Source organism: Mytilus californianus, unplaced genomic scaffold (assembly GCF_021869535.1).
Source record: "Mytilus californianus isolate M0D057914Y unplaced genomic scaffold, xbMytCali1.0.p SCAF_1, whole genome shotgun sequence".
Classification (NCBI taxonomy): Eukaryota; Metazoa; Mollusca; class Bivalvia; order Mytilida; family Mytilidae; genus Mytilus; species Mytilus californianus.
Window position 1 is genome coordinate 58,739,885 of NW_026262581.1, and position 144,179 is coordinate 58,884,063.

The 144,179-nt window shown below is 32.3% G+C and overlaps 2 protein-coding genes and 1 long non-coding RNA gene across 5 annotated transcripts; all 3 read right to left on the reverse strand.

Annotated features, from left to right (window-relative positions):
* Positions 1-13,817: 13,817 nt before the first annotated feature.
* LOC127704690 (IgGFc-binding protein-like) lies at positions 13,818-82,578 on the reverse strand (the record flags this gene model as incomplete). The annotated part of the gene is made up of 33 exons (XM_052208828.1): positions 13,818-13,878; positions 15,360-15,519; positions 17,031-17,228; positions 19,245-21,896; positions 25,068-25,230; positions 27,519-27,730; positions 28,393-28,673; positions 36,111-36,433; positions 38,727-38,971; positions 40,319-40,510; positions 43,897-44,059; positions 44,286-44,497; positions 45,695-45,969; positions 46,825-47,147; positions 47,520-47,764; positions 49,315-49,506; positions 50,325-50,487; positions 51,654-51,865; positions 53,104-53,378; positions 53,854-54,176; positions 55,813-56,057; positions 57,142-57,333; positions 59,232-59,394; positions 60,509-60,720; positions 61,574-61,848; positions 62,930-63,252; positions 64,837-65,081; positions 71,121-71,312; positions 71,546-71,737; positions 74,639-74,845; positions 78,060-78,269; positions 79,254-79,463; positions 82,290-82,578. Coding segments are annotated over 32 exons (9,759 nt in total), but the record flags the coding sequence as incomplete, so codon positions are not given.
* Positions 30,507-34,884, reverse strand: LOC127705356 (uncharacterized). Its single transcript, XR_007983852.1, has 2 exons — positions 34,052-34,884; positions 30,507-30,665 (listed from the first exon to the last, which is right to left on the reverse strand). It is a non-coding gene; the product is annotated as an uncharacterized LOC127705356 (long non-coding RNA).
* LOC127705188 (properdin-like) lies at positions 82,578-104,076 on the reverse strand. 3 transcript variants are annotated; one of them, XM_052209497.1, is made up of 8 exons: positions 104,005-104,076; positions 99,377-99,502; positions 96,350-96,402; positions 94,123-94,299; positions 91,398-91,607; positions 88,883-89,697; positions 85,116-85,325; positions 82,578-83,103 (listed from the first exon to the last, which is right to left on the reverse strand). In XM_052209497.1, the coding sequence occupies exons 6-8, from the start codon at positions 89,436-89,438 to the stop codon at positions 82,835-82,837; spliced, it is 1,035 nt and encodes a 344-aa protein (XP_052065457.1). In that variant the 5' UTR covers positions 89,439-89,697; positions 91,398-91,607; positions 94,123-94,299; positions 96,350-96,402; positions 99,377-99,502; positions 104,005-104,076; the 3' UTR covers positions 82,578-82,834. The 3 variants fall into 3 exon arrangements, with proteins under 3 accessions (XP_052065457.1, XP_052065466.1, XP_052065475.1); XM_052209506.1 differs by lacking the exons at positions 85,116-85,325; positions 88,883-89,697; XM_052209515.1 differs by lacking the exons at positions 82,578-83,103; positions 85,116-85,325 and having other exon boundaries at positions 89,446-89,697.
* Between the last annotated feature and the right edge of the window lie 40,103 nt (positions 104,077-144,179).

The following is a 144,179-nucleotide window of genomic DNA, read 5'->3' on the forward strand; positions in this document are numbered from 1 at the left end:
CTTTGAAGGGTAATAAAAGATAAAAACGTGGTCCACCACTGTTGAGCATCCATGTTGCCATAAAAATGATTTAGATTGACATATACCTTACTTCTACTTTGCTGATTGGTTTGCTGCTGAACTGATTGTATGGGTGGTACAGCAGTGTGAGTTTGTGGTGCTACGCTTACAGCTGGTTGTAGTGCCTGAATCTGCTCAGCTGGGCGTTCTACCTGTAAGTGTAGGGCTCATGGTGCTGGAGCTTGTTGTTGCTCCTGTATCTGGTGAGCTGGTAGATCTAGAGCTGGTTGTGGCTCAATTATTTGTTGATTAGGTGGTGCTGGAGTTTGGTTATGTGGCAAATGGACCTGTACCATTTTCTTCTTGTAAAATCTCCATCAGGGGTGCCTCTCCATTGTTGGCGTTCATCTGTTGTAGCATGTTTGAAGATCTCAGCCAATAACTCATATATAACCGGGATTTTTGAGTCCTCCGCCAGTTGACACAACTAAATTTTCTGTGTGTTTGTTGTTGGGTGGGTAGAGCAGGATGATGAGGCCAAATAAAATATTTTGTGTGTTTCCTATCGCCATAATAGTTTGACTTCGGGTATGTAAGTAGGGAAACGTTTGTATTTTACTGAAACATTTTTTGTAAAAATTATTATATAGCCTTTAGCTTACGATTGTAGTGTGTAGCAATAACATTGTATGCTTATTTTTTAGGTCTTTTGTATGTATTGTCACAATAAATGATACTACACCTTCAATTGACCTCTTATTTTTCAGGAATTTGACCAGATCAGCCATGTTTAAACAGATTCATTTGATAACCAGTAAACACCTGTGTTATACAGGGGTAAATTGAATAAGACACCCTAGTACTTTAATAAATATGCCAAAAGCATAAAGCAATACTGTTTTTACTAAACGTTTTGTTTCAGTATGCTTTTTCCTGCTTTCATTTAGATACAAAAATATCAAACAACTGTATTCAACATCACTGAGAATCATCACCAAAGACATATTTTGTCTGTCGGTCAGGATATGTTTCGAGTGCACTACTCTTGGTTTTCTAAATTCTATCCATTCAACCGCTGTTCTAGCGTGTTGGGCTGTGCATAACTTAGCATCTCCAAACTTTTCCTCAGTATACTCTTCTTGTATAAAGTCATCCTCATCCATGTTCTGTTGTGTTTCTGTTTCTTCCACCTGGGGGTGTTTGTTCCCTATTTTTATCTTCCTGAACTCTTTTGGTACATATTTCCTTTACCTTTTGAGATTTCATTGATGGGTAATTTTCAACTGTGTCTTTCCTTTTTACATCTGAATACAACATATAATGTCCAGGATTACTGTTATCATCTTGAGGATCTGGTAACCATTCCAAATCTTCTTTGGAAAGAGTAGTCGGAGGGCAGCAATTGGGGTTGTCACATTTACGTATCTGAAACGAGTAGTTTCTCTGTCTGCAGTGCTTCTCTACACATGATAAATAAGACTTTGAATTCTTTGTATGAACCTTTTGTAGCTTTTCCAGGTCTAAATCTGGGAAATGTTATCTTAAATGCCTCTTTAAAATATCAATATCTTCTAGTGGAATGGGATCAAGAGCCTGCATTGGTTTCAGATAAGTCGGAGGAATCTGTTTCTGACTGTAGACTATGCCTGCTCAATGCTTTCAGTCTGCTTTCCTTTAAAATATAAATCAACATGCAGACATCTTATACGTTCAGGTATTTCACACCCAATCTTTTATGGTAATATTCTTTACAAAGCACAAAAATGTCGGCATTAACCCATTTGATACAATATGTTTTTAAGAAGCTTAAGGTGAAGGATTTTTGTATTTAAGCCAACGATTCGATTTATAGACAATGATTCGCGATCTAATACTCTGCAAAACGCGTACGCAACTCTATACACCTTAACGCTATTTGTCCGCCATTACTGGATATCACAAAGGTTCCCGTAAAATTTTGACGTCGCAATAGAAAATGTCTTACGCCACAAAGAAAAAGTTATTGTTGAGTGACGAAAATAGGTCTAGTGTCGCAGATTCTCGGGTCAAGTGTCGCAGATTCCCAAATAGCGATAAGGTCTATTCATATGTATATAAGAACCACGCGGAACCAACTGAAATGTAGAATCATTTTTGGCAACTTTAATTAGCATTTACATAAGATTTACTTATGTATATGTTTTCTTAGTGTACATTGTATAGAAGGCACCAGTAGTCATTATAAAACCAATATATCATAGAAAGGAGTTCTGATACATATTTTTTAACCATCTGTGGCAAATAAAATTTGTTTTTATTTTAGTATCATATTTTTACTTACAAATAAACTCATCGTAGATACCAGGATCAAAGTTTTGTACGCCAGACGCGCGTTACGTCTACAAAGAACTCATCAATGACGCTCGAATAAAAAAAAAGTTTAAAAGGCCAAATAAAGTACGAAGGTGAAGAGTATTGAGGCCCCAAAATCCCGAAAGGTTTTGCGAAAGACAGCTAAGGTAATATATTCCTTGAGTGGAAAATCCTCACTAAATGAATATCATTAATACCGTGTAATCATAATAAAACAACATAAAAAATTCTAGATGGAGTACACAGCATGAGAGATACATTCAGGTGAATTCCAAATTTCCATTATGAATTGCATTTTTTTGTGACAGCATTTTAGCAACTCAAATTGACAAGGATATCTATATCTTAATTATCATAAAGCCAATGCATTACATGGATACAGAGAGTAAAATATATTATAGAGTATATATCTCCCAGTGTCTGTTACGATATTCTATGACTTGCTTTTCCTATCATGATTTTCTCGAATGAAAGCTGGTGCTTTCATGGATGCTTTTGAACCAAGAGTTTAAAATGGTACAGACAAAGTCACCACTTCAAAAGCTGTATGGTCGCCATCCTGAATTGGTTGATCGTTTAAATGGTGAATCATTAACAAGATACATATTCTAAACTTTTAATTTAGTCTACACAGTTTTTACTTTTGTTGTTTTGTGCTATATTTTTGTATTTTGATTTTATAAAGGTTTTCAAACGTTCCTAATGATTAATGGGTGATCATAATTAGTGTTAATGCTTTTACTCTTGTAACACATAAGTCTTTACATTTTATTTTCATTAAAATAGTCGTTCACCATAAGTATTAAATTGTAAAATACCCAAATTGGACACCACTCATTGAAGATCTGCGCACAAATACAAATGAAAACATTACGTAACTTTATAGTATACTAGAACACAACCTTGGCTGAATTAAAGTACTTACGCCTTATTTTAGCCTGGATTTTTAGTATTCGTATTGTCATATGATAAAGTCATGCTGATTATAAGGAAACCAGTTTTCTCTGCTTTCAAAATCTGTCTGTTTGAACCCAACCTGGTTTTCTTACTACAGCCGTAAACTACATGCGACAATGATTGAATTTAGTAGTGCAAAGCCCTGCATAATGACGAAGCTTATGTGTGATTATAACCCGTGTATATTGCAAATCCCAAATACACCGTTTGGTGGTGCGCCTGAGAGAGGCGGAACGTACAGATTAGGTAACAGGTAACAGGTGACACAAACTATAATTGGTATCGGTATCGGAATCGACCCGGAACTTGTTAATTATTGGTAATATTAATTATGTGGAAAACAAAAGGGCCTGGAATTGTGTAATTTTTAATCAACACCATTATCCTATATTAGTTGTATATAAAGTTGAATTCTTTGATTCTTCGGTTTTACGTCATGCCGGCTAACTAATTGGACATCGTTATTTTAGTAGTATAGATTTTTATGTTTGTTTGTTCCTAATCACTTGTAAAATATAGCGAGGTATGCTGTTATGCAAGGTTTTTAGTAAGTCACAAATTCATTTTTCCATATCTGCGATTTTGCGATACAGATTTAAATTTGTTTACAAATCGCTTTGACCCTTCACCCTGGTGGAAACATATGGATAGTAAACAAGGGTTCATATTTCATGCAAACGGCGTTTGGATGATCCCAAAGCTGCCTCTATTAATTCCTAGCGTGTGTGAAGTGGGATCGGAATCAGCACAGGGACTCGGAACTAATCAAAACAAGGATGTAAAAGGCCCCGACATGTAAAATATGAAACAATTCAATCAAAAAAACTAACGGCCTAATTTATAACAAAACAATTTACGAAAAATAAACATGACAGACACGAACCAACGAGAACCATTTAACTACAGGCTCCTGACTTGGGACAGGTACATAAAGAATGTTGCGGGGTTCAACATGTGTGAAGGCACCAACCCTCCACCTTAGCCTGGGACAGTGGTGTAACAGTACAACATAAGAACAAACTATAAAAATCAGTTGAAAAGGCTAAACTCATTAGATGGATACAAAGCAGAAAAACGTCTAACAAAAACACAGACCGGACGTGGAAGGGTATTTATAATCCCTCATAAGGATGCTGTTTTACTATCTCTACAGTTTTTTTATTTTTTGTCGATTGTTTTACCCCACATTTCCTTTTAATTATATTTTACAGTAACTTTTAGGACAGTTTTATTTAAAACCAATGACCATCAGCTTCCAAATCAACACCATGAATAAATTAAACATAAGAAATAAGCAAATAAGTCCCAAAAGCATGTTGAGTTTTTAATGACAGAAATAGTATCTCTTTCTCGATAACGCGAAAGTTTTTAGGGGCTTCGCCGAGGTTCGGGTGTACATTTAATAGGGCCAGTACCGGGTCTGGACCTGCGTCATTAAAAAAAAATGTGACTTAAATTTTCCTTGTAAAATGCATATGAGTGTTGTAAAATTTCAAATAAATGGCAAACAGGAAGTGGCTGTATGGCGGATGTAATAATTGATTAATTGTAACAACTGAACATAATCAAGTTGCAGACAAAAATAAAATCGTTCTCTTCAGTACGAGCCAAGAAAAAATTGACGAAAATATTCCTTGTACAATGAGTTCTGTAAATTTCAAACTATCAAACTATCGGCAAACAGGAAGTGGCTGGACAATGGATGTGAAACTTGCTTACTCGCTACAACTCAATTTAACAAATCTGCAGAACAAATATTAAGTGATTCCCTTCAATAGAAGCCAGGCAAGTTTGACGAAAATTTACAATCTGTCTCTAATAACGATCTATTTGTTCCAAGACCAAATACTAATTTAAAAAAAAAAATCTTTCCATTATTTTGCAACCAAGGTATTGGATTATAATTTACCATTCACAATAAAAAAATTGTCGTCATACGGAATTATACTGGTTTTATTAAATGTACACCCAAACCTCGGCGATACCCCTCGAAGCTTTCGCGTTATCGAGAAAGAGATACTATTTCTGTCATTAAAAACTCAACATGCTTTTGCACATCTTCTTATACCTATTTTGGGACTCATTTGCTTATTTCTTATGTTCAATTTATTCATGGTGTTGTAAAATTTCAAACGATCGACAAATAGAAAGTGGATAGACGACTTTTGAATTCGTGCACTTTTCCGTTATTTCCACACGTCACAATGCTTATATGTTATTGCGTCACAGTGAGAACTGGTTGTTCGATGACGTCCTTTACGCGACTTACCCTGGGTCAAACGGTGTAACTCATTCATAAAAAAACAACTCGAGATTGGTATATATATATGGCTAATGTAAAAATTGCTTACTCGCTACAACTCAATGTAATGAAGATGCAGACCAAAAATTAAATCTTCCACTTGATAGAAGTCAAGAAAAAAAATTGGACAAAAAATGTCACTGAACAATGAATATTGTAAAATTTCAAACGATATGCAAACAGGGAGTGGCTGCACCGCGGATGTAAAAATTGCTTACTCGCTACAACTTAACATTATCAAGCTACAGACTAAATATTAAATTATTCCCCGTCATAGAGGCCTAGAAAACTGTGACAAAAGTTTTTCTATCCAAGGTCTTTTGGACGGAAGGAGGGACGAACGGACGGACATAGGGATGGAGTCGAGCGGTTACTATAGACCTGCTTTCGCCTTTAGCAACGCAGGTAACAATGGCCTAGCTTCGCCACTGTATATGAGGGTTTACAGCAAACTCCCCGGCAGTTCCAGCTCCGATCCGCATACTTCTTTCTCTACACTTGATTTATTGGGTCATTTAAAAAAAAATGTCGAATTTTCAGTACACCTATGGTAATTTTTTTAATTTTTAATGGGAAATGCAGTTATAAGTGTTTAAACGAAAGTTTGTAGGATTTATGAGTCAGAACATCAATAACAAACACGATTTAGATCTATTTTGATAAGATTAAAATTTATTTAAGTCCGATGTTTTGCATAATTTATGTGCGTACAATGTTAGGTATCACATTTCAAATGATTTTTTTCCTACTTTCTGATTGCCTTTATATCCACATAAGAAACTATCTTAGAATGTTAAAGAATACTTTAACGAAAAACCACAGCTTCATTATCATTCTATATAACATGTTTTTCTACAAACTAAATTAAATGGGCGTACATGAAATTCATGTCTATGCTGTTACCGCTACTAGTTCAACCGTTAAATTGTTTCTCCCTATGAATATGGAACTATTCAGTGATGATTTCAAAATCACAACAGCATCCTAAAATTTTGACACATCACGTTTCTTACATAACAGTGTAGAGAAAAAAAATCAAGACATTTAGTGACAAAAATTAGTGGGTACCCTTTTATCATGTCTATGCTGTTACCAATAAATTTATCAATTACAACAATATTAGACTTGTAAAAAGTGCAATTACGTGTTGGAAACTAAACTCACAGCAAAAAAACATTATCACTGCAGTAGTCATTTCACAACAGCATTCATAAATGAAGAAATTTGCCTTTCATATGTTAGAATCATGTGCAAAACAGTGTAGCCGAGACCATTGATTGGCGCGCTAAAATATCCCATTGACTGGGTCAGATTAGGTGAACGTTCGTCTGTAACGCCCACAACTCCCGACGTATTTATTATAGACATTTAAACTGTGGGGTCACCAAAGGGTCTCAACGCCTAAATAAAATAATTCGAAAAACTAATCAGGAATAAACTTTGTGTTTTGATTTAAATTGAATACTTAAACGTTCTTTACTTGTGTTTTTGTTATGTTTTGATAATCAATTCTTATGATATCGGACGTTCTTTCAGCAAAAAAGGATTTAACTGGCTTTAAAAGTTACAATGGATGTGTTGATTATTATCTTTTTTTCGGACGTCAAAGCGATTTAACAATTGCGGTTGTCCAATTATGTCATCTTTTTACTTTTATCTGGTCAAAATTTTATTTTAGAACGAATGCATGATCAACTTTGAAAAGTGTGCAAACACAAAACATATAGACAAAATATACTAACTACTATACTTGTGAAAAACCCTTGGCAACAGAAACATATATATATATATATTCAGCTTTTTTTTTAATCGACCCAATTAACATAGTAATGGACGACTTCGTACATTTTATGATCGCAAATAAAATATGTATATAATATACTGTGCACTGTAGTTCGTATATATACTGAGACCCTTTGGCAACCCCACAGTTTAAATGTTTATAATAAATACGTCGTGAGTTGTGGGCGTTACATACGAACGTTCACCTAATCTGACCCAGTCAAAGGGACATTTTAGCGCGCCAATCAAAGGTCTCGGCTACACTGTTTTGCACATGATTCTATGTCTATCCTGTTACTTTGCTTAAAGTAACAGGATAGACAATATGTGACTAAAACGTCTTTAAAAAGTATATCATTACATATTATTTTACATATAACGAAGTTTTTGGTTATTTGAACACATTTAAAGGTGACAACGTTTTAATCTTTGCAATTTAGCATATACAAAATGCAATACTACTATCGGTAACAGGATAGACAAAAAGGGAAGCAGGATAGAAAATAATATGGTGATATATCGTTAAAGTACGTTCCTGTTACCAAAAACAAAACGACAAAAGTAAACCAAAATGCAAGGAAACTAATTGATGTTAAGTTTATTACAAAGAGAAAAAATGCTGACCATTATGAATTGCTATCTTAGACTTACGTTGCTGGTGGATATTTTTATAACCTTTGAAAACCAATTTTTAGAGGTATTTTTCAGTACAAAATGGAAAATTGACAAATAATCTATCATTACACAAAATGAAAATTTATAGAAGTTTTTACTCTTGAAACCCATCTTATTGGCAATGAAAAACAAGCTTAAAATTCTATCGGAACCTTTTCTAAATACCCCAAAATTTCGATTGAACATGGTAACAGGAGAGACAAAATATTGCACCACCTATCAAAAAATGTTTCAATTATACATTCTTGTATGACATTATCAAGATTGCATCTTTTAACATGTTGCTCCATAAGTACTGTTTATTTTAATTTGTTTATAAAGAGGTGGTTTAAAATAAGTAACTTAGTTTAATTTTGCAATTTTAAGATTCAACATTTTTTGAAAATGACCCTTATAATGATAATAATGATAATGTTCTTTATTTAAAGAGGGTAATACGGTCAACCTATTGTTTCAGCAAATAATCACCCAACTGAAAAGATATCTGAATTTTTCGATCATCACTTAAGACCTCATGTTAAAGAACTCCCCTCTCACATTCAGGATACTACTGATTATTTAAAGAAAATGAAAGAAAGCCTTAATCCTTTAGCAAACAATACCATACTCGCATCCATGTCCGTGTCTTCTTTATATACCAATATTCCACAAGACGAAGGAATACCAGCGTGTGAAGAGGTATGGAACAATCACAGTGACAAAAATCCTCCGACTGAGTGCCTCTTTACACTTCTGAAACTAGCGCTGGATAACAACAACTTCTCTTTCAATGACAAAAACTATCTACAGATAGACGGCACTAGTATGGGCACAAAAATGGCCCGTCATATACATTTTGTACCAACATATTTATGGGCCAACTTGAAAAACGTCTCTTGGCTAGTGCTCCATACCAGCCATTATCATGGTTTCGATTATTTTAAATTGACAGATTCACAAGACCATCTGAATGAATTTCTAAAACACTGTAACTCTTTCCACCATTCATTTAAATTTACACACGAAACATCAATGGAGAAAATAAACTTCCTTGATACTACGAGTTACATCCAGAACGGAACCATTATAACGGATCTCCATACGAAGAAAACAGACAAACATCAATTTCTCTCTCCTAAAAGTTGCCACCTTAAACACTGCTACCGTGGTATCCCTTTCAGTCAGGCATTGCGAATCAAGATAATATGCTCAACTGAAAATAAGCAAAATGCTAGACTTGGACAACTACGTAAACATCTAGTTGTTCGAGGATTCAATAACAACAGCATCGATACAGCTTGCGAAAAAGCAAACAGAACTAGCCGCCAAGAACTTTTGGAATAGAAGGACGAAAATAAAGGAGTCAATAGAACCTCTTGTACCTACCTACCATCCTGATTTTAAAAATGTGTCATCCATTGTTCAAAAGCATTGGAAAATAATAGAAAATGACTTCAATTTGAAAAAAAAGTATTTTCCTCACCACCAGTCATGGCCTTCAGAAGACCTAAAAACATCCGTGACAAATTAGTGACAGCTGTATTAACATAGCAACCTACTCCACGACCCGGTTGCTACAAACAATGTGAGAGAAGGAATTGCTTATGTTGTAAAGCCGCCAATACTAGCAGTTATTTCATCAGCTCCTTTACAAAACAAAGTTATACCATCTACACAAATTCCAACTGTAAAACGGAAAACTCAATTTATGTATTAACATGTAACACCTGTGGAATTCAGTACGTGGGAGAAACAATGGACAAATTTAATATTCGGCTAAATAACCATCTATCATGGTATAAAACCAACAAAAACTGTCCCCTCACAAGACATCTTCGCTCAAAGAAACATCCTTTTGATAATGTTACTTTCCAAATCATAGAAGTGAACACTGAGTGGTACACCACGGCGAGAAGGAGAAGAGAAAACTTTTGGATCCACCAGCTCCATACTTTAGAACCTGATGGGCTTAATGAAAAAGACGAGAAAAGATACAGAAAAGATAAAGAATAATTAATTATACAACATCGTCCTTTATATTTCTGTAATATTGGCCAATGGACATTGCAAACTTCAACCACAAATTTTGTATTAAAAAAATAATCTTGAACTTGATCCAAATTTTGAATTATTTACAAGACAGCAAAATTCATGTACAATGAACAAAAAGTTTCTTATCTGCATCCGATTTTACCTGGATATAGATGCACGCTCAATGAAGCTAGTTTGTGTAGCGAAATATCGCGTTTATTTTTTATTGCATTGTAAATATTTTTAACATTTTAATATTTACATACGAAATAGTGTGTTAAAATAACATTGTTAGGCAATTTATAATTTCATTTGTGTAATTGTATTAATCTTTGTACTGATTACTCTACACTCAAATATATTTGTATGTTATGTGTTGCAATTTATAGGCATTTATATATGTTACAGGCATTTACTAAATTTAGGCATTTGTAAAATGACTGAATTTTTAGGCATTTTAGAGTTGATCGGCGTTTTATAAAAGGTCTAAAAATACCTAGACTTTTTTCTAAAATGCCTGAAATTTCTAATGAAAATTCAAAAAATGGCCTGTTCAGTTTCAGGCAAACTGTACAAATATGAAATACATGAAATAGATGATAAAAATATCTTGTAAATCAAAGAATATTGAGTAAAATAAAGATTATTCTTAAAAAAATGTAGCCTGCAGGTAAATTTTGAGGTTTTGATAGTTTTAATGTCTATTATAACTAGAACTCCGTATAGAAAAACTCCTTTGTTCTGTTTTTCAGATTTACAATGACAGAAGGGCACATTTTTCTTACAACAAAACAAAGATTTTTAAAAACCAATTAATTGAAAATGTTGATTCTAATCAGAAATGTGTAATATGGAACAGAGAAAAATATGAAACTATTTTGAACAAAATCAAGATTGGAATAAAAGAACATCCTTTGGATTATTGACATATGCAAAGGTAGGTGCATTTATGCTGTCTAGCTATAATGTTGTTTTCAAAACAAACATCAGTAAATAAAAAACATGAGGCTCCTAGTTGTCCGAATTGCTCACCTGGCAAAATATGCAAAATAAAAATCTGATGCACTCAAGGAATATTTTTAAGAAAAAGTCAAGTCAAATAAGGACAATATCACATATAATGAGTTAGTTGGATACTTCTGTAAGATCGAATCTCTTATTATTATGTTCCCGCAAAAACCGTTCTGAATATGCATGACATATTTGCCACTGGACGTTTAGCATGCAACAATTAATCGACGATGCATTGAGCTCCTGACTTGGGACAGGCACATAAAGAATGTTGCGGGATTAAACATGTTTTGAGCGCTCAATCCTCCCCTAAACTGGGACAGTGGTGTTACAGCACAACGTAAGAACAATATGCGCGAAGTCAGGAATCTAGTCAGTGCTTGTTTAACGTCGTTTCTCTAATTCTTCGTCAATTTATCCCTTTCTGCACACATTGTATAAAAAAAATTTAATCAACGTGTGGTTCGTTTGATCTCAGTTCTTCATTGGTTAAAATCCGATTATGACGTCGAATTTTCCTGCTTTCCTCTGAATTTCCTATTGTGACGGCATGCAAAAAGGCGACCATGCCTGATGACATCACACAGAAGGAACACATCTTTTTGCAGATCATTCAAAAAGAAGGAATAAGTTTGCCTGCATATTGTTTGAAAATCATTAGAGAAACAGATTCCACCACCAAATCTCGTATAATACGATATTTATCCACTCTCGACAGTTAAATTTTAAATATTTAAAACGCTCGGCGAGCCTCGCGTTTTAAATTTGAAAATTTAACTGTCTCGAGTGGATAAATATCGTATCACACTCGATGCAGTGGTAGAATCTATATTTTATAAATGCTTTTCGATATTTTGAGAAATTTAATGTTGATGGCAGTTCTTGTGTGTCTTAATGTTATAGAGGAAGGGCCAATGTCCCCTGAATTTATTTTAAACAAGGGAAATTTTCAAAAAGTCTTCCAATCGTTACTTAAATCCACAGCATCACAGATTCATGTGAGTAATTTGAAGTTCTTATAATATTTTAGCTGTTTCAAAACAGACCAACAAATTATAAAGCTTGAAGATAGACTAAAGCTGTTTTGAAAGATGTTTGTAAATTTTGAGCATTTATCCAAAAAAATGTATACGAAAGACTCTATAAATCAAAACAAAAACTAGGTGGGATATATATAAAGCTATTACATGTTTTTCGGTTACAAATTAGATATTTTTTGTTTTTCGACAACTTTCTTTGAACATTTTCCCTTGAAACATTCGTAATTGTGTTTCACTGAAATGCCTTCAATAACAATACATCAGGGTGAATAGTTTTGTCATTTTGAAAGAAATTAGAAAATTAGATGACAAAATGATTAAAGGACAGGCGGAAGATATCAAAGGGATATTCAAACTCATAAGTCATTGACATACTGACAAAATCATAGCCTAAGAAAAAAACGAACGAAAGACAAACAACAGTATAAAACACAACATAGAAAAACACGAACCTCACCAAAAAACGGATGGGGAGAGGGGGAGTCATTTGTTCCGAAAGGTAACAGATCTTTCTGCACTTGTGGCACCTGTCGTGTTGCTCATGTAAGTACAAACTAAGTGATAGGTCTCATTAGTTGATGTCACATACGAGTAAAGCGGACGGGATTATGGTTACGACAATTGGAACATATGCGTCGTCATCAAATTTTGTTGAACGGTCAACCAAGTCGTAATGGCGACCATACAATTTCCGAAGGGATGACTTAAACTTTTTCGTTTAATAGCTTCCTTGTAAGTAGCAACCCTCTGTAAAAAATCATGATAGAAAATGCAAGCTCAGAAATTGGGAGATATAAATTCTATATGCAGGCGCTACTGGACTGTTGCTACATAGAAATGAAAATTTTACAAGTTGAAATCATCTTCTTTCACGTAAAGATTTGTTCTCAACCGACACTCACTGCCAATCTCTAGATTTAAGTCACGATATGAGACAGAATTTACTGTATCTGTGAACGTCCATGACAAGTTTCTTTCATATTTACTTAGTGACAACTTTTGTATTTTGATCACGTGAGTGAAACAAATACAGAGGAAATTGTCCCTACTTCCTTACCAAAACTTGTATACACTCGGTATGATTTACAGCTTGATATGTTGTATTCTACAGAAATCTATATAAAAATAAGGAGATGTGGTATGATTGCCAATGAGACAAATATCCAACAAAGTTCAAAAGAAGTTAGATGTAAACAATTATAGGCAACCGTACTGCCTTAAACAATGAGAAAAACCCATACCGTATAGTTGGCTATAAAACGCCCCGACATGAAAAAATAAAAAACAATTCAATTGAGAAAACTAACGGCCTAATTTATAACACAACAATTTGCGAAAAACAAATATGACAGACATGAACCAATGACAACCACTGAACTACAGGCTCCTGACTTGGGACAGGCATATACAGATTGTGGCGGGGTTAAACTAGTTTGCTGGCGCAACACCCTCCTCCTAACCTGGGATAGTAGTGTAACAGTAAAACATAAGAACAAACTATAAAAATCAGTTGAAAAGGGCTAAACTCATTAGATCGTTACAAAGCAGAAAACATCTAACGAAAACACAGACAGCAACAGCAAAAACATGGATTGTGTATTTGATACATGGTTTATCACAGAGTGCTGTTAAATTGTATTTCTTTCATCTCATATCTTTCCCCCAATATACTAAATGAACTAACACAGTTGCATTGCACTGAATTTATTATTGCTCTCTAGTAAAAGGTCAGGTCTGTAGTGGACACACCTACAAAAGACAAAAACATTAATTATGAATTATAATCTATCCAATTCACTCGTATAACTGATGTGTAATTAATGCAGACACAAAGTAAGCATTGATAAACGTATATATTCAAATATATACAGCTAAATATTATTTTTGACGTCAGATATCCGTCAGACAAAATACAACTAAAGTCAAGCATAAAAAAAAAGCGAAAAGTAATTTTAAAATCTTAAGCACTGTATAATAATACGGCATTCGATAAAAACGTTCATAAGTAACTGAATTACCTGAAGTAAAATAATGTATAAATGTAATACAAAAATGCTAGAAGTACTATTTAAAAATAAAGCATTTTAAATTCTTTAAAATAAATAAAACTGATTTGAAAAGTTTGAGAGATGGAAAAATGTTAAAAATATTTTACAGTAAAAAAGATCCAAAAATGATCTTCGCAGGTAAAAAAAAACAACAACAAAGGTTAAGATAATTTGTAATTATAACGTATACTGAACAGATGGAAGATAGAAACACTTAAACAAAATGTAAACGAAAAACAAATAGTCTTTAAAGAATAATATAAAGCAGTACAAGTCCAAAATATTTAAGTTGGAAAGTTTCGATCGCTAAAAAATAACCAAGATCGTTATTATACAATGCTAGTCACTTCATTTCGGAAACATGATCAAGTCTTTTTTAACTGTGATGTTTTAGCGTTGTCCTTACCTACTGAGTAGAGATTTAAACTTAAACGAATTCTATATTACAAAAAGGATATGGAATTAACATAAGACATGTAAATTTGAGTGAAAACAGTAATAGTTGAATACATTTTTTTCTATTTTCGCACTTCTTTCATATATAATATAAATTTACCACTCTTTGCCACGCAATATTTTATAATACCCACCATGTTTTTGACCTAATGCTTACATAACTCATTTCTGCGAACATTCTACGTACATGAATGGACTCCCCTTATTCCATTTGCAGGTATATTACTAAACAAGTCTACTATATTGCTTCATATTTCTTGAACAATTTGCAAGTTTTCAACGGCGAATGTTATTCAAAAAGAAGATGTTTGTCGACTAAATGAGCAACAGTGGCTTACTGGTTGAAGGAATTAATAATCGTCTACAAGTTAACTTGTCTTATTTATGATATTTTCTTTTGTGTTAAGATTTTTATTCAACATCCAATACTTCAGTAGTTAAATTATATGTTCTTACTGCCAAACATATTAAGAGGAACGCATATTTAGATATTAACTTTACAATACTGGTACACAAATTCAGATAATTTGAAAATAATCAAAGCTTTTTAATGATGTATTAATTGTAATAAAGCAATATATTCTACCGGAAGGAATTGTCATTATTTTGTAAAGTCATAATAAGGTTTTTTTAATTTGATGAGGTTAAAAAAAACTATATATAGCATAACAATTGCAGATCAGCAATACATTGTAAAATATTTCATAAGCTTAAAAAAACACTTACTGGTTTTAACAAGATCCATGAACACAAGTCAAATACTTCTGATTCCATATGGTACCCTTGGCGCATGGCATTCGATGAGGCTTGCCCCATACACACTGAATAAATCCGGCACAGTTTTTAGGATCAGGATAGTATCCCCAAGTGGTTTTGCATGCAAATTCTGTAAGATAGAAATATTTTATATATCTTATATTGTAAAACTATAACATTTTCGAGTGTACTTATAATAACATTATGTATTTCTCTATTATGATACATTTTTTGTAGTTTGGCTAACAAACATTAATGCAAAATATGTTCCAATCAGATTCAAACAGATCGTTATTAAAATCCATTTAGTAATGCATCGAATTCAGATAAGAATGAACCCTGTAAGATTTTAGATATAAATGAGATTTAATTGTCCAATCATAAAGGATGACTCCTGAACTATTTGCATTTGAAATGAGTTCGCAGATTGTATGCATTACGCGTATTCATTTCCCGATATCAGAGCTGAAATGTATATCGTAGGCAAATGCTTGTAGACGAAGTCCAACCTCGAAACAACAGCTATTGGTCAATCATTTTTAATTTTGAAGGTCAATTGAAAATCACCTTGTCTTAGGATTCAGAGCTCTTTCAGTTCTTTCTTGCGACATATCAGTGCGCGGTTATAATCATAGAAACTCAATTGAACGGTTTAACTAATTGTTACGGTTACAACTCTATCTAGCAAAGTTGACCCTTACTAGATAGATTTTGTAAGATATCTTTTGGTCACATAGCTTCTCGCGTATTTAGATTTTTATGCATCCTTGGCTTTTAAATGTTTTGGTTTGGACGTTCCTGGTGAAGCTGGGAATCCAGAAAAAGTGCTTCGGACGCTCGAAATTCATTAAGTATTATTTTCCTTCAAAGTATTTTTCATTAATCAATATTACACTGAATGTAACAAACCAAACATAAAAAAATCGAGTAATCTTCATTAGGTACGCTTAAGATTAGTACTTTCGGAAAACAGAAAACATACGAAATATTTAGGAGAAAAAAATACGAGAACAGCTTTAAATTTTAAGAAGCCAAATAGAACTGAGATTACACAATAATATGTTGAAAGTTTGTGAGGTTAATGTCAAATTAAACATACAAATTACACGGAAACATTATATCTACCTGGCATACACGCAAACCTAACCTCTTGTTCTTTGTGCACACTGAAATAAAGGTGCTGTAACGAATCACGTATAGTAAATAATAAACTGGTTTCAGCACTTAAACGTGAAATATAAGAGGGAATTCAGTCAATTATTCAAATGGGGGCTAAGTAAGTTCGGTGTTTTGACCATTCATCTCTACTAAATCATCGACATGAATATACTTTAAATTTTTAAAGACATTTGTATTTGCCGGCACTTTATAAAAAGGACATACTTTATCACCTAACAGTTACCGACTTGTAAAAGAGATACAACAGAAATAAGAAGATGTGGTATGAGTGCCAATGAGACAACTCTCTATCCAAGTCACAATGTGTAAAATGTAAACAATTTACATGTTAATTTGTCGTCTATAATATAATAATTACAAATTCATTTTCGTTGTAAGCAACTTTTAACAGCTGAAACGAAGTAGGTCACCCAATCAATCATAAACGGAACATATATATTTTTAAATGAATATTTCAAGTACCTGAATAAGCTTTAGTTACACCTTCGATTTTTGTCTTTTTTGTCAATATATCACTCAGTCCTGGAGAAGTTTTTTCTGCAAATTTAATTCCTACACTTGTAATTTTGTCTTTCATTTCCACAGTTGTAACTTGATTTTCTGTTTGTTGCCAAGCATACGTTGTTGGTCGTGTCGAGTCAATCATTTCAGTAGCGACATCTAAAATGTTGCAAAATTTCATAGTAACCTAAATGAATCATAAACCTAATGTAATCCAAAACACAACGAAGGAAAATAAACAGCTACGCCATGAGCATGATACGCCCGTCGTTTTTTCAAAGAATAAATTTCAATAACTTCTCAATGTCATATCAGAAATTTATGAACAACTAAAAGGAGGTTATCTTAATAGATATAAACCAGTCACCAAAGTTTCATGAAAACTGCTGAAAGCACTTTAAAGACATTGTCTGAAAACTGGAAAATCACCCTTTTTTATGAATAAAATCCCATAACTCGGAAACGTAAAATCTAAAATTTATAAAAATCGAAAGGAAGCTTACGTCAATAGATATAAACAATTCACCAAAGTTTCATGAAAACTGCTGAAAGCATTTTTGAGTTATTGTCCGAAAACTGGAAAATCATCCTTTTTTAATGAATAAAACCCCATAACTCAGAAACGTAAAATCTAAAATTTATAAAAATTGAAAGGGAGCTCATGTCAACAGATATAAACAATTCATGAAAGTTTCTTGCAAATTGGTGAAAGTGTTTTTGAGTTATTGTCCGAAAACTGGAAAATCCCCCTTTTTTAATGAATAAAACCCCAGAACTCGGAAACTTAAAATCTAAAATTAATAAAAAACGAGAGTTAGCTCAAGTCAATATATATAAACAATTCACCAAAGTTTCATGCAAATTGGTTAAAGCGTTTTTGAATTATTGTCCGACATGTTGACGACGGACGGATAGACGGACGGACAACGGTATACCATAATACGTCCCGTAAACGGGCGTATAAAAACCCTTATAATCATAACTTTATTCATGGTAAAGTAATTTTGTAAATCGGCCATCAACACACTTACATTTGTTGCTTATAGTCCTTAGTTTTCTATGTAGTGTCTGTGGACTTGTTTGTCTTATTGTTGTTTGTTTTTCGCATTGGCGTTGTCAGTTTTCTTCAACTTATGAATTTTTGAATGTCCCCTTGGTATCTCTCGCCTCTTTTTACATAGATTGGAGTGAGAAGTTCAATATAATAGTTTGCCAACAAATAAGAGGTATATATAATTATAGAGAAGACATACAGACAGCTAGAGATTGGAATTGATTTCGATACATAAGCTATATATACTAACAAAAGCGGAAACTAGTTTTGCACATTGTTGAAGGCCGTATTGGTGACCTTATGTCACATACACCTAATTTTTGTGGTGTCTGGTTGATAGTTGTAGCATTGGCATTCATACCACATCTTCTAATTTGATGAAAATCATTATTGAAGTAAATAACTCTTACGAAGAGTCAACTGGTAATTTCAGTCATTTTGACTTACTAGTAGATCTTGAGTAACTAATCATTTTTTTTTGTTTGTTTAATGTTTCTCTAAATCATCAAATCGGCAATGCCATTAGAAAACCATCATCAATCCCAGTGGAAGCCTCTGCTAGTATTTTATCGGTTATTAAAGATGCTTGTGTCGGAACAGTATTTGATTCACTCGTCGTCTCATTTGAAAAAAAATGACTTTCTTTTATGTTTGAATTTTTGCAGTTAACATTTTTAACAAATTTTGTAGAGTCTATACCAAAAAGCAAGAAATTGTAAGAACGCATTATTGATTGGCAATTACTTCTATAAGGAGTCGACTGGTGATTTCGGTCATGATGACTCATTTGTAGATCTTGTCTAGCTGTCCAAACTTGCTATTTAATGTTTCTTTTTATCCACTATATTTTTCCGCAAAAACACAAAAAGGGGTAAACATCGTCATCCAAGATCCATAATTCTTACAGAGTCGTCTGACCAATTCGCCCATTCGACTTACTTATTTAAAATCTTTTGCTTAAGCCCATTGAATATATTTATTCATTTGATCAACTGTCAGCAAATTGTGTTTTTTTTCCATATCAATATATTGGTAGATTCTCCGGAAAAACGCGTAATTTTATTTGAAAAAAAAGCTGAAAAAAAGAAGATCAAATATCATCCTGAATATGCATAATTTACCTTCATGGTTTTCTGTTGTGTTTCCACGGGATAATTCTTTATCAATGGGATTAATATCATTTGTAGTGGTAGCCTCTGTTAGTATTTCGTCTGTTAAAGATGACTGTGTTGGAACAGTATTTGATCGACTCGTCGTATCAGCTATAGCATTTTGACTTTTGTTTATGTTTGAAGGCTTTGCAGTGGTAATTTCTGTTTCCAAAACAGTAGCGTGCTCGGTATCTAAAGCGTTTAGAGTGGTAACGAGTAAATCTGCATTCATTGCACTTGTAGAAGCTTGCAAACTATCATCTTTTGAAGTCGGTACACTCTCCAAATTTTTGTCTTTTTCTGTAACCGTTTCATTAGAACTTGGTGTTGTTATGTATGATTGACTCGTCGTATCATCTATAACATTTTGACTTTTGTTTATGTTTGAAGGCTTTGCAGTGGTAATTTCTGTATCCAAAACAGTAGCGTGCTCGGTATCTAAAGCGTTTGGAGTGGTATCGAGTAAATCTGCATCCATTGCACTTGTAGAAGCTTGCAAACTATCATCTTTTGAAGTCGGTACACTCTCCAAATTTTTGTCTTTTTCTGTAACCGTTTCATTAGAACTTGGCGTGGTTACGTATGATCGACTCGTCGTATCAGCTACAACATTTTGACTTTTGTTTATGTTTGAAGGCTTTGCAGTGGTAATTTCTGTATCCAAAACAGTAGCGTGCTCGGTATCTAAAGCGTTTGGAGTGGTATCGAGTAAATCTTCATCCATTGCACTTGTAGAAGCTTGCAAAGTATCCTCTTTTGAAGTCGGTACACTCTCCAAATTTTTGTCTTTTTCTGTAACCGTTTCATTAGAACTTGGTGTGGTTACGTATGATCGACTCGTCGTATCAGCTACAACATTTTGACTTTTGTTTGTGTTTGAAGGATTTGCAGTGGTAGTTTCTGTTTCCAAAACAGTAACGTGATCGGTATCTAAAGCGTTTGGAGTGGTAACAAGTAAATCTTCATCCATTGCACTTGTAGAAGCTTGCAAACTATCATCTTCTGAAGTCGGTACAATATCCACATTTTTGTCTTTTTCTGTCACCGTTTCATTAGAACTTGGTGTTGTTATGTATGATTGACTCGTCGTATCAGCTATAACATTTTGACTTTTGTTTATGTTTGAAGGCTTTGCAGTGGTAATTTTTGTTTCCAAAACAGTAGCGTGCTCGCTATCTAAAGCGTTTGGAGTGGTATCGAGTAAATCTGCATCCATTGCACTTGTAGAAGCTTGCAAAGTATCATCTTTTGAAGTCGGTACACTCTCCAAATTTTTGTCTTTTTCTGTAACCGTTTCATTAGAACTTGGTGTGGTTACGTATGATCGACTCGTCGTATCAGCTACAACATTTTGACTTTTGTTTGTGTTTGAAGGATTTGCAGTGGTAGTTTCTGTTTCCAAAACAGTAACGTGATCGGTATCTAAAGCGTTTGAAGTGGTAACAAGTAAATCTTCATCCATTGCACTTGTAGAAGCTTGCAAACTATCATCTTCTGAAGTCGGTACAATATCCACATTTTTGTCTTTTTCTGTCACCGTTTCATTAGAACTTGGTGTTGTTATGTATGATTGACTCGTCGTATCAGCTATAACATTTTGACTTTTGTTTATGTTTGAAGGCTTTGCAGTGGTAATTTCTGTTTCCCTAACAGTAGCGTGCTCGGTATCTATAGCGTTTGGAGTGGTAACGAGTAAATCTGCATCCATTGCCCTTGTAGAAGCTTGCAAAGTATCATCTTTTGAAGTCGGTACAATATCCAAATTTTTGTCTTTTTCTGTCACCGTTTCATTAGAATTTGGTGTTGTTATGTATGATTGACTCGTCGTATCAGCTATAACATTTTGACTTTTGTTAATGTTTGAAGGCTTTGCAGTGGTAATTTTTGTTTCCAAAACAGTAGCGTGCTCGGTATCTAAAGCGTTTGGAGTGGTAACAAGTAAATCTGCATCCATTGCACTTGTAGAAGCTTGCAAAGTATCATCTTTTGAAGTCGGTACACTCTCCAAATTTTTGTCTTTTTCTGTCACCGTTTCATTAGAACTTGGTGTTGTTATGTATGATTGACTCGTCGTATCAGCTATAACATTTTGACTTTTGTTTATGTTTGAAGGCTTTGCAGTGGTAATTTCTGTTTCCAAAACAGTAGCGTGCTCGGTATCTAAAGCGTTTGGAGTGGTAACGAGTAAATCTGCATCCATTGCACTTGTAGAAGCTTGCAAACTATCATCTTTTGAAGTCGGTACAGTATCCAAAGTTTTGTCTTTTTCTGTCACCGTTTCATTAGAACTTGGTGTTGTTATGTATGATTGACTCGTCGTATCAGCTATAACATTTTGACTTTTGTTTATGTTTGAAGGCTTTGATGTTGTAATTTTTGTTTCCAAAACAGTAGCGTGCTCGGTATCTAAATCTGCATCCATTGCATTTGTAGAAGCTTCTTCCATAACACTTGGTAAGGTGGTTGTATTCAAAAATGATTTTGTTTCTGGTATATCGCTATGACTACTGTCTTCCTGTAGGATTCTTTCTGTTGTCATCTCTTCTGAAACTGTGGTCGATGACATCAACGCATTATGTTTTGAAATTGTTACTGATTCCGTCTTGCTTTCCGATGCAGATACTATAAAACATGGAAACTTCATTCAAAAATAGAAAACAAAATAGTATTACTGATTCTGAAAAAGTTATTTAAAAGTATACAAACAAATAATTATTGAAACCGATACCGCATGTGTATATAGACACGCCAAAGCTGTACTAACATCTGATTAGATCAAAACGTTTATATTACAAATTGAAATCACAGTGTACTTTTTCACGCTTTTGATCGACTTGTCATATCGCCTATACAATCTGCAAATTATTGGAAAGACAAATTTGTAGGTAATGAGCAGGAATGTACACACCAGACAAGTAGAACTGATGATATGCAATTTTTTATAGATATAAGAAAATGTGGTATGAGTGCCAATGAGACAACTTTCCATCCAAGTCAAAATTTATAAAAGTAAACCATTATAGGTCAAAGTACGGTCTTCAACACGGAGCCTTGGCTCACACCAACAAGTAAGCTATAAAGGGCCCCAAAAATTACTAGTGTCAAACCATTCAAACGGGAAAACTAACGGTCATATCTATATAAAAAAAACGAGAAACGAGAAACACTTATGAACCACATCAACAAACGACAACTACTGAACATCAGATTCCTAACTTAGGACAGGTGCAAACAAATGCAGCGGGTTTAAACGTTTTAATGGTACCAAACCTTCACCTTTTTTCTAAAACAATAGTGTAACATCACAACATAGAAAGACACACTATAAAATATCAACTGAAATAGCTTAACTCAATCAAAGGCCATATTAACACCAGTGAACATACACTGAACAAATAAATTTGACATTTGATACAATGTAAATACAAAATAAATAAACTAAGGGAAGAATAATAAAAGTAACATGTTATATCGGTATGCAATGTTTAACAATTTTAGAAAAACAATATGCTCGAACAAAAATATCATCCATTTGCAATTACTTTAAACACAGGTAAATGAAAATAATTTTGTTGTTAGGTATATGTGTACAGTTCCAATAGAGAAAGGAAATATTTTTACAAAATAAATAATTTTGATGTTCATAGTACGAAGTGAAAATTTATAGTAATACCAAACACTTATCAAAGCTGTTATATAGACCAGATATAACCCTGAATAACATTAAATAACAAGAAAGCATTACAATTAATTAGTATCAACAGGTCAAATAAACAAGAAAGTACGATCTGAGAGTATTCGCAGTTACTGACAGCTAGTTAAAAGCCAAAACAATTAATAATGAAAAAAATCATGCATCAGAGACTAAAATCAACTAAAACACATCCCAGGGATTTAGTATTTTAACGTCATGGACAGTCAAAGAAGACATGACTTGTGCAATGCCAAAAATAAATGTATCGACAGACAGTAGGATAGTTTAACCTCTTTATAGATCAAAATAAACGTGGGTGTGTCTTTATACATCCCGTTTGTAAAGAATACAAATTTAGTAATGTTTTAATTTGCTGATGACAAAATCGATATAAGTGCCAATGAAAACTATATTCAAAGATCTAATTACAACATTGGTAAGATAACCTTTACTTATAAGTTTGTTTAAAGGTTCGATGAGTTTACTGGGATCACATAGTGATTTCCGCGCTTTAAGTACAATATTACCGTAAAATTTAAGATGTGAAATACCGTTTTTAATCAGTTTTCTACAAGTACAGCCAAATTTACTAATAAAATCTTTGTATCTATGAAAGAACTTAGCAAACGTTTTACTTAATTTATGGTAACGAAATCCCTGACTTAATAATTTACCAGTGATGCATTGATTACGTTCGTTAAAATCTATGACATCACTACACACACGGGCATAACGAACGAGTTGGGATATATAAACACCGTACAATGGAGTCAAAGGAACATCGCCGTTTAAAAAAGGAAAATTAACAATAGGGAATGAAAAATCGTCTCTTTTGTCGTTTATACCTATTTTTTAAACCAAAAACTTAGTAATTTAATGTGTTACCAATAAAGTGCATCAAAACTAGTTGAAAAAGAACAGAAGTTCTACTTACAACTGCAACCACATTAGAAGCCGGATATTATAACACCTCCGGCTGACCTGAGATCAGCCTTGGTTTAAGTAGGACTCATGTTGCTTAAGATTAATGTTTTCATGTAGTCTTTTGAAGAAGGGTGTTTGTCCTTCGCCGTTTATTCGGTTTTGTTTGCCATGATTTTGTCGGTCTCTCTTCGACTGATGTGTTTTGATCATCCCCCCTTGTTCCTATTGTATTACCTTTAAGTTGCTGAATTTCAAAGCGCATTAATAATGATAGTAAAACGTAATCAATTGTATCGTCTGTAAAACCGTATAGCGGGTTTTTTTTGCGGGTTTAAAATTTCGTGATTTAGGGGCAACAAAGTATACGGAAAATTTTGGCGGTTTTTATTTTGGCAAATACTTGATTCCCAATTAAATATTTTGGCGGATACTGAAATGGTTGCAGTTAAAAGCTGTAAAAAATATTTAGGGAGGAAGAAATTCTCCTATAAACGAATCAAATTGCGAGCAAGTATCTTTATTGTCATTCAATCAAACAAGTGTCTATTATTATGGTTAAATTATATTTTTACCTGATTGATATATTATTAATTGATTATTTTCTGATAAGTTAATCAATAGGAGGCCGACAACTTAGATATTTGTCACAGGTGTACAAACTTCTTCTTTATGTTTCGTTTGATTAATTCCTAAATTGACTGGACCTTTGATATACTAATCAGGTTATAAAATTATCAAGAGTGACTTACAACTCTTATATAATTTGTCACTAATTAATAAGGGTGAAATACCTGGCAGAGTCTTATTCTCTTATATTAATTGATACTTATTGATAATTATGTATTTACAATGCGCTTTTGCATTTATGTTGTAAAAATATATATATACCTTTATTGACTTGGCGACCGGAAAAAAAATTTCGCGGAATTTATTTTCGAAATTTTCATTTATCCGCCAAAATAAGCCAAAATAAACACCCTGCGAGAATAACCCGCTATACAGTACTATGTTTTATCTTTAGATTAATATTGATTTCTTTTATCAAAACAAATCACGTTAGAAGATATTCGGAAGATATTTTTCATAACCCTACAAGGAAAATAAGTATACTTTTCAGTGATTTCTCTGAATTAATTATACAGCAATACCTCCTTCGATTTTACTTTGTTACTTACCATTGTATGTTTTGCAGTAGTATTTCCCAAAGTAATTTTTTTCGCAATTACCCGGACTTTGACATTTCTTTGAAGCTGGAACATTTACCAATTCAAAGTTACCACTGACATTATCACATCTCTGAGAGTCAATACAGTCTCCTTTAGGGTATGTATCGCCCAACTGTAAAACATTATTGTTTATTTTTTAATTTATTTAAGTACAAACTAAAGGCTCCTAAGAGCTTGCACTTTTCCCTGTCATTTTTGCATAAAATTGATACAGGGCAATATAGATTATTTAAAAAAAAAAATGGTAAAAAATCGTCTTTCAGATGAAGTGACTCCTATTCAGAATCGACTGACGATTTGGTCATGTTGAATTATTTGAAGACCTTGAATTGTTTATTATTTTTTGTTGTTAACAGTGCCTTTCTGTCTGAGGGAGATGAACAAAACACAAAAAATGATAAAATCTTCACCAGAGTTCACAAATCAGGATAAGGAGTCGACTGACTATTTCTATTACTTGACGTATTCGTAAATCTTGTCTAACTGATCATATTTATCATTTACAGTTTCTCTGTATCTATCTTAGTTTTCTTGAAAACAGCCAAATACGCAAAAATTTGTAATCAAATCATTAATTAAGGGCATTAACTTCTAAAAGGAGTCTTCTGACAGTTTTGGTTGAAATGGATAATAAGCAAATTCTGATATTTTGAATATTTCTGCCCGGTGTGATTTTCTGTGTGTGAAACGGGTTAACAAGATAATAGACAATACTGGCACTCGTATGTTTATGTTTTTAGCATGAGCGGCCATGTTAGGTGGAATCATCAGACATTTTTTTTAAACAGGATAACAAAAGGATGATTGTGGTCAAGTTTTAATTCAACTAACTCAGCAGTTACAGAGGAAAATGTTTTGTTTGTAAAAGTTAACGGACGACGTTGAATGGTAAGGAAAGCTTACACGGCCTTTGGTCCAGGTGAAAAAAATATGTGTGTAATGACAATATCGTAGCAAAAGACAAAACATTGAAAGATAACCACCAGTCGTCAAAACACTTTACTCGGACAACTTAAGATTAAGCAACACGAGCCCTTAAAAAATGGGAATGAAGTCAGGTGCTCTGTAAGGGTAAACAGTTACTGCTCAGAAGCAACCACCGTGTTCATCCGTGGAATAGAAAAGATATTGTTGTGATAACATAAGCATTACCAATTTTCCTGCAATTCGATAATAAAAGTCTCTTCAGTGATGCTCGAGGCCAAATCAGGACTAGGAACCAGAGTTTTGCATGAGGAAGATATATTCCTTAATTAAAAGTAATTTCTAAAATTTTATAGCAGCAAATATCAATCAAACAATATCCGTAATTTCATGCCGGTACCGAAGTACTGGCTATTAGGTTGGTGATACCCTCAAGGACTAACAGTCTACCAGCAGAGGTACCGACCCCGTCGTATTAATAACATAAACAGTATCAATTTTGCTGCACCAGATTCGCAATTTGAAAATGAATGTCTCTTCAGTGATGCTCGAGGTCAAAATATTTTCAAATCCAAAATCTGGTACAAACACTGAAGTGCCGATCAAATCAAAGAGGACACGAAGAAGAGCCAAATTCGGACTAGGAATCAGAGCTTTGCATAGGCGAGGATAATTAGACGGAACTCAAATACACATAAAAATTTAAAAAAAGATTTACAGGTCAGCATACAGTTTTCAAAAATAGTCAAGTGTTTAAACTGTAATTCAAGCCCTAAATTTTCCCAAATCCAGATAAAATATGCAAAACTTTAACAGAAACTACCAATTTGTTTCTAATCAACACCAAATATTCTCGAAAGTTATCAAATACTATGATATAACAAAAGACAACAAGTAATGATACTTCTGTAACAAGTGATGGTGTCAAATTAGTCAAACTTATATCGACCGATGTAATTAGTAGATTTCATATAGTGAAAACAGTGGTGTCAAGTGATGTCCAAAAATAATCTTGTGAACAAGAAACTGATAAAAATAGATTTATTCCAAACTGAACCTGTGTAAATCGATGCCAATTTGAAAAGGACACGTACCAACTGTCCACAACCACATCGTACTTAAAACCTTTATCAACACTTTTGTTTTTTTCTACTTTTTCATTCATCTTTGCCAAGATAAGCCTTTTTTCAGAGACAGATTTTACATTATAATTTAGAATTATTGCACACTTATTTGTTACACAGTCATTTCTCAGAACATACTGTTAGTGGTGTTTGCCTTTGCGACTACACTAATTAATCTTTGTCGTCGAATATATTTCGAATGCTAAATATTTCCTCCATACCCGAAGTTTTCGGCACACAATTTCACTTCTTAATGATAACTAATACTAGTAGCAAAAAATGCAATAAATAAAAAATTAAACTGAAATAGATGTGATGAAGAATTTCTATAAAAAGCATAACATTGACCTACCGACAGACTTTTTAATATACTTCTACCATCGAGGTTACAAAAGCCGCATTTGTCCTCCATTACACACTGGTCACCACTAAGGTATGTATTCTTTGGACACGCACATCCATCTGTTGGCGGATCAAGACAATTCTTTTCGGCATTTTTATTACTACATGTGTTAATGCATGAAACAGATGTTCTATAAACCATGCCATCTTTACACGTGAGTGCTACGAAAAAAATCGATGATAAATATTTTCAAAACGTTTTGGCATTTAATAGGCGGAAGTAACTGTCGAAAGTTAAACAGAAAGGCTGTATTAATTTCAACGACAATAACAAAATATTAAAAAATAAAAGAATAAAGTTATTTATAGTTTTTATATATATATAAATCAATGCCATTAATGAAACCGTAAAAGTGTTAAAGTATAGTCATTCCTAGTGTCTGGATATGTGTTTCCTTTGGAGTAATTCAAGTCTCACTACTACAAACAGCTAAGACACACTTACGAAAAAAAGCTTCATTCTAGAATTGTAATATTCTACATGTGTTAAAAATTCACGAAAACCAGTAAAGGAAAGTTTTTGGTATCATTTGTTGTAGAAATTGTTCAACAACTCAGAAACAACATTTTTTTTAAATAGTAATAATTTAATTTCTCAATCTTTTTCTTAGATTTAAAGTTGAGAAAAATAAGTTTTATAGCAAATTAAACTTATTGCATGACTTACGAATTCAAATATTTACGATGGTATTCCAAATTAAATAAAGGGATGCAGTATACAGCGATCATTTTCATTTTCAGGGCAATTATTATTATACAATATTTAAAGTTTTGGAATGCCATTCGAATTTATTCATTCACGACATTATTGAGTTTGCACTTACGACAAAAATTTCCTGTTCTCCAGTTCACCAAAACCCCTCTCTGACTGCAAGCTAAAGCAGCAGCTTCCAATGTTTGACAACTTGCATTTTCCGAATTTGACACAATGACATCATACTCACAGCTTGAGTATAGTTTGGTAAAATTAAGGGATGAAGACTCTCGACAAATCTTAAATGGACTGTTGTCATTTGTTGGTGATAAATATCCACACTTATCATCCTGTTCTGAAAGTTTCTTGTCCTCTTCCGTTATATTTTTCAAAGGTTCCGCATCAGCACATCTGCAATATATAATATCAATTAATGTCATGAATAGGTCAATATTTGAATAATATGTAAAACCTATGTTGAGTTACACATGAACACTACCAAAATGTCAACTGGAAATCGCTTAATACAATTAGATTTATTTATTGCATATTCAATGTGTGCAATGAATATACAACTGCAGATTTGTTTTGTTTCATTCCTTCGCAAGAATAATATAAACAACAAACAAACAATTGAAATTTGAAATTTGGCTGATTATTTGTCATGGCATTTATTCAACAATATAAACCAACAAACAACCAACATCAACAAACTGGCCAACAAGTTAAAACTTGATGACAATTGGTCACTGAAGGGAAACCAACAGTAAATGCATAACAATTTCTAGCTGCTGGGCAGATCCATAACAGCTTAATGAACGATATTTGAATAAATCACTGCCAGTTGAATCTTGTTGATGATGACATCCAACGCACTTTCCATATTGAACGGAATGCCATGACGATAGATATTCTCTTTTTAATTATTCCTGCAAATTCCTTGAATATTCAGGTTTCATTGGATCTGCCGATGAATATTGAAACGTCTGACAATTTTGATGATACATGACAATCTAATTGGAACATTCAATACATTTGGATCTGTTCACCATGTAATCTGAAAAATAAACTAAAAACAGCAGCAATTTTGTTTGTTAAAGGGAGGGAGGGTGGGTTGTGTAATCTTGTTGAAAAATACTCGTGGAATGAACATTTAGCGGGAACACGTGTTTATATATGACCAAAGTCCACGAGGCGCTTCAAAGCATATTCTTTCGTATGTTTAAATATATGGTTGTAAGTATTTAAATGGCAAAACGTAAATAATGGACTGACGTACATTTGAAACACAATAAACAAATAAATGTATTGTTAATGCAATAAATCAATTTAATTATTAGATCATTAAATTTTATTATTGCATATTCAATGTGTGCAATGAATATACAACTGCAGATTTGTTTTGTTTCATTCCTTCGCAAGAATAATATAAACAACAAACAAACAATTGAAATTTGAAATTTGGCTGATTATTTGTCATGGCATTTATTCAACAATATTCAACAATATAAACCAACAAACAACCAACATCAACAAACTGGCCAACAAGTTAAAACTTGATGACAATTGGTCACTGAAGGGAAACCAACAGTAAATGCATAACAATTTCTAGCTGCTGGGCAGATCCATAACAGCTTAATGAACGATATTTGAATAAATCACTGCCAAAATTGGCATTTTAGTGAACTCTCAATCAAATGCTAATCCGCCATGACAATTTAATAAGCAGCATAAATTCAATGAAAATATAATCAAATAGTTGTTATTCTTTTCAACATACAACAAAAATAAACAAACAACATCATTCATGCATCGGATAAACAGAATTATTTGGTATATAGTAAAATTGTTCTAAAGCAGTTTGAAATGAATTCAAAAATATATCATTGCCAATAAACGACAAATGGACGCCATCATGACTAAATAAAGATTGATGTTTGTCTTCAAAATCAGAATGAGTTATAGTGTAACCCCCAGTTTTATTTAAATGTGATTTAACCCCCCTATTTAAACGTTTCCTGGTTGCATCCATTGCTTTCAAATCTTTTGAATATCTCCATTTCAACCTTGGTAAAATGCTTGAAAAAATAATTTTACCTCCATTCACCATACGTGCAACTATATCTAGCATAAATTTAATATCAAATAAAAGTTTGGCACAGTTAACAAGTCCAATATCATTGCCACCACAGTGAAGCAAAACAGCATCTGGTAAACCGCAACAATGTATCAAATTCTCTACTATTGGTACAACGTTATATACTGACATACCGGACATTCCTGCCCACATCAACTTGTAGCCTAACTTATGCAACCCCAAATCATTTCCCAAAGGTCTTATTTGACTATGTGATGAGGCTTTGGCAACCAAGGAAGATCCAATAATCCAAACCACAAAAATGCCTGAAAACAATTAAAATTATTTAATTTACCAAACGACTTAGCCTTATATATGATTTAAAAGAATTAGAATTCCATCTCCCCAGGGTTTGTATTTCTTCATCCGTTTTGCCTTCCAAGGCTGCAGTAGTTGCAGCCCCTATTCGGAATGAATGCGTATTAAACTCCTCAGGATTCAAACTAATAAAATTCAAAGCAGACCTTAAAACAGCTAAAAACTGAAAACGAGTCAATTTATTGTGATTAATATGACAAAAAAGTTGGCCTTGAGAATCTGGACGTAACTGTAAGTAATCTTTTAACATTTTGACAACATACAGTTCGTTATCATTATCATTTGAAGACAATATTAAAGTTGTTGAACAACCAATTTGATCCGTCTTTGAAGACATTATAGTAACAAAAACTTCAGAATCAATATCATTAAATTTAATATCTGATATTTTTAAAACATGATTATCAGCATTTTTGTTAACATATGTGATTTCTCCAATTCTCATAAATCCAAAAAAGGCTAAAGCAAATGCTGCCCTAAACAGTTTTGTCTCATAAATTGACTTACAAACATGGTGAAGAATTAATATAAGCCGTTTCAATACATCAACAGTAATAGGTTTTCTTGAATCAACTCTTTTACCCAAACGCTGCATACCTTTTAACATTTTTTCCAAAATGAATGATTTGCTATAATCATTCCAATTATTCATTTTCAACTTATGATTAATTCCTGATAGATATGTTTTTGCAGTGGTGTAGGAATAACCATTTTTTGAAAGATATGCAACGTAATTAATTATGTGATCAACAGGCGGTGGCCAACTTTCCTCTATTTGAAAACTGGTCCGAAATTTATTAAATGAACAGATTGCATTTTTATACACATTCGTTGTATTTGAAGAAACAGAGTGCTGTAAAAGTTTATTCACTTCGTCTTTAAAAGGTTCCAGAACTCCACTGGAATTGGATGTGGACGATCGTTGGCTAGTGGTGCTAGACGTCGAAATTTCTGAAAATTTGCACGAGATAATGCATCAGCAATTGCATTTTCCTTTGACAAAATGTGAACAGCTTTAAACTGAAAATTACCAATAAGTGAACAGTAAACAATTAATCTCAAAATGGACATAACTCGTTCAGATTTGCTTGACTTTTTGTTTAAAATATTCACTACTGCCAAATTATCAATGTGAAAAAGTATGTTTTTCTTGTAAAATTGATCAAACCACAAAAATATTGCAAGTGCTATTGGAATGATTTCAAGGTATGTTATATCTTTAAATATTTCTGAACTATTCCATTCTTTAGGCCACTCGAGAAAAGTCCATTTACCATTAAGATAAGCTGCACACCCTTTACCTAATCCACCAGCACTATCTGTATATAGTTCAAGATCAAAATTTGATATCCATCCTATATCATTTATATACGAAATCCCATTAAACTGTTCCAAAAATAATTTCCACATTAATAAATCATTTTTCATGCCTGATGTCACCCTAATAAAGTGAAACGGTTTTGAAACTTTGCCCATGGTTGAATACAAACGACAACTAAACGCTCTTCCAGCAGGTAGAGCCTTTGTGCAGAAAGCTAATGAACCACATATTGACTGCAATTCTTTTAACGTTACTTTTTTCATGGCTGACAACTTAATAATTCTGTCTAAAAGTTCTTCAACCTTTTTATGTGGAATTTTAACAAGCATATTTACCGTATCAATTGTAAGACCCAGATATTCAATCAGTGTAGTTGGACCTTCAGTTTTTTCATTTGCAAGTGGGACTCCTAAATTTTTGCAAATTTCATCATACTGAAACATCAGTTGTTCACATTCATCAGAATCTGATTTGCCACCAAATAAAAAATCATCCAAATAGTGGTCTATATTATTTGAACCAGACTTGCTTTTTAAAACCCAATGCAAAAAGGTTGAAAACTTTTCGAAAATAGCACATGAAATTGAGCAGCCCATTGCCATTGCCTTGTCTATGTAGTATTCATCTTCAATTTTAAAACCAAGTAAATCAAAATCTCCCTGATAAACCGGAAGTAATCTAAATGCTGACTTAATGTCCATTTTGGCTAATTTAGCACCTCTTCCAAGTTTCTTAACCATATTAACAGCATTATCAAATGAAGAATATTTAACCGAGGTAAACCTTTCATCAATGAAATCGTTAACACTGCTCAATGGCGGATATGATAAATGGGTAATTAGACGAAGTCCCCCAGTTTTTTTAGGAACTAACCCAATAGGAGAACATCTAAGATTAGATATTGGTCGTTTACAAAAAGGACCTGCTATTCTTCCTAATGATATTTCAGATTCAATCTTAAATCTAGCTCCAACAGGATTTGACAAAACAGATTTTAAATTTTTTGATTCAAATGGAAATCTTGGTCCATGATAATTCAAACTAAATCCAAATTTAAAACCATTAAACAAAATTTGTTTGTCCTGTTCATTAGGATAATCTGTTAAAAATAACTGTAATTGTTTAATATTAATAGGTGAATGTCCCATCTTCCAAATATCATATCTATCCTTTGAAAAATCTGAAAGAAAGGTTAATTTCAATTCATTTGATTAAATCTAGGTACTGAATACCTTGTGTTAAATGGTGGCCTATATCTATTTTGTTGAACAAATGAAGGCCTGTTTTGTCGAAACTGGTATGACATTTGAGGTCTATTTTGGTTAAACATTGGCGGCCTCAATGATCCATAATGAAAACCTTGGTTACCTTGTAACCTGTCAAATCTAACACATGATAAGGCTGGATGTTGTAATGAACATTTCATACAGTTATGTCTATAAAAACACTGAGATTTCTGACAAAATCCTTTAAAGTTAAAATCATAACAAGGTTTTTGTAAGTTAGCCTGATAGACTACAGGATTAGGTGTGCCTTGCGATCCCTTTGCAATGAATTTCAACCAAAGAAAGCCATCAATCTCAGACCAAGACTTGGAGTGATTTAGTGATACACGTAATCTAAATTGTCTATCATACTGGTAAACTCTGTCAAAAGGAGCATCTGATATAGCATCTCTTATGATTGACATGTATGTAAACAAGTCTTGTGCTAAGCTAGCATGCTTTTGAAGAAGTATTTTAGAAAAATTTGCAAAAGCTTCAGTCCATAATTCAATGTTATTTATAGTATTGACCTTTGAAGGTTTATTGGAAATGACAAGCATTCCATTTTCAACAGTAACACTTTGTTTCTGGTCCACATTGCTATAATATTGACTATTTTGTTTGAGTAGAATACCAAAATCAACATATTCAAAATTCCAAATTTTTTCTTTTATTTGTTGAGAAACAATTATATCAATTTCATTAGCACATGGCATTAACAAGTGACCAGTATTATTTAAAGTATTACCCGGTCCAGCCTGAACTGCTGTAGTTTTCAGCTGTTTCTGAGGTGGAGGCTGATTATTGGGCTCCACAGGTTGATCTGCTTGCTGATGCTCTGGCGCAACACGCCTTCTATTTCCACGTCTACCTCTGTTGACCACTTGGACAACTTCCTCAGGGACGGGTTCCTCTTCGGGTGCAGGTTCTTCATGAGCAGGTTGTTGAACCCTAACGTCGTTTACCCTGGGCCGTAATCTCCGACGATATTCATTCCTTCTCCTAGGCATTTTATAAATGAAATCAATATTAGTATAATGTTTATAAATATATAAAGATGTTCTAATTTATAAAACATTACATTGATGCTTCGACTGCATATAGATAAAATCGTGAATTTAACAACTGTTCCGTACTTGAAATATATATACAAATATAAATGTGTATATAAGTACGCATCTTAAGACAGCTAGAAGTGTATAATAACCCGCAGTTGTAAATGCAATATATTTGTAATAATTGGGCGTTCCATAACTTGATAACAGGTATAATATAAGTGTCAATTTATTATATCAAATTTAAAGACGGCTATATACATGTATGTATAATAATATCCAGCAAACTGAACAGCAGTTGATTTTTTAATTAAATAAATGCCGTTACATTTGTAATAATCGGGCGTTCCGTAACTTGAATAACCGGTATAATGTAAGTGTGAATTTAAATCAATACAGGTAGATAAAGTACGCGAATTAAAATAACTAAGCGTATAATCGTAAGCAAGCCTACACATGCATTTCATAGCTAATTAAATGAGAATATTCAATGCTACAATGGTAAATTAAAAACAAAAACTTACCGATAAAATTACCATGTTTAAGAACTGTGAATTAAATGCAACAACCAGAAGTCAATGAAATTAAACGGTAATAAATAAGCATATATTTAAATGTAATATTGAATTGACAAAAAACAATTCATGTATTTAATTGTGAAAGTAAAGGGAAACAAAATTACGACCCCGTGCAAACACGTGTTAAATTAAAAGTTACCTGTTTTACTTTATCGTTACAGGAAAAAAATGTGCTCTTTAAATGAAAACCAAATTATTAAAGTGAATTAAAATGCATAAAAGTAAACGTATTTAAAGTATAATGAATAAACTAAATCAACTTATCTTATTAACGCTCTGGTCCTATCCTTGTGTAATCTTGTTGAAAAATACTCGTGGAATGAAAATTTAGCGGGAACACGTGTTTATATATGACCAAAGTCCACGAGGCGCTTCAAAGCATATTCTTTCGTATGTTTAAATATATGGTTGTAAGTATTTAAATGGCAAAACGTAAATAATGGACTGACGTACATTTGAAACACAATAAACAAATAAATGTATTGTTAATGCAATAAATCAATTTAATTATTAGATCATTAAATTTTATTAATTTCGTTGAATTAAACGTTGTAATAAACGAGACAGTTTTAATGAGCTGTTAATCTTATTTCTCTGAAGGTTTACATTCTTTTTGTGTTAAATAGAAAATTTCGCGACTTCTTTGTCCTTGACATTTTAAACTTTTTACACGCTTCAGAATGAAATATGAATTAACAAAAGATGACTTTCAAGTGAAAAGTGTGAGTGTTTTGTATATCACTGAAGAAATCGCATATCTTCGCTGCCATGTAGGAATTTACATCCTTTTGACCTTTGAAAATAATCAGACCTAACGAATAAACAATGGACATTTCACATATAGATAAGCCAATGAAATACGCATTTTTCGTTTCACTTATTAGTATTACACTGCAGTGTGATACGAGAAATATCCCTTATATCAAGAAATAGATAATAGGCCACAGCCATATAAGAAAAAAACTTTTTAACTTATGGTTCAATTTTTGATTTTGTTCCAAATTATCATTTTTCTATGAAATGCTTAATTGTGAATCAGTAAAGAATAATTGTATAATATAGCTGTTTCTAATTTGAATGTTCAAATGAAAGATCTTGATTGAATGGAAATAAAATAAAAAAGCAACTATGCCGTCTTCACAAAAACTTGAAACACTTATAACATTATACTAACTTGACGTTTGGCTGGTCGGAATCATCAAGTATTTTATAACTGTTTCCAATATCAGCATGTCCATTTCTGCCTAGGGAATGAACATTTGTTCCATTCTTTGTCATAAGATCATCCATGTATAATCCATTACAATTCCCACAGATTCCAGTCAAGTTACCACCAAAGTAGTCTCTCGAAACCTTGATATTAACAAGGTGTATGCCATCAAACTGAACTCTGATATTACAATTAGCATGTACAACAGTAATTAGATTACTACTTTTGGAAACTTCAATTTGACCGTCTGCTGATTCAAATGGTACTCGTACTGCAGTTCCATTCACCTTAAATACAATTTGAAGAATGATTGTAATGCAAAATCTTAAACTAATACATCCTACAAAAAAAATATAGTATACACAAAGGTAATGCGCCCGAATATAACAAAAAAAAATCTATTTTACGGTCTTGTTCAGTTTAGAGATAATGATATTCATCTGCATTATAACTGAGTTTTCCGAAGGAAAAAAGTCATTAATTTGGTGAAGTCTGTCGAGCTTGCGGGCGGCGGGCGGACGATTTGGCTGCCAAAAGTTTCCTTTCAATAACTTATGAACCGTTCGACCAATGGTTTTCAAATTTAAATATATTGTTACTAATGACAAAATAGAGGTCAAGTTCGAAACTGACGATTTTCACTTTTACCGTTCAGGAGTTATGGTCCTTGAAATGTTGGAAAATGACACTTTATGTCGTTTCCGTTCAATAACTTATGAACTCTTCTACCAATGGTTTTCAAATTATAAAATGTTGTTACTGATGACAAAATGAAGATCAAATTCGAATTTGGTGGTTTTTATTTTTACCTTTCGGGAGTTTTTGTCCTTGATCTATTGGAAAATGGCACTTTGTGTCGTTTCCGTTCAATAACTTATGAAACCTTCTGCCAATTGTTTTCAAATTTTAATATGTTGTTATTGATGACTAAATGGAGGTCAAGTATAATATTGATGAATTTCACTTTTACCGTTCAGGAGTTATGGTCCTTAATCTACAGGAAAATTGCACTTTATGTCGTTTCTGTAAAATTACTTATGATCCACTTGACCAACGCTTTAAAAAAAATGATGGAAAAATGGAGGCCATATTCGATATTGTTGATTTTCACTTTTGCCACCTAGGAGTTATGGTTCTTGATAGATTAAAAATTACACTTTATGTCATTTCCGAGCAATTACTTATATGAGCTGTTCAACCAATGCTCTTAAAATTTTGATATGCTGCATCACGAATTAGCCGCAAGACAGAGAAACTTACTAATGCAACTCGTATTGTTAACGTGAAATACTGTAACGTAACTAAAGGAACGTATTGTAACGTCATATCATTATTACGCTGATTGTATGCATGCCGTCTCTAGTCAGTATAGTAAACAGAGTTTGAATATACGCACGTCTTTCTATTTACATAAGCGAAGTACTAACCAACTAAACCCAAACATTGGTGCAGTGATTTATCGAGAAGTTAAAGGCTATACGTGGCGGACACAGAAGCGCCGTTACCAGACTAATTCACAGAGCAGATGAAAAAATTGCCCAAAATGCCGTAACAGCGACATTACACAGCTGTTTGCCGTGACCAGGATTATTGACATTACGGAAGTCGGAGAAATGGAACAAAAAATTTTGGATACGAAATTTTGGATACGAAGGATTACACTTTTCAGATGGAAATAACTATTTGCAAATTCAAGGATATGTTGTCAAACTCAAAAAAGCAAGTGAACCACAACAAATGGTGAGAAATTTGGCACATTCTTCATCGCATCAAACTATTATACTCCATTAGAATTGTAATCAAATCCATGAAGATTTAGAAACAAACCCGTTATCGCACATTTCCGTAATCCCGTCAAATTTCTATCACAGGCTCCCTTAATTTGATTTGCCGACCTTTTCTGGGGATATCTTAGCATGGCAAACCTTCTGGGATTCTATCCAAACAACAGTGCAAACAAATCCGTCTCTCACGAATGTCCAGAAATTCAGCTACTTGAAATCTCAAATCGTTCAGGAAGCTGAGCAATGTATTTCAAGACTAGCTCCCACTAGCGCTAATTATGAACAGGCAATTCATCTATTAAAGGAGTGTTTTGAAAAAGTTATGTTTCTGGTAGCAAAATAGTGGTCAATTTTGATATTGACGATTTTTTTTTGCCATTTTGGAGTTTTGGTACTTGATAGATTGGAAAATAGACATAGAATGTGGCAGGTCAAAAATGCCTGAAAGCACCTTTCAAAATACAGAAACCCAGTTTGCTGTCAATTTAGCAGCTCATTCCTTGTTTTTATTCTTATCTTGGTATCTATATTCAAAATGAATTCATTAGATTTTAACATGGGGAAACTACTATTGCCCCTATTTAAGAACATGTTCCCTTATCTATCATACACAATGTCTCAATTTTATGATAGATGTATTTTCCTACTTAGGTCTTTCCTATTTGAATTGCCATTGGAAGGCAAGTACAAAATGATATATTTTTCATTAAACTCCTTAAAATGTAAATTTACCACTAATTTTGTTTTCATTTTGTATAAATCGAAATATACCTCCATTAATACTTAAATTACTTACTAAAACATTGCCCCCTTTTAATACACGAACTTTGTATTCGCCAGCATAGACATCTATCATTCTAGTGTAGGAAACGTCAATGCTGCCACCACGTATTTCATTTTTAGTCTCCACCCTGAATTTACATTTGTCATTTGGAATTGTCGATTTCCAGAGTGTGTATTTACATGTTCCCATAAAATGTATATCTGCACCATCAGGTGTGTAATAGTGAGGATCACCTGATCCAATACAGTTACAATAACCTGCAATTCAGTTTGCACATGAATATTATTATATAACAAAAAGGCGGAAGATACCAACGGGAGAATCAAAACTCAGAAGTCGACGAAAGACAGATAAAACCATGACAAACAGTCTAACTACGTAGAAAACTGTACAACACCAACCTAACCAAAAACCGAATTAGCAGATGCTCCCGTAGAGAAAGCAAATACTGCTCGAAATGTGCCACCATTAAAAAGTATGATACCGATTTTCGTAAGCACGACGCATATTGGGTGTTTTCTAAATAGCTGTTTAGAGAAGGTATAAATACAATGTCTGTTATAACATATATTTTTTTACTTGATCGGTGTCGGAAAATAATCAAAAGCAGTATTAAATAAGCCAACAGCCAGGCCCTTAATAGGCCACAAATAGAGATTTTGGTGAGAGATTGACAGGCTTTGGCAGTCTAAATATTCAAGTCTGATATGTAGATTGTTATAACAAACATAATGTTAAATTCTGTCGACGCATGCGCCCTATGTTTCCATTCCTAAAAATCCAATGAAAATTGACCTGTTTTCCTCACATTTCAAAGGAAAATTTAAGATAAAAAGGACGTCATGAAAAGGACGCTCATATTCTAATTTTCAAATAAAAAAGCATATGTCCTATATATTCATTGTTTTAGCTATGATTCTTGGTGAAATTGCTAAATACATCCTAATTTTAAATTTGAGCTAAAATAGGGGTCATATTAGGGCCCTGTTGAACTTACTCCTTTGATCAGATAATGATGTAGTCAAGACAGCGTTATTTTGAATAATTTTAAAACTATAAGAAGTTATGTAGTATCGAAAAAAATTTAAGAAGTTTGTCAATATAATAAAACTGACAAAGAACATCTGTTACACTTTTAAAATAAACTTGAGTCCGTACGGTATAATAAAAAATTATAATGATGATATATAAAAAAAATTATAAAAAGATCCTGCTAAGTGTAAAGCACATAAACAAACAAATAAATATTATGGTACAGAAACATGTAGATAGAAAGTAAATATCAGACAGATGGGCAAACTAAAATACTGACATATCCGTGCACCCTTTTTGAAACGATTAAAAAAGTAAATAACTAATTAACAATACATTTATTCAGAATTTTGTAAATGTAGATGTTTAAGTTTGATTGAATTGTTTGCGACTAAACAAAAGTGTTAGTTTGATGTGAATTTAATACATGACAAAAGTTAAAAAACGAGAGATTGAAATGCAGAAGTATCGAATACTTTCCCTGTCAAACACTAATCTGAACTACATTGTGAAATAACTTTGATTCACAATTCACACATGCATGAAATTGTTTATAAATCTATTTTACTAACTTGGACATTCGAAGTTTTTGCATATTTCAGTTGTTCTTTCAATACCAGATCCCACACAGTTTTTTCCAACAAAACTAGGACTAGGATTTGTGCAACTTCTCTTCCGTGATCTTGATCGCATTCCAGTATTACATGTTTTACTACATTCAGTCCAATCTGACCAAGGACCAAATGATCCCCATCCTCCATTAACTGTAGTTTATTATAAAAATATCTTATTTTATACTGAAACAACTATATATTTTAAAAGAAGAAGAAGTGTTTACACAGATAACATGAATAAAATGAGATTTTTGAATATGTAAATGAGATGGCAACCACAAAACAATAATAATCAAACAAATAAATAACTAGATGACATCTAAATGTCAAAATACAGTTTAGTAAAGTGTTATTTTCTTTAGCGGTAAATTAGGGTGACAGTACTTTACCGATGTCCAAAACTCGATAAGAAAAAAAATGTATCAACAAAAATACCAAACTCAAAGATTAATTCAAAAAGGTTGAAGTCAGTGAAACCTGATAAACCAAACGCTCGACTATATCAACCAACAGGAAAGATAAATCAAGGTCAAAACAAAAATTGAAGAAATTGCAAGAACTCCAAAAGCAGCAAGATTGGATGCGTCGACAGAATAAGCGTCTTTTATTATGCATGCGTCACCCGCCATGTGAATCCACAATCCGTTGTAATGTCACAACCAGGAAAAAGACATGATCAGTAAAATTACAAATCAGATGACTATAATGGTATACAAAGATCTAAAACCATGAAAACCTGTCGCTAGTGAGTTGTGACACAAAAAAAAATTAAAACATCAAAAAGAAAGTTATTAAAGCAATGGATGTGAAAATTGCATCAGATGAAGCCTGATACTAAATTTTCAATGATTATAGTTTTCAAGAAAAATATGACGAAAATTTTCTAACATATTTAGAATTATATAAGAACTTACACGGTAAACAGGAAATTTAGAATTTATAAAATTAATGCATCATACGGTAAAACTAAATTCTCAAATGAAGATTGTTACAACATTTCAGAAAATTCTGACTCGAACTTTCTTGAGAAAAATGCGACAACAATTTCAAAAATGGCTATTGCATGTAAAAATATGTATATAATTTTGGCAAACAGTAAGTTGGTCAATTTTGAATGCCAAAACGCATCACACAGGAGGCAAGCTGATATGCAGCTTGCAATCAATTCCAGGAAGCGTGTGATTTGTAGTTCACAATAAAAAAATTCGACATACATTTCAATCGATGGACACACAGGGGTTAAACAGTTTGACCCCTCTTTCGTAACTTGGAAGTAACAAAACTGGAATAAATATGCTGATATGAACAATGCATGCATTCCTACAGACGAGTTTTTGGGACGAGACACTTTTGACCTAGTGTAAGATCAAATGAATGTATTACCAGTACTTTCTTAGCAGTTCATAGCATAAAAATCTCAAATACAGGAAACTTTAACATCAAACGGGAATGGTTCGATATCGAATCTCATTTTCCATGTATATTGAGAATGAGAAGTTGGTCGAGGACAAAATTATCACGAACGTCCATTTTAATAACTGTATATTAATAATAATTGGTATAGCTTTCAAAGTGTAAGAGGCATAACTCCAATGAAAAAATGTTAAAATGATTGTTTTTATCATATCTTATAAGATTGATTCATTAATTGGTGTTTAACGCCTCTTTCAGCACTATTGGCTTTTTCGTGGCGGTCAGTTTTTATTAATGGGAGAATCCGAAATGCCCGGAGAGAACCACCAACCTTCCGGAGGAAAACTGACAATCCTTGTCAGTTAAGATTTGAGTTAATCTGTCGCGTGCGGGTTTGCACTTAAAAAACCACAGTGTTGACAGGCTAGTAACACAATAGTTGGACTACTTAGACCAGTGGGCCAGCGAGGCCCACCTTTTTCATAACATGACTTGATACTACATATTTGTTCAATCTTTTTGCCAAATGCGGCAAGAATTCATTTTACCAAGAATCATTCTTTAATGAAAAATAACACTTAAAATAAATAAGTTATAACTCAAACGATCCGACTACAAGGAGAAATATTAAGAAGAGATAAAAATTATTATGATTGCACTATCAAATATTGTAGGTACTGCAAATGCACAAAGTAAGTGGAGGAATATTTTTTATGTTTTATTTTTATACAGTAGGGCTGAAAAATTATAAATTTTTGCTTCACTCTATTGGTCATTTGTGATTTATTTACATAAAATATTTGTATAAAATTTTACAAAAAGAGCTCTTAAGCGAACAGAAATAAGGACTATAGCCCCTGACATATATTATTGTTCTATATTCTGTTTTTCTTATTCCCTTTGGTTGTTCTCCCTTTCTTTTAACTAGAATTCATAAAGAAAATTTAAGATAAAATTGAAATTGGAAACGGGAAATGTGACAAAGAGACAACAACCCGACCAAAGAGCAGAAAACAGCCCAAGGCCACAAATGGATTTTCAACACAGCGAGAAAATTTCGCACCTAGAGGCCGGTTTTAGCTGGCTATTTAGGTAAATTATTAATATTCCTTATTCCTTGTGAAACATAAATGTGGCCGATCTATAGATGTCTCACGACGCAAATAAGAGCTGTTTCTTTGTGTTAAACTGGAGGATCAAAGAGCATGTGTCGCCCACCTCCATTTTGTTGATCTTTATTGTGTTCAGTGTTTACAGTTTCTCTCTATCGTTTATAGTTTTTGCCCGAAACACAAAAAAGGTTAAAACGTTGTCATGTAAGGGCAATCACTTCTATATAGAGAAAACCAACGACTTCGGCAAATTTTGACTTATTTGTAGATCTTGTCCTGCTGATAATTTGTTGCTTTTTAAAAGGTCTCTCTATCTATTATAGTTTACAAGATAATAAGCAAAAAGTAAAATATACAAAAATACCGAACTCCAAGGAAAATTCAAACCGGAAAGTTCCTTATCAAATGTCAAAATCAAAAGCTCAAACACATCAAACGAATGGAAAACAATATATATTCCTGACTTGTTACAGGCATTTCCTTATGTAGAAAATGGTGGATTTAACCTGGTTTTATAGCTAGCTAAACCTCTCACTTGTACGACAGTCTCATAATATTCCATTATATAGACAACAATGTGTGAACAAAACAAAAAGACATAATAGGTAAAAATGTCAAAAATAGGAGAACAGCAGTCAACATTTCTATTGTGAGTAATGTCGGCCATGTTGGTTGGCAAGTGAGGTCATCGAATACATTTTTTAATCCAGATACCCAAATGATTATTGTGGCTAAGTTAATATATTTAAAACTTTCAAATAAAAAAAAAAATAAAGACATATTCCTTGACCTTAAATTTTTTTACCACTAGAGTTATATATTTTGCTTGACCAAAAGAGTTCGTAAATCTTTTTGAAACAGATATAATCTATTTGAAAAGCTGTCTTCACAGTTACTGTAACACAATGGTCACAAAACTTTAATCTAAAAAAAATATGTCCAAGGAAAATATTTTTTTTATTATTTCGCGAGGAAAACAGCATACTTGCGAACATAATCACTAAGATTTACCAGGTTTCTTGGTACACAAGTATACACCGAGCTTATTTAGCTTGCACCATTCATCTGGTGCACATAAAATTGACGCCGGGACTGATACCAAGTGGAAGGTTCCGTTGTTTGATTTGCATTGCTGTGCATTAATACAATCACCTTTTGGATAAACATCACCTAACTAAAGAAGAAACAATAGATTTATTACAGTGATTAAAAGTAAACATACTCAGACATACATGATTTATAAAATACTTATGGGATAAGTGATATAAAAGTTTAGTATTGCTACATTAAAGCTATGATATATTAATTAGATATAAGTCTATATTTCTATTTTATTTACAGTTTTTATGGAAAATTTTAGAAAATATATTTCAGAAATAAGTAAATCCTATCATGCATACAGCAAGCTTTGAAGTTCCTGTTCCCATGTTCAATCTACAAGATCCACATTTGTCAATCGTAACACACTTGTCACCATTCAGAAACGTATTATCAGGACATGTACATCCATCTACAGGCGGGTCTTGGCAGCTTTGATCGGCTGTTGGATTGTCACATGTATTGGTACAAGATATTGCCGTCTTGTATACAAGTCCACCATCACATTTTAATGCTAAAAGTAAGGAAACTCATTTTATAAACAATATGAACAGTAAGATACACCAACACAATCTGTACTACTGAATTCCTATGCAAGTAAATTCAGAAGACTCTGTGGCTCAGTACTTTAATTGAATATTTAAGTAAAACAAATTAACTTTGTTGTATATAGATTTTAGAATATGTGGTATAAGTGCCAATGAGACGACTCTCCATCCAAGTCACAAATTGTAAAAGTAAACCATTATAGGTCAAGTGCGGCCTTCAACACTGAGCCTTGGCTCACACCGAACAGTAAGCTATAAACGGACCCATTAATGACTAGTGTAAATCCATTCAAACAGGAAAACCACCGGTTTAATCTATATAAAAATCGAGAAACGAAAAACACTTATGAACCACACCAACAAACGACAACCACTGGACATCCGGTTCATGACTTAGGACAGGTGCAAACAAATGATGCGGGTTATGCATTTTTGTATTCACTGTCACATAGAACACTCATAGTAAAATTAATAGATAGTCATATAATAAGTGGAGCTGTGTTACCGAAAAACACTGTCCCAATTTAATGCGTGAGGTATTTGAAACTTTAGTTTATTTTATCATTAACAAAACAAACAGCTAAAAAGGTTCCTTAGCGTGTTTTAAATGAAATGAAACTATACTTGACGTAAATTATACTGTAATTCCTGATTTATTTATGAAAAAGCTTGGTTTAAATAATAGACATGTTAACAAGACCGTAAGCTCAGAAACGTTAATATTGTATTCGCCAGCAAAATGCCCAGTTTGTAGTCCGTTAATTGAAAATGAAAAACCGTTTATTTTTTATAATTCCAATTACAGATATTTTCCTAAATTTTTTATAGTGTTCATTTTATTCTAAATCTATACAAACTATACGATATGAATAATACTAGAGTTATGTATAACAATTAAAATAGTATTTCATTGTTTTAAGACTATAAAACGTTTTCGCATTCAATTATTGTGATGGCTTTTATTTATTACCGATTTTGTTTCATAAGTATGATCTGATTTCCAGAAATTGAGATTATAAAATAAACCAATTTATATCAAGCAAATATGATTAGAATCATCATATCATTAATGTCATATTCTATACTTTTAATGGATATATTGGCTAGAAGTTTTACAAAGCTGACATATAGCACAAATGCGACAAACATTGTTAAAGACTTACGACAGAAGGTGGGGGTTCTCCATTTTGTTTGAAATCCATGCTGACTACAAGCTAAAGCAGCAGTCTGGAGAGTTTGACAATGCACATCAGATCTATTTGAATTACAGTAGTCAACTTCACAGCTATTGTATAACTGGCCAAAATTAACCTTCTTGGAATCCATACATGCTTTGAATGGACTAGTATCTGATGATAAAAAGCCGCAATATTTATCTGTTCTGGCTAATTTCCGTTTGTCCTTTGTACAGTCTTTTAATGGCGGGGCATCTACACAACTATAGATAAAAAGTCAAATGATTAAATAGATAGACTGGTTGTCATTTCATTGATTTAAAGATATAATGTAACAAAATATTGGCTAACATATTATCCAAAATATTGCTTAAAATTGTCAAATATTGCTTAAAATTATTTTAATTTAAACATATCAGACTTTAATGAAATTTTAGTTGGTAAACATTTGAAGATATGTTTTATCTGTGTTAACTATTTTCTATGACACAGCTGTACTATTAATTGACATATATTTAGATAGTGTTTAAGACCACATTGGACATCCATGCTTTGGTAAGGACAACCCAATAATAGTTGAGAAAAAATCAAAGTAGGAAGTGTATTATAGCATTATAATGTGAGACACAGATTAATCATATCGGTCAAATATTAATGATGGTTACCGTAATACTTGGTGTAGTGTCGATATAAGTCGTTTTTTCCTCATAGCTCTATTAGAGCAGTTTTTGTAACAGAAGCACCTCTGTTAATGAAGTCCGTATAATGAGAACATGCATGAGTCTAACGTATTATAGTACATGCTTTGGTGAGGGAAAAACAAAAAAAGATTATGACAAGAAGAATACACTAGGAGGTGCACATTAGCAATATAAAGTTGAAATTAAGAGAAATTTTTAATATATTGTAAGAAGAGTTTGAGGGGGAGTAAAATAAAATAGGTATCCATACAAAAAGTGATGTCAAAATATATGATATGGTAAAAGAACTCCCCCCCCCCAAAAAAAAAAATTAATTCATAAAATTATGATTAGAGGTTTAGGGGGAGTTTCGGATACAAAATGGTACACCTAATAAATCCGGGTAAAATTCAAGGTTTAGAAAGGGACTTGTCTTACTTTGTATCTGGTAGGTCTGAATCATCTGTAACTTTGTAACTATTGCCGATGTCAGCATAACCCTGTCCTCCTTTAGAAGAAACATCTTTTCCCTCTTTGGTCTGGAGATCATCTCTATAATTTCCATTACAGTTACCACATAAACCAGTTAAATTTCCGGCAAAGTAATTTTTAGACACCTTTACATTGACCAAATGGTAGCCATCAAATTGAACCCGTATGTTACATTTGGAGTGCACGGCAGATATAAAACTTCCACTTCTAGATACCTCAATATTGTCATTTCCAGTTTTTACAGGCAAACTTGCTCGGAAACCATTAATCTGATGAAAATATACAAACATAATCAATTGAAGCACACATTCTTAACTTGACACTAATACGCATAAAAACATCAACGATTACTCTACTGTCATTGATTTTGTCAAAGCCTTGTTAATTTTCTCCAATTAAATTATAATTTATTGATTAATCTTAATCCCTTGCTGCCATTCATTTTTATACATATATTCATGTATATAATATAACATAGTTGGCAAAGTAGACACAGCACTTGTAGTGTTGCCTTCAATGTCTAAATGCTTGAACTTCAAATCGAACTGACTTAAGAATATAATTTCAAGCACATATATACAGTTCTGATTTTGTTATGTTAAACTCAAAACGTCAATATCGTAAATATGTAAACATCTTACCAGCACATTTCCGCCATGCAAGAAACGAATTTGAGAATTTCCCATGTAAAAATCAATCATTCTTGTGTAAGAAACATGCGTATACCCATAGCGTCTCTCATTCTTCGTCTCGACTCTAAACTCACATTGATCGTCTGGTATTGTTGATTTCCATAAAGTGTATTTGCATGTTCCCATAAAATGTATAACAGCACCGTCTGGAGTGTAATAGTGAGGATCTCCCGATCCTTCACACGAACAAAAACCTACATAATAAAACAGCCACCTATTCACTTTTTCATGATTGTCTGTTTTTTTTTTAGTTCTGTTTTATTTTACGCCTAGCTTCATGGGCAACGAATGATAGATACATAAGAATCTACCAGTTTAGATTCAAATCTGGGCCAAGTGAGCTTTTCTCATCACTTGGCGTCCGTCAGCCGTCGTCCGTCAGCCGTCGTCGTCGTCGTCCGTTAATTTTTACAAAAATCTTCTCCTCTTAAACTACTGGGCCAACCAAACTTGAGCACAATCATCATTGGGGTATCTAGTCTAAAAAATGTGTCCGATGACCCTGCTTGCCAAGCAAAATGGCCGACATGGCTACGAATAGAACATATGGGTAAAATGCAAGTTTTGTTTATTATTTTAAAACCGTTATAAATAGGGAAAATCTGACAGGAGCGAAAATGTTCAGAATGTTGAGCTCTACCAATTGTCCGTAACGCCAAAACTGTCAGACGACTTCTTATAGGAGTTATTGCCCTTAAATGACAAATTTTACCATTTTCTTAGATGTTTGCCTACTATCTTGAAAACTATAATAAATGAAGAGAAACTTTAAATTGCAAAATTGATCAGCAAGACAAGATCTACAATTAAGACGGAATGGAGGAAATCGTCCAACAACACCTTATTTGAGTTGTTGCCCTTTAATAGCTCTTTTTCCATTGTCTATTAACTTTTACAAATATCTTCTCCACTAGAACTACTGGGCCAAATTTAACCAAACTTGGCCACAATCATCATTGGGGTATCTAGTTTAAAAAATCGTTTCCCAGGTTTTTGATAATTTGTTTCTGAATGAATTCATAGGACTCTAAAGATGAAAGGTGAAATGAGGTTTGGCACCCAGCAGTTAAATCAATATATCTTCAAATTGGAGGCATATATCAAAAATCCGATACATGGTTTTGTAACTTGTGTATGGTCAATTAAAGGGATAAAAAAAAACAGATTTTTACTACCATTTGACATGAATGTGATATTTTCATCTCAGTTGAGAAAGCACTTTTTGGCAGTTAATGAAATATTTTTTTTTATTGATTTCTAGTATACCAAAAATAACTTTATCTATTAATAAAGGAAGAACAATATTTCAGCTTTAAAATGAGTTAAAGATTTAAAAAATCAATTGAATAGTTTTGGAGAAATTCATCTTTAAAGACTGTTGGTTGAAGTCAGAGAAGTCAAACTGTAGTACTACCTTAAGACACAATTTCCTAATGTACTGTTATATCTTTTACTTTTCGAATTTAACTCAATTCTCTATATTGCACAACATTATATATCGTGAGCAAAAGAATGCACCTTTTTTGTCATTATAGGGCGCATACTATCATTTCCATTTTTTTTTTATGATGGTGTTTGTCAAACTTTAGTTTTCAGTGTTTCTTGCTGCTAGCACGTGTATATGTCGTGAATAGTCATGTGTAGGTCTTTGTTTTTTTAAGTTTTGTAGAATATTGTCTTAATTTATTACCTTTTGGCTTAATGATCTGCATACAAAATCAATAGAAGTCTATGGAATACTTACTAGGACACTTCAGTGTGTTACAGCTTTCATAAGAACTTTCTTTGATTGATCCAGCACAAGATGTGCCTCCGGACTGGGGTTTTGGGTTGGTACAACTTCTGCCACGTGTTCTTTGACGAATTCCACCATTGCATGTTTTACTACAGGTACTCCAGTCTGACCAGTTTCCAGTTATTTGCCAACCACCATTAACTGATAGAAATGCATGGATGTATGCTTATAAAAACTGATCAATATTCATTTTTATAAAAAAAATCGTGCCAATGAAATAAAACGTGTAAACAGAAATTTACTAACTATAACAGACTTCAAAGTGGTAGTTTTTTTTTCTGTTAGCATAGGACAGCACAGATCGGTTTATGAAATATTCCACATTCATATGGAATAGGGTGTTTTCCTCTAGTAAAAGCATCCCTATTTTAGGCAACACAAGTCAATTATAATCTCATCAGAGATACCAAGATTAAAATTGTATACACCAGATGCGCGTTTCGTCTAGAAAAGACTCACCAGTGACGCTCGAATCAAACAATTTAATAAAAGGCCAAACAAAGAACGAAGTTGTTGTTGAGCAAAGAGGACAGCCTTACAGCTAAGGTAATCTATTCCTTGAGAAGAAAATCCTTTTTTTATTTCGAAACGTTTGTAAACAGTTAATTTATGGCAGATGTTTTTGCTCTAACCAATGTTTCCATGCCACTTTGTACGCATTGAAAACAACTTGATACAATGGATATTTCAGGCATAATAGGGTATTGTGATCCTAAAGGAGTACCTGATTTGAACCCTGGTTATCACAGAGGTTAGTATTGGCAAATGTTTGATATAAGTCTTATTTGTAAGTAATTGTACGCACATCTTTGCTTTAACAATGGAATAATCTGTGTTCTATTTTAAGAGTATCTAGTTTTTTCATTATAAATGTTCAATTTCCTAGTCTTCTTAATTCCCATCCGTTTTTTTTTCTTTCGAACCGGAATACCCACTACAACATGCACCGAAAAACTTACTTGGCTTTTTTGTACAATCATACATGCCAAAGTTGTTTGTTTTGCACCATTCATCCAATTGACAGATTTTTTTCGCTGGAATAGTTACTAATTCAAAGGTACCATTTACCATGTCACACCTTTGTGATACGATGCAATCACCTTTTGGATAAACATCGCCAAACTGCAATGATTTCATAAATAAAAATACTTCTTAATTTTTTATGAACAAAAAGTAACACGTTCGATGTACTGGTGTTTGCATCTGTATGGCGAAAATAAAGAATATGGAAGGTAACATTGTAAGCACTACTCATGAAAAACAACTATTTGCATACTTGTATATAAGATATTTGATGTCAGCTGTTTGACGTTTGTTTCAATAGTATATGATACGAAAACCCGCGTTCCATATAAATCATTATTTCTTGAGATGTTAAATAAGCGTTCAAGAAAAATATTGAAACCAAGATTTTCAAATAAATAAAGGAGATGTAGATCATACACTAAGTACGCTAAATAGATAGCAACCAAACGACAAGAATAATTATAAAATAAAACTAGAGAACATCATATTGTCTAGAGAGCAATACACGATCATAATGAAATAGATGAAAAACAGATGAAAAACAACTATTTTGAATACTTTTATTGTTGTGTTTGACGTTGCTATAAAAGCGGGAGGTTCGGCATGCCACAAAACCAGGTTCAACCCACCATTTATTTCTTAAAATGTCCTGTACTAAGTCAGGAAAATGGCCATTGTTATATTATAGTTCGTTTCTGTGTGTGTTACATTTTAATGTTGTGTTTTTGTTGTGTCGTTGTTCTCCTCTTATATTTGATGCGTTTCCCTCGGTTTTAGTTTGTAACCCGGATTTGTTTTTATCTCTATCGATTTATGAGTTTCGAACAGCGGTATACTACTGTTGCCTTTATTTATTCATGACGGAGAAAAGTAGGAGACTAAAGGTGTTATTTTTCTTCATATTTCAAAATAGCCAGTGAAAATTGTTTTATGTCACAAAGAAATAAAAAAAAAAAAATATCTGATGACAAAGTCGTTGTTAGATTATCTCACTTGCAAAAAATCACTACATATGTGCCACTAAAAACAAAATCATAGAACGTTTTAAACTTTGTTGTCCTTTTAGAAATCCCCTTTCGAAAAGCTGGTTTGGTATCACCTGTGTGTTTTAACACAAGTAAACAAACTATATAAGTTGATTTAGTTAATTTTGATAATCTGTACAGTTTAAGGGCAAACAATTCATTTATATTAAAGGTTTACCATTAATGATTATCCAATTAAAATCAATAAGTTTAAACTTTGATCGAAGCTAAACTTACTGCCAATTTTGACGATATTCCACCAATTTTAAGATTACACGATCCGCATTTCTCAATAGGTACACATTTACCGCCATTCAAATATGTTTTATCAGGACATGTGCAGCCGTCAACAGGTGGATCTTGACAATTCTTTGTGGCTGTTGGGTTGTCGCATGTATTGGTACAAGATACTGTTGTTTTGTATACAAAATCCCCTGTGCAAGTCAACGCTACAAAAGCACAATAGCAGTTTAGTCAAGTACAAAACATCATAGTTGATACTCTGTAGATCATATGTAAAAAATAGCAATAAAAAGCCCACAAACTGTGTTAATCAATTATGCCTCCGTTGTTCATATTCGATTGAATACTAGTATATATATATATATATATATACAAGTCTAAATTGAAAACAACGTTCAAACCTATGATTGCGTTGGATAAAAACCGCAATTTTTATACGTGTGCATGCAAAACAAATTTCTTGTTAGAGGGGTCCAAATACTGCACAAACAACATTTTCCAAAAGACAAAAAAAGTGAAAAAGTATATTTTAACAAAACGCATTTGACAAACAGGTCGAACCACAAATGTTCTTAAATCCTGCTGACTGCCATTGGCGATTGCCAAATAAACGGACCACCGATGTAATAAATGGATCTTAATTATAAATTTAATACTAAACAGAAAACAATAAACTTGCGGAAAAGATGGTTTACGGCAAACAAAAGGTGCAAAGGTTTTTGTACACCATATCCGGATATATATGCGTATATATACGATAAACCATGTATGGCAAATATGACCATAGAAAATGTAAACCAGCCTTTTAATTCAACTTTGGTTTAGAAACGCTAATGTACTTTGAGTTTTTAAACTTTCACTGCTGATCAATCCGGATGAATGATTAGGAAATGTGCACCGAATGCAGATAAATAGGGTTGAGGAAGAAAACCATTTACCTAATTTGTTTTCAAAAAAAAAGGAACAAAGGTAAAATGATGCCGTTATCCCGAAGTTTGAATCTATGTTTTTTTCATGTTTCATAAAGAGTGTCTTGTGTCAATGAAATTGAAACTAAACATACTCCTTTACAAATCACAGAGACAAACCAAATAACACCGAATAACTTCTGCAGCAGGTTAACAATTTTATGAGTTTGAAATCACACGGCGGATGATGCATGCATAGTAGAGACGTTTACCGCGTCGTCGCATCCCGTCTCAATCATTTTGGAGTCCATGCGATTCCCTCAGTTTTTGTTTCTTACTTGGATTTGTCTCTTCGTAATTGACTTCCGATATTTTTCAATAGTAAACTACTAGTCGATATAATTTGTTATTTTTAATTTTTGGAGTAATTAGTTTGATTTTTGAGCGTACATGATGAAGGTTGCTCCACAATATGTCTTGTACATGGTAATCGTTTCACCCGTTGTGGAGCTATTTCTATATAAGTTAAAACTTACGACAAAATTTCAAGCTCCTCCAATTTACTCTATATCCATGTTGACTGCATGCAAGTGCAGTACTCTCTAATGTCTGACAATTAGCATTATCTTTATTAGAGGAGCAAACATCAAATTCACAGCTGGAGTACATCTTGGTAAAGTCTACTTTCTTTGATTCTCTGCATATCTTAAATGGACTGGATTCTGATAAAAGGTAGCCGCAATAATCATCTGTCTTGGCTAGTTCCTTGTCTTTATCGGAACATTCACCTGGGTCCTCAGCATCAGCACAACTGTTGAGAAGATAGAACATTAAACTTTTATATTGGGTCGGTTATATCAATTTTTTGGCTGAATCATCTTCTATAGATTGCAGTCCCATGTAACTCAACTACATTTAAAATCAACTAATTTATTTACCTCATCAGCTATTATCTCTATACTTAAACTGTACTTGAATATATTGAAATTTACCTTTTATAAAAAACATACTACAAAATTTTGAGGAGAACTAAAACGAAGTTAAAGTAATTCAAAATGTAAAAATTAAGTTAATACTTAAGCAACTATATTTATAGAAAATCATATACAAAAGTATTATAACTAGGTAAATGACACATGTAGTTATCAGCTCTGATATTAAAAAAGTAAATCGTACACAATTATATTTCTAGAGAATTATAAAAAAAAATATGCCAAAGTATTATAACTGGACAAAATATACGTTTATGGATAAAAACAACTAAACAAAATCATTAGTTATCTTACTTCAGATCTGGTTTGTCAGAATCATCCAACACTTTGTAGCTATTGCCAATGGTTGCATAGCCCGCCCATCCCAACCCAGAAACATCTTTTCCTGACTTGGTCTGGTAGTCATCCTTGGCATTTCCGTTACAATTCCCACATAGTCCAGTTAAATTTCCACCGAAGTGATTTTTAGAAACCTTAACGTCAATCATATGAGAACCATCAAACTGGACTCTTATGTTACATTTGGAATGAATTGCTGTGATGTAACTTCCACTTCTTGTTATCTCTATGGAGTTGTTTGCTGTTAATGTCGGCAATCCTACAGCTATGCCATTTAACTGAAGTACATATAAATATATTCTTGAGAAGGTGGGAGCATTTGAAAGTGAACTGGAAATATGTTTGGATTTTGACCATTTCATTTACGAAGTTGACATTCTTAATAGTATTTGGTTTTGTTTTTAATTATTGTTTAAACCAGATAAAAGACTGTCTTAATATCATAGCAACATGTCAGTATTTCTAATTGTTTTTCATTTGAAAACCTGATATAAAAATAGTCTTTATATAATAGAAACATGCCAGATTGTTGAAAAACATTAAAAGGAGCCATAGTTGCATAGTTCAACACCGTGTTTAACTAACAGATTTCTTGAAATGGTATTTAAATTTAGGAAAAATGAAACTAGAAGTACTGTGAACAAAAAGATTTTCCTTGCCCCCACATGAATCTTTGGCAAAATCAATGATTTTTAAATATACGCTATTCCCGGGCTTGTATTTCCTATCATGATTTCCTTGATATAGGACTGCTGCTCACAAGGAAGCTATTAAACCAAGAGTTCCAAATGGTGAAGTTGAAATCATCCCTTCGTAATTTTTACGGATGCCATCACGAGTTGGTTGACCGTAATGGAATAACCGTTTCACAGATGCTATCGGACATGTTCCTTATGTCGTAACTACAATACCCTTCCCTTTTCACGAATGTGACCTACCGAATTAGACTATTTACCTGATTTGTAATAACATAAACAACACGACGGGTGCCACATGTGGAGCAGGATCTGCTTACCCTTCCGGAGCACCTGAGATCACCACAGTTTTTGGTGGGGTTCGTGTTACTTAGTCTTTAGTTTTCTATGTTCTGTCATCTGTACTATTATTTGTCTGTTTGTCTTTTACTTTTGGCCATGGCGTTGTCAGTTTGTTTTCGATCTATGAGTTTGACTGTCCCTCTGGTATCTTTAGCCCCTCTTTTCAAGGGAAACACAAAACATATGAGGTGCACTATGTAATTATATTGTTAAGTTTCTGAGAAATATACAATAAATTACAGTGAGGGATTTTATGTGATTCCTTAAGTTTATGTTTATTACATTTAGTTTTGTCTTCTTAATCGATTAACGATTTTTGATCATCGATAAGCTACTATCACTTTGATTGGTAATTATGACCTTGTGGGGAAATTAAAGGCGATAATTGCATAATGGAGAATGCTCTGATATATATTTAATGTTTATGTCACAAAACATCTAGGGTTGTTTACTACTTACAATGTGTTCACATAGCCGCAATTCATTACAAAATTGAATAAATATTTAATACAGGTGAAGTGAACGAATTCATTTATATAAACATGATTTCTAGTGTACACCATTTAATGTTTAGCCATTCAGCTCGTAATGTTTAAATGATTAGTTCCGAGATACATTATTAAGCAAATGAAAGAAAATGAGGAAAGACATTTTTGAACTTAACAAAACAAAATTAATAAATTACTGATTGCGTAAACGTTAGATTATACAGCAAAAGTTTAGTGATATTGCTTTAAATCTATGTCGGAAATATTTAACACAAAATTTCAACCATCTAGCCTGAGCTTTCGTAATCGTTTCACAAATTTATAAACTTTTTTACACTGCTCGTCTAAGTATTAAAATATCAGATAAGATAATATTCAACATTGCTCACCAAAGCAGTACCACCTTGAAGAATGCGAATTTTGTTTTGTTCAATGAAAAAATCAATCATTCGTGTGTATGCAACCTTCGTTTGACCACCTCTTCTCTCATTTTTCGTTTCAACTCTAAATGAACATGCATCATTTGGTATTGTAGACTTCCATAATGTATATTTACAAGTTCCCATAAAATGTATTTCTGCGCCATCTGGTGTGTAATAGTGAGGATCGCCGTATCCGAAACATGTGCAAAAGCCTGAAGATTTAAAAATTAAAGATAAACAGAAATTAGATTTGGATTGTTAGATGACAGATGTTGAACTGGCAACCATAATGAGATCTGATAAACAATGGTTTTCGAGTTGAACAGAAAGAGTTGTGGGTAGTACGTCATACAAAAAAATCTAGACATTTATTTTTCAAATATTACGACCACGATCGACAAAACGCAGTAAGCTCCTCATGATTTTTTTCTATTCTGTGTGATTATATGGTCTCAGATCAAATATTTTTCTAAAGTAGTCCATCGAACGAAATATTTTAGCGCCGATAATAATATTAGCAAATACAATTGTCATAAACGTAACCCATATGGTAAGGCATGCATTTCATTCAAGTAATCTTTCTTTTATATTTCGTATTTATTAAATTATCTCTTCTTATAAAAATCATTGAAATTTGAGTATACAATATAGGAATTTTTGGCACAGAATTTATTCATTACAGCTTCATGTACAACCGTTCTAACCATTGAGATAAGATTGATTTCCTTTGTTCTATTGACCATGTTAGAAGATCTAAATTCTAACAACTGGCAGCCTACATAATTATGATCTCAGACCATTTGACAGTTGAAATAAGGCTATTCGATGAACTAATCACCATTGTCGAATGCATATAGTGTTAAAATTTCACAACTTTTGTTTTCGTCGCATACAGTCGCTTCTTTGACAAAGCCAATCATTATTGCTATCCAAGAATCTTCCCGAGTTAATTGTTTATTACTCAATCAACATGTTTAATGTGACTTAAGACATATTTCTCTAAAGTACTGTTATCTCTTTCACTTTTAAAATTCGAATCATTTACATATATTGCAGATCAATATATTGTGCGCAAAGCGAGGCAACATGTTCATGTCATTATGGGACGCATCATATCACTTCCATTTTTGTGTTTGCCAAACTTTAGTTTTCAGTGGTTCCTGCTAATAGAATGTGCATATGTCGTGAAAAGTCATGTGTCTTTTTTTTTTAGAGTATTGTCTTCTTGTTTTACCTTTTGTCTTAATGATCTGCATCAGAAAAAATATAAACAATAGTAGTCAATCTACTACTTACTTGGACACTTAAGTGTGTTACAACTTTCATACGAGATTTCTTTAATTGATCCAGCACAAGATGTGCCTCCGTAATTGGGTTTTGGGTTGGTACAACTTCTGCCACGTGTTCTTTGACGAATTCCCCCATTACATGTTTTACTACAAGTACTCCAGTCTGACCAGTTTCCAGTTATTTGCCAACCACCATTAACTGATAGAAATGCATGAATTTTAATGCACAACATGAACTTTCTGTTAACACATGACAGCACAGTTCACTTTGTGAAATATTCCACATTCATATGGAATTGCGTGTTTTCTAGTAAAACAAATCCGTTTTTCTTGCAACAGACAAATATAGAACGAAGTTGAAGTGCATTGAGAACAACCATACAACTAAGGTTATTTATTCGTTGGGTAGAAAATCCATGCTTGTATGCCAATTTGTATGCATTAAAGGTTGCTTTTAATGTTAGAGAGTAAGTTAATACAATGAACTTTTTTTATGCGTAATGGGATATGCTGGATCTTACGATTTGAACCCTTGTTATCACAGAGGTGAGTGTTGGCAAATGTTTTGTTTAATCTAAAATAAGCAGATGTGGTATCAGTGCCAATGAGACTACTCTCCATCAAAGTTACAATGTATAAAAAGTACACAATTATAGGTCAAAGGACGGCCTTCAACTCGGAGCCTTGGCTCACACCGAACAGCAAGCTATAACGGGCCCCAGAATGATTAGTGTAAAATAATTCAATCAGAAAAACCAACGGTCTAATCTATATAAAAAACGAGAAACGAAAAACACTTATGAACCACACCACCAAAGGACAACCACTGAACAACAGGCTCCTAACTTAGAACAGGTGCATACAAATGCAACGGGTTTAAACGTTTTAACAGGCACCAACCTTCATCCTAACCTAAAATAGTAGTGTAACATTACAACACTATAAAATATCAATTGAAATGGCTTAACTCGATCAAAAAGACATATAAACAAAAACAAGTAACAAAAACTGAACGAATAAGTCAAAACGACAACTCTAACCTACATGTAGGACAAAATGGCGTTAAATAAAATAACGTACAGAGTAAATTTAGATATAATAATTTTGTTGTTAGGAGTACAGAAACATTTTTTACAAAACAAATAAATTTGGTGTTCACAGTACGAGTACAGAAGTGAAAATTTACCGTCATACTACTTAAAGATGGTACATATTTAAAATAGTGAGACGAGATATAACACAAAATAAGTAAACATTGAATAACAGAAATGCATTACAAATTGTGTCAACAGGTCAAATTAACAAGAAAGTACGATTTGAGAGTACTCGCAGTTACTGAAATATAGTTAAAAGCCAAAAACAATTAATAATAAAAAATCGTGTATCAGAGACTAAAATCAATTAAAACACATCTCAGGGAATATGTGTTTTTAAGCCATGGACAGTCAAAGAAGACATGACTTGAAATAATCTGTGCTCTAATTTTATTTGTCTTTGTAAATTATTAACCTTTACTGTTTAGACCATTTTTGGTAATATCCTTTTGACGTGGCTCTGTACTTATGCATCGCACCAATGTGTTGTTGTGCTGTGGTCATTTTTTTTATCTTTCATTTTTGCTTATGTGATTTGTCTTTATCCAATTTTGGTTTTTCTTTGTTGACATATTTGTTTGTTTTTATAGTGATTAAGATTATAACACAATGTTGACTGCTGTACCCCTATTTTTGACTTATTTACCTATTATGTCTTTTTTGTTTTGTTCACACATTGTTGTCAATATAATGGAGTTTTATGCGACTGTCATACAAGGGAGAAGTTTAGCTAGCTATAAAACCAGGTTTTATCCACCATTTTCTACATAAGGAAATGCCTGTACCAAGTCAGAAATATGACAGTTGTTTTCCATTCGTTTGTTGTGTTTTTAGCCTTTGATTTTGAACTTCCCTGGAGTTTGGTTTTTTCGTTATTTTACTTTTTATGAGCATCATATTTTACTAAGTTTTATAGTTATATGTTCGATTTCATACTCTTCTTCCGTTCCGTTTTTTTTTTTCGAACCGGAATGCCCACTCCAACATGCACATAGATACTTACTTGGCTTCTTTGTACAATCATACATGCCAAAGTTGTTCGTTTTACACCATTCATCCAATTGACAGATTGTTTTTGCTGGAATAGTTACTAATACAAAGGTACCATTTACCATGTCACACCTTTTTGATACGATGCAATCACCTTTTGGATAAGCATCGCCAAACTGAAATGATTTCAAAAATAAAAATAATTCTTAATTTTAATGATCACATAGCACACATTCGTGTTACTGATGTTTGCAGCTATCATCTGTGAGACAAACAAATAATTATATGGAAGGTAAACTTGCCTTAAACAGCGTAAATATTAGCATGAATAACTACTATTTGCATACTTGTATATAAGATAAACTCATCAGAAATACCAGGATTAAAGTGTTGTATGCTAGACACGCGTTTCGTCTAAAATAGACTTTATCAGTGACGCTTGAATCAAAAAAGTTCAAACCGCCAAATACAGTACAAAGTTGAAGAGCATTGATACCCGAAATTCCAAAAGGTGTTATCACTTAAAGTTAAGGTAAGCTATTCCTGGGGTAGAAAAATCGTTTGACGTCAGCTACACGTATGTTTCAATAATTTATGATTTGAAAATGTGCGTTTCACATAAATCATAATTCTTTCTTAAGACGTTAAATAAGCATTCAAGATTCATATTGAAACCATGTTCAAATAAATAAAGGAGATGTAGAGCATTTGCCAAGTATATATACTAACCAGGCGACAAAAATAGTTAAACAAAAACTACCTAGAAAGCATCATATTGTCTAGAGGGCAACGCACAGTCTAGCGGGCAACATACAAATAAAACAAGTTTGACAACTCTATTATAGTGAAATAGATTCAAACAGATGAAAAACGACCATTTTTAATACTTGTGTTCATGGCCTGTACGGATAAGAGAAGGACACTAAATGTGTCGTTTTTCTTCATATTTAAAAACAGCCAGTATTATGTCAAAATAAAATTATAAAACAATTATCTGGTTCTCACTTGAAAAAATCACCACATATGTTCCATGCAGAACAAAATCGTAGAGCGTTTTTTATCTCTGTTATCATTTTATAAATTCCCTTTCGCAAAGTTGGTTTGATTTATCTTGTGTGTTTTAACACAAGTAAACAAAACATATAAATTGATTTAGTTAATATTGGTTTTTTTTTATACAATTCAGTGGCAAAACTTTCATTCAAATTCAAGGTTTAACATAAATGATTATCTAGAGGTAACCTATAATAGTTTTCAATAAGTTTAATAAGAAATCGAAGTTATACTTACTGCTAATTTTGAAGATATGCCACCAATTTTAAGGTTACATGATCCGCATTTCTCCATAGTTACACATTTACCGCCATTCAAATAGGTTTTATCAGGACATGTACAGCCGTCAACAGGTGGATCTTGACAATTCTGTGTGGCTGTTGGGTTGTCACATGTATTGGTACAAGATACTGTTGTTTTGTAAACAAAATCCCCTGTGCAAGTCACGGCTACAAAAGCACAATAGTAGTTTAACCTAGTACAAAAAATTAGTAGTTGATATTCTGTAGATCATATGCAAAAAAGAAAAAAAGTCCCCGAACCGTGTCAATCAATTGTACTGCCTCCGTTTTTCATATACAATTAAGAATATATATAAGATAAATCATGTACTCACAGTCTGTATCGCAAGCATGACCTTAGAAAATGTAAGCTAGCTTTTTAATCTATCTTTAGTTTAGAAGTTCTTTGAAGTTGAAAACTTTCCACGCTGATCATTCTGGATGAATGATTAAGACATGTGCATCAAAAGAAGAAAAAATGGTTCATTTTATTTGTCCGGTATAAACGACAGACCTATTCACTTAATTTGTTTTAAAAAATAGAAATAAAGGTAAAATGATGTAGTCATCCAGACGTCTGGATCTACGTTTTTACATGTTTCATAAAGCGTGTCAGATTTCAATGAAATTAAAACTAAACACACTCCTTTACAAGTCATAGGAAGAAAACAAATAACACCGAATAAATTTATTAGGTTAACGTATTCATTTGTTTGACATCACACGGCGGGTGATGCATGCATAGAAGAGACGCTTACCGTGCCGTTGCATCTGGTCCCGATCATTTTGGAGTCCGTGCGATTACCTCAGTTTTGTTAACTTGATTTGTCTATTCATGATCGACTAACGAGATTTCTACATTAGTAAGCTACTGGTTGTGATAAAATTAATCTTTAAAAGTATGAGTATTTACTTTGAATTTTGAGCGTACATAATTAAGGTTTCTCCGCAAGTATGTCGTGTATAGACGGTAATCAGTATTACCCTTTGTGGAGCTATTCTAATATAGATTAAAACTTACGACAAAATTTTAGGCTCCTCCATTTTACTCTATATCCATGTTGACTGCATGCAAGTGCAGTACTCTCTAACGTTTGACAATTAGCATTATCTTTATCAGAGGAGCAAACATCAAATTCACAGCTGGAGTACATCTTAGTAAAATCTACTTTCTTTGATTCTCTGCATATCTTAAATGGACTGGACTCTGATAATAGGTACCCACAATAAGCATCAGTCTTGGCTAGTTCCTTATCTTTATCAGAACATTCACCTGGGTCCTCAGCATCAGCACAGCTGTTGATAAGATAGAACGAGATATTTTATATTGAGTCTGTTCTATCAACTTTTAGGATGAATCATCTTCTATAGATTGTAACCGCATTTAACTCGAATAAATCTAAAATTATCTTAATTTTATAATCTTAATTTTATAATTTATAAAAAGTCACCAGTGTCTGAGCAGAAAGTTGATGAACCAGTGTCAAAGAACTTTTCGTCCTTTTTTCTAAAAAATTCATTGGAAGACATCAAGACCTTGTTGATAAATATTCCGTATCACAAATAATACATGATGGTCTTGTATTATAGATCAAAGGCAATTACGTGTTATAGTGTTCTTTTTTTTCATTGTTATTTTTTACCTTTACTGTTTAGTTTATTTTTGGTAATATACATTTGGCGTGGCTCGGTATTTATACATACCGCCATTGTGTTATTGTGCTATGGTCAATTTTGTATTCTTGTCTTTCATTTTTACTTATGCACTTTGTCTATAGAGTGTCTATATGCCATTTTGTTTTTCTTTGTTAAAATAGTTATTTGTTTTTTTAGTGATTAAGTTTATAACACAATGTTGACTGCTGTGCCCCATTTTATTTACATTTTTATCTATTTTGTCTGTTTGTTTTGCTGACATATTGTTGTCAATACAATGGAATTCTATGCCACTGTCATACAAGTTAGCTAGCTTTAAAACCAGGTCTAATCCACCATTTTCGACATAAGGAAATGCTTGTACTCAGTCAGAAATATGACAGTTGTTTTCCATTCGTTTGATGTGTATGAGCTTTTGATTTTGCCATTTTATAAAAGACTTTGTGTTTAGAAATTTCCTTTGAGTTCGTTTTTTTTTTGTTATTTTACTTTATGCCTCACCTGCAATTATTTCTAAACCTAAACTCTACTTATATCAAAATTTGACAACCTTTTATTAAAAACATACTACAAAATAATTAAAGAAAACTGAAACGAATTTAATGTAGTTCAAAAAGAAAATTATAGAGAATTATAGAAAAATATATGCTAAAGTATTATAACTGGACAAACTATACATTTATGAATAAAAACAACTTAACAAAATCACTAGTTATCTTACTTCAGATCTGGTTTGTCAGAATCATCCAATACTTTGTAACTATTGCCGATGGTTGCATAGCCCGCCCATCCCAACCCGGAAACATCTTTTCCTGACTTGGTCTGGTAGTCATCCTTGGCATTTCCGTTACAATTTCCACATAGTCCAGTTAAATTTCCACCGAAATGATTTTTAGAAGCCTTTATGTCAATCATATGAGAACCATCAAACTGGACTCGTATGTTACATTTGGAATGAACTGCTGTGATGTAACTGCCACTTCTTGTTATCTCTATGGAGTTGTTTGCTGTTAAGGTCGGTAGTCCTACAGCTATGCCATTTAACTGAAGAACATATAAATAGATACTTGAGAAGGTGGGTGCATTTGAAAATGAAATGAAACTATGTTAGGTCTTATGACCATTTTATTTTTTACGAAATTGATATTCTTAATAGTGTCGCCGTTTTTTTTTTTTTTTTTTTTTTGTTATATATTTTTGTAAACCAGATAAATTGGCAAATTCAATGCTTTGTTAAGAGAAATGCAAAACATATGAGGTGCACAATGTAATCACATGGTTGAGATTCTGATAAATATTCGGTAAATTACAATAAGGGATTTAGGAGGAACTGGGATACAAAATGGCTAAACCACAAATAATGCAATGGCAAAGTAATTCACTTGCGGAGGGAAATCCTAGAAATAAGCGGATTTAAGAATAAAACAGCAGGTACATAATCGCACTTTATGGTGAAGATTATGTGTAATTTTTCATTAAATTCTGATGGAAGTTTAGAAGGATAAGCGGATTTAAAAGTGTACTGAAATGTGCGGATGTCACAAAGTAGATCCCCTAAAATAATTTGGAGCAGAACCGGTTACCAAAGTTAGACGAAATGACGAAAGGATCGACAAACAGACGAACATCCCAATCACTATGTATTACGAACTTAAAAAAACAGAGGTATAATAAAAGTCGTTCCTAATGTCATTTGCATAACTATGTATCCTTTGATAAAAATAATGACATAACAAGCAATCAATTTCTTTTTAAGTCCTATTCCCGGCTGTGACATTTTGTTGGATTTAAGATTCGCATGACGGTTGGTGAATGCATAGCAGGAGAAGCTTACTCTGGCGACGCATCCGATTTCTGTCATTTTGCAGTTCATGTGATTCCTTAAGATTTTGTTTGTTACATTCAGTTGTGTCTTCTTAATCGATTAACAATATTTGATCATTGGTACACTACTAACGCTTTGATTTGTAAAATATAATCTTGTGGAGTTGATAAGAAAATGGTGAATGCTCACATCTATATTTAATGTTTATGTTACAAAGCATCTAGGGGCTGTGTATTACATACAATTGTTCACATAGTCACAATTCATTACAAAATTGCATATTTATTAAATACAGGTAAAAATAAACGAAAACAATGAAAACAACACGTTATAAATTCCATGCGTCCGAAGCGCTTTTCAGGATTTGACTTCATCAGGAACGCTCAAAGCCGAATATTTGAAAGCCAAGGATGTATAAGAACCGAAACAGGTAATATGCACCTGATTTGTAAAGTACACCATTTATTGTTTAGGCATTCATTTCGTAATCTTTAAAAGATTAGTTCCGGGATACATAAATTAAGCAAATGAAAGAACAATAAGGAAAGAAATATCTGAAATAAACGAAATATGAAATAAATAAATGTCTGATTGTTTCAATGTTAGATTCACAGTATGTATGTATTCAATTATACGACAAAGGTTCAGTGATATTGGTTTAAATCTATGGAGGAAATATATTACAAAACATTGCAGTCATCAAGCCTGAACTTTTCTAATTGTTTCCCAAATCTATCAAATCCTTTACACTGTTTCGTTTGAGAATTATAATATAAGGTAAGATCAAATTTCACATTGCTCACCAAAGTAGTACCACCTTGAAGAATGCGAATTTTGTTTTGTTCAATAAAAAAATCAATCATTCGTGTGTATGCAACCTTCGTTTGACCATATCTTCTCTCATTTTTCGTTTCAACTCTGAATGAACATTCATCATTTGGTACTGTAGACTTCCATAATGTATATTTACAAGTTCCCATAAAATGTATCTCTGCCCCATCTGGTGTGTAATAATGAGGATCACCGTATCCAAAACATGTGCAAAAGCCTGAAGATTTAAAAATTAAAGATAAACAGAAATTGGATTTGGGATTGGTAGATAATGGATGTTCAACGTTCAACGGAAAATTTTTCACACCATATAACAATAATCAGGTAGACTTTTCACTACATAATTCTTACTCCATGACATCCAGCATTTGCTCTCATGTACTCATGAATGACTGGTGAAAGCAGAAAATGCCGAAGTTTAGTCTTCAGTTTGATTCGACCAAAGTTCCTACTAACGAACTACTTTACGTAAAAGCACTCTAATGAGATCTGATAAATTTTGGTTTTCGAACTGAACAGAAAGAGATGCTGGTAATACGTCATTCAAAGAATCAATTTAAATATTACGACCACAATCGACAAAACTAAGTAAGCTGCTCATAAAGATTATTGTTTCTATTATATGGTCTCAAATAAAATATTTTACTAATGTAAGCCATAAACCTAACATTTCTGCGGTGATAACCATATTGGCAATATATTAGTCATAAAAGTTACACCTATGGTAAGGCAAAAGTTACCGTCCTGTAATCTTTCTGTTATATTTCGTATTTATTGAATAATAGAGATTATAAACATTTTATATTTTGAATAATCTGGTTTAATTCAATCAAATAATTGTGTGGGTGTTGCACTGTTTAGCTCATTGCATATATGGCATCGTCATAGATGGCGCTCTCGCATGGAATTCGAATTTTGGAATTCCTGTATCTGGCACTTGTTAATTTGTTGTCGACAACGAAGTAGGTGCTGTAGGAAATAGTTTAATTATTTAAAACTTAAAGATGCAAAACAAAAGATATGACAGGGGATCGCCATCAAGGGTCATTGAAAAGAAGAGGAAGACGACCAACAGGAAAGAAGGACAGGGAGTTCGGACCGTAGATATAACTCAAAAGAAGGACGGAGTTGGACGCAAACGGATGGACAGGAAAAGACAGGAGGTGGAACACGTGGAGACACAAGGACAAGAAGAAGCTGACATATTATCAGGTAATGAGTCGGAGTAGGATTCACGGGCATTCTCCCCTTTTATGCACGACCCGTCACATACAAATTTTGAAATGGCACATAATTCAATTGATTTCACCCCGACACAAGAGGCTAGCATTCATGACACAGTGGGGGAACACGTGCCTTTTGAAATTAAGGAAAATATTTGGGAGGAAAAGTTTATTGAGTTACATATTTTTTGGAGAACGCAAAAAGAAATGGAGGAGGTTGACGAGGGCGATTTAAAATTAAACAGGAGGAAAATTTGCTTTGAAAAAAGATCGTCGGGTATTGATTTGTGTTTACATTGAGAAATGCAGGACTCGGGCACAGGAATTGTTAAAATATATGCGCGATATGAGATGAGTTGCAACGAGGTCAGAAAAACTGGGACACCTATGACGAGCATTTTAGGCTAGAAATAGAAAAGAATCCAAATGTATCTTTGGGAAACATACACGGTGAATATTGGCTATTACACATCACATCTCCCACAGTACAAAACAATACGTCAATGCAATCACAAATACACAAAATCGTGGTCATTATAATTCAAATGCAGCTACACTTTCAAACGCTTACACGAGAGCACATCAGCAGTCACAGGTAACTAGTGGTAGTACAAATACTTCCTGTAAATACTATAATAATGGTAATGACTGGGCCTACTTCCCTCGTTGTAGGTTTAAACATGTATGTGAAATATGCAGTGGCAAAAAAAGAAAGGCCCAATGTAATAACCAGGCTCAAGGAAGAAGTAACAAAAAGTATAAATTTTTATTCATTAGGAAATACTCCTATTGAAGTATCTGTCTTGGAAAATTATTTAGAATTTTACCCACATAAAAATGTAGCACATGAAATTATATCTGGTTTCAAATATGGTTTTTCATTAAAATATTTTGACTCAAGGGAACCAAGGGAAAGTTCCAATTTAAAAAGTGCAATACAGCTACCCAACATTTTTAAAGAAAAATTAATGAAGGAAGTTAAACTTGGTCGCATTGCTGGTCCTTTAAGATTCCCGCCTTTTCAAACTACTTTGCCTACTACATTACTCACTTTTTTGGGTATAGAACTTGATACGCAAAATTTAATCATGCGGCTTCCAAATGAAAAACTTGTCAAACTCTCACAAAAAATCAGAGATACCTTAGACAGTTCTAAAATTACTCTTAAGGACATGCAATCTCTTCTTGGGCTCCTGAATTTTGCTTGCAAGGTGGTTGCTCCATGCCGCACCTTCTGCCGCAGGCTCGTAAATTTAACAATGGGGGTAAGAAAATCATATTACAAAATTCGAGTAAACAAGCAGATGAAAGCAGATTTAGAAATTTGGTTAGACTTTTTAAAACAATACAATGGTATCACTGTATTAACCGACAATGTATGGGTTTCAAACGAAAAAATAGAGTTGTTCACGGATAGTGCAGGGGGTCCAAAGGTGGGTATGGAATCTATTTTGCAGGTCAGTGGGCCCAAGGCATATGGCCAAAACATTGGGCTGAAACTGGAATCACTAGAGATATGACATTATTAGAGTTGTTTTCAGTTGTAGCAGCACTTATGTCCTGGGAATCATATTTTGTTAACAAAAATGTTATTTTTTATTTTGATAATCTGGCGGTTGTTCAAATCATTAATATGAAAACTAGCAAAGTAGAGTTATGACTTTAGTAAGACAAATTGTTTTAATGAACTTTATGAAATAATACGTCAGTTAAGGCAATTTATATGCCTTCACAACAAAACCAAATTGCTGATTGTCTTTCTCGTTCTCAGTGGGGAAAGTTCAGAAGCCTAGCTCCAGAAGCAGACCAGTGGCCAACCAAAATTCCAACACAGATCTGTCACATTTAAGTCAGGTGGCGGATTATATTGTCAACCAAGGTGTGTGTAAAACAATACACAAAAATCATAAAATTTGGCTCTGTCAAAACTTTGTGATTTTAGATCATCTTACAAATTGAAACAGCTATGGCCAGTGCCAGTCAATGATTTGCTTAATTTTATAGCTTTTTTGTCAGTACAAGGTCTTTCAGGGGTTACCATATCATTCTATATATCAGGAGTTTCATATCATCATGAAATACAATGCATACAGGATACTACAAAATTCTTTACAATTATCAAGGCATTAGAGGGAACAAAAAGAATTCAAGGAGGAAAACGTTATGACATTAGAGTACCGATTACAGTACAATTGTTATCAGATATGATAAGTTGTTTAGATGAAGTATGTAAGAATAAATATAAAGCTGCATTATTTTCAGCAGTTGTTTTCTTTGGTTGGATTAGGGTAGGGGAAATCACTACTTATAAAAACAAGTCTGTTATAAATGGCTCCAACTTAACAATTGCTGATATTTTAGTTAAGAAAAAAGTCCTGGAGCTGAGAATAAGGTGGTCAAAAACTGACCAAAAGGGAAAGTCCGTTACTTTATTGATACCTGGGAACAGAAAAAACTTCTGTCCGCTACGACTCATTAACGACTATTTAAAGGTACGAACTACCTGTAACAATAAAGATTTTTTTATACATTATAATGGTATGCCTTTAACTAGATACCAATTCAGCAGTATAATGGAAAAGGCTTTAAATTTTCTGCATATCAGTAAAGGTCATTTTAGGTCACATAGTTTTAGAATTGGGGTTGCCACTAAAATGGCCAGGCAGGGGGTCTCAGAAGAGGTTATTATAATTTTAGGCAGATGGAAATCGCATGCTTATTCTCGGTATATTAGGTTGCAATTTTTCTAGTTAAAAAAGGCTACCAAGCTACAAGTTTTCACAGGTCCCAAGATTTTATGGATTGTTGGAAGTTCCCTTGTTCATTGGGCCAATGTAGAGGCAAGGAAATATGGTAGGACCAACCTTGGACTGCAATCCAAAGGAGTCACAACATACTGGATTAGTCAACCTGGTTTACAGTTAAAAGATTTGGACTCCCTACTGGATGCGAAAAGTACATTTTTACCTTCTCCTAATTTCATGATTATTTATTGTGGAACTAATGATTTGACAGATTTAGAATTGACAGGGAAGGGTTTAATTGAAAACGTAAAATGTTCTATCCTACGTTACCAGGCTTTATTCAAAAATGTTATTATAATCTGGTCTTCAATGCTACAGCGCAGATACTAGCATTTTGCACCCTTAAATGCTGGTCCAATAATCGAACAGAAGAGAAAAAGGGTTAATTCAGTGGTCAAAACTTTGTAATAGAAAATGGGGGAAAGCTATTTTACATGAGAACATTAGGGCAAGTGAAGTGTCTTTATACAGAACAGATGGAACTCATTTATCACAAACTGGAAATCAGGTTTTCTTAAATAATATACGGGGGGTGGGGGGGGGGGGAGTCTTTTCTACGCACAACAAAATCCACTTTTCCACAATGTTTCAATAATCAAAACTTTGTGGAGGTGAGAACCAAAGTAAGATTTGGTAGCTGACTTGGGCTCTCATGTGGCGGTCCAGGGAGACTGGTACTGATTTGGGGATTATTTCACTCGGCCTTTGCTCTGGGCCTGACAAGTTCTACAATTTGCAGGTTTGGAAAATGTGGTAAGTGGTAACGGTGGGGTATACAGATGGATAACTCTGGGACCTCCTCCACCTCATCTTTTAGAGGAGAGGCCTACACCTGCCAACAGTTGGGGTACTATTAGCTGGAGCATTGGTAATACGAGTGTTTTCCTCGGTCACTCCCCATGGTAGGTGGTGGTGTAACCGTGTTTAACTACAGGGGTTTAAGGACACTATGTCAACATAGGTCAGCTGATAGCCATTGTGTATAGGTAATCGGTAGTTACCCTGCCGCCTCAACAAAATGTTATAGAATACGCTGTAGCCAAAGTAATGCCACAAAGTAAAAATGTATATTCTAGTCATGAAAATGTAAATACAAGTTGGTGTAATAAAATGTATGTTTAATTTGAATGATTGTTTTTTGTATAAGTGGTAAAGGCTATCAATAAATAACAGAGGATGGAACCTCTACACAACTGAGTTTTTTATACAGAAAGTCTGTAGTATTTTAATCTTGGTATCTGTGAATTACAATAACAACAGGCAAAGAAAGACAACTTTATAACAATTTTAATCAATTTGTGAAAACATAGTATAGAAAAAACGACAACAACTCTTCATCGTTGTTCTTTATCTCATTGTTATTCGTGCAGTATTACTTTAGGGTCTTCTTCTATGAGTATTGCAATTAATCAGTTCTTACAATATTTTTTGAAATTTCAGTTCGTTTATGTCGTTATTGGTTTGATCCGCTCTTCAACATTTGTATAAGATTTTGAATTTTCAAATATTTTTGCCTCGAGCAATACTGAATAGACATAAATTGTCGAAATGCGCATCTGGTGCATAAAAAATGGTACCGTTTATGTTATTACTACAACTAGGTCTATACCTCTGCTGGTGGAGTGTAGGTCCCCGAGGTTATCACCAGCTCAGTAGCCAGTTCTTCGATACTGGCATGACAATACGGATATTGTTTCATTAAAATTTGCTGTTGTAAAATTTTTGAAACTATATTGAATTTAGGAATATATCTTCCTCATGCAAAGCTCTGATTTCTTGTCCGGACTTGGTTATTCTTAAAGTCGTTATTGGTTTGATCCGCTCTTCAAAATTTGTATAAGATTTTGGATTTTTAAATATTTTGGCCTCGAGCATCAGTGAAGAGACATTACTTGTCGAAATACGGATTTGGTGCATAACATTGGTAGCGTTTATGTTATTCTTACAAATATCATAATAATTTCAGTATAGGATATAGGAATTTTTGCCACAGGATTGATGCATTAGGTTGCAAGGTAACAGCTTTCTGTATTATCCGTTTTAACCAAATTTTGCGATAAGATTGGTTTCCTTTGTTTCATTGATCATATAAGTAGCTCCATATTTTAACAACGGACAACCTACATATGATAATAAAAGGCAGACTTAAGTCAAGTGTGGATAAAGCAAAATAACAGGGTCTTGTGTCCAGATTTTCTTAGAGTTACATTTTGTTCAATAAAAACTTACTTGGACATTTCAGGGTATTGCAATCTTCAAACAAGTTATCCTTGTCAAGTCCATTACATTTTTTGCCACCATGCAAGGGTCGAGGGTTTGTACAATATCTATATCGGTTTCTTTCCCTTAGTCCTCCTCCACAACTACGGCTACACTGAGACCATTCTGACCATGTTCTGAAAGATGACCATCCGCCGTCCACTAAAAATAGAAATAAATGTAAAAACAAAACCAATTTATTCTACATTTCAAATATGTATGTTTTATACGAATCTGGCGTGAACAATGCTTTTGAGGAATAAACCTAGAACTGCACTGTATAGCATTACCATTGTTATTCGTTAAGATCATCTAAATATTTATATTGAAACATTTTTTTTTCTAAATTTGGTTATGGTCTTTCATCTTTCACAATGAAATTTTCTTTCACATACCTGGGCATGGAGTATTCCTGTTGCACCCACGGTGGTATGTGTGCGTCTTTGTTACATGTTTACTACAAGGTTTTCCACCATATTTTGGTCCAATACATTTATTAAATCTGATTCGTTTATGTGATCCACTATTGCACGTTTTAGAACATTCGTCCCAAGCTCCCCAATGACCCCATTCCCAATAGCCATCAACTGAAAAATGTTGGGTTTTTATAATTAGTTAAATGCATTTTAAATACACAAAACAACTGTCTCAAATTAGAGGGACGCTCACAAACATGTTTAACCCCACCACATTCTAAATGCCCGTCCCAAGCCAAGAGCTTGAAATCTAGGGATATTTTTAGGCTGCTTTCTTCCATAATAGTTTTTTGTTTAATTTTTGCAGTATAAATGAGGCTGTTGACTTTCCAGTTTCCAGTTTCCCGTTTTTTTATTTTTTCTATTTTCATCATTGATTAATTGTTCACATGTTTGTCATTTGGTTTTTTGATTGATAGTTGTCTCATTGGCAATTCTGTCGCATTTCCTTATTTTATAATAAAGTAGCCTTTTCAATAGTCGTCTGGCGCGAAAAGGACGATAACTCAATTTTAGAATTTAATATTTTCGGAGACGGTCAATTTCCGGAATTGCATGCTTTATCATCACGGTTTTTTCTTTGGCCGTCGATGACGACACTATTGCTGCATTCTTTGACAATAAGGTATATTTAACAAGACAGTATTATCAATGTATTTATCGTGGTATCAATAAATGTTAGCAATGTTAGATACCTGAATTAATTGTTATTTTGGCAAGGACAATTCATCACTTCCCCTGAAAACATTATTTTGTACAAGTTCACTTATCGGCATCTCCGGGCGGCAAAGCAGACCAATTTCCTGATAATTTTTACTACGGCATTCTGATTTTTATTAATTGCTACATATTACCGTTTTTTTTAAATAATTTTTTTTTGGTTTATATTATCAACAAATAAGAGTAACATACTAGGTCGAGTTGTCGTTCGTAGTGTATAGTTTGTTCCAAACCAGTGTTCGTTTATTGTCAGGTTGGCAGTTGTTTATTAACAATAAAGTTGTTGCAACTAAAACACATGTATTCTTCAGTGTGTGTGTTTTTTTTTCTAATTAGTAATTGTTTATAAAAACAAATTGTTTCTAAATACATTTGGCAGATAGGATTATCATGTAATTGTTGTTTCCCTTGTTTAAAAAATAGAAATTGCGTGTTTCTATATTTAAAGATTTACATGACACTTATTCAGTACATATTTGTTAAATTGAATAGAAATTGCTATTTTGAATTCATTTGTTAAAGATATTTATTTACGTTCTAAAGTTTTAGTATTGCATCCTTGCTAATCATTTATAACCTTCGTTGAAAGACTTAATCATTTTATATAAATTCTTTGGAAATATAATATCGAATTAATAATTAATATTGCCGACCGTGCAAGGGCTGTATAGCCAGTCAAGGTCGTTAAAAACTTCCATTTGTTGTATCGAATTAAATTGTTTAAAAACATTAAAAGGCCCCATGCAGGGCTGACTAGGCGAAGGCTAGCCAGTCAAGGTGGTTTTAAACTTCCATCATCATCGATGATTTGTCTGTGGACTGACGTTCAGTCCAACCATGGGAACCTGTGCTCTTCCAAAATCTCCCTATGAGGTTAGTGCATCTGCCTTATGCGTTCTTAAAACGGATAATTATTGCAGTCATGTCAATTACTTTTGGTCTACATGATACAAATTGTACTTAATAAATTATATATTGTTTTCATATTTTTTTTGTTGGTTTTTTTTTCGTTTTTATTTAAATAGCGCTATTACATTAAGCATCAATCAGTCTTTTTATTTATCATTTCACAAACTAGAACAAGCTGTGGTTCGCATCCCCTGCAGAATTGCTCCATATACATACATGACCCCAACCCCTTTTCTTTTTTGGCTATTAGTAAGAGGGTGACAGGGAACATTGATTCCCAGTTCCCTCCCCAAACTCCTACTTCACTCCGTATTCTGTTCCTCTGCACTCCTATTTTTTCGTCAACATGAATTATCCCAGTTTTATCAACCCTTTCCGCACGGTTAACACCACCCTTACTCCAGCTTTCATCTATCCAATTCCCATTCCCAGCCCTCTCATTCCATAGTTCCCATAATTCTGTCCACCCCTTATCAGTGTCACAATGACTCGCTCCCATTAACAACCCATCATTTGGCCACAAAATATATTATACTACCTGATTTGTTTCCTATATGCAAAAATAAATTCAGTCACTTTTAAAATTTTCTATAGAATAAATTGAAAAAGAATCAGACTTTCATAAACTCAATTGAATTTGAACGTTTCAATGTCTTAAATTGTCATTCTTGCCTATTTATTTGATGGCTCCCTTATTACCCTATAATGAATCTTTTTTTTAAATCCACAAAGATTACATAGCAAATAAATATTAAGGTTTTTTATCAAAGTTTACTTTGCGGTTTCAAAGTGAGGAACTAATTACAAAACATGGGTAAGCAAACTAAATACCTTGAAGATGTTTTAAAAAATAGACTATAGTTGATGAGATAACTCCTCATGTAACAAGATTTATCTCTCCTGTGATTAAAACACATTGAGATTGAGATTGAATTGTCTCCCTTTGATAACAGCTAGTACCAATGCACAATTATTGTTTTTGTGATTTTTTATTGATTAACAATAGTTAAATAAAAGAAAAAGGATAATACTTTCAATTTCGAGGTCTCACAAAAGCTTTTTTACCTGTTATTCTAATTTTACATTAAAAACCCAAATTTAGATGAAAAGGCTAAATAAAGGTACAATGTATACAAATATTTATAAACCAGGTGAATATTAATTACCTTATTTAGAAATCTTGTCATAAGTCTTTAGATGTGAACAAAGTTCTGACCCAAAAAAAGTTTTTGCTACAAGATATCTTTAAAATAAAGTTCTTAATGTAGAAATAATACATTTTTCGGGCTAGATCTTAAAGATGTAAGTCGACATCAAATATATTTTACTGGATTTTGTAAAAATTATAACTTTCACATATAACATAAAACAAAAATTAGTTACTTGGACAGTTTTGTGTATTGCAATCTTGAACGGATTTGTCCAAGGCTGACCCGGAACAGGATTGACCATTACAGCTAGGAGATGGATTATTACAGAGCCTCTTCCTGGTTAGTGTCTGTGTAGGTGATATTGAACCTTCTTTCCTACATTCTGCTGAACAGTTAGTCCCTTTTGTCCATGGTTCCCATGATCCCCATCCACCATTTACTGAAAACCATTTCACTTTACATTTTAATATATAGTAAATGAAATCTATATTCAGCGTAAAGATTGTTCTCAATTTTTATTTTAATAATAGTTTATAGACTTCATTTTTTAATATTTGCTCGGCAAAATACCTTTGTCAAGTGTTGTCTCACAAGAAGAAAAAAATAACAGAAAATAAAAGGTTTATTATTTAAGGTATATTTTGTAGCTGGAGTGTCTTCCTTTATCTTAGATTTTGAAATAGCAGATAGCAATTGATCTAGATCTTTAATGAAATGTGCAAATTTCATGAGTAGTATGTAATTCATCTGAAAGACTTTTGAATGTTTTCTACAGAAAATTATGTGTTTAATCACATTTTACGGCTGTATTTTCCAAAAAAAAATGAATATTTTTGTTTGATTCACTAACTTTGCCACATAAGCAGTCCGGGGCATTTCTTAAACAAAAATAACTTTCAAAATTACCTATATAAGTAATGTTGAAAACGAGGCTATATTAAATATTACTTATATAAGTAAATTTTCTAAATATTGTTTTTATAGGTGTCCATTAATACAAATTTTACTAGCTTTAACAAGTTTTCACAGTCATCTGGTTATTTTTCCCATGAAATATAAAAATTAATCCTCCTGAAACATTAATTGCCTTTCCGACGCACTTATCTTTCATATCGACGCTTCTTTGTCAAAGATTGGTCTCATGGGACTATTAAAATATCATTTTCCTTGAAAATCTTGAAAGTAGACAGATATAAATAGATAGAAACTTGTGATTTGATTAAGACTCAAAGTTATTTATAATTTGTAACCCAAAACAATTACATATGTTCCTTACATATTTGTTATTACTAATTCTTTCATTGATTTATAAAATAACTTATTCAAGTAATATTTTTGTCATTTTTTTTAAAGTAACCTTTTATCTCTATAGTTCTCTCAGATTTAATAGATTCTTAATTTTATGTAATGTAATAAAATGATGTAAAAATTCACGAAAACTACATTTAGTCCATGCTTCTATTGAAATTGAAATATAAAATAACTGATAAGGGGAGATAACTCAGATAAAGTAACTTTTACAGTAGAATGTGTTGTGAATTTCCCTTTTTTTTTTATGTAGCATGAAAACAAGTCCAGTGACCCCATTTTTTTCTTCTTAGCTGAATGCATATTATTAGAGCTATCTTCTCATACTCTATCTTAAAATTCAATGGAATAGTTTTCTTTTTATCACGCGAAATTGGGTTTTACATGCATAATCTATTGACAATTTTGCACAACCTGCAGCATGAAAAAAAAAACCTGTGACCCATACTTTTTATTATATTTTTGAAAAAATAAACTACATTTTGACAAATTATTAAAAAAAATTATGGATTTTAATTTAGACCCCCAATCTACACTATAAGCAATTCAATAAATATCATTGAATTTTGCTGTTTAATGTTTACCTCAATCAGCTGATAATTTCAAAGAACTCCATAATCTACAGACAAAATTCATTTAAATACACACAATGCGGATTTCATCCAAAAAAAAGTAAGAAATCAAAAGTCTTAGAGATGAACTTCAAATAGCTTTTTTGAAAATAATTTCGGAGAAATAATACAAGCTACTTCAGCTTTCTTAAATTTTATCAAATTTTGCAATATATTTCATATATTTGTTGAATATGCATTTATTCTTAAATGTCAAAAATGAAAATTTTGAATTTGATGTTTATGAAACCAGAAATATTATGTTAATATTTTAACCTTATTCAATCACTTTTTATGTTTTTAAAGTTAATTCCAATAAAAATGATTACACCATAACAAATTCATGAAGTTGGTGAGCTTCTTTTGCTGATGAGTATATAAATCTTACTTTTAAGGATTTGTATTATAGAATAGGTACTTTATTTGATTTAGTTTTAAATGTTACCTCGGTACGAATATTAAAAATTATATCAACTGCCATACTGCATGAGTGGGACACCATAAAGTGTCAATTACGGATACACCTTTTATCTTATGTCTAACAAAAAAATTACGACTTGATCTTCACCAAACTCTGACATACATGTATTAATGACAATTCGCAAAATACATTAACTTTTTGTTGAACGAAATGAAATTACTATATATGTTTTCGAAAAAAATATACTATCAAGTCAACTTTAAAAAAAATTGAGCATGGTTATTATTATCTACCCACAAATTATGATAATAAAATCGCTTAACCTATCTTCAAACATTATTGTTTATGTGTAATATAAATATGTGATTATATTTCGTATATTTAACAAGGCAAAAATGGCATCTCCAGGTCAAAGTTGAGCCTCATGATTAGGTTAAATGTATGCCACTCTTTTACAGGTAAATCCAAAAGGTTAACTCGGACATAGAAACAATACGATCAACTCGGCTTCTCCTGTTCCTGTGGTATACAGCGCATCCACGACCTGTCAGAATGATAACGATGAATCAATTGTGTCGTATTTTAATTGACATACTCTCTTCACGTTAAAGAATCATAGCCAAAGCTCATTTAGCGGATCGTTGGTAGCCTGTTGCAAGGCAAAATTTCTGCCCTATCCAAGATAACTTCATTTCAAATGACAACCCAAATTTTCCGCCCTTCATCCCGGTCTGCAAACCATCCAAAACCTACCTATTGTTTTATTTTTTTATTCTGTTTTCGTCCTGAATATGCATTAAATAATTGCCATTTGACGTAAAGTAAGCAATATTCAATCAATCAATTTGGGTGTTTAGCGCTTGGATAATGTCTATTTTGTCCAAAAAGTATGTGCAAAATGGCCAATTTTTAGGAAATATGTCAATTTCAACATGTTTATGACATCAAAGCGATATCAAAAGAAACTATTTTATTATATCTAGCTGTTCGTTTTGCAATACAAAATTAGCATAATTTTGAAAGGCTTGAATCAACTTACTATTACTCCAAGTTAAGGGTAAAAATGGCTCTTATGACATACTCCTTTTAGGCTATATATGCGAATTTCTCGTGAAGGTAATTCTCCCTAAAATATGTACCAACTGGAAAACATTTTTCATTGTTCATAATATTTTCAAAGATCATGAATAGTTTACAAACATTACAACAATAGTTCATGATGACCTGACTTTTTGTGTGATGAAGATCTATACTACATTACCAATATTAATATTTTAAATCAATAATATATTAATATTTTAATATGTACTCACCCTTACAGTAATGTGTGTTACAAGACTTCGATGCCGATATATACGATCGACCAGAGCAGGATTTCCCGTTACAGGCAGGTATCGGGTTGTTGCAAACTCTGTATCGACGTCTAGTCTTGTTAGGGTCTGTGGATGATCCACATGGTTTACATACAGCGGAACACTTGTCCCAGCCACCCCAGGGTTTCCAGCTACTCCAGCCACCATTTACTATAAACAAATATAGGCCCACGAGGCTTAGAAATAGTATTTGATCACGACATAGGAATACACTCAGTTATTCCCAGTTCTTTAACAATGTCTAATCAACTAAAGATGAAATATTTTGTATGATTGTATATCCACAAAAATTGAACTATGAACTTGTGAATTTGATAGGAAAGCATGAGCTTCTTATCTTTTACTTCGTACTTTATTTGGCCTTTTAACTTTGTTTTTATTCGAGCGTCACTGATGAGTCTTATGTAGATGAAAACGCGCTACTGGCGTACAAAATTATAAGTCTGGTAGTTTGGTCGAGGTTTATTCTTTCATCATTCGTGATACAAATTCTACAGTTTTCACCAGGTAACGATAAATATTCCTATAAAGGAGATAGGTATACCTAAAAAGTAAGATGTATTAAGTGACAATCAAAAACCATTTGTCGATGAAATACATACAGTCAACCATTTGCCGAAAAAAGGAAAAAGATAAATTAAGAAACAGCAGTCCACAGAACATTATAGAGTATATATTGATTAAGAAACAGGACTCGACAAAAACAAGGTTTGGACTCAGTTACCCCGTAACGGTAAGCAGTTTCGCTCTACTAGTAATATCTATCGTGTTGCTAAAGTTCGGTAACAATCCAATGGTAAGTAACATTTGGTAAAGAAGAAAGGATAATGTCGAATTTAAGTGAAATAAATATATATGGGTTCTTTTTAGACGTCTATTTAATAGAAGTGTTACCTAATTTTTTTTAGTATAAAATTTCACCTTGGTATGAATTATTGTTTCAAATTCCCTTATTAAGTGTTAACAAGTTGAACAAGTATCAACATGCAGTTAAGAATCCTTTTTTTGTAATATGAATTGTCAGTTTCCTTTTTATCATCGTTTTATCGTACAAATTTATGACTTTATCTTCATATGAACCGTGTATATGTTAAATACATAAAACTTTTTTGTTGAAAAGTACAGATTACTTACCCTTACAGTAATGTGTATTACATGTCGTTGATGATGTGATATACCTTGAACCAGGGCATGCATTCCCGTTACATGCACGTGTCGGGTTGTTGCAAACTCTGTATCGACGCCTAGTCTTGTAAGGCTTTGAATTCGATCCACATGTTTTACATTCCGCAGAACATTTTCCCCAGCTTCCCCAGGGTTTCCAACTACTCCAACCACCGTTTACTATAAACAATAAATAAAAAAAATATATGCCATATACGAGGACTGGACTCGGCATCATGCACGGGCAGCAAAGTATGTCACCTCGAACAAGAAAGGACAGTAAAATTTGTCTAATATCTCTTCATTTAGGCCGTTTTAGTGAATAAAAAGTATTGCACGGAATGCAGAGATAAAAGTGTTATTCACATGAGAAACTTTGCGTACATTATCTGTACAGGCAAAAGTAAAAAACACTCGGTTAATGCATTAAGAAGCGCTGCTGGATTTAACTTCACCAGGAAAGCTCAAACCCAAACATCTGAAAACCAAGGATGTGTATTACCTAAACACGTGAAGAGCTGTGAAAACTGGAGTCTGAGGAGTCAAAATAGGATGAACGGATCATATAAACCCGAAGGCAAATATAATACAAGCCCAAAATAAGGCCGGGTTTATATGATCCGTTCATCCTATTTTGACTCCTCAAAATTCAAGAGTCTATCCTAAATTAAGGTAAATTGTATGGCTTTCCAAATACCGTTTCGATTCCTAACATCACTGAAGAGACATTAATTGTCGAAATCCGGATATGGTGTACAAAAACCTTTGTACCTTTTGTTTGCGGTATACCATCTTTTCCGAAAGTTTATTGTTTTCTGTTTAGTATTAAAATTATAATTAAGATCCATTTATTACATCGGTGATCCGTTTATTTGGCAATCGCCAATTGCAGTCAGTAGGGTTAAATAACATTTGTTGTTCGACCTGTTAGTCAAATGCGTTTTGTTAAAATATACCTTTTCACTTTTTTGGTCTTTTGGAAAATGTTGTTTGTGCTGTAAAATTGATGTTTTTATCCAACGCAATCATAGGTTTGAACGTTGTTTTCAATTTAGACTTGTATATATATATATAGTTTTTATCCAACGCAATCATAGGTTTGAACGTTGTTTTCAATTTAGACTTGTATATATATATATATACAAGTCTAAATTGAAAACAACTTTCAAACCTATGATTGCGTTGGATAAAAACCTCAATTTTTATATGTTTGTATGCAAAACAAATTTCTTGTTAGAAGGGTCTAAATACAGCACAAACAACATTTTCCAAAAGACCAAAAGAGTGAAAAAGTATATTTTAACAAAACGCATTTGACTAACAGGTCGAACAACAAATGTGCTTAAACCCTGCTGACTGCCATTGGCGATTGCCAAATAAACGGATCACCGATGTAATAAATGGATCTTAAATATAAATTTAATACTAAACAGAAAACAATAAACTTGCGGAAAAGATGTTATACCGCAAACAAAAGGTGCAAAGGTTTTTGTACACCATATCCGGATTTCGACAATTAATGTCTCTTCAGTGATGTTTGGAATCGAAACGGTATTTGTATATATATATATATATATATATATATACGTGCGCAAAATTGATTGAGTAATAACTTCTTCTTAAAGTCCAGTGGCAATTATTGCATGCACATTTAGAATGAGAATAATTTAACAAATAAACCAAGAAACTAGTCCGGGAAGAAATTAGGATATATTGCATAAAGTCGGGCAACTTACTTGCAACAGACCACCTATGTACCCCTCAGAGGGTTATTGCAGGGGGTCTTAAACGTGCAGAGAACGTGGTACTCACCAAACACAAAGAATCAGATTTAATAGCACATTCCAACCGGACCTTGCTGCGTATTTAAACATCCCGCAATTCCTAACGGAACTGGTTTTACTGTCGGAACGGAAGAAGTCCAAAGACTGTATTTCTATATCCCCGTCTTTCTTTTGCTAACGTGCTTAAGATGTCGATGCGCAAAATATATACATTTAAAATAAACAAGACATATCTTATATAAAGACATAAAATCGGAAAGAAATGTCTTTGCATTGACTAAGTTTTTGTTTGTTCCATTGACATGTGGCTTCTTAATCGATTTACGAGATGTATTCGTATTATATTCAGAACAAGCATGTTGCTTTGATTGATTTTACACGTATAAGTTTTGTTTTCTTTCTCTGGGTTTGCCTAGATGTTATATATATCATATAATTCAAAATAAAAGGCATATATGATATATATGTCCAACGAACTATTGTCAATTTTTATCGTCTTTTGTTAACAAGCATCCAATTATTCAAAATTTCTCAGTAAAAATGATACAGAAATTGGTTTTTTCGAAGAATTCTGTAACTATATAAGTTATGAATAAAAAGTAATATAAAATTATTAAGATTGATTGGTCCATTGGATTCAGAGGAGATATCTCCTTTGAAATAGTTTGAACAGGACGACAGACGGACGGACAATGGACGCAAAGGGATAAGTAAATATAGAGAAAATACCAAGTTGCAATCAACAAATTTTTGTCGATAAAGTACACACAAACAACACCATCCAAGAAAAAAACCCACACATATACAAACATAAAACATTTTAAAGAACACAAAAGATTCAAAAGATTGAACCCGACCAAAGACTCAGGTGCCCAGTATGGGTAAGTAGTTCCTGCTCCACAAGAGACACAGGTGTTATTCAAGTCAGATCAAACTTCAGTGGTTTGTTTATATTTCGCAATGTTTTAAATGAGGAGATATAAAGTCGAATTTAAAATAAAAAGTCATACATATACTAGTTGCGAACGACAGAATAAGCTGAATAGAAATGTGAATGAAGTTCTAATAAAATCATTTTCATTTTTCAGTAATATAATTTCTTGAACATTTGACACATTTATATTAAATTATTTTTGCATTTTCATGTTTTGTTGTCTGTGAAATGCCTTATTAGTTGTGTCTAGACATAGAAATAAAAATGTATCTCTTAAATCAAAACTACCTTTGCAGTAGGCAGTATTGCAATAGCGAGATGTTGTTTTATAAGATGAACCGTGACAGGTCTTTCCACCACAGCCTGGTGATGGTTTGGTACAAGATCGCCTGCGTTTCAGACTTTGTAGTGGTATAACAGATGACCCACATGTTCTACATGATGCAGAACATCTGTTCCAACTTCCCGAAGTTTTCCAACTACTCCACCCACCATTAACTGTAAAAATAAATCTAAAATTGTGTACATTTGTATGTGTGATTATAGGATTAACAAATGACACTGATTTCAGTTTGCCTTATGTGTTTTTATAACATTTATTGAGTATCCTTTAAACCAAACGTTAAGAGAACACAAAAACCCAAATAATCTAAATTTTTTGTGGTTTTTTTTTTTTTTTTTTTTTTGTATATTTTTTGTTTTCTTTTAGGGTTGTTTTTTTTTTTTTTTTTTATTGTTCTTTTTAAGGGGGCTCCCCCCCCCCCTTTTTTGTTTTGTTTTGTTGTTAATGTTGTGTTTTTTAGGGTGGGGGAGGGGGTAATTATGAAATTTAGTCATTTAAGACTTATATTCAAAGACAAAAGACTGTATGTTTTAACTTGATGTGCAAACTTGCCTTTGCAATAATGTGTGTTACATGATTTGAATGAATAGTGACTTGAAGATCCACGACATGACCTTCCGCCACATGCACGAGATGGATTGTTACAGTATCTGTACCGACGTTGGGATTGTGTTGGGTTAGTATTAGAACCACATTTTTTGCATGATGCTGAACAACTTCCCCAATTTCCATAATACCATTTACTCCAACCACCATTTACTGAAACAAAACATAATAAGATCAGGACAGATATAAGAGTATTTAAGATCATAAAATTAGAATAACAGTAATTATTTAGAAATACTCAAATGAAGCTAGGTTTAAAACTAAGCATCGCATATCACCAACGATATTGATAAATCTCATACTATAAGTAAATTTTCTCAGTTTCGTTGATTAATTATTATAGTTTATTTTTTCTTCAATTTGTATCAACCACTTTTTATATATTTTTATCTTATTATTTACCGTTTGAAATCAAGAGATTCAGCGTCAATAGACTAAACATTCTCTTATGGTTGCGGCCTATTATCTATTTCATGCACGAAGGGATATTTCTCGGATCACACTGACCGAACACTGATATGAATAATTGATACGAACAATGCGTTAATTTGGTTCGTTTATCCTTTAATTTGTTATAAAATTGCGTAATTTCCATTGGCTATTGGTTAGGTTTATGATTACTTTCGAAAATGACATTTCCTCCTTTGAAACGGACATTTGTGATTTCTTCAATAATATACATAAATTCACATGTTTCACTTGAAATATTCTGTTTGTCCCATTTGAATCTATTCTGAAGCTTACAAAAAGCATGAATACGTCCAATGTTTACAGTAATCTGGGTCCCTGGGCAGTATTTTCAATACCGTAAGCGGACTTTTATAGTTTTGAAATCAATAATTACATTTTTTGTAGTTTAATTCAAAGATAATTATTTATATTGACAATTATCTTATACAGTTTCGAGTTATTTCAATGATGTAGAGTCACCAATATCTTGTGTTGATATCGAATAATTAATCGATTGGTCTATGTGTTCTTATTTCCTTATTTGCAACTTGTTTGACCTATGATGGTGTAGAATTGTTTGACCTACGATGGTATACGTAAGAAAATGTTACTGAAATATGTAGATTTAGGAAAAAAGCAAAATAATCGTGTTTGATCCACATGGTTTACATACAGCGGAACACTTGTCCCAGCCACCCCAGGGTTTCCAGCTACTCCAGCCACCATTTACTATAAACAAATATAGGCCCACGAGGCTTAGAAATAGTATTTGATCACGACATAGGAATACACTCAGTTATTCCCAGTTCTTTAACAATGTCTAATCAACTAAAGATGAAATATTTTGTATGACTGTATATCCACAAAAATTGAACTATGAACTTGTGAATTTGATAGGAAAGCATGAGCTTCTTATCTTTTACTTCGTACTTTATTTGGCCTTTTAACTTTGTTTTTATTCGAGCGTCACTGATGAGTCTTATGTAGATGAAAACGCGCTTCTGGCGTTCAAAATTATAAGTCTGGTAGTTTGGTCGAGGTTTATTCTTTCATCATTCGTGATACAAATTCTACAGTTTTCACCAGGTAACGATAAATATTCCTATAAAGGAGATAGGTATACCTAAAAAGTAAGATCTATTAAGTGACAATCAAAAACCATTTGTCGATGAAATACACACAGTCAACCATTCGCCGAAGAAAGAAAAAAAGAAAAATCAAGAAATAGCAGTCCACAGAACATTATAGAGTATATATTGATTAATAAACAGGACTCGACAAAAACAAGGTTTGGACTCAGTTACCCCGTAACGGTAAGCAGTTTTCGCTCTACTAGTAATACATATCGTGTTGGTACAGTTCGGTAACAATCCGATGGTAAGTAACGTTCGGTAAAGAAGAAAGGATAATGTCAAATTTAAGTGAAATAAATATATATGGGTTCTTTTTAAACGTCTATTTAATAGAAGTGTTACCTAATTTTTTTAGTATAAAATTTCACCTGGGTATGAATTATTGTTTCAAATTCCCTTATTAAGTGTTAACAAGTTGAACAAGTATCAACATGCAGTTTAGAATCCTTTTTTTGTAATATGAATTGTCAGTTTCCTTTTTATCATCGTTTTATCGTACAAATTTATGACTTATATCTTCATATGAACTGTGTATATGTTAAATGCATAAAACTTTTTTGTTGAAAAGTACAGATTACTTACCCTTACAGTAATGTGTATTACATGTCGTTGATGATGTGATATACCTTGAACCAGGGCATGCATTCCCGTTACATGCAGGTGTCGGGTTGTTGCAAACTCTGTATCGACGCCTAGTCTTGTAAGGCTTTGAATTCGATCCACATGTTTTACATTCCGCAGAACATTTTCCCCAGCTTCCCCAGGGTTTCCAACTACTCCAACCACCGTTTACTATAAACAACAAATAAAATGTATGCCATATACGAGGACTGGACTCGGCATCATGCACGGGCAGCAAATTCTGTCGCCTCGACCAAGAAAGGACAGTAAAATTTGTCTAATATCTCTTCATTTAGGCCGTTTTATAAATAAAAAGTATTGCACGGAATGCAGAGATAAAAGTGTTATTCACATGAGAAACTTTGCGTACATTATCTGTACAGGCAAAAGTAAAAAACACTCGGTCAATGCATTAAGAAGCGCTTTCTGGATTTAACTTCACCAGGAAAGCTCAAACCCAAACATCTGAAAACCAAGGATGTGTATTACCTAAACACGTGAAGAGCTGTGAAAACTGGAGTCTGAGAAGTCAAAATAGGATGAACGGATCATATAAACCCGAAGGCAAATATAATACAAGCCCAAAATAGGCCGGGTTTATATGATCTGTTCATCCTATTTTGACTCCTCAAAATTCAAGAGTCTATCCTAAATTAAGGTAAATTGTATGGCTTTCCAAATACCGTTTCGATTCCTAACATCACTGAAGAGACATTAATTGTCGAAGTCCGGATATGGTGTACAAAAACCTTTGTACCTTTTGTTTGCGGTATACCATCATTTCTGAAAGTTTATTGTTTTCTGTTTAGTATTTAATTTATAATAAAGATCCATTTATTACATCGGTGATCCGTTTATTTGGCAATCGCCAATAACAGTAAGCAGGGTTTAAGAACATTTGTTGTTCGACCTGTAAGTCAAATGCGTTTTGTTAAAATATACTTTTTCACTTTTTGGTCTTTTGGAAAATGTTGTTTGTGCTGTATTTAGACCCTTCTAACAAGAAATTTGTTTTGCATGCACACATATAAAAATTGAGGTTTTTATCCAACGCAATCATAGGTTTAAACGTTGTTTTCAATTTAAACTTGTATATATATATATATCCAGATTTAATAGAAGAAAGTTCAATTTATTTCAAAAATGGAAAGCATTTCACAGTTAAACAAAATATGTCTTGTAAAAGTTCAAACGTCATTTATTCTCTCATATGTTCAAATTGTGAGGAATTCTATATTGGAGAGACAAAAACAGAACTGCAGACTAGAATGACTGTACATAGACAGCAAACCAACCATGAAGATTTAACAATCATCAGGGCTAACGACCATTTCCATCGTTGTTCTAATGGACGATTTAAAATATTTCCGTTGTATATGGTCAATCGTCAAAATGATTTTCTCCGGAAGAAGAAAGAAGAATTATTCATAAACATTCTCAACCCGGGATTAAATGATAAATAATATTTTATTTTTACGAAACATTTTAAAGACTTTGCTCCAATTTTTAAAATGACATTAGTAGTCTCCCTTGTATTTGTTAACGTCATACTAGTGTTAACGTCAATCAATTGTTTTATAACATTTATGTATACAAGTCACATTACCTGAAGATCTGTGAAAGCAGTGAAAGCGCTAGTAAAAGTGATGAATTGAAACCGTCATTATCTTATATTAATTTTCTTATATATATATATAATATTATTTATAAAATCTATTTTGTTACATCTTGTGATCCGTTTATTTGGCAATCGCCAATGGCAGTAAGCAGGGTTTAAGAACATCAGTTGTTCGACCTGCTAGTCAAATGCGTTTTGTTAAAATATACTTTTTTCACTCATTTTGGTCTTTTGGAAAATGTTGTTTGTTCTGTATTTAGACCCCTCTACAAAGAAATTTGTTTTGCATGCACACGTATAAAAATTGCGGTTTTTATCCAACGAAATCATAGGTTTGAACGTTGTTTTCAATTTAAACTTGTTTATATTTTTTCGTTTGGGCTTGTATTATATTTGCCTTCGGGTTTCTATGATCCGTTCATCCTATTTTGACTCCTCAAAATTCAAGAGTCAATCCTAAATTGAGGTAAATTATGTGGCCTACCAATAACCGTTTCGATTCCTAACATCACTGAAGAGACATTAATTGTCGAAATCCGGATATGGTGTACAAAATTTTGCACCTCATGTTTGCGGTATACCATCTTATCCGCAAGTTTATTGTTTTCTGTTAAGTAATAAATTATTTAAAAGATCTATTTTGTTATATCTTGTGATCCGTTTTTTTGGCAATCGCCAATGGCCGTAAGCAGGGTTTAAGAACATCAGTTGTTCGACCTGCTAGTCAAATGCGTTTTGTTAAAAATATACTTTTTCACTCATTTTGGTCTTTTGGAAAATGTTGTTTGTTCTGTAAGAAACTAGTCCGGGAAGAAATTAGGATATATTGCATAAAGTCGGACAATTTACTTGCAACAGACCACCTATGTACCCCTCAGAGGGTTGTTGCAAGGGGTCTTAAACGTGCAGAGAACGTGGTACTCACCAAACACAAAGAATCAGATTTAATAGCACATTCCAACCGGACCTGGCTGCGTATTTAAACATCCCGCAATTCCTAACGGAACTGGTTTTACTGTCGGAACGGAAGAAGTCCAAAGACTGTATTTCTTTACCCCGTCTTTCTTTTGCTAACGTGCTTAAGATGTCGATGCGCAAAATATATACATTTAAAATAAACAAGACATATCTTATATAAAGACATAAAATCGGAAAGAAATGTCTTTGTATTGACTAAGTTTTTGTTTGTTCCATTGACATGTGGCTTCTTAATCGATTTACGAGATGTATTCGTATTATATTCAGAACAAGCATGTTGCTTTGATTGATTTTACACGTATAAGTTTTGTTTTCTTTCTCTGGGTTTGCCTAGATGTTATATATATATATCTTAAATTCAAAATAAAAGGCATATATGATATATATGTCCAACAAACTATTGTCAATTTTTATCGTCTTTTGTTAACAAGCATCCAATTATTCAAAATTTCTCAGTAAAAATGATACAGAAATTGGTTTTTTCGAAGAATTCTGTAACTATATAAGTTATGAATAAAAAGTAATATAAAATTATTAAGATTGGGCCATTGGATTCAGAGGAGATATCTTCTTTGAAATAGTTAGAACAGGACGACAGACGGACGGACGATGGACGCAAAGGGATGGTAGATATAGAGAAAATACCAAGTTGCAATCAACAAATTTTTGTCGATAAAGTACACACAAACAACACCATCCAAGAAAAAAAAATATACAAATATAAAACATTATACAGAACACAAAAGATTTAAAAGATTGAACCCGACCAAAGACTCAGGTGCCCCGTATGGGGAATTAGTTCCTGCTCCACAAGGGACACAGGTGTTATTCAAGTCAGATCAAACTTCAGTGGTTTGTTAATATTTCGCAATGTTTTAAATGGGGAGATATAATGTCGAGTTTAGAATAAAAAGTCATACATATACTAGTTGCGAACGACAGAATAAGCTGAATAGAAATGTGAATGGAGTTCTAATAAAATCATTTTCATTTTTCAGTTATATAATTTCTTGCATATTTGACACATTCATATTAAATTATTTTTGCATTTTCTTGTTTTGTTGTCTGTGAAATGCCTAATTAGTTGTGTCTAGACATACAAATAAAAATGTATCTCTTAAATCAAGACTACCTTTGCAGTAGGAAGTATTGCAATAGCGAGATGTTGTTTTATAAGATGAACCGTGACAGGTCTTTCCACCACAGCCTGGTGATGGTTTGGTACAAGATCGCCTGCGTTTCAGACTTTGTAGTGGTATAACAGATGACCCACATGTTCTACATGATGCAGAACATCTGTTCCAACTTCCCGAGGAATACCAACTACTCCATCCACCATTAACTGTAAAAAAATATCTAACATAGTGTATATTTGTATGTGTGATTATAGGATTAACAAATGACACTGATTTATGTGTGCTGTATGTGTTTCTCCTAGCATTTATTGAGTATCCTTTAGACCAAAGTTTAAGGAAGACAAAAAACACAAATAATCTTAATTTTTGTGTTGTTTTTTTTTTGTTTTTTGTTTTTTCTATTTTTTTGCTTTCTTTTAGGGTTGGTTTTTTTCGGTTTTTTGTTTTTTGTTGTTTTTTTTTTAGTGGGTGGTTTATTTTTTCCCGTTTTGTTTTGTTTAGGATTTGTTTGTTTTTTTGAAAGGGGGAGGGGTAATAATCAAATTCAATCATTTAAGACTTATTTTAAAAGACTGTTAAGTTTTAACTTGATGTGAAAACTTGCCTTTGCAATAATGTTTGTTACAGGATTTGGATGAATAGTAACTAGAAGATCCATGACATGACCTTCCGCCACATGCTGGAGATGGATTGTTACAGTATCTGTACCGACGTTGGGATTGTGTTGGGTTAGTTTTAGAACCACATTTTTTGCAAGATGCTGAACAACTTCCCCAATTTCCATAATACCATTTACTCCAACCACCATTTACTAAAATAAAACATAATAAGATCTAGGACAGATATAAGAGTATTCAAGATCATAAAATTAGAATAACGGTAATTATTTAGTAATACTCAAATGAAGCTAGGTTTAAAACTAAATATTGCATATCAGCAACGATATTGATAAATCTCATACTATAAGTAATTTTTCTCAGTTTCGTTGATAAATTATTATAGTTTATTTTTTCTTCAATTTGTATAACGTTTGAACCACCACTTTTTATATGTTTTGTTCTTAATATTTACCGTTTGAAATCAAGAGATTCAGCGTCCTATTATCTATTTCCTGCACGAATGGATATTACTCGGATCACACTGACCAAACACTGATATGAATAATTGATACGAAAAATGCGTTAATTTGGTTGGTTTATCCTGCAATTTTTTATGAAATTGCGAAATTTCCATTGGCTATTCGTTAAGTTTATGATTACTTTCGAAAATTACATTTCCTCCTTGGAAACGGACATTTGTGATTTCTTTAATAATATACAATACATTCACATGTTTCACATGAAAATATTCTGTTTGTCCCATTTAATTCTATTCTGAAGCGTACAAAAAGCTAGAATACGTCAAATGTTTACAGTAATCAAGGTCCCTGGTAAATACCGTAAGCGGACTTTTATGTGAAATGAAGCGCTGCATGTACTTGCAAAATCGAAAATAGTTCACCCCTACGACAAAGATAACTTTTATCATGAGGACTATAGGTTTAACAACTCGTGAAAATTGGATATAGCTTGATATCAACGCTCGTTAATTGATTTTAATAATAATTATAAAGTCGCGAGCGTTTCGTTTATTTTATAAATAAAATCAAATAACTCGAGTTGATATCAAGCGATGTCCAATTCTATAGTTTTGAAATCAATAATTAGTTTAATTCAAAGACAATCAGTTTTATTGACAATTATCTCAAACAGTTACGAATTATTTCAATTATGTAGAGTCACCAGTATCTTCATGGATTGGTCTATTTGTGCTTATTTCCATAGTTTCAACTTGTTTGACCTACGATGGTGTAGAATTGTTTGACCGACGATGGTATACGTAAGAAAATTCTACTGAAATATATAGATTTAGGGAAAAAGCAAATTAATCGTGTACATTGCTTGTTAACTGCTGAAAACAACTAAGTGAGACTCAGACAGCAAATCGATTCAAAATAGTTTTAAACTTGCTTTGTTTTTAGATTAACTGCAAATAGAAAGCAATGTTACATATGCCGTCTCACTTTTTTGAGTTTGAAATATTGCAATCAAACTGACACTAATTGATAGGTCAAAGATTTTGAAAAAGGGATGCTTGTTTTATGTTTTGTTAAACGTGAAATAAATATCATGTTAGTTTACACGGTGCATGGACCGAAAGGACTTCCATTTGACGGTATAAACATATAAATAATAAGTCTTTCCTTGATACTTACTCCATCGATTATAATTTCAAATTTTCATCACGATGACCATAGCATTTAAAAACAAAGAAATTGCCGTAAATAAGCTTATCTTTCGCCAATAAAATTCTAGTAGAATTTCCAAAGTATTTTATAGAAGCATGTCCTTAATAACTTTTATTACTAACTTGTTATCAATCATTATTAAAATAAAGCTTAATAAAGGCAGTCCTATTAAATAAATTATTTTAATTAAATTGTTTTTTTTTATATATCTCTGTTTGGTATACCTTTACAAGAATGGGTATTGCAATTAGAAAATGTGTATCCATAAGCAGATCCACTGCAGGAACGTCCTCCATTACTAGGACGTGGTCTTGTACAAGTTCGGTATTTATAGTATTTCTGCTGTGGATACTGGGATGACCCACATTTCCTACATGATGAAGAACAACTACCATATTTTTTCCAAGATCCCCACGCACTCCATGAGCCATGAGCTGAAATAGTTAAAAACAAATAATTACATTACATGTATGTTTCATTAGAATCCTTTATTTTGATTGACTAACAGCAATCGTGAGACACTCGAATTTCAAATCTTATTTCCGTATAAACAACTGTGACTGCACGTGCTATCCATGGCAATTTTGGCATAAAAATGCATAAGAAAGCTTAATATGCCAATTAATTTCATGGTAGTAGCATAAAAATTTGATTATATTAATTGAATGCTTCTTTTTAACAAAATGTGCTTCGGTCAATGCTTTTACATTCCAAAATTGTAAAACGAAGCATTCAATTCTTAAATAATTACATTACGTGTATGTTTCATTATTATCCTTAATTTTGATTGGATGACAACAATGGCGAGGCACTTCAATAACATTTTTTATCGTATAAAATACAACAGCTATGACTGTACGTGCTATTTTCATTGGCAGAGAATATCATGTCCTTCTCAAAATTAAGCCAGATATCCCTTTGAAAAATAAAAAAAAACATACAAAGCAACACTAACTCTATAAATTCACCACAAAAAGAAAACAATCATGTGCCTGTCCCAAGTCAGGAGCCTGTAATTCAGTGGTTGTCATTTTTTGCTGTATATCATATTTGTTTGTCGTTCTTTTTTTTGTACATAAATCAAGCCGTTAGTTTCTCCTTTGAATTGTTTTACATTTGTCATTTCGTGGTCTTTTATAGCTAATTATGCTCATTGTTGAAGGTCGTACGGTTTACAAAGTTAGGAATATGACAGTTATTTTCCATTCGTTTGATGTGTTTGAGCTTTTGATTTTGCCATTTGATTAGGGACCTTTCGCTATGAATTTTCCTTGGAGTTCGGTATTTTTGTTATTTTACTTTTTTCTAAGTAGTCGCACTACTTTATCCCTAGCCTGTCAACGCTGAGGTTGTGAGTTTGAATCCCGCACATGGCAGGTGCGCTCGACTTTAATCTTTAAAATGACTAGGATTGTCAGGTTTCCTATACGTGCTATATATATCCGTGACAATGTTAACATAAAACATGCATTTAAAAACAAACGAAAAGCTTGATAGAATACAGGTTTCATGGATTTACCATAACAATGTGATTATAAGAATTGAATGCTTCTTTTTATAATTTTATAAGGTTGTAAAAGCGTTGATCGTGCGCACATTTTAATATGCTTTTTCACCACAATAAAATATAAAATAAGTCGAGAAATAAACGACAAAAATACCAGATCATTGACAATTATACAACATCTTCTTATTTTTTTTAAATCAAAGAGACACTTAGATTATCACACACTTTGAATATATATATATCGGTTAGATTTAAGTAAACGAAAAAAGTTCATAGCCATCTTTACACATATGCAGCTGATATTTTGTTTATAAATATATAAAGATTTGTAACAAATCAAATATGAGTTTCATTCCGTTGACCGACTTTTGATCCAATTAATGCCAATTGACTTTAAAAATTTCATAAATAAAGCATTGTCTCCACCATAGTCAGCCTACAGAGAGTAAACTCACAATTTGCATATGATAGTATACCGAGTAAATATATATCATATGTCAGTTTTACCTTGACCGATATAACTTCATATAATACTCAGAAAATTTAAGGAAAATGGTATTGTTTATTACTTTTAAACCACCATTGGAGATATTATGATGGTATCTGGATAGTAATAGCGGCATGAGAACTTACAGACAGCATTTGAATTTTGTTGCACTTGACTTTCAATTAATTAATATCATAATTGTTTATCAATTGGAAGTCAAGTGTTAAGTTTTAACGTTAGAAATCAGTTGGCATACACCATATATATCTTTTTTCACAATACTCTTATATTTAGACGAAATATCGATATTATATGACAGCCCTTTTTTATTGCTACTAGTCAGCAGCACTATTTACCAGATATTTTCTTGTGTAAAAATAATATTCAGTATTGTCCATTCACAGAACGGGTGTAAAAATGAACAACTATATACAAAGAGAGGTTTCAGTTTTCTCCAGTTTTTCTATTGTACATGTCTGCTATGAAATCACAGCTGTCGTTTCCGTGATATTGTGCAAGTAATTTCGACAAAATGAATTCAAATATAACAAGAACGATATTAAATCTCTTACTACGAAGTATATATCTATATACGTATCCAATACTAGTTCAATATATGTAAGGAGAGTCGAAAGAAGAAGCCGATTTTTTTTTAATTATTTAGGGGGTTTAGAGAAATTTGTTTGAGAAGGTAACGACGACAGCCGAGAAACAGAGGTGATGAAAACCGTTCCCTATTCCTTTTGGTGTCATATAAGGTACAACTTTTTTAATTATATAAAATAGTTCAATTCTGATAGGCCGTGACTTATTAGGTAAAAAGTGTAAGTAATTAAATTATGTATATAACAGTGTTGATATTACAATAACTCTCGATCAGGTGAAATTAACTAAGTTATAAACAATTAATTAAAAACTTAATTAAAAACTTATATATTATTTTTAATATACTTACTGCATTTCTGGGATGAAGACGTTGAAATCTGACGTCCGTAGGATCCACATCTACAACAGTTGCTACTGGAAGAGCCACATTTGTTGTATCTATATCTTTTCCGGTATGGATTAGAACTGGGGTATGGACAACTACCCCAGCTTCCCCATGATCCCCAACCACTCCAACCATAGTGGCCTAAATATAAACACACAGATCATACTTCAACATAAACCGGTGTTACAAAATAAAAGTAAAACGTGCAACGATTTTGATATGATTTAATTCTAAATTTTATTGAAATCAAAACATTTGATCCTTTGAATCATACTTTCTTTTTCTATTCGTGTTTCATTATTTGTTTCGTTCTTTTTTATTCATAGGTTGCCACAGTCTTATTTGGCACAACTTCTCGGAATTTTCGGTGTTATATGATCTTTAACTTTAGAGATAACTGTATTGTATTTGAAGTTTTGCGGACGTTCATCGGTAGTTTTACTGTCGCAAATTTAATTTACCTGGCGACGCGTAGCGGAGACAGGTAAACGGATATTTGCGACAGTAAAACTACCGATGGACGTCCGCAAAGCTTCAAATAGAATACAGTTATCTCTATTCTAATGCAAAATAAACAAATCATTCAATTTTAGTTATTATTTCACTGTAAAATATTCATTAAACGAAAATTCCGCAAAATGATGTTATCTTCTTTGGCGCCTAAACTAGGTGACGTCATAGGTATGCTTCCGGCATCAAAGTTTTTAACGTAAACACCGGACGTTTTCTGGCTTCTTGTCCACTTCAGAATGTAATTAAACTGGATAGAAAGTAGATTTCTAGGTGCAAAATGTGAGTTTTTTTTGTAATCCAATCAGAACCATTGATAGAAAAATAATTGCATTAGAAATTCTTATTTGATTTTATCGCACCGCGGGTAAATTATTACGTTGTGATTGGTTTTAACGCCGTCACGTGGTGACCCCCTATGGATTCGTAGGGGGTTGGTAAATTTCTTAGTGGTTTCATGACGTCACGGCTACTGTTAATGGTGACGTCATCTATTGATGTTTTTGTATTTCATTGTTTATTTTTCTACAAACGCTGCAGAAAAAGTATCGCGTGCGATAAATTCGTTATACGGTTCACTACTGATCCCCTACAGACCATAGGGGGTGAATAAAATCCATAGGGGATTCGGCCTTTGGCCTCATCCCTATGGATTTTACTTACCCTCTATGGATCCGTAGGGGGTCAGTAGCGAACCATATAACTTATATTGTCTTCCAAATGTTTTGATTTGAGCTCTACTGATGAGTAATATGTAGACGAAAGAGGGTCTGGCATACAAAATTATAAGCCTGGTATCTTTGATGGGTTTGTTTATGATGGAAACGCAATTTAGTTACAAGTTTAACGTAGATGCAAACATCTTGGTAAAGAAGGGATAAATCATACTTAATATTATTAAAATAATAAATCTGAAACAGACATTACCAAAGATAAGATGTTTTAAATGACAACACGTTTGTTACGTTTAGATGATGTGTTTTTCAACAAACATTCGGTAATCCTATGGGAACTAACTATACTCCTCTTCCTTTTGACTTGTTCCTCATTTTATTTGATGCAGACTACTGTCCTGAGTCAGGAGCCTGTTGTTCAGTGGTTGTCGTTTGTTAGTGTGGTTCATAAGTGTTTCTCGTTTCTCGTTTTTTATATAGATTAGACCGTTGGTTTTCCTGTTTGAATGGTTTTACACTAGTCATTTTGGGGCCCTTAATAGCTTGCTGTTCGATGTGAGCCAAGGCTCCGTGTTGAAGGCCGTACTTTGACCTATAATTGTGAACTTTTTATACATTGTGACTTGGATGGAGAGTTGTCTCATTGGCACTCATACCACATCTTCTTATTTATATTTACAAACAAGAGCTGATCGGGATAAATGAAAATAAGCTAGCCTTACCATTCAACTTCACGTTCACATGTAAAAATGATGTCCTCTCACTAAATAGTTAAAAGATAGATGACTATGTTGAACGCATCTATCCCATCAAACTTGAAATAAATGATACCTCTTTCGCCTCTCTTTTTCAATCTAGAAGGGGTCTTTTTTACATTTACTGACATCGCAGTGTAAATATGAATGGTACACTTTAATCGATATCATTTAAGATTAACAAATGAGAATGTGAGACTTATACCTATACTTCGCAAGATAATTTAGAAAAAACTACTTTTGAAAACTTACTTGGACAAGATTGATATTTGTAGCAAGTACTCTTGACATATTTGTTGAAGTAGCTGAAATATCAAAAGTAATTTGAATCACTGATATTTAAATTATTACGGGCTTTTAAGGTTAAAAGTTGACACTATATGAATGTATATTAACATTTCCTTGGTTACTAATTTTGCTCGTATAAAACAGATTCTTAATGAAAAGAAGAAAAAGGAATCAAAATCCTGTAGTTTCAATTTCAGATATAATAACGATGTCATTTATCTAAATAATCTTTATTTCAGTAAGGGACAACATCTCCTATGTCTTTGTGAACTAAAAGTTAAGGACACTACAGACAGAAGAAGGCCCGCTTCATTTCTAGATCGTTTTCTTGAAATTTACACTAATGGACATCTGAAAATACGGATATTGTGTTATTAAATTTTTCTTTTACAAAATTTTTGAAATTATTTTAAATAAAGGAATATATCTCCCTCGCGCAAAGCTCTGATTCCTTGCCCGGCTTTTACTATACCTTTTGTCTTTTTTTGGTTATCAGCGCTTCATTTTTTTCATAAGTTTGAATTTTCAAACATTTTTGCCTCGGCCAATAAGGAAGAGATATTTATTGTCGAAATGCGCATCTGGTGCAGTAAAATTGTTATCGTTAATGTTATAAAATTACTAACTCGATCAGTTGGGGTTTCTTATTGCTATTTTTGTATTCTTGAGAAGTAATATATCTTCTAAGACACGAGCAACAAAACGAGTATTAAATGTGAAGAAGGGTCTGCTTACATTTCCTGAGAACCTGAGTTCACACCCGAGTTTTGGTTGGGTTCGTGTTGCTCAGTCTTTTTGAAACGTTCTGTGGAATGATGTTTGTCTTTTCGTCGTTTTTAGTTTTTTGCAACGGTATTTTTCTTCGACTTCTTTGACAAGTGCTAAGGTTGCCTTTGTAAACTAATTGATATTTACATGGTTTATTATTTTGTTTGTTCTTTGACTGCAAAAGTTTTGCCTGAATATATTTATCTAAAAATCAACTCAATCTGCTATTTTAAATTTTTACATATTTTTGTTTTGAATATACCCATGGATCATTGTTGGAGGATTTTTTGACAACCTTTTATAAAATAACACGGCAAAACTAAATATGAAACAATTCTAAAGAGAAAAGGCCTGATTTATGCAAAAAACAAGTATGACAGACAGCAATTAAAGACAACATCTAAAATATAGGCTCCTGACTTGAAATAGGCATATGAAAAGCCTCGTTTTTTACTTTAAAAAATGTGTTCCCTATTTAAGACGTCGTAAAAGAATGCAGGTTTGCAGAATTTTACATCGTCCGCTTCAAATTCAAAATTGTTGGTTTCTGTCCAAAATTATTCATTTAGAACAGTTTTAGGAGTTGCAGTACAAAGAAAAAAAAAACAATACATTGTCTCGAAATACAAATGTTTGAGTCTCGGCTCGAATCAGGATAGAATGTTCGGAACATCCTCGCAACCTAACTGTTTCTTAGCCTCATACAAACAAAGGAGTTGGTTCGATTAGGCCCAAAATATGGTCCTTGTTTCCAGCTATAATTTCAAATAAGGATTTATTGATTCATTATCATAATGAATTATAGCATGATACACATGATAAAAATGTTGATACGAACAAAAAGAGTCAACTCTTATCCTCCTGCTTTTCCATGTACATCTATTACTTCGAATATGAAAATTTAGCATATAGAAAAATTTCCTGGAATATCCCTTGTATACATATGCAAAGTGGTCTACAACTGCTTTAGAAGTTTAAGGAAAGCATTTTCTGCATATCCCCAACAATTATAGAAGATCCAAATTTTACATTCACAGCAAAATCCCTTAAATTATCAAACCAATAATTATTTGGATACTTTCACCTTTATTTTCATATTATTAAACACAACTGAATTATTGAAACTATCTAGAAGATTTGCGCCTCAGATATAATAAGGATTAATATAATTTTGAAATTTATTTATATAATATTTCGTACATACACGACAGTGCATCATAAGCCTCTAAAGGCTGGTTGGTATAAATATACATGTTTATTGACTATATACGTATGTTTAAAATTGTATTTCATGTACAAGTACCAAGTTGTACTCAAAAATAAAAATATCTATCAATCTATAGCACATACAATAACTAGATAGGAAATAGGTCTTTTTTGTTGTAAATTCAATGAAATTTACTTTGCAGTGTGCTTTTAAAATAACGTCACGAGTATCACAAAATTAGATTTTCCAAGAAATTCAATGAACACAGATACTGCGCGTACGTCGACAAAAAAGATCTTTTGACTATTTTTTTGTTATAATAAATTACATACATTTATCTGACTTGATGTGTCGAACCCTGCGCTCTGTGTTTTGCTAGACCTTAACGTGGTTGAAATTCAGACGACGATTTTGTTCACTTTCACCAAAATCTCAATTGTTGGCATGTTTCAGATGTAAATGTAAACGCTTTAGAAGAAAATCTGAGCAAAAATATTTAAAAATACTTTTTTACATGTCTATTCATCAACATGGAACACTTTTTAGTTTGAAATAATGTACTTATTATTCGGGGCCAAATATTAACCTTACAAAACGTACTCCTTTTATATTTTAAGACAATGTATAAAAGTTATTCTTTATAAATGAGAGTGTCCGGACTTTCCAAACGGCTGATGTTTGCATTTAACACAAACATGCATAAAAAGTTGTTATAAAGGGGTTATAATAATAGACAATTAAAAACTGCAGTGGAATATCCAAGTCGAAAGATAGATGTACAAGTTACAATGATTAGAATATAACCATTGATCATTGAAAGATCTGATGTTACTAATGTATTCTTTTTATTTTCTGCTGGAGTATCTCAAACAAGCAAAAGTGTCCTGATAAAATGACGATTTTTTTAATATTTTGCATTTGCCGTAAATAGATTTCTCAATAGATGTTTAATGAGAGTATATGTACATACATGTAGCACTAAATTACTTGATATAATAGCTATCGTTCATGCTTACGTCACATGTCTCTGACATCTTCTCCGCCGCCACCAACTACCACATGAATAGTAGTGAGTCTTTTTTCTCTGTTGAGGCTTGTTACAAGTATAACTAGTCTTGTATTTCGCTGTGCATCGTCCCTCACTAAAATGAAGAGTATTAGCATTATGATGATCATTTTTTTTAAACGTCTAGAGGTACGGTTTGGCTTTCTAAAGTATACGAAAAAGGCAAACTATATAATACTTCAGCCCTTGAATGGTGTAAACTTAGCAATAAAACTTGTAATGTGTAATAGAGAAGAGTGTATGATGCAATGGGGTATGGTTAATGTGTAATGGAGAACGATGTATGGGGTTTACGACTTCGTAAATAGTTCTGTTTTTTTTTTCAAACCATGAAATCTGGAATGCAATTGTATGTCTTCTCTGAAAATACATTGTATTTTTGAACTGTGCAATATCGTGTAAGATTCAACTGGAAAAGGATAATGAAGTTTTGTGTATTTGTATGCTGCAATGGGAATGGTATAAAGTGTAATGGGGAATAGTGTAAGTGGAAAGTTTACACGGATAACCAATCCATTGTACAGCTGTCTGGGAAAGCGGTGAAAGCTTCATACTCCTTAGTCGTCCATTATACTTTCTATGAACATTTGCTTTACTGTTCGGTAATATTTCATTAGATACGAAATACAAATTGACGAGAAATAACTAATTGTTATTCTGATCATGTAAAGTTTGTGATCAAAACGTTTCAACATGAATTTTTGAACAATTTTATCTGTTCCTATATTTTTATTGCTGACTCAATATGTGCACCAGTAATGTAAAACTACATTTTGCAGAAGCATCACAGATTGATGCAAAGTTGAATCTGGGGTCAGTTAATGGCACAGCAGTTTCAAGGGAGGAGGTTTAAAAATAAACGATAAAGACGCAAAAGGATAACAATAACTCACACTGACCCTTTTGGTTGCGTTAGCTTATATTAGAATTATACAAGATAAAATCACGTTGTTCTATCACTGTTAAAAATTTCATCAATACCCGTTTAACGCTTTATGAGGAGTTGCTCTTATACAGTGAACACTGGTAGTCAGTCACACAGACGGACAGGGCGATTCCTATAATGTTTTTCAGGGGGGAATTAATATCGTTTTTTTTTTAAATGAAACATGGCGGCTGCGGAGAAATTCTTGAAAAGATTGAAAATTTGCTTGCTTAAAGCATATCTTCTATGCATTTAAGATTGGACTGAGATGAAATAATCTTTAAAATGTAGTAATATAAAGCAATATGATACAGAAAGGTATATACTTTAGTGTTAAAATTACTTTTCATTTCCTTTCATTTGATGATTATTTCAAAATGTTATGCTTAATCTAACAGATATGTGGTAAATAAGAATAATATCTGTTTATTCCATTTTAAGATCCTAAATATAATAGAGAAAACATTTTTGATTTCACCACTATATTCTACCTTTACTTACAACAGTTACGTTGGTCTCCCGACGAAGTAATCGAACATGACATTCAAACGTACATCTCTCCGGATGAAGCCAAGTTTATTTGGTGCCAATTATTGCACTGTGCTTTCAGAGGAGAACACAATGGAAAAAAAAGACAACGACGGACTATAGAAGAAGGACAACAAGTGATTGCAGTAGCCCGCAATTCCCCTTTTGGTCAAGAGAGCTTACAATTGTATAGTCCAAAATAAAATTATGATGTGAGTTGTTTTAGAATTCAAAATTGAAATGAAATCATTTATCTTTTGTTTCGTTGTGTTGAACTATGTTGTGTTGTGTTGCTATATTTTGTTTTGTGTTGTCTTGTTTTGATAATGAGGATGTTATTTTGTCAGATATTTACTGTAAAAATCCTCTTTTCCTTTTGGCACAACAAATACACATTTGTTTTAATGAATATAAGATTTTTACAATTCTGTGCGTCCAAAAGCGCTTTTCTTGATTAAACTCCTTCAAGAACGCTCAAAAGTATACAATTGACAGCCAGATGTATAAAGACGTAGAAACGTTAGGCGGTATATGACCAAAAGGAACCTAGAAATAATAGCCAAATTTATTAATGTGAACTTTTACTGGTGGAGTTAGAACCTTATTTGCCTAATATTTTCTTGATTTATCAACGGGAATTTTCTTAAAAGAAGATTATAAGTCATGGCAGTACCGAATCACTGACTACTGATCTGGCGATTACTTCACAGGCAGTGGAATCATCCCAGATCTTATATATGAAAATTAAACTTTAAAATTTTCATGCGTTTGTGCTAACACCTAGACATTTGAATGCCAGAGATATAAATATACGTAAAAAAAATTAGAAGCAATATGACTAGAAGATTATGTAACACATGCAGGTCTTAAAATAGTCATTGTCGAAAAGTTGGTTGCTGTTGCGATAATCTTTTTTTAATATTGTTAGTATTTTCTCTAGTTGAAATGGTTATTGATTATTTAATCAAGTGTTATCCCATATCATTATTTGTCTTTACAAATTCTACAATTATTACAACATTTACAACAGAACACATTCGGATTTTTTTTTTATAGAAATTAAAAATACAAAAATCACATCGTGTAAAATAATCTGACGATATAGTCACGCAAGAATATCATCATCTGTAACAATACCCAATATCAGTATCAATATAAATTTTGACATTTTAAATAATATTGATTTTTTGATATTTGCTTTTTAGCTCATCTGGTCGAAAGGCACTAGGCGTCCGTCGTCCATCGTCGTTAACTTTTACAAAAATCTTCTCCTCTGAAACTACTGGGCCAAATTTAACCAAATTTAGTCCAATCATTATAAGGGTATCTAAATTTTAAAATGTGTCCTATGACTTCCCTTGCCGAACAAGATGACTGACATTGCTAAAAATAGATCATAGGGGGTAAAATAAAAGTTGTGTCTATAATTTTGAAAACTGCTATGAATAGAGAAAATCTGACAGGTGCAAAAATTTTCTAAATGTTGAGATCTATCTGCTGTCTATGTACGTCAAAACTGTCTAACGACTTTTTGTAGGAGTTATTGCCCTTAAATGTCAAATTTTACCATTGTTTCTATTTTGCTTATTATTTTAAAAACTATAAAAGATAGAGAGAAACATTAATTAGAAATAATTTTATGAAGACGAGATCTACAAATGGGTCAACATAAGTGAAATTGTCAGAGGACTCCTTATAGGAGTTATTGCCCTTTAAAGACGATTTTTCCATTTTTTGTGTTTTTTATTAATATTTTATAAAAATCTTCTCCTCTGAAACAACTGGGCCAAATTTAACCAAACTTTATGAAAATCATTATTAGGGTATTTAGTTTTAAAAATGTGTCCAATGATCCATCCTGCCAACCAAGGTGGTCGACAAGACTAAAAATATAATATAGGGGTAAAATGTAAGTTTTGCCTATTATCTTGAAAATCGGTTTGAATAGAGAAAATCCGAAAGCGCAAAAATGTCCAAAATGTGAGATCTATCTGCTGTCTATCTACGTCAAAACTGTCAGACGACTTTCTATGGAGTTATTGCCCATAAGAGTCAAATTTTATCATTTTTTTTTTTCATTTTTTCCTCATATCATAAAAAATTATAATAGATAGATAGAAACTATAAATAGCCAAAATGATCAACAAGACCAGATCTACAAATAAGTTACCATGACCAAAATTGTCAGTCGACTCCTTATTGAAGTTATTGCCCTTTATAATGATTTTTCCCATTTTTAGCATTTTTGCCTATTATCTTGATAATTATTGTAGATAGATAGCAAATTTAGATATCAAAAACGATCAGCAAGACAAGATCTACAAATAAGCCTCATTGCTGAAATTTTCAGTCGACTCGTTATTGGAGTTATTGCCCTTTAAAGATGATGTTTACCTTTTTTTATTTTTTGCCTATTATCTGGAAATGTATAATAGATACAAATGTAGAAAGAATCTTTGAAAAGCAAAAAAGATCAGCAGGACAAGATCTACAAATACGTCAACATGACTTAAATTGCCAGTAAGCACTAAATAAAGTTATTCCCCAATAATGATAATTTTTACTTATAAGTGGCCATTTTTGAAGATGCAGGTGGGCGACACATGCTTTTTAGAGCCTCTAGTTACTGTTTTCCTTTGAAATTTATACGCGAGATTTGAAATAATCGATGTTTAAACCAGCACTCACTTTTGGAATAAGCAAAAATTAAAAAAACACAAAAACAAGCATACAAGAGCATAGCATATACTATATAATACTTATAAAAATATTACGTCGTAATATTATCCTGGTTGAATTACATGCTTGATATATGGAATCTTTCTTTTCTGTGCGAGAGGGAGTGATTCTCTATTTACTGTATTTGGCAGTTTTAAAATAGTACATAACACAACGGGCTGAAGTTATGCAGTTACGGAATTTGTGTGTGTTGTCAACTATTTGCAATTTGAGAAATAAGCAATTCATAAATAGGTAAACAATATGAATGAGACTGTCACTAACTTAGAAGTAGAAAACAAAGTTAAATGAAAATAACAGAAATCAAAAACAATCTGTAAAAGTATTATGCTTTAATTATCAAAAATATGTACGTGTTGTCGTTTAAATAAAGATAAATTACTTACCTATATTCTAAAACAGTTAAAAGGAATACAAAAAATATTAAAAGAAATTCTAAAAAGAACCGCATTTCTTCAAACGGAACACAGGAGTAACATGTGTTGCAGTATCGACTAAATTCACGTCATCAGCTTACATGTACATGTATCAGATATTCAGTCAGTCAATCTAGTTATATGAATATTCATTATTCGACTATAAATAAAAGTTTGTAAAAATAATAACGTTTGTGTAGATTCCATGAAATATTGATTATCTTGCTTTAAAACAAGAAGTACCATTGGAAAGATACGCACACCCTCCCTTTGAGCTTTGATTAGCACTGTTTAAGTTTTTAAACTGATGAAATACTATACGGGTTCTGAGGATGGAACATACTACAAGAATACTGTCAGTGTATTTGTTTATTCCTATAGAAAACTAATGTGCCCTTCTAATGGAAGATTCCTTTATTGTTCGGACTAAGAGTTAATGGCTTAACGTCTTTACTACCAAACGAAACATCTCTTAATACATATATTCACCTATATTTGCAGATATTCAGAGGAAAAAATGTTCTGTTAACCATTAACTCTTTTTGAAATATACAATTCAAACTCATCCGTATCTATTTACTCTTAAGTTTGTTTTTTTTTTCTTCGTATAAGAATTTCTCATAGAATTTTTGCAGCCACATTAATGATAAATGCAACAACTTTTCGATCCCTATTATAGATTTTATTTTTCCTTGATTGTAATGTTCCAGTTTCTCCTTCTGATAGTGTATACATTTTTCCGCTGGTTCAGTGTGTGCTTGTTTCAGCGAGATCTAAGATTTCAGTGAACGTAATATTTCCATTTTAAGATTTTTTTAACCATACAGATAAAGATACTACTAATTGATCAAAGCGTATACTAAATCTTATAAAACATATACAGAACGAAAAAGAAGGCATATTGAAGGCCGTACGGTGATCTTTAAATGCTTTCTTCAACTTCATTTGCTCTCTGGTGGATAGTTGTCTCATTGGCAATCATACCACATCTCCTTATTTTTACATATATGTAGTATTTATTCATTTTCCATAATAATAAATTATTTATTGAAGAATCCATATTGCCGATAAATATACTACAAATCAGTATCGAATCACCTCAATAAAAGTACATTCTAAAATTATAAGCTACTTGCAAATCCACGAAAAGGATCAGTCTTTGAAATTTCATTCAAACCCAATTCTTTGTAGCAGATATACAGAAAGGCGTAATAAGCTAGATGCTTACCAATCATCAACTAGAAGTTAATTCTACAGCATAAGTCTGTTAATAGTTTTCATGGCAATCAATGCCATAATAGTCTCTGTTTGGCTTGTCCGTCTATCCAGCCGGATTCGAAATCTGCTGCTGCAGTATTAGGAACACGTGATCATTGATTCAATGTGGAACACATTCAGTATAATTTCTTATAGATCTGTTCTGACATCTTAGTGTTACAGAGACATTCAAACATATACTATCATGGGTACATAAATCATTACCTCCTTTCGATTTTAAAAATTCAACGTAAGCTCTTGGTCTATGATGGAGCCTTTTTAGCCTCCCTGTGTAAACATTAGTTTCGATATTAAAACATGCGATATTATTTAGTCTAAAGATATATTATGGAAGACCAGTTTATCACAGGACGCTATACAGTAATATTATTTGTAGGCAAAAAAGTGAAGGAACTGTCCTACTTTCTTTTTGGCGTAACATACTTATTTATGGTGATGATAATAACACTTCCTAATTTTCGTGCTTTTTCGGATTTTCCTTTATCAGGAACACCCAAAACAAACAATTTCAGCCAAGGTTGTACAAATACTTTAAGAGCTATTTAACCAAAAATTAACTGAAAAGTGTAGCCAAACCCAGGTAAGGTTACCTTTGTTTTCAATAGAGTTAATAGTTTCTCAATAATTTATGAATTTATTTTTGCAAAATAAAAATAACAAATGTATGTTATTAATCATGTCAGTGGCTAAACACTGAGGACTGGGCTAACTGTTACAATATTATTTCATTTTTGTTCAATTTTTGCTCATGATGTTATTTGCCTTTAACAGCAATTTGCTTAATTTTGAATTGAAACAATACAAATTGTGTATTTTACCTGTTCAAATATATTCTGACATTGAATAAGAACTTGTTATCCTGCACTGCTAAATACGTTGCTTTGTAATAGCTTCTCCGAGTTACATGCCGCCACAGATATTTGGTTGTAGGTCGGCATGATTACAAACTTTTAGATCGATTTCAGAACAGCCAGCGTTCTTTGGTACGGTTTTATATTATTCAAGTTTGCAAGTACATTACATGGCCATACTAATTCGTCTCCTACACTTTTTTGCAATGTATTTCATATAAAAATACGTTTAAATGTTTTTAAAGGCATTTATGATTGAACAAACCACACGTTAAAAGACTCAGAATCGTCTGCATTATAATTGTTTATTTGGCCATAAGTTGTTTCTTTGTTGTTTTTGTTTTCTCCTGTTGTGAACATATATAACTTTTTTTTACATTTTAATGTAATTGAAATACATAACAAATTTCTGGAAAAAACCAACTTGTATCTATATCAGCAGAAAATGAGAACACTCCTATAAAAAATATGACCAAATAAAAAAAATAATAACCTGCAAAATTCTGCTTCTATTGGTATCAAACAGAAATGCACCCATAATATTTTTTTTTGAAAAATTAAGTTTTTTGTTGTTTTTTTTTTTAATATTTAGGAAAAATTGTATTGGACGAATACTTACCCATGTATAGTGTAGTCCATTATACCGATATTGTAGCGTTGAGTGCTTTTTGTGAATTTACTTCATTGTGCATTTTTCTGTGTACCTTTGTAAATTCTGGAAATGTATTAAAGAAAATTGGAAAATCACATTTTGTTTTAATTTTAGTATTTCACAAGACACGACTGATGCGTGAAGTCCTGTGAAAAGTACAAATAATAAAATGTAAATGATATAAATCGAAGGAGGTGAAATACACAATGCAATATTTTAACTGTACGAAAAATGTGTTTCACTTTCCAACATTTACGTTTGCCAATCAAGGGATTTTTTTTTATATTTCAACTCCTCTTATTCAGGGTGATAAGCATACACAGTTATTGATATCCATGTATTTCCTGGTTAAGTAATTCTTAAATAATACGGTATTTATTCTTTCGCAAAACTGATCAAATGGACGGCTTATTTTAATCAAACAAAATTAGAGCTTGCATACACTTGATATATTTTTAAAATTAAAAAATAACATATTGAAAATACCCATATAGATTTAATTGTAAATTATTATGTAAAGTTTAAAAAAAATCCAATTCGTTTATTAGCTTGATAGGCTTTTAGGTTGTCATCTTTTCTTCATTCCACGCAGAGTATATTTTCCTTTTGATGCGCTCTACTGTTGAAAAATTAAACCTTGTATACAAGCATAATTTGAGCATGAACCAAAGAAATAGACCAAACCCTATTAATATCCAAATCCAAAAATATGTACAAGAGACGTTTTAACTATGCCTGGAAATAATTGATAGCTAGGAACAAATTAGTGAATTAGAGAACTATTACACAGTCAATTTTTCATAATGGCTAAAGATATTTCTCCTATTAATATGCTCCGCGTTTTAACACATGGTGTGACTCAATAACTGATATTTTAAGCGAAGGAGGTCAATTATACGCAGCACTACGTAGTTTACATATGCACAGGTCTTTGAGATGACATGTACCTATTTGCTTTACTTGACTTTAAGGATCTCATTCGTATATTTTCCTATTGATTTTAATCCATCTATTGACAATGTCGATCTGGTTCGCATCTTGTATCTTGTAAGTAGTACATAACAGTCGCTATTAAAATGTTTGTTATGAAATTAAAAGTTTTTCGAGGAACGGTTGCAAAATCCTGAAATTAGTTAAACCTAAATACCGAACGCAAATAACAACAACCAAGAGTTGCATTTGAAAGAAATGGAGTGTATTTCTGTTTAGTGTTGTGCGATTTGGTGTGAACATTTGTTTTTCTCTTGTGTCTATGTTATGAATTAAGGCAACTGAGAATGGAAATGGGGAATGTGTCAAAGAGACAACAACCCAATCAAAGAGCAGAAAACAGCCCAAGGCCACCTATGGGTCTTCAACACAGCGAGAAAATCCCGCACCCGGAGGCGGGCTTCAGCTGGCCCCTAAACAAAAATGTGAACTAGTTCAGTGAAAATGGATTTCACACTAAACTTGTAGTTTACCGATGTTCAATCGATTAGGAAGAGACATTTAAGGTAACAAACAAAAGTTGAGGAAATTCCCCGACCTCCAAAAGGAGCGAGACCGGGTAAGGGTCTCCCTGAGCGAGCGTAACGTATTAACTAAGATATGTACATTTGTCATAGATTCTAGTTTGAAGTCGTCCATCTAATTTAATATCGAAGAAAATATCAATACATGAAGCTGACTTTCTACTTTCGGAGGTATACCTAATCTGTTCACTGGGATATATGAGATGTAAGCACTCATTGAAATTTGGGTTATTATAATATCATAAATAAATCATAAAGGGAAATTTAAGAACTTTGCAAGATGATTTTTTTGTCTTTTAGAGGGATTTATATGCATTCTGCTTCATATGAGTATAAAAATGAGTCGGCCAGTAGTGGTGCACAATAAGTATTTATTGAAATACAAAAATGAGTCGGCCAGTAGTGGTGCACACTAAGTATTTATTGAAATACAAAAATGAGTCGGCCAGTAGTGGTGCACAATAAGTATTTATTGAAATACAAAAATGAGTCGGCCAGTAGTGGTGCACAATAAGTATTTATTGAAATACCGACTGTCTCCTGAAAATCAATCCACCAAACTCTACAAATATGTTGTCAATCAAAAAGCTAAGCATTTAGATGACATTATTTTCGGTAGTGTATTGTTGTTGGGATCAGTGAGATTCATCACAAAATAAGACTTTTAGTGACCTAAAACAATGAATTTGTATCTACGTTTCTCAATTTTGTAGAAAAATCTCTGTTGAATGAGATGATGTGGTCTATCTTTTTTATTGAGCATGGGAATGTTTGTATAAAGCATAGGAAAAATCAAAGAATTTGATATTACTGTAAAATTATTATTTATATCGACCTTAGTATAGAAAGACGTACTTAACAAATACTTAGCAGTTGGGTTCAGTGTAAAACACAAAATATAATTTTTCCAATAAAATAGAAAACAGATATCTCAAACGATTTTTTTCTACTGAATCTAAGGTGCTCAAACATAACGTCAGTTTTCCTAGCAACGGCGCTTGTTTTTTCTTCTTCAAACATTACGAATTTTGGTTTACTCGTTTCACATATGATCATTTCACCGTTCAAAAATTATTCTGGCCATTGAAGAGGACTCCAACTTATCTTGTTAACACAAAGCCACACAGACGATCAGTTTTATCAAGTAAAAAATGGCCGACGTTGACTTTAATTTAATTAAAACGCATTCGTTCAATGAATATACACAGTTCCAATATATCAAGGATCGTGAAATTGGAAAACAAAAATGCCACACATACTGTGTGCATTGGAAAACGATCAATTACCATTGGCATAATGTTTGTGGGGTTTATAAAAGTTTGGAAATTCATTTGTTTAATCGGAAATACTTCATCGTTCATCGTTCAATGGTTTTTTTTTACATAAATCAGGCCGTTAGTTTCTCGTTTGAATTGTTTTACATTTGACATGTCATTTCAGGGCCTTTTATAGCTGACTATGCGGTATGGGCTTTGCTCATTGTTGAAAGCCGTACGGTGACCTATAGTGGTTAAGTTCTATGTTATTTGGTCTCTGGTGGAGAGTTGTCTTTCTGGCAATTATACCACATCTTTTTATTTTTATATTCAAAAGTCACATATTTGCAGTACGGGTAAGATTAAAAAAATTGCTGATCTTTTATTGGCTTAAGAACAAAGCATGTGATTCCGTGATATACTTTCATTTTGTTTGAAAGCAACCTAAGTCGTATGAAAGCAGCACATACCGAATGAAAGCAACCCATGCCATACGAAAGCAACCCGGGCCAAGATTTATTAGCCCCGCCTAACTAAGGATCAACACTATTGTTAGCATTGTTCGTGTAATTGGTGGAAACAATTCTGCTTTAAAAAAAATCGCAAATTTTATTCATTTGAAAAATGTAGTTGACAACATATCTTGTATAAATAGACAGTTGTCATTTCGGGGCCTTCGTTTGAAAGCTACCCAAATCAAAACAAAACAAATAAATAAATTGTTATCCTATGATATACATGTACAATAATGATTGAAATTTGATAAATATTTTACGATCTATCTACTTTGAAATCGACATACTCATATGCCATTTCAGATAGACGTATAATAAATGATTTCACGTGGAATTTTCAACTCACAAGACAACTTTTTCTGACGTTTTGTGTTTTAAGTTTTCCTTTAATTTCAAAATGTGAATAACACATTTTTGTTCTGAAAATCTGTAAATATAAGAATTCAAATCTTATTTTGTCATTCATTTCGTATAGATTAAAAAAAAACAGAATGATGCACTTGGAGCAAAATCTCATTAAATATAATAAACTGCACGAGAGACTGCAACACAAAGACGATCTTTTGCTGAATGGACAAAGGACAACATTAAAGTGGACGATAGATATCAACAAATTAATTATCGGCACTGATTGAACATTTTTGAAACGATTTCAGATGTTTTTGGTACTCAATTTCACATCAAGTGAATTTTCACCTACCGATTTTGCATAATGAATGAAGATCCGTATCTTCGAAGGTATCTGAAATTAAAGATAAAACAAACACGTATGGAAGAACGACCGTTAATGCATATGAAAGTGATGTACTTCAAATTTCATTAGAAAATGCATGTAAAAGTAATAACAAATCGACAACATTGTAAAATGTGCCAAAATCTATCAACCCTCAATTATTTATTTATTCACTTTGAACAAGTACGTTTGCTCATGTCTATGTGATTTCATTTTTTTGCATAGAATCTTGGGAGTAAATACATGCATATGACCCCCGTGACTCGCAGATATCAACAAGATTTGTCTCTTCATCCAATCTATCGTATGCAATAAAGTATTAGAAAAATACCGAACTCCAAGGTAAATGAAAAAGGGCAAGTCAATTAAACCTGACAAAAAAAAAATACTGACTATATCAACCAACGGAACGAATGGAAAACATCTGTCATATTCCTGACTTGGTACAGGCATTTTTTTCGAACGTCGCGCATGCAAATCTATTTGAATTAATTAGGTCCCATAATTACAAGTACTCTAAAAAATAAATTTGGAGCAAGGAAGTATTATATTAACTCTATATTACTATCATGGGTGGAACAAATTATTCACCCCTATTTACACTATGATTATCATAAATTTTTGAAACAAAAACAGATAACGACTTTCCGCAGTTAAAATACTTCATATCAAAAAAGTTCTGTTAATGGTTCATGGAAATCACGTTATCACAAATAAGGAAATGTCCTCAATTGAAGAGGCATACAATGAAATCATAAATCGTTTTACAAAACATATGTAACGATCGTGGGCAGCTGATCGATGTAATAACTATTCAATTTTTAGTATTCCAAAAACTTTGAATTTGAAGAGCTGAAACTGAAATTCAAAGAATTTAGAAATTAACTTTAAAATGATCACCTTTGTGTGATAAAATGGAGAGAAAACAAACGTCCGAGATTAAAAAAAAAAAAAATAATAGGCCTGAAACTGTCCTTGAGATGAAGAAAAGCTATAAAAGCGCTGTTTTTTGTTTTGTTTTTATACGCCCGTTTACGGGACGTATTATGGTATACCGTTGTCCGTTCGTCGTCTATCCGTCTGTCCGTCCGTCCGTTGTCAACATGTCGGACAATAACTCAAGATTGCTTTAACCTGTTTGCATGAAACTTTGGTGAATTGTTTATATCTATTGACGTAAGCTCCCCTTTCGATTTTTATAAATCTTAGATTTTACGTTTCCCAGTTTTTGAATTTATTCATAAAAAAGGGGTATTTTCCCTTAGTAAATTTTACTTCACGAATTGGTTTACCGTTATGGAATATCTGTTACATGAGCAACACGACGGGTGCCACATGTGGAGCAGGATCTGCTTACCCTTCCGAAGATCAACCCCAGTATTTGGTGAAGTTCGGTATATTATTGTCATAATGGACATTGGGGTAATTTTTTAATCAGATTGACAATGTTTTACTGGTGAATAAAGCAATTTTTTTATTGGTCTGTAGAACTAGACTTGTATATTTTAAAGGAATCTAAGATTTCAATTCTTTAATTCGAAATAAAAATGGAAATGTTCTGCTTGAAAAACTAAATGTCGATATTTTTACTTATTGGGCAAACTCACAACTCTGGTTGTAAAATCTAGTCTAAAGAATTAATAAGACATATTTTTATTTTTTTTACAATATTTGTTACAAGAAATGTGTATTTGTTGCCATTTTATTTTATTTTTCACAATGGAGAATTCAAGAATGAAGTATTCGATTTGTTTTCATATATAAATACTATTTTGATAACTATTTTTTTTTTTTAAATAATTTGAAATTTAGAATTTCGAAAAAATAAGGACATGTTTAGATATCTTGTTTTTAAAAGATATAAAGTCGGATAGTTATAATTTTGAATGTGTACTGTTTGCTTGAATTTTGTGCGAGGGCCTCTTTGAATAAAGAATTATCCTCTTTGAGAAACGAATTTATTATCATTATTATATTACAAGACTCTATCACTGTCGCGTTGACGTTCTGCTGGAAATATTTGTTTTTCTGACCAACTGAGGTTTGTATCCAATAACTGTAAAAATAGAATGATATTGTCGTAGATTTTAGACAGACTACTTAATCAGATTCAATAAAAGAAGTGCACCGCCCTATGATTTTTTCTTCACCAATTATTTTTTACAGTCATATAAACCCAAAAATCAGGTTAAGAAAAAAAGTTTAATTATAGACATTTTTTGCTCCTCAGAGGTGTACATCCTTAATCAATTAATATTTCATTTCTAAACCTATTACACTTCCTCAGAAAGTGTAACTGCATCTGGCAAATGTCAGTTGATAATACCAGACATACTTCTAAATAAATGGGGAATGTGTCCATGGGACACAGATGAAGCCCCCGTTTTCATACAGACACGTTATAAAGGAACATAACTCAAGAACGGTAAACGTGACGCTACCTAGATTCGTACTTGATCTGAATTTTTAATGTAATAAGCATTGTGTATAAGTTTCATAACATTTGGTTGAGGCAAACTTAAGTTAGAGAACGCTAACGAAAAATTCAGCATTTTTTTCATTTGTAAAGAGGCATAACTCTAGAACGGTAAAAGTGACGCCATCAAAATTCAAACTTGATCTGTGTTTTGTTTTAATAAGCATTGTGTATAAGATTCATAACATTTGGTTGAGGAAAACTTAAGTTAGAGAACTGAAACGAAAAATTCAGCAATTTTTCCATTTGTAAACGGGCATAACTCTAGAAATGTAAAAGTGACACCACCCAAATTCCAACTTGATCTTTGTTTTGTGGTAATAAGCATTGTGTTTAAGTTTCATAACATTTGGTTGAGGCAAACTAAAGTTAGAGAACGGAAGCCAATTTCGGGACGTACGGACGTACAGACTAACAAGGGTAAAACTTAATGCCCCATCCGCTACGGCGGAGGCATAAAAACACGTTACAATTAAAAGAGAATGTTTTAATTTCATTGAAGACCAAGAATCAAAATAATCTTTCAAATGTAAATGATCAATTTGAATACAAGTATGCTGATGCAGTTTTAAAATTTGTTCTAAACTATGAAGTTATGTCTTTAAAATCAAATGAGAGTTTAATTAGCTGAAATGTCGTCATTAACAACAATTGTCCAGCAAAAGCGTGATTGCAGATGGTAGCCGATTTCGGAAAATGACCGATTTCAGAAGACAGGAGGATATATGATCTTAACATGATTAATGAAACATAGCATGAAATGTTTTATTGTTGCAACATTTTTTAATTATAAAAGAATTAAAACAATCTCAGATTACACTAACTCCGACTATCATGACTCAAACATTTTGGTAAATATTCATTTCTTTTTGTAATTGCAACGAAAAGGTAAGAGAAATTTGATTAGCCTTTTGCTAATTATTATTCATTACTGAATTAGTAATTGAATATACATTTTCAAAACGTTATAATAAATACTAACATCTAAACCAGAAGCTATCCTTCACCGAGGTTGGGACCACGTGACAAAGAAAAGACGGGAATCGGAATTCTTGATGTGAGAGTTTTGAATTTTGAATTTTGAATTTTGAAATATGAATGATCCTTCTCGGCTTTCGTAAATGTGAATATAAACTTCATTTAGACAAACTGACAATAGGAGACATGAGTGATTTTATGAACATTCATATTGAGGAATGACTTAATAAACACTCAGGTTGCAGGTAAACTAAAATATGCTCCATGCTAACTTATTGATCCTTTGAATAAACTTACTTCCAAAGGATATCCTTTAAACAACATAGCAGGATCTTTAAATATGTTTTTTATCGGTACAATGTACCATTATGGATTTTTTGTTGTTGGATAAATTAAAACATACCTAAATATGTATTACTTTGTACATGTTGCATGTATACAAACTGATGGTCCTACATCCTGTCAATATCATATACTTATAGTTGTGCATTGCACAAGGTAATGCACTATTTGTGACTTCTTTGCACTTAATCCATTAGATGTGTACTGATTGATACCTTAGTCTGGAAGAACATGATATATCTATTAGTTGTCATTGGATTAACAAGTTGGCTTTCAGTTACTGCGAATACTCTTAGTTCGGTACTTCGTGACTTTTGTCTTTATGTAATTTTTTTTTGTGCTTCGTAACGATCTGATTTTTCAGTCTGATTTTGTTCTTGGGTTGTGCTGTTACACTATTGTCCACGATAAGGGGATGTTTGATTGCTCCAAACATGTTTAACACCGCCACATTCTTTATGTGCCTATTCCAATTCGGGAGCCTGTAATTCAGTGGTTGTCGTTGCATGGTTGAGGTCTGTTATATTTGTCTTTCGTTTATTATTTTGTCATAAATAAGGCGGTTAGTTTTTTCGTTTGTTTAACATTTTGTTATTAAGATGCCTTTTATAGCTGACTATAAGGTATGGGTTCTGTTAATTGTTGAAGGCCGTACAGAGACATATAGTTGGTTTTATATAGGTCATTTGGATTCTTCGTGGATGATTGTTTCATTTGCAATCATATATAGTGAGAGAAAAATAGACAAAATATGGAAATTTTATATTTCCATTAAAAGAAAGAGAAAGAATGCCTAATTTGAATAAAAGGAAATATTATAGATTCTATAAGAAAGTGAAATTATAATGCTTAATATATACAGAAAATTCATACTAGAAGAATTGAATAAAATTTATGTTACCCTATAAAAAGGATTTATGATGAAAAATATAATTTTAAATATTAACTGAAGTTGGAAACTTGTAAATAGAATTAAAAGTTAATTATATAATTTCACAGATATTTTGTACATAGTATTACGTAAAGTTTTATATCAAAGAGCATGTTAATGAAGTCTCTTTTGTAAGTACTAGATGTCAGTACTTTTAGCTAATAAAGACTTTTATAAAGTAAATAGATAAATCCTAGTAAAAAAATGTCAATTGTATTTGGGAAGTGTTTTAATTTAAAGGAACAAAGGGAATTATTTATCTTCTTTGTTCATAGGTAAAAGTTAGATAATCCGTTTACTAGGGACGCTAAGAATTAAGACAGAATGATTGACAAAAGCTTAAATGGTCAGCAGGTAATTGATGACCAATGAAATTAATTATGGGAAGTCGTTTTAATTACTATTTGGCATTTGATTGGAGAAAATAGAAGAAGTTCTTAAATCCAAAGGTCATGTGACTAAAATTTCGAATATCCAAAATTATGTTTTAGCGTCACTTGATCTTTGGAACCTGAAAATAAAACATCTTTACTTACAGAACTTCTGTCTATTTTAGGTGAGTTAATGTAACATTTAATTTAATATATGATTTTGAATTAAATAAGTTAATACTAAATTTATAATTAATTAGAGTCAAGATTTATTAATATCTGTTGTACTTTAAGGACAAATTGTATATAATATTTTAATGCAAAATGGACATATTCTCTTGAATAAGTCTTGTAATGTTAAAGTTAGCTGTAAATAAGTTTTATGTTAAATGTGAGTTATTATAAGTTTTTAAGATATTAATTTTAAAAGTAATTAAAAGGTTAAACGTTTAAAAAGAGAACACTACTAAATTACGGAATTTATCATATTTACTCCGGAATAAGTTTTATAGTTACTTAGTTTATGGGAGATAATTTTGAGTGTAAATTTTAAGGTGGCACGGTAGTATTTCCTGGCCCATAAGGGATAATGATAGCCTTTTTAGAATTTTCACCACTTACTAACACTGCTAAAAATTCTACATTCACAGTTTACTGAAGTACTTTCATTTTACTATTCAGAAATGAATTTGAATATGTATCATGACCGTTTACTTTTTTTGCTATCTTTAAGAACCTAAGGCCACTAGTGCTTTTAGGTCTTTTATCGTGCAGTGAATACACAATTTAAAAAAATTCTCAAAAATTCATTTTCATCTGTATGTAAAATTATTTCTGATTTTTCTACACCTGATTAATCCCTCAGTTTGGGAAAGTATGTTCAGTTGATACTGTATTTTTTGTCCAATCATAATGTTCAGATACATTGACTTAAGTAGGGTACACAAAAGAGCAACCTAAATTCTGGAATGCAAATACTACCGTGCTACCTTAACCAAGACATTTCAAACTTGAAATCAGTCATGACACCTATGATGCATAGCCTTCTTACTATGTAACATATTACAATAAAGAATACTAGTCTGCACTCATTCCTTACCAAAAAAAATGAAAGATTACACCCCTACCCCAGCTGGCAGATTTTCATTTTTTTTTCATCTTACCATTTTTACTTAAGGAGTGAACAAAATCCAAATATATGATGTTTCAAATCAACACAGAAGTCAAACATGGTGATTCAGGAGGAATTATTGGATTGCCAACTCTATTTATAGTTAATCTGACTGAAAGAAACAGTTTAAGCACCAAATCATGAAAAATGATATTAAAGTCCATTCCACATTTTACAGCATGCCTTACATTACTTTAAGCATTTCCAGATTATGAAGGCAACACAACAAGATTCTTTAGATGGCAGTTAACTATCATTCTGAAATCTTTTGACAATATATGTACTAGAATATATCTCTAAGTTGACTGTTTGTCTATTTCTCATGTATGCATTAAGTTAAATTATGTCCCCTTACATAATCATTTTACCTTTATTGTGCTTTTCATTGTCAGAAAATCAAAACAATTAATGACATTTGCATGGAAAATGAATAAACTATTTAATCTTGCTGATAAACAGTCATAATTACATTCTTTGTCAAAAAAAATGTCTTGTCAGTGTAAAGAAACCCCTATTGCTATCTCTTTTTCAGTCAAATATGAGGGCTAAATGAATAAGTAAGGACCCCTTAACCACTTGCTGGTTCCAAAAAAGCTCATACTGGTGTCATGTTACCACAAAACTACAAATTAAACCTAAAGAAAACTAGTAAAGCTGTACTTGTGTGGAAAAAAATAAGAAATTATGCAATTTATTTATTTCGGTGAAAATAATAGGATGTACAGGCAAATAAAATATGTCGCGTCTCAAATTCCAGTAGTTGCACATGTGTCAGACACTGCGAAAAGTTAAAGTGAGCATTTATAATTAAAAATGTATTGCAAGTTACATAAAAATAATGAAGTTCTACTTTCTAGGTAAATTTTTACTTTATTACCCACAGATCAGGCAAAATTTGCTGAATCAGCAATTTTCACTCCCAGGGGTGGAATTTAAGGGCTGTTTTTATCATAGTTGCCCTTAATCAACTTTTTATTGATAAACTTACAAATTGCATAGGTAAAAAAAATCCTTCATTGATTTAGTGTAAACATGTATATCCCCCTTAAGGTGGCACGGTAGTATTTCCTGGCCCATAAGGGATAATGATAGCCTTTTTAGAATTTTCACCACTTACTAACACTGCTAAAAATTCTACATTCACAGTTTACTGAAGTACTTTCATTTTACTATTCAGAAATGAATTTGAATATGTATCATGACCGTTTACTTTTTTTGCTATCTTTAAGAACCTAAGGCCACTAGTGCTTTTAGGTCTTTTATCGTGCAGTGAATACACAATTTAAAAAAATTCTCAAAAATTCATTTTCATCTGTATGTAAAATTATTTCTGATTTTTCTACACCTGATTAATCCCTCAGTTTGGGAAAGTATGTTCAGTTGATACTGTATTTTTTGTCCAATCATAATGTTCAGATACATTGACTTAAGTAGGGTACACAAAAGAGCAACCTAAATTCTGGAATGCAAATACTACCGTGCTACCTATATCGCTAAAGATTCTGAAAACGCTCAATCTTCAAAACCCTAATTTTACTGATTACTTGAATAAGTTTAACTTACAGAAATTGCAGAAATGTTTGAAGCCTGGAGACTGAGGTATCCATTATATAATGTAGCTATATTGTGATTTAATATGTTAATATTTTGAATGCTTAGAATTTAGATTGATTCAGATAGTAAAAATACATATCATTTCTTTTATGTTATTAGCAAGTCTTGCATACAACATTTTAATTATTAGAAATATAAAGTCCCTTTTTCAATTTAGAGTTTTAAGTACATGTACCTGTTTTGATTAGTAAGTTAACTTGAATTCATGAAAAGGCAATTATTAAGAGACAACATTAATTTAGTATTGTGAATTATCTGGAATGTTCAAAGAAATATATTTAGTTATGCAGTTAAAGAAAATATGCGAGTAAGGCTCTTGAGTTAGGTTCCTCCCTTTTTAATGAAATATAACTATTGAAAGTTACAGAGTTAATTCCCCTGATGAGTTATTCCCCTTTGAAATAAGTTGTATGTGAGACTGTAAAGGTTGATCATTGTTTATTGATTTATTGATGCATGATTTATTCATAATTGATTATAATTGTTTATTGAATATACAATGTAGACTTGATCTTTGGAACCTGAAAATAAAACATCTTTACTTACAGAACTTCTGTCTATTTTAGTAACTTACAACATAAACAAGAAAACCCCCCCCTACAATCAGCACAACAGTTTATGGTGGAGGCAAAAGGGAAAGTTCCAGTACCTCATAGATAAAGACACATGAGTAAGCCATCGAACTACTTATTAAGATCAGCAGGATTAATTCCAGAGGAAACAGCAGAAGAATTACTAGAAGTCAATCTTGGAGCAGAAGAGAACCAAATACCTGTTAGAATCAACATGCCTATTCATGACGAAATAAATATTGTCCAATCAATACCGGTACAGCCAAACAAATTCAGTGGCAACATAAAATCAGACAATTGGGTGAGACAGTTCATTAGATGGAAAAATCTTCAAAAAATATGTGATGAGCAAGCTTGTTATGCTTTACCCTTCTATCTTGAAGGAGCCGCTAAGACATGGTTTGAAGGATTGGCTGAACCAATTCAATCTAACTTTGATCTACTAACAACAGCATTGAAGGATAGGTTTAAGAATACATATGAAGATGACGATATTCTTCTTGCTCAGCTACCAACAGAAAAGGCTGTCGAATTTCTAGATAGGTTGCAAATAAAAGCAAATAATCAAAACATTCCAGAACACTTATTATTAAGAATTGCAAAGAAAGGATTTCAAGCCTCGTTAAAATCTGTGATAGTTCAAAGAGACCCCAAAACAATTGACGAGTTAAGAACAGCAGCAATAATTGCTGAAAAATGTCACCAAGAAAAAGAAAATGAGAAAACACAAGTCAGTGCTATATCAAATGAAAACTTTCAATTTTTACAAGACACTATAAATGTTCTAACTAAGAAGGTAGAAAATTTAGATGTACAAGGGGAAAATAACCGGCAACAACCCAACAACAACTTTGGCAATAGTTATCAAAATTGGGACAATCAGGGCAATAGTAATCAAAATTGGGCCCCAAGACAAAGTAGAAATTGGGTCAACAAAATAGAAATCGTGGTCAGCAAAGTAGAAATTGGGGTCAACAAAGTAGAAATTTTGACAGGAAGCCATTTCAATCTAACTCTGGTCAACAAACCCAATATTCAGGTCAAAATAAAGCTTCCTGTACAGCATGTGGTATGTACAAATGTTCAGGCAATCCAGACAATTGTTTTGCTAGAGATAAACAATGTGATCAATGTAAGAAAATAGGTCATTTTGCTAAGATGTGTAGAAGTATATATAACAAGTATGGTGAAAGGATAAGGTATTAGGGACGCGCGCCCATTTTTAGGCGCTCGTCTAGAAGTGGGCATAGTGGCAGGAAACATATCAATTTGATAACACCAATGGATAGAAATAGGATTAATATACAAATTTTAGATGTTAAAACTAATGGACTTGTAGATACAGGTGCTGCAGTATCTTGTGTTTCTTATGATTTATTTAAAAAGTTTGAAAACAAAGTAAGATTAGATAGAGCAGATATTCCTAACATTTATGGAGTAGGTGGTGAAAAACATAAAGTTAAGGGCAAGGTCACGCTTCCTTTAAATTTTAAGGGATTAATCATAGATTATTCATTTTTAGTCATTGAAGACCTGCAACATCCCTTAATCTTAGGAGATGATTTTTTATTAGCAAACAAAGCAAATATTCATTATCCCACTCGTACTCTGTATTTGCATGAAGGAACTGTCCAAGTCGCTTTAATCAATACACAAGTTGGCAATGCCAGAATGGCAAAAACAATAACAATACCAGGTTCAAATATGTGTGAATTGCCTGTTATCATTCCAAGAAAGTATTTAAACAAACCAGTTATATTAGAGCCAGTTTCATATTTGGAAAACAGTCAACTTATGGGTGCCTGTTGTTTAGTTCAAGCTACTAGGTCAAATTCAGCCTATGTGAAAATGCAAATTATTAATCCTAATAGAGATCCTGTCACTATCCCCAGAAACCAAGTTGTTGCTATGGTATCGCATGTTGATATAAAGACTTTACAAAATCTTTCAGATGTTGAAAAACAAAATACAAATACAAATAGTGTTTCTAATTTAGAAACTAAACAAAGAGAAAAATCAAAGAAAAAAAGTAAACTTGATTTTGATCTGTCATCTGCAGAGTTGACAGACATTGAAAAGCAAAAATTGAAGAAATTTTTAGACAGTAATAGAAATGTCTTTGCTACTGATTTGTCAGAATTAGGCCAAACAAATATATATCAACATGAGATACAAACAACACATGAGATACCAGTAAGAACACCTCCTTATAGGACTACTCCAGTTATGAAAGAAGAAATTCAAAAACAAGTAGATAAATTATTAGAAAATAATATAATTAGACCTTCTACATCCCCTTATAATAGTTCAGTAGTACTTGTCAAGAAGAAAGATAACTCTTTTAGGTTCACGATAGATTTCAGAAAGGTCAACGCCATTTCTAAGGCCATGTTTTATCCATTACCAAATCTAAATGATGTTTTTGACACTATAGGTGCTGTTAAACCCAAAATCTGGTCTAGTCTTGATATGGCCCAGGGATATTGGCAAATAGAATTACACCCAAATTCAAGGCATAAATCTGCCTTTGTAACTCATAATGGGGTATATGAATGGAATAGAATGCCCAATGGGTTGAAAAATAGTAGTTTTACCTTTCAAATGGTAATGTCTCAAATTTTACAAGGCTTAAACTGGAAAAATGTTCTAGTCTATGTAGATGATATTTTGATTTTTTCTGAAAACTTTGAAGAACATTTGACACACTTAAATCAAGTTTTTGACAGATTAAGGAAAGCAAATTTAACATTAAAACCTTCAAAATGCCATTTTGGTGTTTCAAAAGTCAAGTATCTTGGTCATATTCTTTCCAAAAATGGAATTCAAGTTGATGAAGCCAAAATTAAATTAGTTAAAGAACATCCAATTCCTAAAACTCAACAACATGTTAGACAATTCCTAGGATTGTGTAATTATTATAGGAAATTTGTGAAAAATTACTCTAAAATTGCAGTTCCAATGAATGTTCTATTACAAAAAGATAAGCCCTTTTCATGGACTGCTGAATGCCAAAAATCATTTGAAACACTTCAAAATGCTCTTACTACAGCTCCTATTTTGGCCTTCCCTGATCTATCAAAATCATTTACCTTGACATGTGATGCCTCAGGGTCTGCTATTGGGTATATTTTAGGACAAGTTGATGAAAATAAACGTGAACGTGTTATTTCATATGGTGGGAGAGCTTTGAAAAATGAAGAGAAAAATTGGACTATTAGTGAAAAAGAATGTTTGGCAGTTTTAGAAGGGATAAAACAACATAAAGTTTATTTATTAAACAATAAATTTACAGTTTTCACAGACCACAAGGCATTAATATGGCTTCACAAATCAAAAGATACAAATTCTAAACTAGGTCGTTGGGCTTTACAATTACAGGACTTTGATTTTGAAATAATTTATAAAGAAGGGAAAAATAATCAGAATGCTGATGCAATTTCTAGAATCCCATACCCACCCCAATCCCCTGAACCGAAGGACATGAATGAGCAAGATAATAATGACTTAGGAGAAAATCCTTATCCCATTATCAATTCAATGTCACAAAAATGCTCTCAAAGTGAAAATCAGAAAATTAGAGAGGGATACATTGAAATGAGATTTGAATATGGACATGATGATCCAATAGTTGCTTCAATTGTTGAAAATAAACTTGATAATTTATCAGATGTTGCAAAATTACAAAGAGAATGCCCCGAATTAACAGACATCATTACATTTATAGAAAATGGCACTTTACCTAAAGATGAAAAGAAAGCTAAAACTGTTTATTTTGATAAAGATAACTATAGACTTGGCCAAGATGGTGAATTAATTCATCAATGGTGGCCTAGAACTAAAGGTGTACCTAGAATAGAAGCAATGATAGAACAATTAGTTCTTCCTAAAATATTAAGGGAGGATGCTTTATTATCCTATCATGACTGTAAAGCTGGAGGTGGCCATGCAAGTATTAAGAAAACTTATGCAGCTTTACATTTGAAATATTATTGGCCAGGAATGTATCAACAAGTTTACTCTTATGTAATATCTTGTGATAAATGTCAAAGAGCAAAGAGGCCAGCACATAAACAACCAGCTCCTCTAATGCCATTGCCTGTAACTGATACTTTTGATCGTTGGCATATGGATATTTTGACTACACTTCCCACTACAAAAGAAAACTATAAACATATTTTATTGATAGTTGATAGTTTTTCAAAATGGTCAGAGGCATTCCCCCTTAAAACTCAAGAAGCTACAGAAATAGCCCATATTCTTTACAATCAAGTGTTCACAAGATTTGGTTGCCCAGCTAGCCTGACAAGTGATAGAGGTCAAAATTTTTGCTCAAAGCTTATTCAAGCCTTGTGTGAACTTTTTCAAGTTACCCGACATCATACTAGTTCATACCATCCCCAGTCAAACTCAACATGTGAGCGTATGAACAGTACTATAGGTCAAATTCTAAGAACTTACTGTGATCAAAATCAAATGAATTGGGCAGACTTAATCCCAAGTGTTATGATGGCTATAAGATATGTCACCAAATACTGAATCCACAGGGTTCTCCCCTTATCATATGGTTTTTGGAAAGGAGATGAATATTCCTTTTGATATTTCTGTACTTCCAAAAGACAACATGTCTAAATCTGCTAAGGAACATTTGCATCAATTGATAGATCACTTAAAAATAGTTAAAAAAGTTTGTAAGCAAAACTTACATAAATCTCAAGAAAAATCCAAACAGTATTATGACAAACGGTCAAAGGAACCAAATTTTAGAGTAGGTGATAGGGTCCTGCTTCAATGTATGAAAGTTCCAAAAGGACTTTCACCAAAATTACATGCGAAATGGATAGGTCCATATTACATTACTAATGTAGGTCAGAATAATACTTATAAATTAAGAAGAATGTCAGATCATAAAATTGTTAAGTCCAGAATCCATGCAAATAGGATAAAACCATATGAAGACCCAAGAAATGTTAGGGAACCAGTTAGACAAAATAATGATGATTTAAATGATAAAAGTTCTCAAAATGATGATAGCATAAACATAGACAAAAATGATGATGAAACTCAATTGCCAAATAATGTAGATGATCCAAATTTAGGGCAAGATAACCAAAATGATATTGATGACAATGATCAAACACAAAGTGAAACTGATAATGACAGTGAATTTTTAGCAGAAAAATTAGTTGCCAAAAAGACAAGAAATGGTAAAAATCATTATAGAGTTAAGTGGGTTGGTTATAAAAAGACCACATGGGTCGCAGAAGAAGATATTGGTGAAGGTTTACTAGTAGAATTTTATACAAAATACACCAAAAGTGGCAAATTAAGAAAAAAGAAACAAAGCAGTTGTTTTACAAAAGCAAATATGGAATAAATAAACATAGGATACGTAAAAAAAAAAAAAACAAATGAAAATAAGCTTTATTTGGCATAAATAGAATATGATGTATAATTATAAAGAATAAAAACAAATGAATAGAAATATGAGTTAACTCGAGAAATTAATTGCAATTACTAGCTAGTACGTAAGAATAATATAAATGAAAACAACCAAAAACATCTCGATATATGAAATAAAAACATGAGATTTGATACTGACAAGAATAATGTGCGCACATAAATATCAAGTATAATAAGAAACCAGTATAAAAATGAAAGCAATTAAATAAAAAGAAAGAAAAGATTTTTTTTTAATGATTTGATAAATCAACCTGATTTTAATTGAATGTAAAATGCCTCAATCTAATGTGTGTTATAACTTCAATAACAACTTAAATGTTCACATATATATAACAAAGTAATTTGAACTAGTTAAGACCATAAGAATTTAAGTTCCTTAAATTAGTGCTAAATGAAGAGGATCCCTTCATATAAACTTGGCTTTAACAAACTTTAAATTATATGTTGTAGGTGACCAGACAGGTGCTACCAAGCTTTAGACCATTTGTTACAACATTGAAAGTTATTTTCATGCTGGCAGTTCTTTTGAACATACCTCAATCTAAGGCAAATTCAATATTGCGGTTGAACTATGGAATCCTATTTGAAAAACAAGCTAATGTGCATTTTAGCAATGATGTCTGGATGCATACATTTCAAATAAGATTACCCGTTAAAAAAGGGATGAAATTGATAAGTCCCTGTAAAGGAAAAGACTTTTGCGAAAATTTTAATAAGCTAGCAAATGAATTGAATATTCTCCAACTGCAAACAACAAGAGAACTTAACCAAACAATAACCACTTTAAAGAACATAATTCCAACTAAAAGCAAAAATAATAATTGGAAAAAGAAGGCAATTTTAGGATTTATTGGAGAATTATCCAAATCAATATTTGGTACAGCTACTGTTTCGGATGTAAAACTCCTAGCTCAGCATATCAACGCCCTTACAACAAGAACTGTAAAATTAACGAAAGAAATGGCTATTCACTCAGATCACCAGTCTTCATTTATGTCAATAGTAAATAAAAGAATTTCGAACATTGTTAATGAAATGAAAGACACTCATGATGAAATAGATTTGTTGCAAAATGTTATAAGAAATAACACAAAGGCACTTGAAAAATTATTTTTTACCATATCAAACACAATTTTAAACACCATTACTATAAATACAGAGGTCAAACAAAAATTAAATGATTTGAAATTAGGAATTTTCAGTTTAGTTGAAGGAAAATTATCTCCCTTGTTGATTAAACCAGCAACTTTAAGAAAATCTTTAAACCAAATTGAAATACAATTGCATCAAAAATATCCAGGATTTTATATTGTTCAAAAAAATGTAAACTATTATTATTCATCACAAAATTTTGTATACTCCAAAAAAGGATCTGATATTTTTATTATGATAAAAATCCCAATAGCATATAAAATGGCAAAATTTGAACTATTTTCAGTCACTGCTCTTCCAGTCCCAGTAAACACTTCCTTACATGCTACTCAATTAATGGATGCCCCTGAATATTTAGCTTTGTCCAATGATAAGAAGACATATTTACCCCTTACAAGTCAACAAATTATGAAATGCAAGAATTACAATAACAATATGTACTGTCCTTTATTACAATCATTTTCTATTCATGTATAGTATCTATTTTTAATAATGATAAAGATAAAGTACAATCATTGTGTGATTTTAGATTTTTACACAACAAGATAATGCCGAAAATTATGTATTTGAAATCTTCTGCAATAGTTGTATATAAAATCCCACAAATTTCAATAGATTGTTCAGGAAAACAAATTTTTCATGAAGGTTGTGATTTTTGCATTATGAATATTCCTTGTCAATGTTCAATTGCCACTAAATTATTAAGTTATCCCCCCTCAATTACTTCATGCAAAAGGTCAAATAATATTACAGTTGTCCATCCCATAAATCTAGCATTGCTACAACAATTTTTCGCTGCAAAACAATTGATAGAAATAAATGGTAGTTCTACATTTGTAGAAAAGATGAGTATTAATGTTCCAGACTTTAAAATTTATAATCATTCCTATTCTTCATTTTTGGTAAAAGATCAACAAGAACATCTAAGTTTGAAAAAAATGGCTAAAGTTGCTAAAAAGGAAGGAATTATTTTTCAAGATTTGGCAGAACCTTTATTAGATGGTCAGATAGATATAGAAAGTAATTGGCCAAATCTTAATGATACACTTGGTTTAATTGCAACTTCTTTAGCCAGCATTACATTTATTTATTGTATTTGGTCATTTTTCAAAATTAGAACATTGACAACAACAATTTTGATTTTAGAAAGAACAATTAATGCTCATTCTGCTTCTATACCGTCTTTTATTTTTAAACCGGAAACAACAACTACTAACTCTATAATGTCTCACATGTTTGAAAAGGAATTTAATACGAATCATATTTTATTAATAATAATTGGTATTATGATTATATTTATTGGACTTATATTATTTAGAAGAAGAAAATCGAAATCACATTTAACATATTTAATGATGGAGATTACTACTGGTACTTCTTGTCTTCAAGTTCCCCTTATTAAGATGCCACTATGTCCTGCTTATTGGGAAATTAATATGCCCCCCGTTGTAGAATCACTAGAGGTCGTTGGTACTTTTCAACCAACTTTATTAATTAAATGGGACGAATTTTTGATCAAAAACAAAATAAATGACAAATCATTAACTGTACCTAAAATGATCAGATTGCCAATCTTTCAAAGTTTACAACTAAAACAAATTTTAAAACAACCATACTGTGTGTATATTCTTCTAGTTCATCAAAACCTATTTAAAGTCTTAAATCACGAATAAGGTCTTTTTTGCCTGACAAATTTTCTACCTTAATTTTTTTTTTTTCTCAATATTGTTAAGTTATATAGTGATATAGTGATAGGACATCAAAGCATGACTTGTGCCGTATATTCAAAAAGGACACCGAAGGAATCATCAATATTTTGGACGACAACAATATCTATATTCATACATAATGGAGGACACCGTGTGCTATTTCGTTAAAAATATCATAGATTATGTGTTACACAGATTACCAGCAATGTGTTTATATTATATGAAAAAAGTGAATTTGTGATGTGATAACAAAAAGTGAAAAAGTGATCATAACCATACCATATTCAAAAGGATTATTTAGTGTTTATTTAATAAAAATGAAATACAAATTGCATGAATGATTTACTATAACCAAACAAATATAATACTATATTCTAAATTCATCCCAAGATAACTAGTTGAATCCTCAACAAATCTTGTATTAGGTATATACATAGTATTATTTTTGTTTGCTCTTTGCATGCTTAATTAACAAATACAATTATGGTCATTTATTAATCCAAATGTGTATGTATATTTTAATATAGTCCTTTTATTTCATTTATTTTTTATTATTATTTTTTTGTTTGTTTCTATAGATGTTCAACCACACATATTTCATCTCCTCAAGCCGGGGAAAATGTTTTAAAGAACATATAAGATGCAAGGAAATTTTTGTTAAGCCAGGAGCTAAATTAGAAGAACTTGCAAATTTTGCTTACAAAAGACTACATGCAGTTCAAGAACCCAAAATAGTATATATAATGGCAGGGATACCAGATATCTGCACCAAAACTAAAGCCCCAGCATATGAAGAAAGTGTTTATAATTTAGATGATTGTGATAAATTACTAACTATGCAAAATATTTTAAGTCAAATAAGAACAAAATTAGAATCCATCAATTGTAAGGTTGTTTTTGTAACCATAACCACCATGAGTTTTCATGACTGGAATATACATAGACTTAAATGTCACAAAACTTCAAAATTATTATATTTAAATCAATATGTTGAAATGCAAAATCAACTTAATTCTGTTCTTCATCAGCTGAACAAATTCATAACAGCTTCAAATGAAGATAATAATGTAGTAACACCATTTCTTCATACCTATGTGCATAAAATTATGGGAGAAAGACATTATTATAGCTATTCAAAATTGGTTGATGGTGTCCATCCATCTGCAGCCTTAGCAGAAAAATGGCGAAAATATTTAAAGAGAATTATGAAGATCAATGAAAGAATTTTACTTGAATGAACAAAATTATAGTGGAAGCATCTATAGAACAAACATTGTATATATTTCATTAATAAAATATTATGTATTTTTTTTAACACATATATATGTATATATATATATATATAACTTTGTAGGAACAAAGTCTTCAGTTCCATAGGGTAATATAGTGAGAGAAAAATAGACAAAATATGGAAATTTTATATTTCCATTAAAAGAAAGAGAAAAAATGCCTAATTTGAATAAAAGGAAATATTATAGATTCTATAAGAAAGTGAAATTATAATGCTTAATATATATAGAAAATTCATACTAGAAGAATTGAATAAAATTTATGTTACCCTATAAAAAGGATTTATGATGAAAAATATAATTTTAAATATTAACTGAAGTTGGAAACTTGTAAATAGAATTAAAAGTTAATTATATAATTTCACAGATATTTTGTACATAGTATTACGTAAAGTTTTATATCAAAGAGCATGTTAATGAAGTCTCTTTTGTAAGTACTATATGTCAGTACTTTTAGCTAATAAAGACTTTTATAAAGTAAATAGATAAATCCTAGTAAAAAAATGTCAATTGTATTTGGGAAGTGTTTTAATTTAAAGGAACAAAGGGAATTATTTATCTTCTTTGTTCATAGGTAAAAGTTAGATAATCCGTTTACTAGGGACGCTAAGAATTAAGACAGAATGATTGACAAAAGCTTAAATGGTCAGCAGGTAATTGATGACCAATGAAATTAATTATGGGAAGTCGTTTTAATTACTATTTGGCATTTGATTGGAGAAAATAGAAGAAGTTCTTAAATCCAAAGGTCATGTGACTAAAATTTCGAATATCCAAAATTATGTTTTAGCGTCACTTGATCTTTGGAACCTGAAAATAAAACATCTTTACTTACAGAACTTCTGTCTATTTTAGGTGAGTTAATGTAACATTTAATTTAATATATGATTTTGAATTAAATAAGTTAATACTAAATTTATAATTAATTAGAGTCAAGATTTATTAATATCTGTTGTACTTTAAGGACAAATTGTATATAATATTTTAATGCAAAATGGACATATTCTCTTGAATAAGTCTTGTAATGTTAAAGTTAGCTGTAAATAAGTTTTATGTTAAATGTGAGTTATTATAAGTTTTTAAGATATTAATTTTAAAAGTAATTAAAAGGTTAAACGTTTAAAAAGAGAACACTACTAAATTACGGAATTTATCATATTTACTCCGGAATAAGTTTTATAGTTACTTAGTTTATGGGAGATAATTTTGAGTGTAAATTTATATCGCTAAAGATTCTGAAAACGCTCAATCTTCAAAACCCTAATTTTACTGATTACTTGAATAAGTTTAACTTACAGAAATTGCAGAAATGTTTGAAGCCTGGAGACTGAGGTATCCATTATATAATGTAGCTATATTGTGATTTAATATGTTAATATTTTGAATGCTTAGAATTTAGATTGATTCAGATAGTAAAAATACATATCATTTCTTTTATGTTATTAGCAAGTCTTGCATACAACATTTTAATTATTAGAAATATAAAGTCCCTTTTTCAATTTAGAGTTTTAAGTACATGTACCTGTTTTGATTAGTAAGTTAACTTGAATTCATGAAAAGGCAATTATTAAGAGACAACATTAATTTAGTATTGTGAATTATCTGGAATGTTCAAAGAAATATATTTAGTTATGCAGTTAAAGAAAATATGCGAGTAAGGCTCTTGAGTTAGGTTCCTCCCTTTTTAATGAAATATAACTATTGAAAGTTACAGAGTTAATTCCCCTGATGAGTTATTCCCCTTTGAAATAAGTTGTATGTGAGACTGTAAAGGTTGATCATTGTTTATTGATTTATTGATGCATGATTTATTCATAATTGATTATAATTGTTTATTGAATATACAATGTAGACTTGATCTTTGGAACCTGAAAATAAAACATCTTTACTTACAGAACTTCTGTCTATTTTAGTAACTTACAACATAAACAAGAAAAACCCCCCCTACAATCAGCACAACACATACCACATCTCCTTATCTACTATTAAAATAACGAGGTCCAATTTGTTAGCCGGCATGACGCAGAAAAGACGAATCAAAGAATTCAACTTTATATATAGCTAATATAGGACAATGGTGTTGATTTAAATACACCATTTAAGGCCCTTTTGTTTTCCACATAATAAATATGACCAATAATTAACAAGTAACGGGTCGAATCCGATACCGATACCAATAGTGTATGTCACATGTAGTTTCCCGTTTTAGTTTTAGTAAGAAAACCAGGACGGGTTCATACAGAAAGATTTTGAAAGCAGAGAAAACCGTGCACCTTATAAACATCATGACTTTATCAGATGACAATACGAATACAGATTATTCCATGCTAAAAATAAGGCCAAGGTACTGTCCAACTTGTTAGCCGCCATGACGTAAAACGACGAATCAAAGAATTCAAATTATACAAAATAAGTTATATAAATAATATAGGACAATGGTGCTGATTCAAACATTCCACTATTCCAGGCCCTTTTGTTTTCAACATAATTAATATTACCAATAATTAACAAGTTCCCGGTCGACGGGTTCAAACAGAAAGATTTTGCTAGCAGGGAAAACTGTTCACCTTATAATTAGCAAGAATTAATCAGATGACAATACGAATACTAATAATTCAGGCTAAAAATAAAGCCCCGGTCACACCTTACCGGATAGAGCGAACGGACGCCGAACGGATAACTTTTTTTCAATCCGTTCATGTCCGTTAGACGTCCGTTCTTATCCGTTAGACGTCCGTTCAGCGTCCGTTTTATCCGTCGACGTCCGTTCTGTCCCGTGAAAAATTTTGAGCATGTTCAAAACTTTGAACGGACTCCAACGGATGAAGTGTCCGTTGAACGTCCGGTAGGCGTCCGTTTTTTACGGTACTCGTCCATTCTGTTTCCGTTTTGTATCTGTTACTTCTCCGTTATACATACGTTGGAGGTCCGGTAGACCAATTCACCAACGGACTTCTACCGGACGTATAACGGATAAAACGGATGATGAACGGATGTGAAACGGACATGAACGGAAGGATAACGGATAAAACGGATACGTACCGAATGTACTTTTGTATGGAATATATGGAATATCTGGTAAACTATTATACTGTTTAAGGACTATATCAGCAACAGACAGCAAGTTGTTTTTATAAACAATGAAACTTCAAATCAAGGCGAAATCAAGGCAGGAGTTCCGCAGGGATCTGTATTGGGTACTCTACTATTTCTTTTATATATTAATGACATTATACAGATAATCTCCATAACCTAGCCCGTTTATTTGCAGACGACACCTCTCTCTCATATTCTGGTAGCAACTTTCAAACAATTGAAAGTGATAGAATCATGTGCAAAACAGTGTAGCCGAGACCTTTGATTGGCGCGCTAAAATATCCCATTGACTGGGTCAGATTAGGTGAACGTTCGTATGTAACGCCCACAACTCACGACGTATTTATTATAAACATTTAAACTGTGGGGTTGCCAAAGGGTCTCAGTATATATACGAACTACAGTGCACAGTATATTATATACATATTTTATTTGCGATCATAAAATGTACGAAGTCGTCCATTACTATGTATTAAAATTGGGTCGATTAAGAAAAAAGCTGAATATGTTTCTGTTGCCAAGGGTTTTTCACAAGTATAGTAGTTAGCAGAAAAGATCATCAAACTATACATTTTATACTGGACTGCGGCCAAGCTTAGCGAAAGGTCGTGCAACATAATCAGTCAAACAAATTTTATTAGATTAACTCGTTAAGGAACGATCGTTTTCATTGGTCAATTCAATTTCAAACCTTCGACCTCACATCTGCGAAAAAAGAACACGCGTACTATAAAGCTGAATGGACTGATCAGTATTCACGTGGTGGACTGATCAGTATTCACGTAGCCGGTCAAGGTCGTTAAAAACTTCCATCGTCGTATTCACGTACATGATTGTGTTCTTGATTATCCCATGGCAAGTCTAGCTTTTATACATGTGCATGTAAAATTTTAAACTTTAATCTGAACAGTCAAGTGGAAATATTTAATTCAACTGTCTCCTCTCAATTGGTTCTGGATTAAGGGAGCTACCATTTTATTTTGATTGGGGGTGGGGGACTTGGATGAAACATTTTGCCTGCATTTTTTTTAGTTGTTATCTCTGTCCTGTCTTTCTATTTTTCAGTCTGTTAGGTCCTGACTATATTTATTAGTTTATCCTGATTTTTTTACATAAATCGTCATCCTGCCTTTTTTTTGTCAAGTTGCTCACCCTGCCTTATCTTTTATTCAATCGACTTGATGAATAAACGTTGTACTTGAAATGAAACCGTACTTAACTACAAAAATAACCAAATTACATACTAAAGATATTGCTCGATTTTTATAGTAAATGGGTTTGTGTTATAAACTGTCATGTTCATTATTCATATTCTTTCATAAGTTTTAGGATAGTGTGATTTTTTTTCTGATTGAGTTTACTTGATTTTGAAAAAAAATCCCGAAATTCTAAGTAAATTCAGAACATGTAACCAGCCATGCTTTGTTTAGAGAAAAAATGAAGATGGCAAACCATGGCACAGTGGAAGGAAATGTACTTTATAAACTCCAGCGATATACTTTCTTAATTTATAATTAACTGTTTTGCTATCCTCGGTTGAAAATTATATATTGTAAATATTTAAACAGTTGCATAGAAAACAATCAGTTTTAAACAGTGTGTTTATTCACTAAATGTATTGATAAAAGGTGACTCCATTTTTGTACATACTTTTACAGTAGTCATCCTTAATTTTTTAATATTTCGTTTATAAGTTTATCATACATGTATGATTTTGAATTTCATTCTAATACGCACGCATGCCACACGTTACTTTGACGGATAGTTCAACAATGTTATGCAAAGCTCTATTCTTACGGTATGAAACTAAAGGATAAATTTTCAACCAATTAAAATCGAAAACAGTACATTTATATAGTTCCTTATAAACAACGACATTTCTCACAAGTATTTATTTATTTTTTAGTTCCACACATGCAAAAATAAAATCTTCGCCGATGAAACATTTCAAACCTTTTTACACCAACATACCTTCACTGAATTCATTTGAATTTCGTGGTGACCATGATAGTACATTGCATAGTACATCTATATTCACGTGCACACATGATACGATCTTTCGGGGACAATTTGCTCGTTTATGACACGTCATTTCTGAATGACCAAACGCTTAGCTACTTTATTTTCGTTTTATACATGAAAACAATAAAAGAGGAATGCGCAACCCATCATAAATTTGAAATGGATCAGTATTATGAGATCCTTATTATAAGTAACTACGTCATTGTCAGGATAATAACCTAGCGTCAATATGAAAGAAATTAAAGTGGTTCATACATTCATCCGTATAAAAGCGGCACATGTATTTTATTTTATCCTTATATTTTTCATAGTGCGGTACAAGGGCTGCATGCATAAAGAATATTACTTAACACAAATTATTAGTATAATATTTCGACCCCACTTTTTGAAATTCACCAAATACTTTTTTAATTATTTCGACCAAAAATCATTGTTTTTTACGTTCGTAGTAACGTAGTACATTCCATTGTCGGTCACCTGTGTCAATTCACGTGCACACTACAATTGTTGTTGTATTTAAATCTTTCGGCCAATAAAATGAGACGTTACAAGTTGTTTGTTTGTGATACGCCAGAATGTTATCAATGAATTATCAATCGCTAACTGACCTGACTGCATTTCAGTGTACCTATTCAAAAACGTAAATGCAAATTTCACAAGGCTTGATCCAAATAGCCTTTTTACTGTCTAATAACTTGCAAGTACGAAAAAGACAGGAAAGAAGTATATTTTGTCTATATGTTTTGTGTTTGCACACTTGTTAAAGTTGATCATGCATTCGTTCTAAAATAAAATTTTGACCAGATAAAAGTTAAAAGATGACATAATTGGACAACCGCAATTGTTAAATCGCTTTGACGTCCGAAAAAAATATAATAATCAACACATCCATTGTAACTTTTAAAGCCAGTTAAATCCTTTTTTGCTGAAAGAACGTCCGATATCATAAAAATTGATTATCAAAAACATAACAAAAACACAAGTAAAGAACGTTTAAGTATTCAATTTAAATCAAAACACAAAGGTTATTCGAATTATTTTATTTAGGCGTTGAGACCCTTTAATGACCCCACAGTTTAAATGTCTATAATAAATACGTCGTGAGTTGTGGGCGTTACAGACGAACGTTCACCTAATCTGACCCAGTCAATGGGATATTTTAGCGCGCCAATCAATGGTCTCGGCTACACTGTTTTGCACATGATTCTATTAATGAAGACCTTTTTAGTTTAAATGAATGGGCCAAAAAATGGTTGGTAGATTTTAATCCAAAGAAAACCAAAGCATTGGTGATTGCAAATGTTAAACCACCAGTAATGAATATTTTATTTAATGGTGAAAACGTTGAAACTGTTAAATGTCACAAGCATTTAGGTGTCACACTTTCATCAGATGGAAGCTGGACCAGCCATATAGATAATATTACAAAGTCTGCATTAAAACAAGTAAAAGAAAACTAAAATTTACACTTTCCAGAAAAAGCTTATCCAATATCTATGTCACTTTAATAAGACCACTACTGGAATATGGATGCGAAGTATGGGATGGGTGTTTTGAATATGAATCTAATAAACTTGAAAAATACAATTGGAAGCTACAAGGATAGTAACAGGGCTTACAAAATTTTCAAGTTTAGAATCCTAATATTTTGAAACGGGCTTGGAAACTTTAGCAGAAAGGCGTAGACAACGAAAATTAACAATTTTCTATCAAATGCACAATAAATTTTGTCCCCAGTATTTAATCGACTGTCTACATCCAGTTACATCTGATGTCAGTGGATACAACCTACGAAACAATGATATTTATATACCCCCTAGATGTAGACCACGAATAACTGAAAAGTCATTTGTACCATCTACTATCAGAATATGGAATCATTTAAATCCAACAATAAGAAACGCACCAACTATCCCACAATTTAAACTAAAAATAAAGGTTGAACTATTTAGACCTCCAACATATTATAGTGAAGGGCCTAGAAAATTTAATATACTGCATACAAGACAAAGGCACCAGTGCAGTTCATTAAATGCAGACTTAAATAAGATACATGTAAATGTAGTGAATGCTTATAAATGCTACTGCGGTTCTCCTGTTGAAGATGCCATCCATTACTTTCTAGAATGCCAATTATATTATAACCAAAGAATATCTCTGAATAATGATCTTATAAATATGAACATACACATTGATATTGAAACGCTATTGTTTGGAAAAGATGCATATAATTACCAAACTATACTCTAAAAATTTTTGGATAAAGTTCGTTATTTCATTAAATAGTCAAAAAGATTTTAACGTTCTAAGTCAGCAGCTTTCTTTTTTCTTTCTGTCCTATTTGCATTTTTGTTGCCATGCCAATGTGTGACTACTTCCTTTATTTTCTATAACTGTCGCTATATTATGTATGTGTTTGCTGTCATCATATATGTGTATTGTATATGTAAGAAGAGGACTTAATATAAGTTGTAATAAATTGTGTCAAAACCCTATTACTTGATTAATGCAATAAAATATTATAAAATTACCGAATGTAAAACGTGTATGTGATTTACATGTATTATTATGGTCAGGCGGCGTTATTGGCATTTTTCTCTGACATTTTTTTCCTCTTCCTTTTTCCACCCCTACCCTTTGGCGGAATTTTGAAGAATTAACTAAAACCACTTACACGGAAACTTTTTATTTATTTTAAGGTCACGTGTATGTGATTTACATGCATTATTATTGCCACCTTTAATTTTCCGCTTATCTTGTTCGTCCGTTTTATCCGGTACGCTTCCGTTAGGTGTCCGTTTTATCCGGTACTCGTCCGTTGGATGTACGTTCGACATCCGTTCTGTCCGGTACGTTTCCGTTTCTCGTACGTTGCATATCCTGTGTGTGTCCGTTAGGTATTCGTCACACGTCCATTTTATTTGGTCAGTACACCAACGGACTCCCAACGCATGAAAAATTTGTCAACGGAAAACTTTTTTCATCCGTTCGGCGTCCGTTCGAGCTATCCGGTAAGGTGTGACCATAGCTTAAGGCGTAGGTACTTTCCAATTTATCAATAATTAACAAGTTCCCGGTCGATGGGTTCAAACAGAAAGATTTTGAAAGCAGAGAAAACTGTGCACCTTATAGTCAGCAAAACTTTAGCAGATGACAATACTAATACTAAAAATCCAGGCTAAAAATAAGGCGTAGGTACTTTCCAATCTACCAATAATCAACAAGTTCCCAGTCGATGGGTTAAAACAGAAAGATTTTGAAAGCAGAGAAAACTGTGCACTTTATAATCAGCATGACTTTATCAGATGACAATACGAATACTAAAAATCCAGACTACAAATAAGGCGTAGGGACTTTAATTCAGTCACGGACCCGCGAGTCGCGGGTGTGTTATAGTTTTTATTAAGGAATCTTAGGTTAACTTCCAGAAACAAATTTGTTCATGGAAATGTGTTTGGAAGTAATAGCCTATTTGAACTTATTGATCTCCAAAGACCTCTTTCCAATTCCTATATCTTCTGTGTATAAGTGTCATTATTTAAACGGAAGTAAACTCAAGCTATTATGCGGAAACATTTGGTTTCGTGCCCCAATATTTTTTTCGGGTAGCAAATATAACAACAAAACATATACATACCTGAAAAAAAATAATCAAATTAATTTATTATTTATTTAAAATCCAAAAGTTGGTTTTGACATAAAATCAACATCAATTACAGTACAGTAAAGTACAGTTATTATAGTCTTAGACAAAGTAGTGGTTGATTTAAACACAATTAATACACAAAAAAATCGGGTTCATAAATGTCAGCTTGTTATCCATTCATGAAAGTGAGCGACTTGATAAAAAGTAGCTACATTGAATAGCAACTTGTGAGTTTAAAAAAACATTACAAATTTGAAGAAGTTAAGCCTATAAAAAGATAAGTGTGTACATTTTAATTGTGTCTAACTACACGCCTGATTGTAAGCCATGCAAACTTGCAAGCCCATTACGTAATGTTGTTGTCTAATCGTTTAGTGTTGTTTAACCATTAGCTTTAACCCTTATCCATATTTGTTTATACATACTGTAGCATTTCCTCTGGAAGCTAAGTCAAGAACACATATCAACACAACTGGATTTAGACATACAGATCTCCCAGGCGCCGGTTTAACTCCGCATTCTAACACGTATATCTATTAAACAAACATTAGGGTAATATTATTTTTTTATTTTCTTCAGCTACAAACAATATTTCAAGACCTATAAAATAACAGACTTATCTTAAGTAATCGTGTATGATTTTTAAAAATAAGATACGTAAAGCAGTCTCTAGGGAGTTGTGATGTATTTTAAACATTGAACTATAGTTTATAATCTTTCATGTTAAAATTTGCAGCAATCTATGGTTTGCTATCTGCGTTAAAAATTTCACCAATGACCATCTCCTGTATATATTTCGAATTTAATAGCGGTTTCAAGGGAGATGCGGTGTACCTGAATTTGATGAACGTTCAAATGTGATCCACGATGAAAAACTTAAATTTTCAAATGGTAATCAACAGCTTAAATCAAATGAATAAATACCGTTTATGATGACTTGACATGTCAAAATTTGAAGTTTGTGATTGATCGTTCTACCCTCATTTGGTAAAGACGTTATTAATTTTTTTTTCGTATGACCCTTGTCTATGACTTTTGAAATGGAAAAATTCGATCACTATTTTCTTTTATTTGTCTTTTATATTTTGTAAATAAAGCTATAGTCACTCTGCACTCTGCAAAAAATACATCCAACATAATGATCCAGATTTAATGTAATTAATTATGTAATTTTACGTATAACTCCTTTCTCAGTGATTGGTGGAATATCATGTCTCTCTATAAACTTGAAATGAAAGATACTACAGCATTTACAGAGAGAAAAAGACCATATCCATATATAGATCGTTTTCTTGGAATTTGCACTACAGTATAAAACAGACTAGGTTAGATAAATGTCTACAATTGACAATTGAGAGTCGAGAGTCTAGAGTTGAGACATTTAAATAAGGGATCATCTCAAAAGTATAAATTTCATAATTGATTTACTCGGTACATTAATAGCTTTTTAAACATTGCTAACAATAAATATATGACAACTGATTTTAGAAAATAGCTGTTTTAGCAGTCAATTGAAAATGAAAGTCATTTCATATTTTCTTAGTTTAACTTGGTTTTGAGTGATTGCTTGGTTGGTTGGTTGGTTGATAAAATGTTCGCATTATAGCAAGTTCTTCATATCGATACATTAGTTGGTCGTTGAGTGTATTGGTTGATTGATTGGTTGATGGATTGACGGAAAGATTTATAGGTTGAGTCATAAACGGTTTGCATAATGTTACAAGACGCATTTTTTTCATATTGACTAATCCGCTGATTGATTGTATGTGTTACGTCCAGTGACGAATATTTTACGAACATTTTTTACTCAAAGAAACAAGTAAAAACATCTACCTCCGACAAAAGAGAAAAATAATCTCCGGGGACCTCTATTAAATAAACGGGAACGATTCTCTCGGAACAAGCGAAAAAGAAAATTCGATGGAATTTTCAGATTTTAATACATGTAGCAACGTAAAACAAAATCAAAACTTAAGATCCAGATCCTATTCATACTACAATGAAAACAATGATCACACATACCAAATAAATAAAACATAATAGTAAAAAGAAGAGTATTAAAAGAGTTTAATTTCAATTCATATTACACGGCTATAAATTTGCACAGTCCTAGAAAAATGATTTTACTTGAATTTAAGACTGGTCTTCAAAAAGTCGTTTTTTTTATTTTAGCGTTTAGCTGGCAAATTTGACTTCAAATGTGGATCATTAGTGGTATGCAGTTTAACTTTTTATTCAAAGTCTGCACTCAAATATATATTTTTTTTATTTTATTCAAACATCGCACATAATGCTTTATTCATTAGGCGTAAATCCTAAAAGCCTTTTGATAATAAATTATGAATGTACAAATTACTGTAAACGGGGACATTTTGTGTTTCACTGGATTCCAACATTATACAATAAAGTGCTGATGAATGAATTGTATCGTAACTACTATCGATTAATAAAACTGCAATTTTTCTTTTCATATACACAAGTTGTTATGAGGAAAGATTTTTCAAAACGATATTTTTTAAACTTTCAAAATCTCTACTATTCAATCATAAACTTTAAAAAATTTAAGTTGTGTCCCGTCCCTGATTTAACAAATATATGCGTACAAATATATGTTAAAATCAACATACATGTAGATCATGGCAATTCTTTTTGATTTGATGAAGCACACACGTTCTTGTAAACCAACTGTTTCGCGATCGGAAAATGAATTGAAACATGTAAAAGACACATCCGTTGACGTACTTGAAGATGGCATTGTTTACAACGTAAAAGAAGAACGTCAGATAAGAATCTATTTACTATTTCAATGAGGCGGAGTCAGACAGTGCAATAATAACTTCTGAGATGGAAGTTTTTGCACTGGTCAGTATTCTCCCGTTCTTTGCTTTTCATATGACAAGTGTTCAATTGTCGGATTGAATAGTGCAATAACTGGAGGAGGAACATTCAGTTAACGTACTACTCTGAAAATAACAGAAATTACATCACTCGAAGGTCAAAGGAAAAATTGCATTCATGTTACAATAACGAGGTGTGATACATGATTGCCTATGACACGGCTATCCATTAAAGTACTCATAAAAATTCAAAATGGAAAACCATCGGCCTTTCTTAAACAACAACATTATAAGAAATACTTTTTATTTCTTTTCATTAGTAACTGTTGATTATTTCAAAATTCTTTTAGGCTTTATCTAACGAATTCACAGTTAAAACTATATTAAGAGATTACAATATTTCATTCAAAAATATTAAGATAGTTAAGAAAAAATAATTGCTACGCTTACTACGATGTTCTACACAATATAATTGAGATAATATTGGTCTGTTGACAAGAAATCTGAAATGACTTGTTTTCAGTACCCCGCTAAGAATAAAGCACAGTTTAATTGGGTGCCATTCAGCAAAGTGGTTTCCGAGGAGAACATGTTTGAAAAAAGGATAAGGACGGGTTATAGACGAATGACGCCCAGTAATTACAATGGCTCACACTGATCCTTTTGGTCAAGTAAGATATAATTGTAACATTATACTCCAAAATAAATATCGCAAACACGGCAGTTTCGTGGACTCTATCCCTTGCCTAATTTACGACCACCATTTCTGACTATATTCATCATTAAAATCAGTTCGTAAGAGACAATCATGTTGTAGAATTCATTTTTAAATTATTTAATTTTGGAAATACCATGTCTTCTGGTTGGCTGAATGTTTCAGTTCATAGACATATTTTTTTATGTGACCGTGACGTCATCAACGTTTTTCATGATTTACTTCCGAAAAATGGAATTTAGAATTAAATTATAAATTATAACGTTTATCTGTCTATTTCGAAATAACCTCAAAAATGTGGTTCATACTTTTAAATGCCTGTTATTATTTTTTACTTTTTTCCGAAAAACTAATCTTTGTCGTAAAATCCGAAATTTGATTGTTAGCTTACCCATAAAATCTTGATAAAATGTTGAGTTTTACATGCACCTTAAAGGTAACTTTGAAATAAAAGAATGCAAAAATTAATGATTATGATGGTAGCAAGTTCCAATGAATATGGATAGGGGCAAATCTGAGGTATATGTAAATGAGACAGGAATTCATCACAAAGGGATGTAGACATGTTTAACCATTTTATCTCCTTTTTGAAAATTGATTTTTGGTCGTAACAACTGCAATTTTTTAAACTGCTTTTCATGTAGTTATTTATTTTTTTTTTTTTTTCATTTAAAAAGGCGAGTGCTTTGTTTTCAAATATGTTGATAATAGTTTCCTCAACTGTTGGAGTGTGAAGATTTGTATTGTGCGTTTTACCTTTAAAACATAGGGCCTCCATAGGCAAGGGGGTTGTGCACCCGTAAAACTTGTTTAACCCCTATATGGTTAGTGCCTGTACAAGCAAAATCTGTGGAGGGTTAAACAAGTTATTCGTTATTACATTACTCCAAAGACAATGAGAAAATAAAGATGATCAATAAATTTATTGAGTAAATATTTCAATATTGTGCATTAAAAGTAAGTTTCATAGGGAAGTTTTGTAATAATCATGCTGAAAATTAGCCAAAAGTTAATCAATCAATCTTTCTTTTCTTCTTTTTTTTCTGAAATAGTCGTACAAGTGTGATCTCATTTTATTATTTTTATTGTTATTATTAAAACAAATCATGCAATAATTATAACATTTCATCTCAGAAGATATTCGAATTTTAGAGAAATAAAATAAAATCGCAATATGTAATATAATCTGACAATGTAGGCACGCAAAAATATCATCATCTGTAACAGCTCACGACATCAGGATGAAGTTACATGTTCAATATCGAAATCTGGTGCAGTAAAACTGGTACCGCTTATGTTACTCAATATGTAATATTTTTAACTATATTGAATTTTGTTAACGTTAAATTTTACGCTTTTTCTGCTTTTACTTTCCATTGAAATTTACCCAAAAGGTTTCATATTTTTTCTGTCATTGATTTAGCAGAACTCATATTTTGAATAAAAAAGCCCAAAGAGCATTAATACTTTAATTTACTTATACAATATTATAATACTTGACTTGCACGTTTGATTTATTGAATCTTTCTTATCCGCCCAAAAAAGCGAACAGCTCCTTCACCTGAAATTATCGATTTCACAGCAGTACATTAGATAGCGAAATGAATTAGTGCAGGTATGATAGTGTTTCGTATGAGCACAACAACTGGCAAATGCGTGTAGTAATATTGTCTTTATTCAGCAATCTCGTCTCTCCATTAAAAGAGAATTAACAAATTCATAAATATATATCAATAATATGCATAGTATTACTACTTATATAGAAATAGAACAAAGGGTTAAAAAATAACAAAACAATTGAGGGTAATCCATTTCAGTTATTCAATTAATGTAAAAAAAATGCTTTGCAATCAAGTGATGGTGATGATGAATTATTATAACTCGACTGTATAAAACCAATACCAAATCAATAAAAGCAAACTCTAAAATTAACTGCATGTCTCCTGAACGAATCGCAAGAATTCGTTGCAGTATCGACTATATTAACGTCACCAGATTACATGTACATGTACATGTATCAGATAATTAGTTGGTCAATCTAGTTGTATGAATATGCATTATTGGACTAAAAATAAATCTTTGTAACAATGATAACTTGTGCATATCATCCATTAAATACTGCCTACGTGTATCATTGAGAGGATAAAAACTATCCACTCTTTAAAATTTTGATTTCCGGTATTTAAACAAAGCACACATGAATCTGGAAGCACTATTTTTCTAACATATGCAATGAGATTTGGTGTACCTAGACTAAGTAAACTATCAGTGTAATTGTGTTTTTCGATGGGTACTAACTATGTTCCTCTTATTACTCTATCTTCTTTATTTTTTGCTCAAAACACAAAAGAGGTTAAAAAAAATCCTCATTTAAGGGCAATCACTCCGATAAAGAGTGGCAGTCTACTAACTATATCGGCAACATTTGACTTGTTTGTGGATATTGCCTTGCTGATAATTTTTGTTATTTAAAGTTTCTATTTATCTATTAAAATTTTTATCATATAAAGCAAAACGCAAAAAAAATAGTAAAAAATCACATTGGAGGGCAATAACTCCAATATGGAGTCGTCGGACAATTTTCTCATTGTCTTTATTGTAGATCTTGTCTTGTTGAACATTTTTGATTTTATAAATTTCTATCTATTATAATTTTTAAGATATTAGGCAAAAACGCAAAAAAATGGTAAAATTCGTCATCAAAGGGCAATAACTCTAATAACGAGTCGACTGATGATTTCGATCAGACCTATTCGAAGCATTGTAGATCTTGTCTTGCTGATCATTTTTGCTATTTAAAGTTTCTCTGTATCTGTAATACTTTTCAAGATAATAGGCAAAAATGAAAAAAGGGGAAAATTTGTCATTTAAGGGCAAAAACTCCTATAAGAAATCCCCTATCAGTTTTGACGTAATTAGATAATTGGTAGAGCTTAACATTCTGAACATTTTGCCGTTTTCTGAT

Coding starts and splice junctions, on each gene's coding strand:
- LOC127705188 (XM_052209497.1), bottom strand. CDS start 89,438: ATGATTGAATTTGATTATTACCCCTCCCCCTTTCAAAAAAACAAACAA. Junction 85,326..88,882: donor CAATACTTCCTACTGCAAAG/GTAGTCTTGATT, acceptor TGTTGTTTATAG/TAAACGGTGGTTGGAGTAGT. Junction 83,104..85,115: donor TAATACACATTACTGTAAGG/GTAAGTAATCTG, acceptor GTTTTGTTTCAG/TAAATGGTGGTTGGAGTAAA.